General features: G+C 43.5%; 1 protein-coding gene and 1 long non-coding RNA gene across 4 annotated transcripts; one reads left to right on the plus strand and one right to left on the minus strand.

Moving 5' to 3' along the window:
• Positions 1–6,206: 6,206 nt before the first annotated feature.
• On the minus strand, positions 6,207–88,094 carry TTC8 (tetratricopeptide repeat domain 8). 3 transcript variants are annotated; one of them, XM_006122333.4, is made up of 15 exons: positions 87,843–88,094; positions 76,321–76,350; positions 65,555–65,675; positions 60,237–60,300; positions 58,317–58,476; positions 57,567–57,656; positions 44,446–44,490; positions 35,160–35,245; positions 32,370–32,457; positions 27,285–27,395; positions 18,559–18,698; positions 15,687–15,861; positions 10,562–10,684; positions 9,564–9,647; positions 6,207–6,886 (listed from the first exon to the last, which is right to left on the minus strand). In XM_006122333.4, exons 1-15 carry the CDS (start codon positions 87,942–87,944, stop codon positions 6,770–6,772), a joined length of 1,536 nt encoding a protein of 511 aa, XP_006122395.2. In that variant the 5' UTR covers positions 87,945–88,094; the 3' UTR covers positions 6,207–6,769. The 3 variants fall into 3 exon arrangements, with proteins under 3 accessions (XP_006122395.2, XP_006122396.2, XP_075782850.1); XM_006122334.4 differs by lacking the exon at positions 76,321–76,350; XM_075926735.1 differs by lacking the exon at positions 44,446–44,490.
• On the plus strand, positions 22,611–27,216 carry LOC112545657 (uncharacterized). Its single transcript, XR_003089191.2, has 3 exons — positions 22,611–22,749; positions 24,907–24,987; positions 26,958–27,216. It is a non-coding gene; the product is annotated as an uncharacterized LOC112545657 (long non-coding RNA).
• Positions 88,095–109,146: the final 21,052 nt, after the last annotated feature.

A 109,146-nucleotide genomic window follows, 5' to 3' on the forward strand; every position in this document is an offset into this window, starting at 1 on the left:
TGTTTTCGACAGAAAAGCACAATAATTGTTAAGGATCAAAACTTAGTACTTTAATCACAGTTTCTCTTTTTCCAGCAGAAAGTGGAATCTTGTTTAGCTTTTGAAGTCATTTTGCACCTAGTATTCTCTTAGCTTTGCCACAAATTGGGATTGCGTGAAAAAATATTTTCCATCTGAAAATTACTATTGTTGCAAGTAATCTTTCCCCCACCCCCAAGATTACTAAAAAAAGATTTTTTTCAGCTGCTTCAGTTTATGCATTTCACAACACATTGTATATAGCCAGTTTTATTGTTTTGTTGCTAACAATAACATCATTTATGCCCAACTGTACAAGAGGCTTCACATGTCACTTCCCCTGGCTCTTCAAAGAAGAATTGACTATTTACAGTAACAGTAAAGCTGAAACGGAATGTCAGGTGTCTACTGAGAAACAGTTGGGGAAGAGAAGAAAACTGTTCCTGAATATGTTTGCTGTTTTTCTTGATCCAAAATAATCTTATAAACACAGCACAGGAGCAGAAAGACCACAGTGTTTTTGAATTTTAATTAAAAAAATTAGTTGGCAGGTAGTGCAAATTCCTTAGTACTAGCTAATACAGTAAATCTTTTCTGTCTGAGAGCAAAGGGATACTGTGACCTAGATAGTGTAGCTCTTTAGATGCATATGAACTCCAGTTCTTCAGAGAGAGCATGAGAGCCCCTTCAGGCAATCTCTGAAGAGTTCTGCTTAAAAGAGAAGTGGATGGGAGACATCTGATTTAAAAAAAAGTGAAGGCAGGATATGTGAGATGTAATAATAAAGTAACAATTGGATGACTTCAGAATGAGGCTCACTGTTATCAGAATTCTAACATTTCATCAGTGCTTGAACTGAATCAGGACTATAAAATGGCATTTTCTCACCAAACCAATGTACCTTCTGACTTTACAGGTTGATTAAATTAAAATTTATACTTTTTTACTGTGTCTGATGATGTGGGCTCTAGCCCATGAAAGCTTGTGTATTAACATAGCTGCTCCTCTCCAAGATTTACATGATAGATACCCCTCTAATTAAATAACCCATTGAAAGAAAGCAAAATGCAGGACAATGTAGCACTTTAAAGACTAACAAGATGGTTTATTAGATGATGAGCTTTCGTGGGCCAGACCCACTTCCTCAGAGCTCATCATCTAATAAACCATCTTGTTAGTCTTTAAAGTGCTACATTGTCCTGCATTTTGCTTCCTTATCTTTGGACTGTCTGGATTAGAACAAGACAACATAACTGAATGAGAAGACTAAGTCTCCCAATGTTATGAGTAGCTCGAAAAGAATTTTGGGTAAACTGGAAGATTATTATAGTCCTGCTACCATTTGGAATTACAGATTGATTCACCTGTATGTATATTTTTTCCCTTTTAACCACTAAATAATTCTCATTTCTTTTTCCTAACTAATAAATCTTTAAACAATAAGTCCTGTGGCACCTTAGGGTGTGGCCTTTTTTCAAAAAGGGGTAGGTTGCATCGCCCATGATGCACACGGGCATATCCATGTCCCCAATCCTGATGGTGCAGTCGGGAAAAAATGTACTGGCGTACAACCTCTGGAAGAGGCTGGAGTTCAAAAGTATGCGGGCATCGCATGCATGGTGCACAGGGGAGGGTGTGAAGGGCTATGGTGCATGAGAAACACATGGAGTAGGGTGAGGAGGTGCCCCAGAGTGAGCTGCTGGTTCTGGTCCTGCAGTGCCATGTGGGCAGCCTACATTAACTGTGCCAGGTGTAGCATGAGGTCTAAGAGCTGGTGACTGCTTTGCAGCAGGTCTGGTTCCCTAGCAGAAGTGAGAAGAGTTAAAAGGAGTTTAAAAGAAGTTTTCCTTCAAGCAGCGCAGTCAAGCTGTAGAACTCCTTGCCAGAGGATGTTGTGAAGACTAGGTCTTTAAGAGGGTTCAAAAAAGAGCTAGATAAGTTCATGGAGGTGAGGTCCATCAATGGCTATTAGCCAGGATTGGTAGGAATGGTGTCCTTAGCCTCTGTTTGTCTGGAAATGGATGACAGGAGAGGGATCATTTGATGATTACCTGTTATGTTCACGCCCTCTGGGGCATCTGGCATTGGCCACTGTCGGCAGACAGGATACTGGGCTGGATGGACCTTTCATCTGACCCAATATGGCTGTTCTTATGTTCTTATGAGATTGCTATCCCTTCAGGAGGTAGGCAAGAGTGTGAGACACCGCTGTAGAGGTGAGCCCTCTTAAGCCTGAGCCTCAGATAGTCTCAGGCAGCAGCTACAGGAAGTGACTTCTGTCCTGATGCTTTTCCCGGAGCGTTTCAGGGGTTTTTAAATGCGATTCAGCCTCCAATCAGTGTGGACACATAATTCTGAACTATTTTGATGGGGATTTGTAGTGTGGACATGCTATTTTGCAATAAGTGCATAGTGTTGACATCCCCTAAGAAACTAAGGGCATGTCTACAGAGGGGAGTTATTTTGAAATGACTCCCCTTATTTCAAAATAACAAGATGAGCATCCAAACTACTAAACTTATTGCAAAATAATTGGCTTGTTATTTCAAAATAACTCCTGCTTGTGAAGAAGAATAAGCTTATTTTGAAATAACCTGGTAGTGTAGACATAGACAAACAGAATTATTAGGGCATAAGCTTTTGTGGATAAAACTCACTTAATCAGATGAATTGGACAAACCTTTAGTTACTTTACTATAGAACTGGCTATTAGTTTTGTCTTTGATGTAAGATTTAGGGATGCAAATTGATCTTGGGTGAGTGACTGGTTGCTTGAGACTGGTTGCTTGAGACTGGATGTAACCTACAATATTTGTGATTATTTTAGTATGTCTATCACATAGTCCATCTTGCTTCTGTGGCAAAATAGACCAGCGTGCCTAATGGCATTGTTAGTGACTAATAATTGTAGCTCTTTTAGGCATTCACATTTGTTACTTGATATAATCTAATTACAGAACTAACCAAGGGGCTCTGTCCTGCTTTTGACAATCTATCCTGAGAGAAACATACTCAGTTGTGTGCCACTCCAGATTGTGTGACAGCTCCCAGTCCCAAACTCAGTCACTTACCACAGGGTCGATTGCACCTTAGATCTCTCACCACTGACAACACTTGTATCCAATTGTATAATAAAGTATAAAAAGATTTATTAAGTAGGAAAAAGAAGCAAGAGAATTACTTACAGTTAAAGCAAGTAAACATATATGCACACAAGTTTTAATAGAAGGTGTCAAAATTAATAGACGTCTCTATAATAAGTAAGCCCTATGTGTCCTTTGGGGCTAACCCAGACTAAGCACTGGGTATCTCTTGCTTATGTCTGGTAAACCTGCCACTCCGGCCCCAGAGTCCAAGCAACACAGAGATACTGTTTTTACTTGCTACGGGTTGTTATCCCTCCCCTTCCCTGTACTCTTGTGAGCTGCAATTCAGCTGACAGAAGAAATCCATGTACATGATTCCTCTTCATGGTGGGGAGGGCAAAACAAATGTCTTTTGTCCTCTAGTTCCACTGTAGTCCATCTGGTGTTGATGAACCTACGTTGAAGGGCAGAATGTGACACCTTTTGTTACAGACTGGCACTTTGTAATGTGTCTCTACTTTCTGGTGATCATAAGAACCTTACAATATAATCATTCAAATATTACCTTAAAATATAGGATACAGAGGTTGTAAATGAGATTAATACAACTCGGCAACTCAAACAGATTCTTATAATTCTTATACCTATTTTAACAATACTAACACACAGGTGAGCCAAACAGATTCCAGCTATGTACTTCAGCATTCCACTGAGGCATGGGGATTTAAATATGGAACTTGGTTGCCCAGCATCACAACCAGCATCAAGCTAGGTTGTTGGGTGAGGTTATGTTGCTCCCGGTTATTTCAGAAGTGCTGTTGTGTAGCTTTGAGACAAACTGAGAGGTTTGCATTGGGGGTGGACTCATAAGGGGCTTTGTATAAAACAAAGAGGCTTTGCCATATCTTTGAAAAGGTTGGAGACTGAAATAATGTAGGTCAGATTTTTCTCTCTTAAATAAAAACTCCCAGTTGAATTCTATGGGAAAAATTAATTCATGAGGACAGAAGTTAGAATATGTCAGAGGAATGTCACTATTGTCAGAATTTTACTTATATAAAACAGTAAACCCAGAAAGGAAAAAGAATGAAAACTACCAAATTGTTCCTGACATTTTCAGTAATTGGCCCCTCTCAGAAAAGATACGATTGTAGTGGATAATCCTTCAATTTTGCATGTGTTTAAAAAAAAAATAATGGGTAACAGATGTACCCTAATGGGAAGTAGACCAACAGAACTATTTTAAAATGCAGAGAAGAGAGAGATGATCATATTGGCACATTTTTATATACAACTGATCTAATGCCTTTAACAAATATTCTAGAGAGCCAACCATTTAACAAAGGGAGCCAAAACAGCAGTGGAAAAAATGTGAAGAGCCTCACCAGCATTGTCAAGCAGCAAAAACAAAGAAATTAAAAAAAAATGTTTTTAAAGGATGCTGCCCCTTTAATATGGCCACCATTTTAAAAAAAAACCACACAGCTCCAACCCAGTAAGCACAGGGAAGCTGCGGGGAGCTGGTGGGGCATTTGGGGGGGGCCCTCAGGATCAGCTTTGTGAGATGGTGGGAAAGAGCTGCATGCGGCTCACGAGCTGTGGGCTGGCCACGGCTGGTTTACGTGCTGCTACACTCAGCAATACAGGGCCCATCTTTTAGTGGCCTTGTCACCGAAAGGAACTCAGAACTCTGAGTTAGGATACATCTACACTGCAACACTATTTCAAAATAACTAGTGCTTTTCCGAAATAACTTAGTCCGTGTCTACACATCAGGCAGTTATTCCGAAATAGTGTCAAAATACTGTCAAGCTGGAGGACTTCTTACTCCAACTCCTGTAACCCTCATTGTACAAGGAATAAGGGAAGTTGGAGGAAGAGTGCTCTATTTCAAAATCAGTGCTCTGTAGATGCTCCCTATTTCAAAATAAGCTATTTCGAAATAAGATATGCAATTGATGTATCTCAATTTATGTAGCTTATTTTGAGTTAAGCCCTGCAGTGCAGACACACCCTTAGATAGCCCACCTCTTCATATGATACATGGGGCATGACAGGTGCCCAACAATGGGATTCACAAAAGCCAGCCTGCTGAGTGGGGAGCTGCCCAGGCTAGTCAATAGGAAATGCTGAGGTGAGGGGGTGTGGCCTATGTCCCCCTACAAAGGGAGTTAGGAACTTATCTCCACTTTGGACTCACAGCTGTGAACACTCTCCCAGAATTAGGCACCTAAGATAGGTCAGTCCTTCCTCAAGAAAAAACTGAGAAGCTGGTGTCCTTATTACTTTTAGCTCAGGGGTAAGGGCACTCCCCTACATTATGGGAAATCTGGATTCAATTCCCCCTCCCCCCCCCACACACACACACCTGAGGTGAAGAAGAGAGTTTTCCCTTGGCCAGAAGACTGCCCGAGGCATTGAGCTATGGGATGTTCTGGGGCTAGTCCTTCTAAATCTCTTCTGTTGAAACTGGTCTTACTGTGAGTAAATAATTATGAAATTTGCCTTTGAACAAAGGTACTAGAATTTGGGTCTCCCATCTATTAGGGTTCTAATCACTACGCTGTAGTTATTCTTCCTCTCTCACTGACTCAAGGTATACAGAATGGATCAGCTTCAAAACATCCATTTGTTGTTCATGTAAGTGTGCTCAGAGTCCAAAGGCAATAGGTAGAGGCCATGTCTAGTCTAAGAATCCCACTGGGGTTTGGGTGCAAGTTAGATGTGGATCTGCAGGCTCGTGTCAGGATTTGAGACCAATGTGCATCTGTTTAGGTGCTTTGGAGATTTTAACAGTGGAAAGTTTGGTGCTTAGGGATTTATGGGCATCTATAGGATTAGGATTTTTGTGGTGGCCAGAGGCACCCAAATGGTGGATTGGGTCAATAAAAGTGTCATTTAGGCATCTATATCGCCCTTGTAAATCTCACACTCAAGCATCTGTCCTCTTATATATTACAATGGACCTAATCCTTGGACTTAGCATTTTGGTACTGGGAGAGAAGCATGCACATTATGCTATTCAATGCCAATTCTACAAGATTTTGCAAATTTTTTCATTTCTTGAAAATAAAAATAAGTGGAAGTAATATAATAATATAACAATGGAAACAGATCAGACATAAAATTTATTTTACATCAACAGAATATAAAAAGGAATATGCTTCTGCTTCAACTAATAAGGAACATATTAATGAACTATATTCATAAGAATTAAATACACAAATATTCAATAAGAATGTACAGTATAAAAGCCATGCTTAAAAGACAGACATGAAACTTTTTTGCCTCCATGCTGCACTCTCAGAGGAACATTAAAAAATTATTTTATTTGCCAAAACATCAGGAAAAAAAATCCATAAAATGCTCCCTGAATAGTTGTCCAACACTATTATCAGATAGCTATTTCAATGTCCTGCTAGTTGCAATATCTTATTCTATATAAATAAATATGGTGTATATTCTAACCACATGTAAAAAATTAAATGTCTTGTATACTATGATACAAGTCAATTTTTTAAAAACTTTTCCTGCTACCCAGACCAAGCACAGATCTTTTACTATGAAGGGGTTGTTCCCATTTAATTTTACCTAACATTTTGTAAAATGTTTTTCATAGTATCTCTGATGTAAAAATCATGTGAATTGTTTTACATAACAAATAATCAAAGCATGGCAAAGTGCTGTTTTAATTGTTTGATGAGCTGTTGTGTATCAACATGGTCTGGAAATGCTTCTTTTGACTTCTGAGCAGCTATGTAACTCCTCTGGAGATCTCCAACCTGTAAGACACATACAAACACTCTAGTCACAAACACTGCACTACTTACTGCATGTGCTCTGGGCAGCACACTTTTTGATACCATGACACTTCCTTCACTAGTGTCCAAGTAAACTGCTCTCAAAAATGAACAAGTTTTATATAGGCCTAAAACTTCTACAAGTGAGGGTATATGAATAAAAAATCCACTAGTGATGCAGGATATGTCTAAATAGCCTGAGCACCATAGAACAGAGCAGAGCGATGACCTCTTCAGAAAGACCTCCAGAGGGAGAATTTGAGAAGAGGCAGGCTGGAGTCCTGGCTAGAAAGGCTGTCACTATTTGCACACAAGTGTATTGTATTGGGCATAGGGGTTATGTTAGCAGGCTGCATATACATCTGATCTGCCCTTACTCCTGTGAAGTTCCCCTGCCCTCAAGCTATGCCACATGTAGGAACCAGGATGAGGATATGATCTTTAATCAGTAAGTATGGCAAATAATTTTTACAATTTAAATCTTGTGCTTTACAATGGAGAGGGTATGTTTAAGAATCAGTAGGTTATTTTCACCTTGATGCATTCATATAACTCTTTAGTTATATTGGGAGCTGAGCTGTCCACACAGTGGCTTCAAGGTGAAGGCAGAGGCAAAGATCCATTTCTACTTGCAAAACATTGTGTCTAGACTACAGGGTTTTTTCAAAAAAATTTTTTCGAAACTTCACCTGCATCTAGACTGTAGCTGTGTTCTTTCAAAAGTAAATCAAAAGAACGCAGCAGTTTTTTCGATCACGGTAAACCTCATTTTACGAGGAATAACACCTTTTTTCGAAAGTACTCTTTCAAAAAAAGGCGCTATTGAATGCAAACTGTGCTTTTTCTAAAGAGAGCATGTAGACTCTCTTTCGAAATAGCGGCTCACTTTTTCAAAAAATCTGCTTGTATTCTAGATGCTCTCTTTGGAAAGAGGCTTGTAGTCTAGATGTAACCTTTGAGACCAGTACATACTACTTTTTAATACGATATGAACTGGATGTCGTATGGGTCACTTACCGCCCACTCTATTAGCCTCATTTAGCATACTATAATTGACAGGTCTTCCCCCTTCTTTTTCTGCTTTAAATTTGTGGGGTTTCTTCTTTTTGCTCCACTAATCTGAAGAAGTGGGTTGTGCCCACGAATGCTCTTGATACTATATTTTTGTTAGTTTCTAAGGTGCTATAGGATCACTCATTTTTTTACTCTTTAATATGACTGAGATTGTAACAGATAACGGGCATGAGTTTAAGAAAAAAAATTCAGAAGTTGGCTCATATAGCACTTAATTCAAAACTAGTTTTCTACTCATAATCTCACACTTCTTTTCAATCTAGATCAGGATACCTCTTCTGCACTTTTCTTTCAAACTAAACAAATAAAAAGATAAATTAGCAGTTCAGAAACTGAAATGTCTCGTATGGCAGAAGTTTAATAAAAAGCAGAAGTCAATAGTACTAAAGCTGAAAAAATATTATATTCCAGGAACAAGTAAAATTATGGCATAAATAATTTTAACACTCTTTTCACTGTTAAGAAATCATAATTTGATGCTATTTTATTACATACAGGTTGAATCTCTTTTGTTTGGCACCCTGGGGACCTGATTGGTGCTGAACCAGAGGATTTGTTGTACCACAGAAGGTCAATATTGTTAGCAGCATTGCCAACACTTCCCCTTCTCACTGCACTCTTAGAAAACATTTAGGGTAAATTAGGGTATGTCTACACTACCCCGCTAGTTCGAACTAGCGGGGTAATGTAGGCATACCGCACTTGCAAATGAAGCCCGGGATTTGAATTTCCCGGGCTTCATTTGCATAAGCGGGGAGCCGCCATTTTTAAATCCCCGCTGCTTCGAACCCCGTGCAGCGCGGCTACACGGGGCTCGAACTACGTAGTTCAGACTAGGGTGCCTATTCCGAACTACCGGTACACCTCATTTCACGAGGAGTAACGGTAGTTCGGAATAGGAACCTAGTCCGAACTACCTAGTTCGAGCCCCGTGTAGCCGCGCTGCACGGGGTTTGAAGCAGCGGGGATTTAAAAATGGCGGCTCCCCGCTTATGCAAATGAAGCCCGGGAAATTCAAATCCCGGGCTTCATTTGCAAGTGCGGTATGCCTACATTACCCCGCTAGTTCGAACTAGCGGGGTAGTGTAGACATACCCTTAGAGATAAATAACAGCACAGAACACTGAGAACCAGGACTAGTGGCTGTAAACAGACTTTATGGGACTGTGGTAAACTTGGCCACACTCGTGATAAGTGAACATTCAGCTAACTAAAATCATGCTGGACTACAGATGTTGCCAGAACAGTGAGTTCCAGACTGGAGAGGTTCAATGTGTATATGAAATGATCAAATAACTATGCAGACCACAAATGAAGTGAAAATTCTATTGTTCAGTTCATTCAAGCAAATTCAATGAATTAGTAAAATTACTATATACAACATCTTCAAAGTTGACACTTATTCTCAAAAGAAATAATTAGATTAATCTGAATTGCAATCCCTGTGCACTACAATGTAGACAAACAAACTTAATCTGAATGGTTGCTACTTTGCATTCCTTCATTCACTTATCTAATATCTTGTTAAAGGCAAACTAAAACTTGTTGAGCTTTCAGATGACAGAAGAAGAAAACAGTACATTACCTGGTCAGAGAGTGCTGCAAAATTGAAATGTGGCTCATACATATGAGGTGCTAATGATGATGCAGTCTGCAGCAATGCTCTTGCCTATATAAATTAAAATCAAGATTATATTGAAACATGTGAATGGGGGTAGAGAGAGAGAATGAGGAGAAAATGTGTTTTTTGTCCTGTGAAGACATCATCATTGATTTTTTTTTTTAAACTCTTCCGAAAATGGGATGGGAAGAAGATATGCAAATCTGTGGCAAATTTGCATTCTTTTGAAAGCTGCAGCAGTCTAGATGTGCCCTTTATGTGAATTTCAGAGGACTAAACAGTTAATTATCTAAAGGCTGCAAACTTTCAAAGGTTTAGCTAGTTTTCACTGTTAGTGTTTCACAAAGTACTAATTAAATTAATGGAAAATATTTGGCCCACATGTACAGTATAGACATGTTATACATAGGCATTAAATTTAAAAATGCCAACTTGAAAATAAAATTACAAGCAACTGAAAATGAGGGATTAAGCTGGAAAAGCTTATCTAGCCTTAGTTATAAACAGTACCCACCTCTCTGCTTAATTGGACTACAACTCCATCTACGATATAAATGTATGTATGTTGACTGAATGGGAAACAAAGTAAAACTGAACTTCATCTGTCACAGCAAAGATCAGCACAAAAGTATGTTAAATGTTACCATGGTGATTGCTAGGATACTTGTATAAAGTTAGCTCTGTAAATGACTTGCTGCTTAGGAACAGATTTACATAAGTACTGTATATTATTCTGTAGTGTTAGAGAGAGAGAGAGAGAGAGAGAGAGAGAGAGTGTGTGTGTGTGTGTGTGTTATAAACCCACCAAACAATGCTGCCTCCAAACATGCATTTGAGTTAAATTTTGCTAACAAGTAAGTAATCTGGCTGGCTTCTCACTCAACTGCAATGTCCTTGAAATCAAAGCAAGTATTTGATAACAAAGCAAGTATTTCACAAAGCTTTAAGAGTTCAGCACCAACCTGCTCAACATGACCCCTTCGCATCTCTAGCACAGCCAAGTTGTTATAAGCCTCTGCGTGGTCATTATTATTGGCTAGGGTCAGCTTGAAACACTGGTAAGCCAAGTTCAGGTCACCTATTCCCTAAAAATATCAACATAGTTTTTCCACTCATCAAAAAGCTTGACAGTAAATTTCAGGTTGCTTGGTTATTCTTTAAAACAAAACAGGATTTTTTTCCGTCTGAATGTACTATTGTTACTTCAAATAAGAATACACCGACAGGAACTTTACACACTACTCAAGTTTTTCTCAATTGCCTTTTGCACCTCTCTCGTATGGGGGCTTTTTATCTAGTACAAATATCAGTACCTCTAGTGTGGGACAGTAAGCTAATTGCTAATGTTTCAATTTTATGATTTAAGCTGATACAATGCAAGGTCCCCGTGAAACTGCCAAACACGGAGGAATAAGTGCATCTTGGCTTTTAAATGTATGAGTTTGTCAAAATGTATGCATTAAGAGTCTTATCCTAATTCCAGTAAAGTCAGCGGAAGCTTTTCCATTGACATAAGTTAGAGCACTGTCAAAAGCTAAATGGCAATTAGAAGTCTACTTCCATGTAGCTAGTTAAATACATTAATGTGTTTGTGATATTCTCCTCTACATGAAAGCATTTTACAATAAACTCTATCAAAACTATAGAAAATTAACATAAATTAGATTATAACTTGATTATAGATTATAACTATAGCTTTAATAGACAATTACTCTTTAAGAAAGCAAGTTGTAACAGAGATGCATCATCTCAGCCACAATACAGGCACTATTCTATGGTCTAATTCTATCACCATAAAAATTGTTAACAAATAACATGTAACAACCTAGTACTTTGTCTAATGGAAAGCAGCTGCAGAGGAAACAAGGGAAGGTCACTCACCTTGTGTAGTAACTGAAGTTCTTCAAGATGTGTCCTCGTGGCTTCTCCACTTAGGTGTGTCAGTGCCGCTGTGCACACGGTGCAGAGATCTTTGGTAGCAATCCCCCAGCTGCCGGCACATGTTATAATATTGAGCAATCACTTAGGCTGACAGTTAGGCATGTGCTGGCGGCCATTCCCTCTGTTCCTTCTCTACACTGGATTCTCTTAGCCCATAGCAGAGGGAAAGAGGGAGGGTATGGAGCACCAATGGGGACACATCTCAAAGAACTTCAGTTACTGTACAAGGTGAGTAACCTTCCCTTTTTCTTCAGGGGTCCCCATGGGTGCTCCACTTAGGTGACTACTCAGCCGTGTTCCTGCTTGGCAATGGGCATTCTGTGATGCAGGACTGGATGTTGGACAGTATTGTACGTCCAAATCTAGTGTCTGTGTTCTGAAAGATCTGAACTGCGTAATGTGCAAAGATATTGGCTGAAGCCCATGTTGCCGCTCTGCAGATAATGTCTATGGGTAGACCGTTAAGGAAAGCAGTTGTGGTAGATACTGATCTGGTGGAGTGTACCCGTATGACTGTCGGTGGCTGTCTTTGTTTCTGGGAGTATGCCAATTGTATGCATGAGAGATCCATTTGGATATTTGCTATTTGGAAAATGGTTGACCTCTGGACCTCTCCATGCATGACACAAATAGTCTGGGTGTGCATTGGAAGTCTTTTGTGCGTTCCAGGTAAAAGGCTAAAGCCCTGCGTACATCCAATGTATGTAGCACTGCCTGGTTGTTGTCCTCATGTGGTTTGGGACTACAAATATGGATGCGGCCATGTGTTTGAATATTTGCAGGCATGTATGTGTGGACAACTCTCTACCGACATGATCAAGTCACGTATTCTCAACCATCTGTGAATAAGCAGTGAGGCTATACCCCGGGTGCAGTCCAACTGTGCTCCTATAAACTCCAGTATTTGTGTAGGAGTAAGGATACATTAGTCCAAGTTCAATAGGAGCCTGAGCGTGACGAATAATGATCTTCTTGACTCCAATGCTAGCTCCGTGTCCCCATATGTGGGTGTCATGATCAAACAGTCACCTAGATAGGGAAATATGTTTATTTGGTTTCTTCGTAGGTATGTGGCTACCAGGGTGAGGACCTTGGAGAATACTCCGGGTGCTCTCGACAGACCGAACGGGAGCACCCTGTACTGATAATGTGAGTTTTTGATGATGAAACTGAGGAATCGTCTATGTGCCAGGTGAATTGATACCTGGAAATATGTGTCCTTGAAGTCGAGGGTAGATAGACATGCTCCTCTCTCTAAGGCAGGTATGATCTTTGCCAACATAACCATCTTGAACCGCTGATACTTGATGAACTGGTTGAGACCACGAAGATCTAGGATGGGCCTGCACCCTTCCTCCCCCGATTTCTTGACAGTTAGGAAGTATTGGGAATAAAATCCCCTGCCTCTGTATAGGCTGGGTACTTCCTCTATAGCGCCTAGCTTTAGGAGGCATTGTGCCTCTTCCAGGAGAACACTCTTGTGAGAAGGGTCCCTGAAGAGGGACGGGGAAGGGGGGTGGGTTGGTGGAACTGCTGTGAATGGTATGCAGTAACCCGTTTGTATTATTTCTAGGACCCATTCCTCTGAGGTGATGGTTTTCCATGCTGGATAGAATTCAATTATCTGTTTCCCTAATTCTGCCTGCCCTGGAGGATTGGGGGCTATCGTATCCTCGACCAACGCCTCAAATATGCTGATGGGAGTTGGACCCCTGGGTTGATGTTTGCTCCTTTGGTTGTCTTCATCTGATTTGTCTCATATGTCTCTTGTTCTCATAGAGCCTTTGCTGTTATGTATACCCTGATGTATATACTACTGTCAGGGTCGTCAAATATTGGAATAAATTGCCAAAGGAGGTGGTGGAATCTCCCTCTCTGGAGATATTTAAGAACAGGTTAGATAGACATCTGTCAGGGATAGTGTAGACGGAGCTTGATCCTGCCTTGAGGGCGGGGGGCTGGACTCGATGACCTCTCGAGGTCCCTTCCAGTCCTATTATTCTATGATTCTATGATTCTATGTTCTGAACCTTTGATTATATTGTTTGTATTGTTTTCTCTTGGTTCTAGGCATCTGAATTCCCAGTGCATAGCATTGCCCTGGAGTCCTTTGGGGTGTGGAGAGATGAGTTTATTGCCTTGGCAAAGAGCTTCTCTCCCTTGCATGGAAGGTCTTTCATGTTCGATTGGGCCTCCTTGGGGAGCCTGGACAGTAGCAGCCATGCTGTTCTCCTCAGCATCACTATGGATGCCATGGATCTGGCTGCTGTATCTGCTGCATCCAATACTGCTTGTAATGCTGTGCAAGAGATTAGAGAACCTTCCATCACATTTTATTCAGATTGTTCCTTTATGTGTTCTGGTACGTACTGAATAAGGCTATGTCTAGACTACACTGAAGTTTCGAAAGAGGATATGCAAATTCCGCGGGATATCTTCTTCTGATCTCACTTTTGAGAGCAGAGCTTTCAAAAATGAAAGTAGTCAGGATGTGGTTTTTTCGGCAACCTCCCCCCCGTTTTCAAAAAACAGCGTAAACCTAATTTTTTGAGGAAGAGCGGAATTTGCATATCCTCTTTTGAAACTTCAGCGTAGTCTAGACAAGCCCTAAAGGAATTGAAGGCTTTGAATGTCTGGGGTGAATACTTTGCCAACAGCACTATGTAATTGGCAATTCTTAATTGGAGGGAGTCTGATGAATAGGTCTACTTCCCCATAGCATCCATCCTCTTTACTTCTTTGTCAGGATTCTGTGTTCTGGGTACTGGTGTTGCTTCGCCCTCTGGTTAGCTGCCTCGACTACCAGTGAATTTGGGGGAGGGTGTGAATAGGAATTCTACCCCAATAGGTGCTACATAGTACTTCTGATTCAGCTTCTTTGACGTGACCAATGCCAGTGTTTTCCATATGGACTTAGCCGGGTCCATCAGAGCCTCATTCATCGGCAGAACCAGTTTGATATGTTAGGGTAAGCTGAGTATACTCAGAAGCTTATGCTTGTTTTGCGTCACGTCGCGGAGCTGTATGTCAAGAGTGTCTGCTACCCTGCGGAACAGTTCTTGAAACCTTCTAAAGTCGTCCCCTCTAATTGGTGATGTGGATGGACTATGCATGTCCATCGTGGAGCACGATGTATTAGGAGGAATAAGTGAATCTTGAGTTGCCTCCTCCATAGATGACTCGCTGTCATGGTTGTCTGGGCTGTAGCGTTGCCCAGACAACACTGGAGGTGGGGGGGGGGGGGCAGTTAAATGAGGCTGCACGTCAGCCACAGTATTGTCCATAAAGAGGATTCTCCTCTGTAAATCTCTCACCCTTTTAGATCTGGGAGTGAGTTTCTGGCAGTGGCTTACTGGGTGGTCCTGCCCTAGGCTGTGCAAACACAGTTCATGCCAGTCTGCTGCCGAGATAAATATCCTGCACCCTGTGCACCTTTTGAAGCCAGAAGGTGCTGGCATGATAGGGTTTTGCTGCTTGAGGTGCCATGGGTAAGCGGGATGCGGGGTGGCGCTGCACCATGCTCCACTTGTTCTTTATCTTCTGTGCATTTATCTATGTCAAACAGTTCAAGCTCTTATTTTCTTCTTTTTTTTTTTTGCTAAAAGTTTTTAAGGGAGACTGTTCTACTTGCGACTGATGCTGGAGGCGGTTGAGAAGGAACTGAGGGAATGGCCGCTGGCACGTGCCTAACTGTCAGCCTAAGTGATTGCGCAATAGCGCAGCATGCACCAGTGGTCGGGGGACTGCTACCAAAGATCAGTGGTGCTGACACACCTAAGTGGAGCACCCACAGGGACCCTGGAAGAAGAACTTGGAATGTGCTATCTTATCTAACACCTTCTGCAACACAAGAAGTTCCACCAAGGTTCTGATGGAGAGTCTGTCAGCAAAATGTGATAGCACGCCACACTGGAAGAATGAAAAGTATTCCTTTCCCTGGGGTTTCATCCTTTTCTGAACTGATAGTAAACCATCAACCCAACTAAATATGTGCTGTGTTTCATTCTATAGTATCAGACTTCCATTCTGTATATTTTTCACAAGCGGCCTTTTGGTCTATCATACCAGTTTCTTTTGTTTCAGCATTTTTGTTTTTTCATTCAGTAAACTCATCATATTTTTCAAAGAAATATTTTTTTTTCATACCACAGCCACATGTCCCAAGTTATACCAAACATCTGCTGCTTCCTCCTCATTTTCAGCCAAAGAAAGTGCACGTTCAAGGGAGGTTAGTGTCATATCATACTGCTGGGCATAGAAGCAACAGAGGCCCAGATTGTTAAATAGTTGACAGTTATAAACACCCATCTGCAGAAGACGTCTAGTTCAAGAGAAAGATAAGTAAACATTTTTAGATTTATTGCAAGTATGACTTTATTTCTAAATGGGAAAATTTCCCTCCACCCAACAGGATTAGGGGTGACTAAGTACATTACATAACAATAATATGATATGAAAGAAGTACAAGTGAGCTTAAAGTAAATGTGAATTTTAAAAGTAAAAACCACAGATAATCTTGTGCAATGACTATCCTGTTTGGCAAAAACGAGCTAAAAGCCTAAGCTAGAGACAATAGACCCAGACTATTTCTATCTGTAGAATCAGCGCTATGCAAAACGTTGTGTGTGTAAAAACGTTCACACTTTGGCTTTTCAGATGTGCCACTACTTTTGATTTTACTCATATCAGCGTTGGATATATCCCTCATCACCCAATCTTAACAAAGTTGTAAATAGTTGCTATCACTTTTTATTATCATGCTTCATATTTAAATTATTTTGTCCTGACCCTTGGCTTTCAGCAAAAATCAAATGAGAGCTTATCTAACTTTTAATTAGACTTATATAGTATGCATATTAAATGCTGCACATTAACTTTTAACAAAAATGGAAAGAAGTATATGTTAAAAAGAAGCTGTTTTATAAAAGAGTTCTACTTTAATAAGGTTTAAAAGGAAAAATACACTATGACCACATCTTGGAATGAATGTAGCCGCTTTACACAATGTCACAGGTAAATTCTGGACCTAATGCCAACATAGCCAATCACAGGAGGATCATCAGAATGTAGGGAGGTCTTCAGGTGACACAGAACTAGCATAGATGCTATAGCCCATAGAGCTATTTTATTCTTTTATTTTATTCAGAAGGAACACATAGGCACATAAGGAACCTACAAGCTTGTATCCTGTTAGACACTGGGGTTAGGCAAGTTAGCAGAAGCATAGTATGCCTGTGATATAAAATGTCCCGACAGTTACCCAAGTTTTTGAGGAATTGGAAATAACTTGCTCAATAGAGGGAGCTGGTAAATAATGGTACCAAGTATCTGCAGGAGTACTGAACTGGTACTGGGCTTGGATATTTTGGGATAGAATCATTGGCAGATGTCTAACTACCAACTTGCCTGAGCAATAGGTGACTATGTGATGAGTTAAATGGCATTAATATGTTAACCTATAGGATAAGTGCATTCCTAATATTATGAGAATGAAAATGTTAGATTTGGACATAAAAGACTATGCTTCACAATGAATATTTGCGATGTCAGGCTCTGTAACAGGCCAAGTCACTTTGTAGTGGGGGCTAGCTTTCTATTGTTGACCCTTCAGCTCTTCTTTGTTATTTGCCATTAAATATGGGACCCTGGAAAATTTTGGACTATCAGACTTATTTGGTATGCCAGAGGCAGGGCTAATCCTTTGTCCCTCATTGTTAGGTCTCCAATATATGAGCATATACAAGAATGACACCAAAGATATTTCTAATACTGTATCACTCCATCTGTTTGTGGTTTTGAGCTTTTCAGTCTTTACTATCATTGTTTTAATAAAAATAAAACAGTCAAAGATTTGCTTTGCCTTCAACATAAATGTTAAATGTCTTTGTCATACACCCCAAGATTTCCTACAAGACATTCAACTAATCAGTTTTAATTCTGTGGAGCCTGATTCTGGGATGAAAACCATATTACCCCGGCTCATTAATTAGTAATTAATTAATACAATTATTGTTAACCGTTAAAAAGGATCAAGTTACAAAGTGCATATTTAGTCCTTCCCTAATATTGGTGTAGGAGCTTAGGGTACGTCTAAACTACATGCCTCCGTCGACGGAGGCATGTAGATTAGCCAGATCGGCAGAGGGAAATGAAGCCGCGATTAAAATAATCGCAGCTTCATTTAAATTTAAATGGCTGCCCCGCTCTGCCGATCAGCTGTTTGTCGGCAGATCGGGGCAGTCTGGACGCGCCGCGCCGACAAAGAAGCCTTTCTTGATCGGCACAGGTAAACCTGGTTTCACGAGGCATACCTGTGCCGATCAAGAAAGGCTTCTTTGTCGGCGCGTCGCGTCCAGACTGCCCCGATCTGCCGACAAACAGCTGATCGGCAGAGCGGGGCAGCCATTTAAATTTAAATGAAGCCGCGATTATTTTAATCGCGGCTTCATTTCCCTCTGCCGATCTGGCTAATCTACATGCCTCCGTCGACGGAGGCATGTAGTCTAGACACACCCTTATTGACACATTAATGATCCTTAGATGCTTAGATTGGTAGCATCTGGCAGAGTTTACAGCAGTCTTAAAATTGCTGAAGTTAAAATTAGGGAAACCCTGACACACAGTCAACCTAGGAACAGGGGAACACATGGTTGCAAGCACACCTGTTGCCAAGGATGTGGGCTATGGAGTTTTTCAAAAGGTTTTTTAGTGGCTTAATTCTTCAAGGTGGAGTATGCCTCCTGCTTGCAAAATGAAGTTGAAAATCAGATCCTCTTGAACCCTCTCTTCATTCATTAATCTGGTAGCAACCATTTTGATGTAATTTTTATTTTAACCGTCATCCTGCATATTAATTGCTTAAATATAATTATCATAGTATAGGTATAGAAGATACTAGAGCTGGTGACATAATAGACAATATTTCTCCATTTGCTTAGACATGTCACCCAGCAAATTCCTTGGCACTATCAAAGTTGCAAAAATCTCTCTCTTTAACTTTACCCTTACTTACACGCACCTGTAAAACCGCAGAGCTATCTCAGGTTGGTCTGAATAAAAGTGGTTACTGCCAATACATGCAATGGCTTCCACATGAGTGTTATCTTGTTTTAGGACTTCTCTGTAGTATTCTGCAGCTAAGGGGATGTTATTCATTTCCTGCACATCAAAAATAGAAAAAAATAAAGTACAAATATTTTGCAAGCTGTAGTAATCTTGCTGTTTATCACTTTATTAAACTCTCAAAATGCCATAAATGTACACAGTGCTTTACAGGGCATTGGTAAGGAGCTAGCAACCTAACAGCACATGTATACTGCAGATGGGAGCATGCTTTCCAGTGAAGGCAGACAGACATGAGTTGATTTTGCTATTTTTAGCACACTAGCTCAAACAGTGTAGCTGGAAGTAGCATTGGTGGCAACCTGAATACAAACCTGCCTGGACCAGTTGGATATGAGCTCTGATAGCTACCCTAAGCCACTCCCCATGATGTCTCTGATCACGCTGTTATTTCTAAGTGCACTAATAACTTGAGCAAAGTTAGGATCTCTCTGTCTACTCATGCTGGGAAGCATGGTCCCACTGTAGACATATCAACAAACAAGAAGGGTTTATTATACCTAGAGTTTAGTAAGGCATTTGATATGGTCTCGCATTATATTCTTGATAAACTAGGCAAATATAACTTAGATAGGGCCACGATAAGGTGGGTGCATAATTGGTTGGATAACCGTAGTCAGAGAGTTGTTGTTAATGGTGCTAGATATTGTCAATGATGTAGATATTGGGATAGAGAGTATGCTTATTAAGTTTGCAGATGATACCAAACTGGGTGGGGTTGCAACTTCTTTGGAGGATAGGGACATAATTCAAAATGACCTTAGCAAGTTAGAGAAATGGTCAGAGGTAAACAGGATGAAGTTTAATAAAGAGAAATGCAAAGTGCTCCACTTAGGAAGGAACAATCAGTTCCATACATACAAGATGGGAAGCGACTGTCTAGGAAGGAGCATGGCGGAAAGGGATCTAGGGGTCACATTGGACCACAAGTTGAATATGAGTCAACAGTGTGATGCTGTTGCAAAAAAAGCAAATATGATTCTAGGTTGTATCAACAGGTGTGTTGTAAGCAAAACTCGTGAAGTCATTCTGCCGCTCTACTCTGCACTAGTTAGGCCTCAGCTGAAGTACTGTGTCCAGTTCTGGGCGCCACATTTCAAGAAAGATGTGGAGAAATTGGAAAGGGTACAGAGAAGAGCGACAAGAATGATTAAAGGTTTAGAGAACATGACCTATGAAGCCAGGCTTCATGAACTGGGCTTGTTTAGTTTGGAAAAAAGGGGAGGTTTAGATTGGACATTAGGAAAAAATTCCTAACTGTCAGGGTGGTCAAATATTGGAATAAATTGCCAAGGGAGGTGGTGGACTCTCCCTCTCTGGAGATATTTAAGAACAGGTTAGATAGACATCTGTCAGGGATGGTGTAGACGGAGCTTGGTCCTGCCTTGAGGGCGGGGGGCTGGACTCGATGACCTCTCAAGGTCCCTTCCAATCCTATGATTCTATGATTACGATTCTCTGAACATACAGTACAATTCACTTATTATCCTCTTAATAAACTACATGCCCATTTAATTGAGAAGAAACCCAAAGAACAGAGTTAGTGCAGAACATTTTACTTATTTTAAACCATGGATTAACAACACACATTTAGGACAAGTACACTTACGAAGGCACACACGATGTTTTCATAGAATCATAGAATACTAGGACTGAAAGGGATCTCAAGAGGTCATCGAGTCCAGTCCCCTATCCCCATGGCAGGACCAAATACTGCTAGACCATCCCTGATAGACATTTATCTAACCTACTCTTAAATATCTCCAGAGATGGGGATTCCACAACCTCGCTGGGTAATTTATTCCAGTGTTTGACTACCCTGACAGTTAGGAACTTTTTCCTAATGTCCAACCTAAACCTCCCTTGCTGCAGTTTGAGCCCATTGCTTCTTGTTCTATCATCAGAGGCCAAGATGAACAAGTTTTCTTCTTCCTCCTTATGACACCCTTTTAGATACCTGAAAACAGCTATCATGTCCCTCCTCAGTCTTCTCTTTTCTAAACTAAACAAACCCATTTCTTTCAGCCTTCCCTCATAGGTCATGTTCTCTAGACCTTTAATCATTCTTGTTGCTCTTCTCTGGACCCTCTCCAATTTCTCCACATCTTTCTAAACCCTATTCACAATAGCTACAAATATGCAAATAGATGTTTGCTGATATTTATCCTATGCTATGGAATGTACAATAGTTCCCCAAAAATTCAAGTATAATTCCAGACAGTTATTCAGACTTTCAGAACAATTCTTTAAAGATTACTAGGGGCTGCGCCCCCTGTTTGCTATGTTCACCAAACCCCCTCTTGCTGCCTGCTTTTGCATCCTGAGAGCCTGTTAATCTTTCACTGAGCTCAGCAGCGTTCTCCCTGACCCTAAGTCACTCACACCCTTCTCCACGGGCCCCTTTATCCAAACACTCTTAGCTCATCCCGCCTACTCGTGCTCTTCCATTGCGAGCCAGTCCCCTCTGCCTGCACCCCTCCTGCTCCTGCACCACCCGCCAATAAAATAGTTCATTCGCGTGCACAGTTTGGAGCCTCTCCTGTCAGCTAGCACAGGGCTACAGAGAAGTGACCTGTCAGGAAGGGCTATGTTCTGTGGGCCTCATGTGTAAATGAAAACCAAACACAATCAGTAAAACGGGGCCCAACTCCAAATGAATCCCCTTCAAGTGCTCCTAGGCACGCAGCTCGTTAGCAAGGAGCAGGGGCTGGGTTACATGTGAGCAGCCAGATAGGGAGATAACCTGCACCCGGTTACTGACCGTCTTTGCAGGGTGGCAGCGCTCCAGATGTGCCCTGCCAGCTGGCAAGTGAGCTCCCACTGCAGGGCTGGGACATGCGCCATATGGACAGGGCGCAATGGAGAAACGTGGAACCATGGGGATGCCGCCAGCTTTATGTGCCCACGCCCTACTGAGAACCCAATTTGGGTCACATGGGAAGAGAACCCAGTGGGGTAATCTGGACCGTTAGTCTTTAACCCAAAGCTTCATGACCCACAGACCACCCCCCTTCTTCCATTCCTACCCCTATTTCCAGTCTCCATTCCTACACTCACCCATTCTCCCCCACCCCACACTGCCCTTCCCCTGCCTCCATTCCTATGTCCCTTCACCCCACCATCCCACCTTACCTCACCACCTATTCCCACATATACCATATCCCCCTTCCGTCCTCCCATGAATGGGCAACCTAACCAGTGAAGATATGGTATTAGGCCCGTATGCAGGAATTTCAAGGGTGTGTGTGTGTTTGTGTGCTTTTTTGGGGGGTAAATGTGGACCACAATTTTTTTTGTAAACACGGACTGCAATTTTTTTTCAAATATAAAAGAGTTCAAAATAGTCATGCAATGAGTGTGCATAAGAGAGGTTAATGAAAAATGTGAGTGGTGACAACAAAGAAAGTTAGTCTGAATTTGTAAACTCAAGCAGACCCTGGCCCCTACGTGTAAAGATGGGATGGAGAAGGAGGACTGCTGTGGGTACTGTGACAGCAGGATCTGGGCAGCTGCCTGGAGAGAGGGGGCAGCAAAGGTGGTATTGCTGGGGCACTGTGAAACAGCAAAGGCGGATCTCTGTGGGCAGAGGAAATGAAAAGGAGGAGAGAAGGAGGCTGGAGGAAGGGACAGAGAGTGGGGATGCCTTTGGGATGCCAGGTTGAGAAGGGAGGATAGGAGTCTGTGAGATGAAAAGAGAGGGGCTGAGGACATAGAAGATAGAAAGAGGGCCTGGGGGCCATGCAGTGAAGGGGTCTCCGGGCGCCACCATAAAAAGGCAGGCACCCCCTCCTTGGCTAACCTGTCTCCGCTTGGCCATGTGGGCAGTTGCTCCGAATGCTGCGGGGCCTCCCCTTTGTGAGGCCTTAATGGTTGCTGGGCTATGGTGGTGTGTTCCACGGGGGTGGCTCGGTGCTGGGCTCAGGACATGGCCAGTTGAGAACAGTGGAGGATGGTGTGATTGGGGACATGGGGAACCTTGCCCTGCACCTGGCGCTGCTCCTGAGCCTGCTGGCCCAGCAGCCTGTGAGCACCAAGAATGGGAGTGATGTTGCCCTGGAGCAAGTTGTGGTGGAGCTGACAGAGCTGGGTGAGGAGAGGGGCCGGGCCAACTCTCCCCTCACACTTATTTGGGGGACAATGGCACTGGAGCTTGAGATGTTAAAATTTGATTAATTAACTTATTGAATAGTTGATGGAATTTCCATCAACTATTTGATCAGTCGATAAGGGTGCATCCACTTTGAAATGTAGCAAGAGCTGCTGGGCTGTTTGTACATTTCAAAAGCAGAATGCTACACGGCATTTTCACCTTCGAAATGTAGCAAGACTAAAATGCTGCGTGGCGCCTGGAGCCAGCAGGAGATTCTGAGTCCCCTGCTGGCCGTAGGCTCCATTCAATGCTTCCACTTTGAAATGTACAAGTGCCACAGTGGGGACTCTTGTACATTTCAAAAGTGGAATGCCACCACTGTGCCCCTACCTCCTCCCACAGAGCTGGAGCTGGGGGGAACTGGCTTTTAAGCCAGCTCCCCTAAGCACTCCCTCCTCTTTCCCCCCCTTTGCTTCCTCTTTTTGATAGAGGCAGCAAGGTGGGGTGAACTGACTAGTCGACTAGTGTGTCGACTCTCCAATAAGCTTTTGCTTATCAGATAGTCAACATGTTGATTAATTGCTTACATCCCTAACTGGAGCTGGACTTGGGCAGCGGGAGCCAGCTGGGCCACTCTAGCTGAGGAGTGGGGCACAGGGGCCAGCCAGTGTGTGGCCAGCAGCTGCTGCTGCTGTGTGCATGTCTCCTCCAGCCCAGAGTGTGACCCAAGAGCCTATGTACCTGCACACGTGCCCCAGGGCACCAGGCAAAGGAGACCCAGGCCTCTTGGGTCAGTGCTGCCAGGCACCTCCTTGCCCGCTTTGAAGAAGCACCGCTTACTGCTGAAGACACCCTTAGTGGTTCCCTTGCTTGCTGTTCCCTCAGCAAGCCTGGGGCTGCATTACAGAGCTGAGGGGCAACTGGAAGCCTGCCTCCATTCCTGGTACAAGTGGATCTCCCCCTGGGCCGGGGGACAGGCTGCCTGAAAGGAGGGGGCCAGAGCTGAGCAGGTAGGACCCTTGGGAGGCAGAATCTGCAAAGACAAGACTGCCAGGCAGCTTTGCCAGTCCCTGAACAGTGTCCAATGCAGGGAGCCCCTGCGAGGGTGGGGCCTGTCGACACAGATGACGTGATGATGTCACTGTCATTGCAGGAAATTTTTTGTATATATTTGGAGAGAGATAGTCCAACCAATTCATGAATTAAATGAGCAACAAGTATAACTATGAGCTTCTAAAAACTGGAATTATGGAATAATTTAGCAAGTTTATTTTCTTGAGGAAGTGCTAATTAAAATCATATTGTATCAAAAAATACACCTGGATGTATGGTATTTGGATGGAGAAGTGGGATAGACTTTTTTGCTTGTAACAACTCGACCTATCACCCATGTACTTTGAGGGGTTACTGTTACCAGAGAAACAACCTCTCACAGAATATGTTGTAGTAATATGAGTCTGAAACATAAGTCCACGTATTACAGGCTAGGTATGAGACCTGAGGCCTAGAGAGCAATAGTCAAGACTTTGCTAATATAAAGCAAAGTTAAGCTGTGAGTAATAGGCGGGCCCTGCTCACAGAAATTGGCAAGAACAAGGCTGGTATTTCAGAAATACTCATACCTAAGAGATGCTAGATACAGGCTATAAGCACATTCCAGAGGGGTTGCAACAGAACACCTCATTAAGAAACATCTTGGTACCAGCACACATCCCACAAATAACATACATACCGACCCAGTTTCAGGACCAGGTCTAAATTGACAGCATGATGAATAGTAATGGAGACCCTGCTTCTGTGAGCTAAGGGGTGGTAACTAGCTAACAGAGGGTGGCAACCTGATACGTCAGGAGTGATGTGTAACTTGTTTGTACCTGCGTATAAAAGTGTATCCCAAAGGGTGATCATTGGCTGACCAATGGGAGACACTAGAATCCAGAGAGTTTAGTTGGGTGTTAGTCCATTGTCACAACTTACATAGGTGCAGTGGCAAGTCTGTTTGCTGACAACTATTATTGTATGTTGCTTGGCAATAAATCTACTTGGGTGTTTTTTATCCTTATCTGATTTGTGGTCTCTAGGGTCTCTCTCAGGAGTCTGTCATGTTAACTAATTGCACACTATACAGGGGAGCTCATGTGTGCGTTTATACAGCCAACAGCTTATCATCATTGATGGAGTAGAGGAGCTGTCAGGAACCCATCCAAACGACCCCGCCTGACTGGCAACAGATGTGTGAGTATACAAAACTCAAAAGGTTATTCAAAAAGTGTTTTTATTGGTTTAGAGAGCAGTTTGTTCCTCTACCCTATTGCTCAGTAAAGCATCCTGCTAAAATCCTAGGCTATGTCTAGACTACAAGCCTCTTTCGAAAGAGAGCGTCTAGACTGCACGCGGAACTTTCGAAAAAGCAAGCCGCTTTTTCGAAAGAAAGCAGCAAGTGAGTCTGGATGCTCTCTTTCTAAAAAGCCCTGTTTGCTTTCAAGAATGCCTTTTTTCGAAAGAGCACTTTCGAAAAAAGGCGTTTTCCTCATGCAATGAGGTTTACCACCGTCGAAAGAAAAGCCGCGTTCTTTCGATTTAATTTCGAAAGAACGCGGCTGCAGTCTAGACGCAGGTGAAGTTTTTTCAAAAAAAGGCTACTTTTTTTGAAAAAACCCCTGAGTCTGGACACAGCCCTACAGTGTATCCTACTATCACGCTGAGCAACTTAATTGAAGATAGAACAGGTTTTAATTTGACTATCACACAACAAAACTGTAGAAAATTAACCTATGCAAACTTACATTTCACTTAAACAAGGAAAGAATACTATGATCATTTAAAAACCTGGAACAGATGGAAAGTGGCAGCCCTTCTCTTTTTCTAATGCCTACGGAAAAAGTGACAATAAAGATGCCTGGTACATATGTCCCTCCAGGGAAGTACAAAGAGAGCTGAATGGTTGTATGCCATGGTACGAATCTTTGTTAATTAAGCTATAAATCTGTAGTCATGTGACACCCCAAGGCCCATCAGTACAGAAGTAGCATATTTCTATAACAATGGTGCAGAGAAATACCTAATACAGACTGCAGCACAGAAATTCATAAAAAGGCTGCATAATGTTAACATGTCTACAGCAGGGATCAGCAACATTTCAGAAATGGCATGCCAAGTTTTAACTTATTCACTTCTATTTAAAGATCTGTGTGCCAGGGGACGGGGAGATTAAGAAGGGACAGGGGCAGGTTGGGTACAGTGACCATATGTTCTGAACCAGCTGCAGCTAGGGAGAATAGTTTAATTTAAATCATTAAACATATTAAGAGTTTTAACTTTCTCATGTAAGTTTATCAAACTTCATTTTAAATAAAGTAAAATATTAATTTATGTCCAACCCAAAAGGGTTCAATGTTTTCTTTATTTATGGAAGGATGGAGAAGCTTTCTTGGGTCAGGGGCCACTGACCTGCAGAAAAATCAGTTGACGACCACACAAGTGAGAAGCAAAAAAACCCCACACCCTCCCCCCCATTCCTCAAAAAAATCCCAAAGATCCCCTGAGACTCTGAGGTAGGGACAAAAATGAGGGGTTCAGTGTGCGAGACAGGGCTGCCAGTGAGTGGGGTGCAGGATCTGGGGGGGAGATGGGCCACAGAAGGGGGAGAGGTTGGGAGGTCTGGGTGGGAAGTAGGATGCAAAAGCAGGCTGGGAGTAGGGTGTCTGGCCAGGTGGAGGGAGCAGGAGCAAGGGAGGGTGCAGTGTGGCCAAGAGGGAGGCTGCGGGAGCAGGATGGGGGTAGGATATCTGACCAGGAGGGAAGGTGCAGGAGCAAGGGAGAGTGTTGGAGCAAGCTGGGGGTGCAGAGTCTTGGCAGGGGGAGTATGGATATTAGACAAAAATGGATGACTTCTTTATATTTGGAAAATTTGTTACTATTTCAGTGCTTAAGGCAAACTACAATATAAAACATAATTCGCTGTTTAATGACTGCATTTCTTAAATGCAAAATAAAATTAGTCTACAATGAAACCACTGTTCTATTTTAAAACACTGCTAGTTCCATTTAAAACAAACACGACCTAGGCTATGACATATTTTAACTTTACTAACTCACAGTGACTTACAATACTAATGAAGGCAGCATTGATCTGTACACTAACCTGCTGTTTAATGCTGTTACCAGACTGTTTAAGACACCAGCACTTATTTCTTCTCTTTTAGACCAATGAAAAATGTATGAACCAACCATAGATTTACATGGACAAAAGCTGGAAATGCAACACTTGATTTAATGTAAATTTGTTTATGTATATTTAAATGAGGAAAGACATGATCAATTTGGTATCGTTAACCAGATGAAAAAAAAAGGCTGCAAGACTTTCTTTATTTTGGTAGACTTTCTGTATTATTACCTGTTTTGCATTAGTAATACTTGAAAATAATGTGGTGAATTGCTGATGACCTTACAAGTATATTGAACCTCTGGCTCTTTTTCTTGTTTAAGCAGATAACCTTGTTTGCATTAGGGGTAGTGTAGTACATACATACCTCATAGATTCTGGCAATCCCACAAAGAAGGGTCACTTCTCCCGGAAATCGATCTAATCCTTGCTTGAAAAGATGTAAAGCTGTCAATGGCTGATCCAACCGAAAATACACCTGAGTAAAGAGAAAGTGTATATAAATGTCAAATATTGATTTTCATGATCAGACAGCTGTGTGACAAAAGAAATGCTACCTGCTGAGATGGGAGAAACAACAATATATATATTCTTCTTTTGCCATAGAATCCATTATCTCAAATAGGAGTCATATGAGCATCAATAGGAATATCCTTGCAGTGATGCTAAAATGTGACAGACTTCATTATTTAAGTACAAAAATTATACCAGGAACTGTATAAGAAGCACAGTAAGACATTTCCTGCCTCTATATTTATTTATTACTTATAACATGGATCCCGGGGCCTATTAAACATTCTTTTAATCTAAAAAATGAAAGTGGTCACATTTTGAGCTTCCGGGAAGAAGTGAGTCTCAGGAGGAATTTGAAAGAAGAAGAGCAGAGATCTGTTTAAGTGCATTTCAGAATTCATAAAAGCTGACAGACATATTGAAACCTTCTACTCTGGCCAAATGACAAAATATAGCACAGGACAGTGACAGTTGCAAGCTTCCTTATGCTGCTCTACCAAAATGTCTCCAGTTGTATTTAGACAAGATGATCTCTTAAAGGCAAAAGAGTAGTTCAGTCTCCATGGCCTGTCAATCAATTATCAGTTTTTGTGCTGATAATACCAATTTGGCGCTCCCTGTGATATGGACACCTATCCCATAGGATTTAGACCTGGAAAGAGAATATTAACTAATGTCACAAACACCATTTAAGCAGCACGCAGACAGTATCACTTTCAGAGACTACTGGAATGAACTAGGGATGTAAAAATAAAATTTTTTTTAAAAAAAACCCCAACAGCACTAACCATGTAACCAACTGAAATTCAATCAGTTACATGGTTAAACATTCTGTGAACTGCTGATCCCATGGACTCCCGACGGGTGCTGAACCTGTGAATTGCTAACGCACCAGATCTGTGGGCTCCCAGCAGTGGCTGGGAGTTTTTCCTGGCAAGGTTAACCGATAAGCTAATGTTTATCAGTTAATCAGTTCAACTCTTACATCCCTAGAATGAAACACATGTGGATCCCTTACAGAGAAGAAAAGAGCCATAGTCTATGAGAATCACTCATGTCATTCCAAATTGATTTCTCCTGTTTTAATAGAAATATATGTGTTTTAGCTACATATACTTCAGGGTAAAGCAAAACACAGAATTCTCATATTAGTGGAGTAACATAGTAAATAGTTTGATAGTAGTATATAAAAAATAGCAGCCTTTGTTGTTCCCATTTAATATAATAGGTGATTAAACGAAGCGAAGTATCAACAGTGCATTACAAATTAAATCATCGCAGCTAGTAGCACGATACAGCTCTTCTGCTTTCAGGATCCATGAAGGGAATTCTGAATGCAAATAATCATGTTGTTATGGTCAAATCTTTATTTATATACAGATATATGGTGCTTTAAATGCACACACAGCAGCATTACTTGAAAAGTTATACTGGGGTAATGTTAATGATCTAATTGACAACAATATTTCTCAAGTAGCGCCTGCAGTTTCAAACTGACCATAGTAAAATTAGAACAGGAAGATAAGTGGAATAAATTTGTCTGATATTTGCTAGCATTTCCTACATTAAGAAAAATAATTCCTTCCTGGGGAGATGGAATAAAAGCAACTGAGGCTAGCTGCTGCTTTTTTTTCTCTCTCTCTTCCCCTTGCTATAGACCCTGACTACACCAACTGACAGTATCAATTAAATGGACATTTTAAGCAATAGGACATCAGCAATCTATTCCTAGCACATTCCATCTGTGGATGTCACACTTGTGTTGAATCTAAACCAGCCTTCTGAACATTCACTATATATTTTAGTTTATAATCTGTACAGTAGTTTCATATGGACTTAATGTCTGCATTAAGCCTTAAACTTGAAAGTGATGTCTCCACTGTATCTGTCATGCTCATTTTCCTTTCTTTAATTAACATCTGAATTTATTTTGCATCAACTGCTTTCTACAACCAAATCTCTCTAAAGAGCTTCAGCAGAGGATATATAAATGAGCAAATACATGACAATGGCATATAGCTTTTTAATCAGCCAAAGACTGGAGTGATCATATTACTCAATGAAGCAGACATATAAATGACTCATGCAAGTTATCCCATAAAAATAACTCTTTTGACACACTACCACTCCACATATCCTATAAATTATATACCATTTTAGAATGGTTTCTGAGTCTTTAAAGTAGTTGTTGATTATTTTGTATTTTTCACCTTAAAGCTCAGCTTTCTTTATACTATGAGTAAAACTGCACAGATCTGAAAGGCGTAAAAGTTAATTTTTAATATTTCTAAAAATAGCTCCTCAATACATAAAACCACTATGACTTAAATCTGACATACTGGGTCCTTCTGGGGCTATTTGCAAGTGCTGAATTTGCCCGCTTTTGGAATGCTGGAAACTATCTTGTTCTCTGGTGTAAAAGTCCCATTTCCAGCTCTGCAGTCATGAAATAGTTTGATTCCTGGAAGTTCTTGACTTGTACAAAACAATTCCCTATTTCTTAGTCCCTTTCCCCGTCCTTAAATGTTTCTCAAAGCACTGAAAAGGAAAGGTCTCATGTAAACATCCATGAGTTAGATTAGATCTAGTTAGATCAAATAACAATGGTAGTGAACCCATGGCAGCAGAGGCTAGTCACAAAAATAGGCTTGCAAAGCCCATACAGCCATGGCTTCACTGCCATTATTAATTATTATTGTTATTAATTATTATCATAGCTACTAGATCAAAGATACCCCAAGGGCTTGTTTATATGGTCAGTTAGTACACTGTAGGTCAGCATATAAAGCTTTCACATGCCAACTGGCCGTGTGGACCCGTTTACCATGTAAACATGAACACTTAATCACTGATGCTTCAAAAACCCACCCACCTTAATCTGGGACAATTGTACACAATATATATGTTGTTAACCGCATGAATCGACATTTGCATTTCCTCATACTCCAAGCTTGACCCCAGATGTGCAGTGCCTTCCTTTTTATCTTGTATCTTATAAACTATTTTTGAAACATTCACTTTAATAAAGTCTTTTAAATTCTGTAGTGTACTTTGGCACAGGCTTGCTGCTCACAAATGGTGTACATAAGTCCTTAGACTGCAAGTTTCCTGGAGCAGGCCTGTTTCTTCTTGAAAGCCTAGAAAAATATCTAGATCATCATGTTCATGACAATAAACAACAACTCTGGTGTCTGAGCTATGACATAGGTTCTTTAAGGAGTTTTGCATAGCTTTGTTGTGATACAACTTTGTCAATTTCAAACTTTTCTGACTGCCATCAAGAAATTCCTCTTATTTTGATGTAAACTGAAAAACAAGTTTTTAGATCCATCTAATCTCCCCTATTTTAGCCATGTAGCTAAAATGTAGCTTTAAAATGTAAAGTAATGTGCCTCAGTGTACTTCGCCAGCCATCCTTACAGAAAGCAAAAAGGATCTTTACCTTACCATTGGTAAAGGTGCACCAGCCACAATATTGTGTCAAAAGCTGATTCCAAGGCAGGGAGAGAGTCTTATTATTACGTTTTAAGTTTTAAAAATTAGTATTGTGAAATAAGTAAAAGGGCATGATGGTTTTTTAAATTGTAATTTGATGGCCTTGTTCAAATGTGCATATTGCTTTTCTGTAACAAAGGCTGTTTCTCTGTAACAAAGAAATCAACCTTGTTATGTGTGAGAAAGCGAGGAATGTATGAGTGATAAATATGAAGGCCAAATGTTTTAGGAAGAAGCTGAGAACACACATAAAGATGTTGAAGATTGCTGGATATCCCCAACGAGATATAAGCAGAGGGCAAATCAACAGCTCTGAAAGAAGGCAAACATTTATCAATTGGGACAAAATATTTGTGATCAAAATCAGCTTAGCATGACAAAACAAAGAAGATAAGAAGCAAGAGAAACAACTAGAAATAACAAACATCCAGCAAAAAAGCAGCATGATGATGCATAACATAATGATTCCAATGGGAAAGAACTATTGTAAAAAGAGAACTGTTTTGCCTTAAGAGTGGGGAAGTCCTGCCTTGACTGGAACATCAGTCCAGACCGATAGACCCCTGCTCCTCTGCCCATGATCAATCCACAGATCGTGGACTGGTAAATATAACATTGACTGGTGGGACAGTGGGAGTGTGTGTTTATGCCTGTCTATGTAAACATGTGCTAACCACTTTGCCATTGTATTCTCAATAAACACGGTGTATTGCCTTTTCCCCCAATAAGATCCTGTGTGCTTCTCAATAAGCATAAGATCATTGGTTTACTTCACTGGTCTCCTATAAAATCAGATAGCACCTATTAAATACAGCAAAACTGATCAATTTTTATCTGTATAGTTCTAATTGGGGTTTGTTGACGGAGAGAATATAAAGCAGTAGAAGATGGTGTCTTGGAGACTTGCAATACCATAAAGAAATGCAATATTTAAACTATGCTCTTGCTTTGGTAAAGAGTTCTACAAAATATGAAATATCAAATCTATGCAGACGTCATGGTCTGAACTGCATGAATGTTGTTTCCTCAAGCTCAAGCAATCTAGTGAGATTTCTATTTTCAGAGATGACTTGTATTTTCTACACCAATCTGATATTAAAGAACTAGAATTCAGCAAATTGTAGGGCAAAACATACAGCCAAAAATCCTCATTAATATTTCTTTAAAATAAAGCCTTATTCTCACAACATTTTAACAATTTTATAGACTGGAAGTCTGAAAAATAACTTCTTTTATTTGTGTCAGCTGATGTTTCATTTAATTGCATTTTGAAAATACTTGTTTATTTTAATACATTTTAATGGATTTGAAAAGCTACAAAATCTGAAAAATGTATCAAGTTGGACAGTCCTAGTTCTGCTACCCCCTGGATTTTTATATATATATTAGAATTTCAAGTTATTCTAAAGCACCAAACAGATTTGGTTTGAGAATATCTACTTACCTTTGCTAAATACAATATTGTATCTACCATGTCTTGTTGCTTGAGAGCTGATTTAAATTGTTTTTCTGCTTCACGGTACAATCCTAACCTAACAGATAATAGATACATACAGAAGGTTCTTTATTCAACAATAATATAACTTATTCAAACAATAGTAATAGAAATGTAGCTGTGTTAGTCTGGTGTAGCTGAAGCAAAATACAGGACTATGTAACACTTTAAAGACTAACAAGATGGTTTATTAGATGATGAGCTCGTTGGTATATATGGTTGTGACTATTTTCTTCACTACTTGATCTGAGGAAGTGGGTCTGGCCCACGAAAGCTCATCATCTAATAAACCATCTTGTTAGTCTTTAAAGTGCTACATAGTCCTGTATTTTTATTCAAACAAAGAACTCTCAACTAAAAACAAAAAGACCTTAAAGTGCCAAAACTAACGTGTGTGTTTAAAAAATTATGCATGTCCACGCTCCTGCTAAAAGAAAATCCAAGTTCAAAAGGAAATGCCAGAATTGCCCTTGTAACCTTAATTTAGGCCCCTTGTGCATAGGCACTAACAATCTTTTCATCACATACTTCTCTTCCCCACCCCCCACTAGACTCCTGCCTCATTCAGTACACAGGACGGATCTACTCAGAGAGCAAATCAGGGTTATGTGATGAAAGGGACCTGTCTCTAGGACCCCAACCTTCATTTATTCCAAAAGCTGGAATATATATTGTGAATGAGCTGGGGACAGTAGGAAGAGGGAGTGCAGTGGTCAATTGCGGAAGAACTTTGTACGTGCTAGTTTAGGGGTGGTGAGGCCTGCATTCTTTCCCCCTCCCACCTTTCCCTATATCTGATGAGCCAGAAGCAAGTCTTTGGGAATGAATTGTAGATAAGGGCGAGAACGCATAAACAATTCTGTTTACCCTAATGTACTGATCACATAAACAGGGCCAAAGAACAAGTAGATCCAGAACAGAACCAGATCGATAACTAACAGCTAAGCTCTACATCAGCACGTAATAAATAACCCCTGGAAATTTCCAAACTGCACAACAAGGCAGGAAAACTATATTTAAGGCTGCCTCAGAGCCTAGCAAATCGAACCTCACCGATGAGCTTTGGATACCGGAGCCTCGGAAGCTGAAACAACCTCTCACTTCGACCGCAGCATACCCGGGGTTCCAGGCTTGCAGGAAGGGACATAAAATATGCCGCTTCTTTGTTATGTTGTTCTTCCATTTATGGGGCACAGCTGTTAGCTGTCAGGAAATAAACTACTTGTGTTTGACAGAGACCTGTGTGGCGTATTTTGTTCTTTGGGAACCCAGTGTCGGACCTTAGACTTACTCTGGCCGGCTACAGTGAGAATGATTTCATCATTAAGGTAGTCAAATTCTGCCTAGGAAAATGGGTTTTCTCTCTATCTCTGTCACAGAATCCCTCTATATTAGGCAAGGCACTTAAACCAAACTTTTCTGAGATAGTGACTATGTACTCCTAATTTTCTGTAGGAAAGTCTCACTGGAGAAGTGATGAGCAGTCACAAATACAACAGAAGCCAACAGGTCCTGAGCGCTGATCATATAAAGTGACGTATCATGAAATCTCGGGTCCGAGGTGTCTCAGATTGGGCAGTGAAAATTTGTGGATCCTTTTGATTTTAATGTGTGTTCAGTCCCTCGTCTGTAAGATGGGGATAATATCCTTCATCTCACAGGTTGTAGTGAAAATAAATTCACTCATGTTTGTGACACACTCAAAATTTGACAGTCAAATGTCTGACAAACTTTCAATTAGAAATTTGAAATATAATTCTGGAACTTCCCCAGAAAAGTTCTGCAGCTAAGAGATATGATTAAGTTAGCCCATTTTTGTGGAAGGAGAATACATTTAAAATTTGGCTAAGTTATAAGTGACTGGAAACATGGCTCCATAGGAGGAAGTCTTGGGCAACCTTAATAATAGGCGTTATCAACCCTGCATATAATTATGATAAATACAAGGAGGAAACTCCAGTGTTCAAAATGTAGCAGTCTTGACATCATCTCAGATTGTAGGGCAGGGTCTGCTCATTTATTCACCAATACACCCAAACTGTAGTCTTCCTCATTAATTGAATATATATTTGTACTAGTTAGCCTCCTTACTTGAAAAATAAACTATTTTATCCCGTTTTATCTAAATTATGAATAAAGTTTAAACCCTGCTCCATCAGAAAATGCCTATTTGTCTAATTCAAAAAGTTTTCCAGAAATGGACTGGATTCAGTGAATTTCAGGAGATATGCATGCAGGTTTCAGGCCAGCTCACTTTGCGGACTGCTGGGAACATGACTTCCAGTATTGATGGCTCCATTGCAACCACACCATATAGGCTATCTTAGTCTATCTAGATTTCACATATTCTTTGCCATGAAACCAGGAGCCTGGATGTGCATCAGCTATCGCAGGGTTTGCTTCCATCTCTGCAGCAGGAATCCTGGGAGTCCAACCTCTAATACTCCTGTTTCAGCTGTGTCAGTCAGGGCTTCTAGGTTCCCAGCTTCACTTGGAGTTCATTGGGTGTTCCCAGGATCAATTTTGTTTCAAAGTATTCTAAATAAAACACTTTATTTCAAAATATTTGTCCATATCTATTAATTATATTGACATCCCTTAACTACTTACTCTTTGAACACCTCTTAGTACTACACAATTTGACCTTGAAGCTTAGGAAATACTGTACAATTACAAGAAACTAAAGTTGATTGTGACCTAAGGAACACTAATCACCAAAGAATAGAATAAATGACTTACCTATAGTAGCATTTCCCAATTTGAACTTTCCACCACCAGTCCTTGTACTGTGCATGCTCTGTAGCAAGTGCTGCCAGATCTAAAGCCTCAAAAATATACACAGACACACACCCGCATCTTAAAACTAGCATTTCCAGATTTCAAGAAAGAATACTAAGAAAAAATACAAACAGTAAAGAACAGCAAAATACAAAAACAAAATACTTTGGTACATACAGACATTTTTATATATAGACTATGGGAGGACTACTGCCTTATTTCTAATAAGTCTGAAACATTATAATGTTTGAAAGGATTATAACAGGATGTAATTATGCATTCTTTTTAAGTTATAGATAATGTAAAAGAGGAACTAGGGATGAAATTGTTAAAAGGGATTTCATAAGTCTAAGAATGTCATGTTTCCCATCTTAAAACTTTTTTTTTAAAGAAAAACTGACAAAGTAGTTTTGCTTGAGATAATGTACAAATTATCTTGGTTTTGGTGATATCCACTGGGATCACTTGAGTACAGTGCACTTCTTCCAAATGTGTACAGTGGCAAATAGTGCTGTTTCCCATAAAACAGGAAAAGAGTACAGGAGAAAAAATAGGAAGGCTTCTCTCCCTCCTAATTCTTCACAACCAGGAATGTTTGAAAAGTAGGTATGCTATTCAGCACACTTTGCTTGTAACTGTTAAAAGGGTCATATATTTCCATAGATTTAAAATCAGAAAGAAGCTCCAGTTTCTTTTTTTCTTTAATTTCTGATTCCAGATCATAGCATGTTATACTGACAGAATCACATCTGCATTATATTGAAAGGCTACAAAACATACAAGCTGCCAAATTGTTTGAAATCCCATTTTCCATTGTAACGTAAGATGCTGGAGTAAAAGCTACACTTCTATTATAGTAGTAGCAACAGAAATAGCCTACAAAGCTCTTAAATACAATGTTATGAAAATATACGTATATAAATATTTTCTATATTTTCCATTTTTCTCTGATTAAGAATTGACTTGATTTCTTCATAACAATTTGATAGAACCACAAAAAATCAGAAATGGAAGTCTCCCATTATATAACTAACCCAGGGCAGTGGAGAATTGTTCCCTTATGTATGAGTGCATGTGTGTGTGGTGTTTTGTTGTTCTTTTTACCATAAACTAGTAAAGCTCTTGTGTATACAACAAAGAAAAAACTGGTATCTGTATACAGTCTTTGAAATGCCAATAGTAGATTGACCAAGTGTTTCTGGGTTTTTATTCCCAGGTGCTTGCTCTTGCAGCTAGCACAATTAGGACTGCTTTAAAGGCAAATTTCCAGATGGTGTAAAATTGCCACAGCTGCATTGACTTAAACAAAGATACAATTCACACATGCTGAGGGCCTGTCCCAGCACATTCAATTCTTAGAAAGAAAGACTTGCTTTATGTAACCCTCCAGACAACTAAGGAAACATATTGATCAAATCCTATTCTACAAATCCTGGAATTTTTAATCTCATTAGTGCTCTGCATGGATCTACCTGTTTCAGAGTTCATTTCAGAATCAGGACTCAATTTCAAACCAATGTGAATGATATTGCCCACAAGTTATACCAATGTAAATAAATAAAGTTCCCTAAATAAAGCCACTTTAATTGAGGGCGGGAGGAACAGATATACAATTTTGGAAGGCAGTTAATTTGTGTATATTGGCATACATAAATGCCAAATTACATGCCTGCTCACAGTGTATTTGAAATAGATATTACAATGAGAAAAGGCCAAAATGCAATCAATGAATGTGAAGAGAACTATCCTGAGGGCATTTTGATAACAAACACAGCAGCTACAAAGGATGTTAATGTTCTTTGCCTTAATAAAATAAAACCTCTGCAGTTACAAAAATAGAATATACTGTGCTTTCCTTCATCCACCCAGTGTGTGTTTGCTTGGTGTTGGCAAATACCAACGCAACATGGATTACTACCAGTACACAGTACATTTGCTGCTATTCCTTAAAACAAATTGTAATGAGTACATCACTAACCTTTCAAGCATGTCAGACTCTGGTGTAACACTCTTTGGTAGAAATGAGCTCAGCAGAAGATGAACAATTTCTGAGCAAGGTTTTTAAAATGCCCCAGTGCCACTGACATTTAGCCCACAGTGTTTAGCACACAAAATGAAAATGAAGAACAGTTCAGTGTCTAAAGAGGTCAGTTAGGCATGCCTACACTAAGAAATTATTTCAAAATTAGGCTATGTCTACACTGCAGAGCTACCTTGACTTAGAGCCCCAGGAAGCACTGAGAGGTAATCAGTTCAAATTACTCTAGGGAGTAGTTATTTTTAAATAACTGCATCTGAGTATCCACAATAAGGCTGAGTATCAAATAGTTATTTTGAAATTAGTGTTATTCCTCAAGGAAAGCAGGAGTACAGATTTTGAAATAATGGGGTTGGTATTGTGGACGCTTCGGTTATAAAGTCAACTTAAGGGGGGTTATCATATATATAGTAGCCCAATGTCTGTGAATCTGTAACGTCAAAATACTGGTTGTTCTGGGCAGCGCTGTTGCCTGAAATGCTGGCTGTTCCCTCTGAGCAGCCTGTGCTGCATGGGGAGTGCGGGGCCCAAACGGCCGCTTGCTCCCCTGCGGCAGCCTGGCTGAGTGGCGCAGAAGTCAGCCAAACACCATGGCAGGAGGCGAAGGAGGGCAGGGTGGTGATGTGCGCTGTGACAGTGGCTCCAGGCCCTGACCCCTGGCTGTGAATGTCACCGCCCTGCCCCCCTTCACCTCCTGCCGTGGTGCTCGGCTGACTTCTGCGCTGCTCAGCCAGACCGCCGCGTGAGAGCAAGTGGTGCAAACGACCGTTTGGGCTCTGCGCTCCTCATGCAGCACGGGGAGTGCGGAGCCCAAACAGTCGTTTGGGCTCCGCTGTCCTCTGACTGAGAGGCAGGAGGGGGAGGAGAAGACTGACATGGAGGAGAGACCTGAAAATCCCGTCTTATGACGGGCTAATTGGCTAGTCATATATATAGTAGCCCAATGTCTGTGAGTCTGTAACGCTGAAATGCTAGCTGTTCCCTCTGGGCTGCTCTGTTGCCTGAAATGCTGGATGTTCCCTCTGGGCGGCACTGTTGCTGAAATGCTGGCTGTTCCCTCTGGGCGTCCCATGCTGCATGGGGAGTGCGGGGCCCAAATGGCCGCTTGCGCCACTTGCTCCCCTGCGGTGGCCCAGCTGAGCAGCACAGAAGTCACCCAAGCGCCGCGAAGGGGGGTGGGGCGGTGACGTGCAGCGTGATAGCGGCTCCAGGCCCTGCCCCCTGGCCATGAACATCACCGCCCCGCCCCCCTTCGTCTCCCGCCATGGCACTCAGCTGACTTCTGCGCTGCTCAGCCAGGCCATCGCGTGGGAGCAAGTGGCGCAAGCGACTGTTTGGGCTCCACACCTCTCATGCAGCATGGGGAGTGCGGTGCCCAAATGGCCATTTGGGCTCTGCGGTCACCTGAGTGAGAGGCAGAAGAGAAAGAGAGATACAGAGAGAGAAGCAGGAAACAGAGAAGAGCTGATAGAGAGAGAGTGGGGGAGGCAGGAGGAGGAGGAGAGTGAGGGAGAGAGACGGAGCGAGAGACCTGAGGTGCAGCAGAGAAGACCGACGTGGAGGAGAGACCTTAAAATCCGTCTTATGACGGACTAATTGGCTAGTTTCAAAATAACACCCTAGTGTAGACCAAGCCTTATTGATTAATCATCTCCAAAGGAAATCAGAATGAATAACAATAACGGAGGAATAATTTCCACTGAGAAAAGGCATTCATTTTTCCTTACATAAAGTAAAGGGATACTGGATGCATTTTTTAAAAAGTATTAAATACCATATTAAAGAAATATTGTGCTTTACCTCATTCCTATCTCAAAAAGTGGTAGAGTTGGTGGATTTTTGATGCATTTACTATTGGTACAGATAGAATATGTTATATTGTGCATATTTGTCAAATATGCATACAATGTACAATGGTATTCCTTAATTGAAATTGATAAGAAACTCAACAGAACATAAAGGAGTGTCTGAGAACAAAATGGAGATGAAAAAATGATTAAAGCTCATTTATTAAAATTATATTACAGAAGAAAACAGCACATATCCCTCAAGAGGAGCAAAATAAAGCCAAGGAAGGTCCCCTTTCTCTACTAACACTTTTACATCTTTTTGTAAATAAACCCAGCACTGATGGGGTTAAGATGCCTCAGAAGAAGCCAATTAACCAAATAGGTTGCAGCTTGGGGAGAGCCAGAGACTGATAAAAGGCTGATTGATGATAAAACCCAGCTGGGCAAAGGCAGGCTGAGCTCATATAAAGCCAAGAAGTTTACAACAGAAAAGGGCTGTAGGGAGGGAGGGAGTGAACTCAGCTTGGCTGGAGGAGACCCAAGAAGGGGACCTTTCAGAAAGAGTTCACTCAGAGGAGTGGCAGAATGAAAGCCTATGGAATGCAAAGTAGGAAGAAGCCCAAGGAAATAGTATCAAAGGCAGAGATTGTGTAAAATTTAGCTGCTGATTACAGAGTAACTGGGCTAAAATCCAGAGTAGCAGGCAGGCCTGGGTTCTCCTACCAACTACTGAGAAGGCAGCATGGACTTGGAATTGGCACAAGGGACTGCCTGAAATAGCATCTTGACAGACTATCCAGAGGGATTTTGATACCCTGGAAAGAGAAAACTAAATAGTGACCTAGATAGAGGCAAAGTCATGAAGAGAGAACACCCTGAGACCTCGAAAGCAAGAGGGCCACAGGGCAAGTGAGCAAGAGCAGAAGGTGCTAGACTGGATAAGAACTGATCACCATGCCCAACCAGAAGAAGGTGCCCCAACAATGAATAAAACTCTGCCTTTACAACAAGGGACCCTGTGGTGGGAGGCAATGACTCAAAAATATTTGGGTATTAGGGTGGATAATCAGCTGAATATGAGTTCCCAGTGAGACACTGTAGTCAAAAGGGCTAATGTGGCTATTTGATGGACAAACAGAGGAATCTTGAGTAGTGAGGCTATATTAACTCTGTATTTGGCAACTACGTGATGGTTGCTGGAATACCGTGTCCAGTTCTGATGTCAACAATTCAAGATGTTGATGAATAGGAGGGGGTTCAGAGAAGGTTACAAGATTGTTGCTGTAAGGCTTGTTTGTAAGATCTGTAATCAGACACAAAGAGTTCAATCTGTCAGCTCAACAAACAGAAGTTTAAGGGATGACTTGATTATAATCTCTAGTTACCTACATAGAGAACATGTATTTGATAATGGGCTAGCTAAGTAACATGATCCAATCACTGGATCTGGAAGCTGGACAGATTCATACTAGAAATATGGTATAAATTTGTAACATAGTAATGAACTTTTGGAACAATTTAGTAAGGACCGTGGTGGACTCTCCATCATGGGTAATTTTAAAATCAAGGCCTTTTTCTGCCCTAGAAAATAAGCTCTAGGAATTATTTTGAGAAAGTTCTATGACCTGGGGTTTTTAAAAATAAGACTACATCTCAACATTCCCTTGTGGCCTTTCACTTAATTTATGAAATCTTGGAAGCCAACTGAAGTTTCAGATTTAGTTCAGCTGGTACCTGTAGACAAGATGCAGAGCAAGTCTGTTCTTTCCCTTTCCACATCCAGGAATAGGTCTGCAGTCCAGTTTTCCCTGACTTGAGTGTATAGCCAATTACAGGAAATGCTCCTCCTTGTCCATTGATGCTGAAAACTTGCTTGGACAGTGGCTCTTCAAGCTTGCTTGTTGTCTTCTTCTCCCACCCAGAGGATAGTGTCTTAGGTCTTGGAACCAATAGCCTCCACCCTTTTCAAAAAAGTCATCTTAGGCTGCCAGGATACCCCTGCCTTCCACTGCTGGATGACCAAGTGATAAAGAGTACCCAGCTCAAGGAGAGGCAGGTGGGTGACTGAGTGAGATGAACAGGTGAATAAGGGGTAAATTTATTTGATTGTAAGGAAAGAGTTGGATTCTTTGTTTGCGGATTTTTAACTGAGATGAATTAATGGGAGAACTTGGTAGGGTGTTTGAGAAGAAGGGAGAGACCATTAGGAGAGGGTGAAATGAAATATGAAGTAATAAAAGCATAAAGAGAAGGGAGATGGAAATGGAAGTGCATGAGAAGAAACACCGCAAATAAGAGGAAAAGAGGAGGAGCAAATGAAAGGAAGATAAAGAACAGAATATTAAACTGTTAAAATTTAGATATTTTAAAATATAGTACCACAAGTCCAACCACCACTGTAAACTGAGCCATAAAAGTATTTCATATGAGAGCTTAGAAAGTAAAGATACAACCAGTTACTGAGATATCTGTGTCAAAACTGAAATGTTCCTGGATCCTCTAGGGACTCCAAAATACTACTTCTACAAGATTTCTGAAATTTACTGGGCTACTCAGAACATATTGCCTGGGCTCTATGAAGCTGCCTATCCAGCTCTGGAGATTCTGCTGTTAATACCACTGAAACAGTTTACTGATATATTTTCACTTTCATTTGGTATTAATTTCATACCATGCCATGCAAGCCCTTTGTCACTGATGGACTAGAGTTCCTGTCAGCAAACAAGATTCGGTTTCATCATTGTTGGCATCATAAAAATCCCACTTCCTTCATGTCAAAGTAGATTAGAAGTAATTAACAGGTTACACATTCTGTTTCTTTCTTTCAGATGTTTACACTTGATGGTAATATTTTGGATACTAGTATACTGAAATTCAATCATGTCAACAGAGCCCTGTGCAATCAAACTGGCAGACAGCATATGACCGACATAATTTAGTGCCAGATTAAACAATTCATAGCATTTAATCTGAAAACAATTCTGATTTACATCAACACAAACCATGTGTTTTCTGATAATTATTACTTAGCTAGTTGAAAACAGCCAAAATAGCACCACAGAATTTAACTTTATCTTTAGTCCCTTGAATGCAGTCCCTGCTCAACACATCTTTAGGTGGTGCAGAAAACCAGTAAGTGCTTAGTGAGCCAAATAAAATTGATCTGAGTGTCTTGTGCTTGGGGTAAAAAATGTTTTACCAAATACCATCATGATGAATGTGCCAGAAATACTTTGTGTGTGGCGATAAGCTGTATGTTACTCATCCAATAAAACACACTTCACCTATGTGAGCTTGTAAGACAGGCTTGCATGTAACTTTTGAATAATTAAACAAAAGATATACACATTTAACTGAGACTGTTCAATACATTATAAAACTGTGGTTATGCCTACACTTGGATATAAAAGTGTGATTCACAGCACACACAGATTTGCTCAAGGTAGCTCTGCCAGTACTTTACCTGATTTTAAATTCAATCCGTTATTACTAATTACATTATTATTCCATAAACTATCCCAAACTATTCTCCCTCACTCGCAGTCTGCATCAACACTTCTTGGGTGGGTATATCTACACTAGCTTGAGCTAGTGCACTAAAAATAGAAGTGTAGTTGGGGTCACATGGAGAGTGCTGCTTGGGCTAGTTGCCTAAGTACATACTTAGGGACTCCAGGCAGGTATATAGTAGAGGCAGCTTGCCTGAGCTGCCCATTGTGCTATTATAGCTGCCAATTGTGCTACCTTAGCTATACTATTATTTTTAGTGTGCCAGCTCTGCTTGAAGTAGTGCAGGTAAATCTATACAATCCAGAAATCAAGTGCAGACTAAGAGAGGGAGAGAATTGTTTGGGACAGTATATGGGATAATGCTTTATTAGTAATAATGGATTGAATTTAACACCGGGTAAAGTACTGTACAAAGTTTATCCCAGTATTCAGTCTAACAAGCAAATCTATAGTTTCTGAGATATTCTACACAAGGAAAAGGTTAGAAGTGTCACCACTGATTATATTTAAAACAAGCCTGAATACACTGTATGGAACAAATTTTACACATAGGAGAATGAACTGTATGATATAACAGTCGGAGCCAGGGTACTTTTCACCACAGTGGAGCGTAAGTCTGCAGCAGTGTTAATTAATGCAGTAATGCTGATGTATCAAGCATTCATATATTTCCATGAGGGATCCCTCCCACAGCAACCAACTATGATACTATGGTTAAGAATACTAACTGAAGTACAGTTTGTCAGTGATTGTTTGGACTAGCTCTATGGGCTTTAGCAATTTCAATCATGTTTGGGCACTACCATTCAGAATCTTCTTTCCCTACCCTGGGTATGCCAGAGGAGGGGATAGGGAGAAGCTTGTGGAGTTTCTTGTTTCCCAAGGCCCCAAATGCTCTGTATTTTCCAGGCCACCTACATACCCACAGCATGCTTCTAGCTCCTGCCACACCATGAGTGCAAAACAAACTCTAGCTCTGGTTCACTCACCCCAACACTTGGATGGTTCTATACAACCAGGGGAGCACACACTAACCAATTAATTCCTCTTTATGGAGAAAAATGCAGATTAAAAAACAGCTGCAAGCAGGCCCCAGCAGGTACGGGAGACAAGACTAGGGTTGCCAGGTATCCAGTTTTGAACCTGACAGTCCAGTACTTGAGCTTTCTGTTCAGGAAACAAATTGAGAAAATACAAATGTCCGGTATTTTCTAAATAAGATGTAATGCAGATTGTGATGTAATGTGAAGTGTGTCCAGTATTTTTGTTGAAACCATCTGGCAACCCTAGAAAAGACAATATGTTGCATTTGGCTGCAGTAAAATGGTGAATCCTACAGCTCCCCTGCCAAAACAAACAAACAAACAAACAACAACAACAAAAGCTGAATTCAGTGGTATCTTTGGGGCGGGGAAAGAGGTATGTGGAATGACTTTCTGTAGCAATAAAATTCAAACAGCCTTGGCCCTGTCAGGGAAATTTTTTCATACTTTCTGTTGAATCAGACAGGTATGGGTTTGCACTTGGCTCACATGGAGGTAGGTTATCTTTACAATCTAATGTAGGGATAGAAACTTCATTTTTATCATTGATGAAAGTTGAGATTGTGGAGTGCAATTTTATGGCAAGGGACAGTGCTGCACCAAATTCTGTAGAGGGGTCCTGCTCATAGGTATCCTCCATCTTACTTCTATGATGTTCCTATGCTATTTTTACTTTTGAAAATAAACGCATTTAAAATTTTAGTGCTTATGACTTTTTCATGCTTGTAACAAGAATTTTCTTAAACATGCAATTTTTCTATCCTAAGAACTGAAGTAATACTAGAAGCCTTAGTTCATCTGAAACCTGACAGACATGACAGAATAAGACTTAGTACAAATACAATGTATTTATATGAATTACTTACATTCTTAACGTCATTTTCATGATGAAAAATATATTCGAACAATGCCTATTAAAAGAACATTTTAAGACATTATCATGTGTGAAAAAAATAAACATTTTGAATTCTCAAAATATAGTAACCACCAATTACTACTCTAAAATAGCCAACACAGTTACACATAATTTACAGAAACATTAAACGGACTTATGAGTTAGATGGCCGAAAGGTGTAGAGAGACAAGATCCCATTATGCTTGTTGTTGTTTGACTTCAAAAAAGCCTTTGATTCAGAGGAACAAAATGCAACTTTAAATGCTCTCCTTTCTCAGGGCATCTCTCCTGTGTATGTGAGAAACATATAACATTCCTTGATGGACACAACTACAGAAATCACGCTTTTTGATGATCCCTTGATCATTAAAGTTAAGCGAGGTGTAAAGCAGGGGGATGTTTGTTCACTGAAGTTGTTTGCCAGCATCTTAGAAGACACCCTGTGGAAGACTGATGTTAAAGATGAATTTATGATTGATGGCGAGGTTCTTCAGATGCTCCTTTTTGCAGATGACATTGTTCTAATTGCGTTGAAACCTGAAACACTGCAAAGTCTCCTCATTGAAATTGGAAAGAATGCAAAGGAGATTGGCCTGACCATCCACACTGGAAAAATCAAGTGGATGAAAAACACATATCATTCAGAGTACGTCATGCAGCTGGATGGACAGTCTGTCGAGCTGGTGGATCAATATGTATATCTTGGACAAGTGTTGCAGTTGGACAACGAATTGGTCCCGGAGTTGAGCAGGAGGAGGAGGTCAGGTTGGATTGCCTTTCAGAGTCTGCACAGTGTTTTTGTTGAGCCCAAACTTTCCACCATGGCGAAAGCCCATCTCCTTAACACCAGTATCCTTCCAGTAGTGCTGTATGGCTGCAAAACTGGAACACGGTGCTTACAGAAGAATTAAAGCTGCAAACCATCCAAAGAGCAATGGAAAGATGCATGGTTGGTGTAAGAAGGCTGCAGCATGTTACTATTGATGATTTGAATGCAAGAAACTGTGTCAATAATATCATCCAAGTTATGTACAGTCACAAAAGGATATGGACTGGCCATGTAGTGAGACTGAGGGCATGTCTAAACTACATTCCTCTTTTGAAAGAGGGATGTAAATTAGATCAAAATTGCAAATGAAGCCAGGATTTGAATTTCCCATGCTTCATTAGAATAATGGCAGCTGCACATTATTTCAAAAAAAGATTGAGGATGACACTAAGATAGGGAGAGAGGTAGATATGTTGGAGGGCAGGGATAGGGTCCAGAGTGATCTAGATAGATTAGAGGTTTGGGCCAAAAGAAATCTGATGAGGTTCCAGAAGACAAGTGTAGCATCCTGCATTTGGGACAGAACAATCTCAAGCATTGTTACAGGCTGGGGACTGAATGACTAAGCAGCAGTTTGGCAGAAAAGGACCTGGGGATTACAGTGGATGAGAAGCTGGATATGGGTCAACAGTGTGCCCTTGTAGCCAAGAAGGTGAATGGAATATTAGGTTGCATCAGGAGGAGCACTGCCAGCAGATCTAGAGAAGTGATTATTCTCCTTTATTCGGCTCTGGAGAGGCCACATCTGGAGTATTGCGTCCTGTTCTGGGCCTGCCACTAGAGAAAGGATGTGGACACATTAGAGAGGGTCCAGTGGAGAGCAACCAAAATGATTAGGGGGCTGGTCACATGACCTGTGAGGAGAGGCTGAGGGATTTGGGTTTATTTAGTCTGCAGAAGAGAAGAGTGAGGGGTGATTTGATAGCAGCCTTCAACTTCCTTAAGGGAGGTTCAAAGAGGATGGAGAGAGGCTGTTCTCAGTAGTGACAGATGACAAAACGAGGAGCTATGGTCTCAAGTTACAGTGCGGGAGGTCTAGGTTTGATAGTAGGAAAAACTATTTCACTAGGGCCGTGTCCAGACTCAGGGGTTTTTTCGGGAAAAGTAGCCTTTTCCCGAAAAAACTTCCCCTGCGTCCAGACTCAAGCCGCGTTCTTTCGAAATTATTTCGAAAGAATGCGGCTTTTCTTTCGATGGCGGTAAACCTCGTTTCACGAGGAAGAATGCCTTCCTTCGAAAGTTCCTCTTTCGAAGGAAGGCGTTCTTCAATGTAAAGAGGCCGTCTTCGAAAGAGAGCATCCAGACTCGCTGGGTGCTCTCTTTCGAAAAAGCGGATTTTTCTTTCGAAAGATCTGTGTGCAGTCTAGACGCGATCTTTTGAAAGATGCTCTTTCGAAAGATGCTTTCGAAAGAGCATCTTTCGAAAGAAGCCTGCAGTCTAGACATAGCCTAGGAGCGTGGTGAAGTACTGGAATGGGTTACTTAGGGAGGTGGTGTAATCTCCATCCCTAAAGGTTTTTAAGTCTTGGCTTGACAAAGCCCTGTCTGGGTTGATTTAATTGGGATTGGTCCTGCTTTGGGCAGGGGGCAGGACTTGATGACCTCCTGACGTATCTTCCAGCCCTATGATTCTATGGTTGGGGGCAGAAGAGAGCTTGAGGTAAGGGATTTGAGTGCAGGAGTGGGTATGGAATCTAAGAGGGAATTTGAGTGAAGGAGGGCTTGCGATCTGGGGTAGAGGAATGGGATTCAGAGTCAGGGAGGGGGCATGGGTTCAGGAAAGGATTCTGGCCTGGAGGAGGAGTGTATGAGGGGGTGCAGAATCTGGGAGAGAGTTGACCTGGGAGGAGGGGGAAAAGAGGTAGAGAGGGTTTGGGTGGTGGGCTGGGGCAGATAGGGGGGTTCCAGAGGTATATTCTGGCTGGGAAGTGCTTATCTAGGCAGCTCCCAGCCAGCAGCCCTGCAGGAACTTGAGTTGCAGTCACCGGCTGTTCCATGTGATTCTGTAATGGGCAGGGGGGAGGGAGAGAGGAAGGCTTCACATGTTGCCCCTGCCCCTAGCAAAATTTCCCAGCTCCTATTGGTCGGAAACTGGCCAATAGGAGCTGAGAGATTTTGCTGGGGGGCAGGGACAGCACGTGAAGCCTCCCTCCTTCCACCCCAGAGTCCAGAGCATAGAGCAGCAAGCCTTTAAAGCGGCTCCAACTGCTCACTGTTTGGATCCAGTGACTTGGCAGACCAGATACAGCCTACTGTCTATCTCTTGCATTTCCACAGAAAGGTAATTAAGAGTAAACAAGATAAGAGATATACAAATTAATGGTACTGAATAGATAGATAAGTTACTATTTATCTCCTCTCATAACACAAAACAAGGAATCGTTCAATGAAAGTGAGAAGGAGCAAAGCTAAAACTGAAAAATAAAAATTTTCTTATATGATTTGCCTGTAAGATTGTGATATTGCCTGTGATACTGCCTGCCAAAAACTTAACAGGATTAAATAAGATTGGACATGTATATAGATAAGAATATTTATAGTTACAATAGCAAATCTTTATTTAAAACAAGTTTTGAAAGATATTATAAATCTTCCTGCTTTAGGACATAAATCAACCTCTAGGTACTGAAAATTAGAAAGAAACCTTTCCTTGTAGACAGTTAAGGAATACTCTGCCTTCTATATGTTTTCCTGCACCTTACTCAGTAATAACTGTTGCTGGCCACTGTTTGGAGACAGGAGACAGTATTAGATGGACCATATGGTTGAGCATGGCTATTCTCAGGGCTCGCTAGCCGCGCTGTCCGATGACAGCGGCTCTTCTGGGTTGCAATCTACTCACCACGGGCGAGTAGATTGCATTATTTGTCGAGCCCTGGCTAGTCTTATATTCTAAAACATATAGGAAGACATGGCCATGCCATGAAGTTTATAGTTTAAACTGACAAGTTTCAAAAGTGTATTTGTGTTAATCTGTTTCAGAAAAACAGTCTGGCACATGAAAGCTTATGCCCAAACAAATGTATTAGTCTTTAAGGTGCCACAGAACTACTCGTTTGTAATTTAAAGTGATTTTCACCAATGAAGGAGAGAAGGGGAAATATTAGAAAGGGCAAGGTTAAGGTCACATGGTTATACATGTACGTAATGACTGAGATTTATCATCTGTTTGCACACTGGAGAGTTGACAGCTCAAAGTTTTACAACTTTAAGCTACAATCCTTAACATAAAATAAAATGAGGATCTTAAACTTCATCATGCTTTTGGCTTTAATGTCAATGCTGCTTTCTCCCTTTAAAAAATTGCAAATCTTTAAAGCAGCACATTTTAACTCGAGTTTTTTTTCTATGACAAATATGAATGTCATATTATTAGTTTTCTAACACTAACAATTATACTGTGGATGTGTCTAGTAAGATTCATTAGCCTAAGCTTCTTCTGAACTGAAAAAGATGATTCACTTCAGACTTTGAAAACAATGCAAATATTTTAAAATGCTGTTTAAAAAAATGTTTGCATGTGGATCACAAACTACATATGTAATGCTGTTGCAGAAAAAGAAAACATAATTCTGGAATGTACAACTGATCCTCTTTGGTGCCAGATCATGGATGTTTCCAGACCAGAGAGCCCTAGCAGCTGCTAGTGGGGACTGGCTAGGAGTCCAGTGGCAGAAAGGCTGGCAGTCAGGGGCCAGCTGGGAGCGGAGCTGGTCCAGCGGCTGGCATCCGGGGGAGGGGCTGGGCCAGTATCCGGGAGCCTGTCCAGAGCCAGGAGCAAAGCTGGGCTGGGAGCAGAGCTGAGCTGGTAGCTGAGAGTGGAGCTTGGTGGCTGGGCCGACTGCAAGGTCGGCAGCTGGGAAGGAAACCTGAAAACTGGGGCCAATGGCAAGGGGGGGGGGGAGCAGCATCTGGAGGCTGGCTGCCTCCTTTGAGAGCCCCAAGGCTGGCTGCAGGGGGCTAGCAATGACCTTGTTCAGGACCAGTCAGATCCCAAGGTTGCCAGACCAGGGAGATCCAATTGTATTAGGAGTGTTGTAAGCAAGACACGTGTAATTCTTCCTTTCTACTCAGCACTGAAAAGGCCTTCAATGACGTATTGTGTCCAGTTCTGGATACAACACTTAAGGAAAGATGTAGACAAATGGGAGAAAGTCTAGAGAAGAGCAACAAAAAATATCAACAAAAGTCTAGAAAACATGATCTGTGAGAAAATACTGAAAAACTAGGTGTGTTTCTCCTGGATAAGAGAAGACTGAAGGGGGATGTGATAGGCTCACGGAAGCCTGCACTGAGGCCAGTGCGTCTCTGGCCACGGTCCTGGTGGGGGCACCGAATGGCGCAGGGAGGAGGAAGGCGCAGTGGCAGCATGAGGAGGTGCCGAGACGCATTGACCGATAGTGGCCACATTCAAAAGAGTCTCGACCGCTGCCGAGAGGGGCAACGACCACATACTACTCCTACTACTGCTGTCCTGAGAATCCAAGGTTTTAGCACAATGGCAGGGACCTTATGAAATAATTCAGAAAGTGGGGGAGGTGGATTACAAAGTACATCGTTCGGGGTGGAGGAAGGACACCCAGATTTTTCATGTTAATTTACTGAAGAAATAATGATAGCCTCCCCTCCCCGTTTGGAAGACGAACTGGGCCCCTGGGGCGGAGACTGCCTGGCGAGAGATGAAGCCACCTGGGGAGAAGATCTGATATCAGCAACTCAAAGACCTCCTACAGCGGTACGAATGAGTCCTCACCGTGATACTGGGCCGTACATCTTTGGGATGTCACAGGATAGTTACAGAAGCAGGAAAGAAAGTGCGAGAACCCCTCCAAACCCTACCCCGCAAAGTCTGGAATATGGTTTGAGAAGAGGCCCACCTGATGAGACAGTGGGGTATCATCGAGGAGTCCCACAGTGAATGGCGGAGCCCCACTGTATTGGTCCCGAAACCAGTCGGTACAGTCTGATTTTGTATCGACTTCCAACGTGTCAACACCATTTCCCGCTTCGATGCCTACCCGATGCCCCAAGTGGACGAACTACTGTAACGGTTGGGACATGCCCGATATATATCAACTCTCAATTTGACGAAGGGGTATTTGCAGATTCCCCTGGAGCCAGAAGCCAAAGAGAAAACCGCTTTTTCTACCCCATTTGGACTCTTCCAGTTTATAACGATGCCATTCGGCCTCCACGGGGTGGCTGCAACATTCCAGCATGATGGATGAACTATTAGCACTATACAGAGGGTACGCAGCCGCCTATATCACAACTTCATTATATACAGTACTACCTGGGATGACTATCTCCAGCACTTAGAAGCCGTGCTAGCCGCTCTGGGGAGGGCGGGGTTGACTGCGAATCCAAACAAATGTCATGTCGCCAAGAAAAAAATTTCTTACCTGGGATACATGGTAGGTGGAAGAAGACTCAAGCCCCTTGTGGGCAAAGTTCAGGCCCTAGGAAACTACCTGGCCCCTAAGACAGAGAGACAAGTAAGGCAATTTTTGGGACTAGCCAGGTATTATAGGAGGTTCGTCCCAGGGCTTGCAACCAGAGCTACACCCTTGATAGAATTGACAAGAAACACAAAACCTTCAAAGGTACGGTAGACCCCCCAGGCTGAGCAAGCCTTCAAGTCCCTGAAGGAACAGCTGACAAGGGCCCCAGTACTAATCTAACCAGATTTTGAAAAACCTTTCTCTTTGTATACAGATGCCCCGGAAGTCAGACTAGAGTCAGTCCTGGCCCAAGAGTAGCAAGGGGAGGAATACCCCATATTGTACGCCAGCCGCAAGCTCCTGCCCCGGGAGCAGAACTATGCTACTATTGAGAAAGAGGCACTAGCAGTAAAGTGGGCGGTTGAATTGCTACGGTATTATCTGTGGGACAATAAATTCCACTTGATCATGCCCCTTTGGTGTGGTTACAGTCTATGAAAGAGACGAACCCACGCATTATGTGGTGGTACCTGGCATTGCAGCCATATTGCTTTGAAATAGTCCACCACCTAAGGAATAGACACCAAAATGCAGACTTCTTTTTGAGAGTAAACAAACGGGAGAAAGAGGCGGGACCTGAGCACCTAAGGGGGGAGGTGTGTGACGGGCTCACAGAAGCCTGAACTGAGGCCAGTGCATCTCCGGCCACGGTCCCGGCAGGGGGGGCCAAATGGCGCGGGGAGGAGGAAGGTGCGGCAGCAGCTGAAGCCAGACTGCCTGTTTGCAGCCCTGGTGCAAGGGGGCGAGGGATGGTCTGGAGGGCAGGACGCAGGCAGACACTGGAACATCGGTGGGGCAGGGCGCTGTGATGGCCACATTCAAAAGAGCCCTGACAGCTGCCAAGAGGGGAGGCAACTACAGGGTAAGGAGATGCCAGGGAGAGCAGGAAGCGGCCCCACCTCCCGGAGACGAAGGAAACGGCCACAGGCCGCCTAAGGACTGCCCCTCAGTGGAAGAACTTGGACGCTCAACAGAGGTGGTGGGTCCCCTGGGCGGAACACGGGGGACAAGGACAAAGGGGGGGACAGGAAGCAGCCCAAGGCAGGGCAGTATTGGTGCCCGTGGGCTGACAAGTTTCGGGAAAATGCCCCGTCAGCCGAGTAAGGGCAAACTGGTCCTTGCTCTTTAGGTCCCTGGGCTGGGACCCGGTGAAGAGGGAGGGTCTACGTCCCCCTTTCACTCCTAGGAGCGGCGAACAAACCAAGCCCCAAACCGACTTGCGGTACCTGGCCGGGCCGAGAAACCTTTGCAATACGGTGAAACCACTGACTTATGGGTATTTGGGTGGGACACTGAGACGGGCAGAGGACACAGAGCCCACCCGGACCTAGGGGAAGGGCCCTGGTCGGACAAACTGCCACAGGGGACGTAACTGTGTTCTGTACGTAAAAGGTCGTGTAAAAGAGAAGGGTGATAAACTGTTCTTCTTGACCACTGAGAATAGGACAAGGAGTAATGGTCTTAAAGATTAGATATTAGGAAAAAACTGCTTAACTAAGAGTATTTAATTAATCACTGAACAATTTTTCTCAGGGAAGGTGGGGTATGTAAAATCTCAGTCACTGTAGGCTTTAAAGAACAGGTTAGTCACACACTGGCCAGGAGTAGTCTAGACAATATTTAATGTTGCCTCAGTGAAGGCACTGAAATAGAGGACTTGTTGAGATCCCTTCCAGTCCTATGATTCTATGGAAGCTATTACTGCAAGTGAAAGTGTATACCTGAAATATGAGTATGCAGGAAGCAACCTAGCTATCCATCTCCATGTACAATTTCTGAACCTGCACACTTAGTTGCAGTAAACACTCATTTGCATAAAGAACACAATCAGATTGATTAAAATGTTTGTCACGTCATTTTAATGAAGTTTTTGTTTAAGTGTCTTAAACTTAGAAGAAAAGGGGATTAAGAATCCAGGAGAAATCCTTACCTACCAAAGCATCAGGACCTGCCCACATATACCCATTTAAGACATTTAACAAAGAGAAGTTTGGTTTTGTATAATAATGTACCAACAAGCGTATACTATTTACGGTCCTAGAGAGGCTGATTGCCATTAATAGATTCAAAGGCAGATGTGCAATGATCACCATTGCATTTCTCAAAAAAGGCACTTCCACCTCTAGGTCACTAGTCAAATACACAGATTCTCTTTTGACCTGAGCTGTATGAGACAGCCTTTCAGTGGTCTATGCAAAGTGAACTGTTAGAATCATTCTACTTTCTTCACATAAAGACACTACCAATACAAATGACTCAGTTGAGAGGTCATCTAATGATAAAACATGAAAAAAAATCACCTTTAAGTTAGATTTGTTACAGGTGGCAAAGTGATATTTGTCCTGTTGTTAGAGGACATCAGTTTCTCTGGCTGTCAATCATGAGAACTAAACTGACTAACAAATAAATTATGAGCACTACTGCTAGTGGAAAATAGGCCTAATATGACGGAAGTAAGGAAGTAAGTCATGCTTTGAAAGCAGAGGAAAAAAATCCATACACTTTAAACCTTTTTTTCCCGATCAATAGTGTAGATTTGTATTCCTGCTCCAAATTCATCCACAAACTTCTCTTCTTGGAGACTGAACAAGGTATTTTATTGCCTTCTGTCCATCTTGCACGTATGTTCAAGATCCATTAGCTGATGAAATATTTATTGAAAGTACCTTCATGTTGACATCATCATCGTGACATATTCAATGTCTCCTTTTAAACTTAGATTCAATATTACCTCTTCACAAAGATTTTCCAGTCTGAACAGAATGCTAATATTTGTGGACCAAGCATATATACACCTTTAAATAACAATTGTTTAAACTGAAAAAATGTTAAGTTTTCTCACTTTAAGATTACAAATTGATTAATTTAATGTTTTCTTTATGATAGGATAAAATGAGTATGTGGACTGTAATTATTCCCATTTAATTTTTTCAAGAAAGAGACCTAATAGAAGAAACAGAATTATAAAAATATACTTAAAGTGCATATACCACTATGGTCTCAATTCCAAAGTATCTATTTTTAGTCTGGTAGCCTACGCAGAAGATAGCATTGGCTTTACTATGTTAGGCTGGTGCCCACATACAAAAATGTATGCAGCTTGAATCAGAAGAGGGGAGGGGATGAACTTATGTAAATGAATTGCCAATATCCTATCCTGGACCCATTTATTTCCTCTTACTGGGGTTGACAGCCTATTGGACTTTCTTAATCTTTGATCCTGAAAGGGACAGAGAAATAACCAAGAAGAATATACTGGTGAGAGGTCTTCCAGCTCCATTAACAGGGCCATAGTAGGGGAAAGACCTAATGTTTTTCAGAAGTCCAGAGGACCTTCCCTCCTTATGATTACAATTTCTTCAGATATGATTTGAGGGAGAAACAGGTGAGGCTTTAATTTAAACAGCCTTTGTTAGTTTTCCTGACAGACACAAAGGTATGAGAGTACAGGCAGTCCCCGGGTTACGTACAAGATAGGGACTGTAGGTTTGTTCTTAAGTTGAATCTGTATGTAAGTCGGAACTGGCGTCCAGATTCAGCCGCTGCTGAAACTGATCAGTTTCAACAGTGGCTGAATCTGGACGCCAGTTCTGACTTACATACAGATTCAACTTAAGAACCCCAGGCATCCCCAAGTCAGCTGCTGCTGAAACTGATCAGCGGCTGATTCCAGGAAGCCCGGGGCAGGGGCTTCCTGTAGTCAGCCACTGGTCATTTTCAGCAGCTGCTGACTTGGGGACACCTGGGGCAGAGCAGCTGGGGTGCTGCTGGGTTTGTCCAGTGGCGCCCAGAGCGGTGCTACGGGACCAACCGGCAGCGCCCCAGCTGCTGTACCACAGGCGTCCGGAGCAAAGCTGCGGAGCACGGGGGCAGCGGGACAGCCCAGACGCGCCGTGGCTATCCTGCTGCCCTCGGGCTCCGTGGCTTTGCTCTGCTTTGCTCCCCGTCCCCCAGGTCTGCAGACCAGGGGGAGGGGGAGCAGAGCAGAGCACAGCAGAGCGGCGGAACGCGCGGCCAGCTGACAACCCAGACGCGTCTGGGCTGTCAGCTGGCCGCGTGCTCCGCTCTGCTCCCCCTCCCCCTGGTCTGCAGACCAGGGGTAGAGGGAGGGGGAGGGGGAGCAGAGCGGAGCAGAGCAGAGCGGAGCAGAGCAGAGCAGAGCGGCGGAACGCGCGGCCAGCTGACAGCCCAGACGCGTCTGGGCTGTCAGCTGGCCGCGCGTTCCGCCGCTTTGCTTCCTCTCCCTGGTCTGCTGGAGACCAGGGAGAGGAAGTGCCCCGTTCGTAACTGCAGATCCGACGTAAGTCGGATCCACGTAACTCGGGGACTGCCTGTACAATGTCTTTGCTCCTCCAGAGACTTTTTTAAAAAGAAAAATATACAAACAAATAAATAAACAAACAAAAGCTTCCACATCTAAATGAGATGGGGGAAATAGATGACCCCATATTAGGACAACTGTGGTTCCAAATATTTCTGCTGGACACTTCATTTCTGCAATTATAAGAGAAGCCTATTACCCAAGGGGCAATGTACCACAGTATTGGGTATTTGAGGATTGTAGCAGTGAGGAATACCTACAGGTTGAATCCTCTCTAATCCGACACTCTTGGGACCTGATCAATGCCAAAACAGAGAATTTGCCAAACAATGAGAGGTCAATATTGTCTAACAGCATTACCAATACTTCTACTTCTTCATGGGCTCTTAGAAGTCATTTGGGATAAATGAGAGCTAAGTAACAGCACAGAACATGGAGCCAGGACTGGTGGCTGTAAACAAACTTTAAGGGACCACAGGAAACTTTGCCACAACCATGGTAAGTGGATATCTGACTAACTAAAATCACGCTGAACCACGGAGGTTGGACTAGAGGGGTTCAATCTCTACTACAATGTGTTATGATTGCTAACAAGAGAGCAGCTCTTTCTCTGAGTAGCAAGAAGCTTCTTCAGCTGCTGAACCTTGAAAGATAGTTCAGCAGTTGTGGAGGAAATATTAGGTTGGAAAGGGTTCTAAGGGTACGTCTACACTACAACGTTAATTCGAACTAACTTAGTTCAAATTAGTTAATTAGAACTAAGCTAATTCGAACTAACGGATCTAGACTAAAAAACTAGTTCGAATTAGCGTTTTGCTAATTCGAACTAGCATGTCCACATTAAGTGGACCCTGAACCAGGCTTAAGGATGGCCGGAAGCAGTGCCAGCAGGGCATCAGAGGAGGACTTAGAGCGTGGAGATGCTGTCTCAGGCTAGCCGAGGGCTGTGCTTAAAGGGTCCCGACCCCCACCCCGGACAGACAGTTCTCAGGGGTGCCCCGCTTGCAAAGTAGTCCTGGCTTGGAGTGCCCGGACTACCCACACTGAGCACATCACAGCACTCGGCCATCAGACCGGCTGCACTTGCTGCAGGCTGCCATCTGGGGAGAGGGGGCAATTGGGGGGCTGCAAGAGAGGTTCCACCCCAAAAGCCCACAGAGCCAGCCCAGTCCTCCCCATCGGGGGCTCGTGCCCCATTCCTCCCTCACCTCCTTCCACTTACCCTTCCCTAGCCCCTCTTCTTGATGTACAAAATAAAGATAACGTGTCTTCCAAAATGGAATCTGTCTTTATTGAACAAAACTGGGGGAGACTGGGAAAAGGAGGTGGGAGAGGGGAAGAGAGAGGCTGGGAGAGGGGAGGGCAACTAAAATGATCAGGGGTTGGGAACAGGTCCCATATGAAGAGAGGCTAAAGAGACTGGGACTTTTCAGCTTAGAAAAGAGGAGACGGAGGGGGGACAGGATAGAGGTCTCTAAAAGCAGGAGCTGGGTGGAGAGGGTGCATCCAGAAAAGTTCTTCATTAGTTCCCATAAAGAAGGACTAGAGGACACCAAAGGAAAGGAATGGGTAGCAGGCTTCAAACTAGTAACAGAAAGTTGTTCTTCACAAAGCAAAGAGTCAACCTGTGGAACTCCTTGCTGCAGGAGGCTGTGAAGGCTAGAACTAGAACAGAGTTTAAAGGGAGGTGAGATCAAGTCATGGAGATTGGGTCCATGGAGTGCTATTAGCCAGGGGGTAGGAGTGGTGTCCCTGCCCAAGGTTTGTGGAAGGCTGGAGAGGGATGGCACGAGACAAATGGCTTGGTCTCTGTCTTTGGTCCATCCCCTACAGGGTCCCTAGGGTTGGCCGCTGTCGGCAGACAGGCTACTGGGCTAGATGGACCTTTGGTCTTTCCTGTGCTTAGTGCGGAGATCGTGGACAAGGCAAGCTCCTGGGAGCCGCCAGTCTGGTCCCGGGAAGAAGGGGAGGGCTGGGGGGCATCGGGTGGGTGGCTCGATCCGTGCGAGGTGCAGGGTCTGCTGGCTGGGTGCTGGCAGGCTTGCACCTGGCACTGGCACCGTAACCAGCCCGTGCCCCTTTAAGGGGGCCGGGAGGGGGGCAGACGAGTTTCCCTGATGTTGGCCAGAGTGGCCACCAGGGAAACCTGGGGAGGGCTAGCCTCCCACTAGTTCGAAATAAGGGGCTACACAGCCCTTAATTCGAACTAGTAAATTCGAACTAGGCTTAATCCTCGTGAAATGAGGATTACCTAGTTCGAACTAAGCGCTCCATTAGTTCGAATTAAATTCGAACTAACGGAGCGCTAGTGTAGCGCCTTTGAAAGTTAGTTCGAACTAACTTTGTAGTGTAGCCATACCCTCAGGTATTTAGGAGAGACTAAAGAAATTAACAACTGAAAATATATTTATAACAAAACATTGACCAAAATAGTTACATACCTTTGCTAACTTTGGTTTTTGAGCATATTTTGCTAAATTCAATCTGGACAAATTTATGAAAGGACCCTCTGGATTTGTGAGCATAGAGGCCTGGAAAAAAAAGTGTTAAACAGAATGAATCCAGACTGGGGGGAGGGCGAGAACCTTCAATGGAAAAAACATGAATTAAACTGCGGGAGAGAATGTGAATTTTAAAAAGGCTCTCTCCCTCCCCCCTCAAGACTGGGGAAATATTGCTTATATGCATATATAGTTGGATTTCAACAATAATTTTTGCTTACATAAAACCCTAATTTAAATTATGCCTTCAAGCCAGACACACTATTGGTGGTTTCTGTAACACAATACAAATTAGTCAGACTTAATCTTGGTAACTCACTGGTGATGAGAGAGAAACTATTGCTCTTAAACAGTTAAAAAAAATTGAAAACTTGGAGAGAGCCCCATCATGCTTCTGTTTAAGTTACCAGTTTTCTTCATGGACTTCACTGAGTGAAAATCAGGACTGCAAAATTTTTCCTTTTGTGAAATTTTCTGTTTACATATATTTTATGCATATTTAAACACAGGGGAATTAAAAAGTAAGGGTTGATAGCTCAAATTATAGGACAACATTTTATTCAAATTATTTTTAAAATATAAAGTGTGGCTAACTTCCCCACGTTTGATTTTTTTCTTCTTTTTTAAGCTCAACTACAATATCATAGAAGGGAAAGCCATCTTTGACAGTAAAAAAGCCAAGCCACTTACCGTTCCTAGTCTTACATATCTTCCAGAAGCACTAGTAATTGGGCGAGCGGTATGAGCAGTTCTAGGAGTTCTTATAGCCTGTTCCATAGTGCCTGGTCGTCCACTTTGTGTGCTTGGTCGCACAAACCCTGTAATAGGTCTTCCTGACTGAGTCACTGGCCTAAATTAAATAAATGTTAAAAAGAAGATGAGGGCAACGTGTTCATAGAATCAGAGAAATGTAGAGCTGAAAGGGACCTCAAGAGCTCTTCTACTCTAGCCCGTCTGAGCTGAGGTTCTCTGGGCTGAGGAAGGACCAAGTGAACTTTGACTATCTCTGACAAGTCTCTGTGATCTGCCATTTCCCACAGCTCCCATTGGCAGGAAAAGGCCAACTGCAGCCACTGGGAACTGCAAAGGCTTGTGCCTATGGATCATCAATGTCAGCAAAATATCTTGCAACCTGCTAGCAGATTACCCTAGTGGGCTGCAGGTTGCTCACCACTGGCCTAACCTATTCTTAATAATTTGCAAAGATAGGGATTCCAGAACTTCCCTTGGAAGTCTATTCCAGAGCTTAACTACCTTATAGTTGGAACATTTTTCCTAATACCTAACTTAAATTTCTTCTGCTGCACATTAGGCCCAATACTTGCCCTACCTACTGAGGACATTGAAAACAATTGATTACTATCTTTCTTACAACAGCTATTTTCATATTTGAAGACTTATCATATGTCCCCTCACTTTTTTTTTTTTTTGTCAAGACTAAACATGCCTGGTTTTTTAATCCTTTCCTTATAGATCAGGTTTTCTAAACCTTTTAAAATTTTGTTGCTCTTCTGTGGACTTTCTCTAATTTGTTCACAGCTTAAATTTTGGTGCCAAGAACTGAATACACTACTCCAGTTACAATCTCACCGGTGCTGAGCAAAGTAGAACAATTACTTCCCATGTCTCACGTAAGAGGTAATTAATACATCTCAAATGACATTAACCTTTTTCAAAGTTACATCACACTGTACAAAACTACATCCCACTGTTGGCTGAAAATCAATTTGTGGTCCATTATAGCCCCCTGATTCTTTAAAGCAGTACTACTGTAGTTGTACATTTGATTTTTATTTTGTAAGCACAGCAATTACACTTGTCTTTACTGAATTTCATCTTGTTGATCTGAGATCAATTCTCTAATTTCTCAAGGTTGTTTTGAATGCTAATCTTCCAGAGCACTTGCAACCCCTCCCGAGCTTGATTTAGCCTGTATATTTTATAAGCATACTCTCCATTCCTTTAGCCACATCATTAATTAAAATATTGACTAGTACCAAACAGAGGACAGACCCGTGGGACTCCACTAGATACATATATCCTTTCAGTTTAGCAGCAAACCATTGGTAATTATTCTTTGAGTACAGTCTTTCAACCATTTGTTCACCCACCTTATAGTTACTTTATCTAGAAGTGTGCTTATGAGAATATCACATGAGACTGTCAAAATCCCTACTAAAATCAACAACAGGTCATGTTTACTACTTCCTCCAATCCACTCTAGATCAGTAACCCAGATAAAAAAAAAATTAAATTGGTTTGACATGATTTATTTTTGACAAATATTACTTATCCTCTTATTACCCTATATAAGTGCTTACAAATAAATTATTAAACTTGTTCCAGTATCTTTCTCAGTATCAGAGCTAGGCTGAAAGGTCTATAATTCCCAGCTTCTTCCCCCAATCCCCTTTAAAGACAGGTAACTATATTTGCTCTTCTCAAGTCATTCTGGAGTAGAAGTTTTATTTCCACCAATTTAGCAATAAAGAATTGCTGCACATTTACACCTAAAGTACTGTAATTTGTTCAATTATGTTACATTAATGTACTGATCCTAAATTTAATATATGTACAAGTTAAAGCTGCCAAACATAAGGAAATGCATACCTAACAGCTGGAGTGGGACCTCCACCATGACTTGTTCCAGGGAGTTTCAAAGAAGTTCCTGGGCCTATAAAATAAGAGTATTATCACTTAATATTTGCCTATAGCACCCTAAGGTTGCATGGTACTTAAAGAGAATGAAGATCTGGTCTTCAAATCAGGGATCTTATAGTCAAAATTAGATGTGACATTTCCTTATTAGAGCATCCTGAACTGTAAGTCCCCCTGCTATTCTTCTGCCTTAGTACACAAGGGATTTGTTGGTGCTATACAACATGACAGTTCCCTATCACTCTAGTTTGCGGTGTCCCCCTGCAGCATCCACAGAAATACCAAATCGACTGTCTCCAAATCTGCTGTCTCCAAAGAGACAGATTATACACCAGTCTGTGGGCTCAGCTGACAATGCACCTCTCAATTTAGCATAATAGCACTGAGATGAAATAATAATAAAACAATAAACTTATTAATAAGAACACAGAGTTAAGTGATAGTAAGCAAAGACAAAACAGAAACTGAAAATGGTTACAAATAAAACAAAAATATAATTACTTTTCTGGCAATAAAAATATCTCAACAGGTTACAATCCTTGTCTAAGGCAGTTCTCTCACCTACAGCCACTTCTTAGTGACACCAACTTATGGTTGGGAATCAGACATTCATGGAAAGCAAAGAGCACTGATCTCTTTGTTCCTTCAGTGATGGATGTCCTTTTGCTTCACCCTCTTCCCAAAAATTCATTGTCTCAAGAGTCAGGATGACTAGCTGGGGTTTAGACTGCCATTTATTCTGTGGTGTGCTGATGCCATGCTGTTACCTCATCATCCTGATAACTTGTGTTAACAGATGCAAATGAACTGCCCGTTGTCTTTGCCATCATCATGTTCAATTTACGTTAGAGACATGGGCAGACAAGCAGAACCACATTTTTTTGTCTGATATGTCAAACTTACATATCAACCCCCCTCAACAAAACATATTTTCAGCACAAATACATAATTCTCTATACACCATCCACACCTCAAAATGGTATTAATGGCCAGTGTCACCTGATACTACAGTGGGCCTTCTGCCAATTGGCATTCAGGAACTCTTACGGTCACAGATATGAAAGTAAATGACTTGAGGAGAGATGATGGCAGATGAAGGGGGATGTGATGGAATACCTAACAGAGTTATGAAAATGTTTGTTTTTCACTGTATGCACCATATTGGATACTTTCCTTTGTTAATTAAAAGGATGGCCTTCAGAACAGAGTCAGAGTGAATGTGGAAAAAAGTAGAAGACACCAAATACAGAGAAGGAAAGAAAGCTTGAGTGACCTACAGGGTCAGGAAGGATGTGTCATATATTGACAGTATAACCTTTTCCCCTTTGGTCTCCTGTTTTTCTCACCCTTTGTGGTCCTGCCCATGCACCTTACTAACTTCAGTCAAACTTTTAGTTAGACATCCTGGGGAGCATCCTACGTCAACAGAGTACTTCATGTCAGATACTGGGATGCTGAAATTTCGAAATAATGGATGGCTTGTGTAGATGTGGGGCGCCATGTAGTGTAGACGTTCCCTTGGAGGATTAGCTGTGTTAGTCTGTAACTTTAAAAACAATGAATAGTCCTGTGACACCTTAGACACTAATAAAAATATATAGCTGTCATAGGTATAACCCACTTCATCAGATGAGTTGAGTAGAAATAACAGAAAACAATACAGAACAGCAAAAGAAGTACTGGTCAATTGTAGGACCCATGTTAAGAAGGCTAATTAAGCGGGCTGGATTGCTTCAGGTTAGGGAGTTGTCTGCAGGTAAAGACTGGCCTGTCTCCAGTCCCCCCAACCTGAAGCAAATTCTTTCCTGCTGCCACACATCTCAACTCTGATACACTCGCCCAAGAACCTTTCCCTACAACAAACTGTATTGCCACCTCTGTCCATGTAGCTATATAAGCAACACCATCACAGGACCTAACCACCTAAGCCACAACATCAGGGGTTCATACAACTGCACAACCTCTAATGTGATATTTGCCATCAAGTGCCAGCAATGCCCCTCTGCCAAGCTGGACAATCTGTATGACAAAGGATAAGTGGATATGAATCAGACATCAGAAATGGTAACACACATAAATGTGTAGGGTAACACTTTAACCTGCTTGGTTATTTAATCACGGATTTAAAAGTAGCCATTCTTCTATAAAGGAATTTTACTAACCAATTACAGAGACACTGCAGAACTGGAATTCATCTAGGAGTTTGACATTGTTACCATGGGCTTAAATAAAGACATTAACTGGTTGGAGCATTACAAAGCCAATTTCTCCTGACTTTCGCATCCTCATTTTCACATCAAAAGCTATGAATGGAGGACATCCAGACCACTTAATTAGCCTCATTAACATGGATCCTACAATTGACATACCTAGGTTCACTGCGGACAGAGGCTGCTCCAGGAGATATGGAGCAGCTTCTGTCTGCTAGGAGCTCACCCCCTTGGTGGGCCCAGGTTCACTGCGGACAGAGGCTGCTCTGGGAGATGCGGAGCAGCCTCTGTCTGCTAGGAGCTCACACCCCCTGTGGACAGGGGCTGCTACTATGAAGCAGCCTTTGCCTGCGGCAGGCCCAATCCCATCATGGACAGAGGCAGCCTCACTACAACCTCCCCTGTTCCCTCACCCCCTGCTGCCTCCATTAGAGGCAGCAGCACACGGGGAGGGGAAGGGCAAGTGGCACTGCAGAGCCGGTGCTGGGGGGAATCCGCTTTTAAGCCGTTCCCCCCCTGTACCAGGTCCTGCTTCCCCATCCCTTGCTACCTCTGCTACAGAGACACCAACGGGGGAATGCAAACAGTCGACAAGATCAATCGATAAGCCTAGGCTTATCAGTTAATCATCTAGTCAACTACTCGTTGATATCCCTTTAAGTAAGCCAATCCCTTTAGTTACAGAACACACAGAGAATAACAATCTTACATTATTAGAACCCTGTGTTTGTGAGAGTCGCAGAACCAGATAAAGCTCAGATTCCTTCATTAATGATCAGACCACTGTTATTCTGAGTGCTATGGCAGTTAATACATACATAAAATAGTGAGACCATTTTTCTGAGGCTGAGTCTCTGCCTTTCATCTATTAGAGGGGTCTCTTGAACTTGCCAACATAGGTAGCTACTTTTTTTTTAGATATACATAAAATCATAGAACACTAGAACTGGAAGGTTCCTCGAGAGGTCATCTAGTCCAGTCCCCTGCCCTCAGGGCAGGACCCAGCACCGTCTAGACCATCCCTGATAGATGTCTATCTAACCTGCTCTTAAATATCTCTGGAGATGGAAATTCCACAACCCCCCTAGTCAATAAATTCCATGGTTTAATCACCCTGACAGTTGACTCATATTTAGCTTATGATCCACTATGACCTCTAGATCCCTTTCTGCAGTACTCTTTTCTAGGCAGTCACTTCCCATTTTGTATGTGTGAAACTGATTGTTCCTTCCTAAGTGGAGTAGTTTGCATTTATCCTTATTAAACTTCATCCTATTTACCTCAGACTATTTCTCCAGTTTGTCCAGATCATTTTTAATTATGACCCTATCCTCCAAAGCAGTTGCAACTCCTCCCAGCTTGATATCATCTGCAAACTTATTAAGCGTACTCTATTTAAATTGTTGATAAAGATATTGAACAGAACTGGTCCCAAAACAGACCTCTGCGGAACTCCACTTGTTATGCCCTTCCAGCATGATTGTGAACTGTTAATAACTACTCTCTGAGAATAGTTATCCAACCAGTTATGCACCCACCTTGTAGTAGCCTCATCTAAATTGTATTTGCCTAGTTTATTGATAAGAAGATAATGCAAGACCATATCAAATGCCTTACTAAAGTCTAGGTATACCATGTCCACCGCTTCTCCCTTATCCACAAGGCTCATTATCCTATCAAAGAAAGCTATCGGATTGGTTTGACATGATTTGTTCTTTACAAATCCATGCTGGCTGTTCCCTCTCACCTTATTCTCTTCCAGGTGTTTGCAGATGATTTCCTTAATTATTTGTTCCAATACCTTTCCTGGCACAGAAGTTAAATTGAATGGTCTGTAGTTTCCTGGGTTGTTTTTATTTTCCTTTTTTTAGATGGGCACTATATTTGCCCTTTTCCAGTCTACTGGAATCTCTCCCATCTTTCATGATTTTTCAAAGATGATAGCTAAAGCCTCAGATACCTCCTCTATCAGCTTCTTCAGGCCCTGGTGACTTGCAGACCTCTAACTTTTCTAAGTGATTTTTAACTTGTTTTTTTATTTTATCTTCTAAACCTACCCCATTCCCACCAATATTTGCTATGTTAGGAATTCCTTCTTCATCAGACTTCTTGGTGAAAGTTCATTTGCATGATATAAACTGCCTCTATTAGCCATAGGCAGTCTATCCCTGAAGTACTAGCTGGAAGGCCATCTCCTTTTCAGTCCTTGTTTTAATTTTAGACTGACTATAGTTTTCCACAATGATGGTGAAAAATTTGGAGAGAGGCTGTGTGAAAGAAGCCAGGAAAGGGACAGAGAATAGACCCAGAGATGGAATAAACCTAAAGGCTATGTCTACACTGCTGGTTTTTGCCAGTAGAGCGTATGCTAATGAAACGTTCATTAGCAACTTCTCGCACTTCATTTATATAATCTCTGCCCCAGGCTTTTTGCACAAGAGGCTTTTGCGCAACAACTAGCAGTGTAGATGGATCCATTTTGTGCAAACCCCCCCTTTTGTGCAAGATCTGTATAACTCCTTTTTTGAGGCATAAGGAACTTGTGCAAAAGGGTTTTTTTGCACAAAACGAAACCATCTACACTGCTAGTTTTTGCGCAAAAACCTTTTGAGCAAAAGGCTTGGGCAGAGATTATACAAATGAAGCAGGAGAAGTTGCTAATGAGCGCTTTATTAACATACTCTCTGCCAGCAAAAGTCGGCAATGTAGACATAGCCAAACTGTCAAGTTTGTAAACAGACTATTTTTCTTTCAGCTGAATTTCAATGTACCTTTTACAATGACGTTATATTATTATTGAACATTTATTGTGACTGTGCCTAAAAATCAACACTGAGTTGATCCCTTTAATATTATGTACTGTAAAGAATTTTCACCTAAATATATTAAAATGATCAGGGTTTGTCAAGTGGCGGCAAGCCCCGCTCGCCAGCTACATGGTTTGGCGCTGCGCATGCGCTGATCGTGCTGCGGCACCGTGCTGGGCTAATATCTACTCACCACTGGCGAGTAGATTGCCCTAATTGTCGAGCCCTGAAAATGATGTAAGTCTTTACTTACGTGCAACTTGAGCAATGGCATTTTCATCAAGCATCATCTCTGCTATTCCCTCCTGATCTACGTCAATTTCATCCACATAAACCATTTCTGTTAGAGCTCGTGTTTTCAAAATCCAAGCAGCCTAAGTAAGGATAAAGCAAATAAATAAATTAAATCATACCTTTAAGTCCTAGAAAGGAATCTAAAACGTTCAATTTTAGTAGGTTTTAACTTTTTAAACTCCCTTTATCTACTACATATTTAAGAGAGTTTTGTATGTTTGTCTGTCTGTCCATGTGTCTGTCTGTTCAAGAAATCTTCCTAAATGGTAAATGCTAGGACCACCAAGTTCAGTATACAGTTTCCTCTTATCATAACTTAAAACATAAGAGTTTGGTTGTGCCAGGAAAATGGGATGCACCTGGAATGGGACTGCTTTCAATAAATCCAGAGAAAAGAGACAGAATCACCTGGCAGGTGAAAGGGGCTAGCCGTGGCTGCCTCTCACCCTGGAACTGTCTCAGACTCAAGCCTCCTATTCCCCCAGGTGTCTACCTTTAGAAAGGGTAAGGAGGACTGAAACTTACTCCTCCCCCAATTCATACCGGAGCATTGCTAGCTATTCCCCTTCATCATGGAGCGAGAGGAAAGTGCAGTTTGCTGCATTCTTCACTCTGGCTGGAAAGCATAGGGAGTAGTCCAACCTGGATTTGCTCCAGCTGGAGGACATGCACCCCTTCAGCTGTGCCTGCTGGAGCTGCAGCTGCTATGGACAGGCCCTTCTCACTTGGCTCGAAGATGCTGTTGCAAGAGAGGGCTGGGGTAGTCCTCTCTTCACAGGGAAGCCTGCACACTGAACCCTTCATCGCCAACCCTGCCCCAGAACAATGATTTAAATGATACAGGAACATTTTCATTTTATTGTTCATAAAACAAAAATTAATTGAGTAACATTGGGTACATCTTCTAGTATTTTATATTTTGTTTGGGTTGAGAGAGCTAGTGATTTGACTAACTAATGGCAGAACTGCATGTACTATACATTCAGAACATTAGGACTGGTCTTTGGAACAAGCAATTGCTTGAAGTTCTATGGCTGGAAACATTTCCAGACTCAGTTCCAAATCTGTAGTTAGTCAGTCTCCCCTTAGCTACACCATTTTGTCTGAACTACATCCCTCTGTCGAAAGAGAGATGTAACTTAGGCAAATCGAAAGTGCAAATGAAGCGGGGATTTAAATATCCTGTGCTTCATTTGCATAATGGCGTTGGAGCACTTTTTCGAAAAGCGTTTTTCAAAAGTGAAAGCAAAAAAACAAAACCCTTTTTCAAAAGATCCTGTACTCCAAGTTTGTTTGTTTTTTAAGAGGGGGAGGGTTCGAAAGAACCATGCCTAGACGTCGCTTTCACTTTCGAAAAACCCTTTTTCGAAAAAGCGCTCAGATGCCATTATGCAAATGAAGTGTGGGATATATAAATCCCTGCTTCGTTTGCACTTTTGATTTGCCTAATTTACATCCCTCTTTCAACAGAGGGATGTAGTTTAGACATACCTTATGTACCTTACCGTAGGCAGCTTAGGGCACAGGAAAAGAAATCTTACAGTCTTACAATCTTACAGGGAACTAAATTATCAAGAGGGACTCTTAAATGCTAACATAACACCTTTCAGTTTCTATACAGGCAGCCTTTAAAAAGGAGAATCTAAATCTACTTTCTTCAGAATATCAGCACTAATACACCTATATGTCTACCACTATACTAAATCTAAGCAAATGCACAGTATAACTGAAACATTGGGAAGCAAATTGGACAGGCAAACAGCTCAAGTGAAAAACTTGGAGGATTATATGAAATGATAAATTACTCAAGCAATGGTAAATTACTTAAAGATTTTGCTGTATAAAGAGATCAGTGTAGGTTGTTTCACCTATCAAATCAGAGGAGAAAAGCTTCAGTGGTTAAACAGAAACTCTGAAGTACTAACATTGCAGATACAGTTGCCTTCTTAATAACTTAATATACATGTACTTACAGGCCTAGGATGATAAAAGGGATTGCAAGATCAATCAGTAACTTTCTTTCAGACATTGAACAGACTACCATAAACATTGCAGAATGAGACTTCTTATTAAAATAATCAGGTTTATTTCTTCTCTGACACTGGCCTAAATGGAAAATTTACAAAGCATGCGTAATGTTTGCAAATTAGAAATAGCAAGGTTAATTTTTCTCCTAGTGAAACCAAAGGCATTAAACACATAAGGACAAATACTTTTTTCTAAATACAGAAACAGTGAAAGGCCTGCTATAGAAGGAATCTCAAACTTTTCTTAGTGTGAAACACGTTTTAATAGAGAATGACTCAGAATCTTTCCCTCATTTATGACTGCATAGACCATCTGCTATCACAGTTGTATTATAGGATATCTCTGTGACAACTATAGTATTGCTTACATAGAAAAGAAATACCAGGAAAATGTATTTTAAACCACATTTTAGTGCAGTATTGAGCTGGGACAAGAGAAAGCAGCTACATGGTAAGTTCAACCACATTTAGAAATCTGTTAATAGTAATAGGAGAAATGAAGAGAACAGGGCAATTTGAATCTATCCCAGTCCAATGTAATACGGGTCTATTTTTATTTATAGTTTCTTAACCTGCAATTTTACATTCAAAGTTTGCAGTTAAAAGTTCATCTCATCTTTACACTTTTTCATGAAGCTCCACACAAGAATTTTATTTTCGTGCTATATTCATCTTTTTGAAACTGCGTATTTCTGACGACCAGTCTAGGCCTTTTCTATACCAGCAATTCAATGAAATTGGAACTATGAGTGTAGATGAACCAATGCTGTACCATGCATCAAGAAAAGCTGCTTTGTGGTGCTTTCTCGTGAAAATTTCAGCTTTCCTTTTTGCATCTATACCAATTCCTGAAAGAGGCCAATTTTAGTATATGCAAAACTCAAATAAATCTTACTCTTCCTCACCAACAAGAAACACTAAGCAACTTCTTTAAGGAAGTAATAAGCATCTTTTTGTCATCATTAGTGAGCTATTAGAAAGTTAGAGCCCTTAGGCTATATGTCTATGTTAAACTACTAATTGGGCATTGCATAGTCAACAATCATCTTAAAAATCATATACTATCTCTTAACTGCACATCAAACTTCAGATCAGATTATGTCTCATGGCAATGCTTCACTTATCAGAGTTTTGATCAAAGCAAAAAATCCCTATATGCACACCCTTTATCTTGGAAGACAAGAGAATGATCCACAAACCTGGTTATCTGTTAATTATACAAGACCAGTAATATATCGCTTCAGCCTGTAACTTGAATCCTGCTGCCCAGGCTCTCAGTTTTGGCTTCAGCCCTGGGCAGTGAGGCCCAGGCTTTAGCCCTGGGCCCCAGCAAGCCTAAGCTAGCTCTGGTGTGGGGATGTTAGCAAGTAGTCAACTCTCCAATAAGCAAATACTTATTGGATAGATGAGTAGCCACTCAACAAGTCGCTTCCCCCCCTTGCTACCTCTATCAGAGAGAGACAGCAAGGAGGGGAGGGGAAGCAGGAGCCGGTGCTGGGGGGAACCGGCTTTAAGCTGGTTCCCCCTAGCACCATCTCTGCGGGGGGAAGGGGAGGCAGAGGCACAGAGGGGAAACAACGCAAGTAGGGACTGCTTCAGTCCCCACTGGTGCCAATTCCCACTGCCTGCACTTCTGCTTTTGAAATATACAAGAGCCCTTAAGGGCTCTTGTATATTTCAAAAGCAGAAGTGCAGCAGGGCGCATGGGTGAGCAGGGATACAAGAAGTACCCACTCGCCCATGCTCTCTGTGGCACCCCCTCCCCCCTCCTGCCTCTATGAGGGGCAGCAAGGGGGGGCACAGGAGCCAGTGCTGGGGGGAGCCAGCTTAAAAGCTGGTTCCCCCCAGCAACATCTCCAGGGTGCTGCCTAGCCCCAACTGCTCCTTCAGGGCTCTTGTATATTTCAAAAGCAGAAGTGTGGCAGGACGCAAGGGTGAGCGGGGATACAAGCAGTACCCGCTTGCCCATGCTCTCTGTGGCACTCCCTCCCCCCCGCTGCCTCTATGAGGGGCAGCAAGGGGGGACAGGAGCCAGTGTTGGGGGGAGCCAGCTTAAAAGCTAGTTTCCCCCAGCACCGTCTCCAGGGTGCCACCTACCCCCAACTGCTGCCTCTATCAAAGGCAGCAGGGAGGATAGGGGACACTGCTGGGAAGCAGCACCTGTCCACAGTGGTCCCAGAGGGGAGCTGGGCCCCCCACGGACAGGGGCTGTTGCCACCAAGCAGCCCCTGTTCATGGCAGCCAGGGCTGCTCACGCAGCAGCTGCTGTCTGTTGCCAGCCTTGGCTGCCGCGAACAGGGGCTGGTCTGACACCAGCCTCCGTTTGTGGCGGATAGGACTGTCCAATGCGAACAGGGGCTGCTGGACTCAGCGTAAGCTGGCACTGCTGTGCCTCTGCATTTTAAATGTAGTAAGAGCCCAGCAGCTCTTACTACATTTAAAATGCAGAGCAGCAGCACGGGTGGTTCCAGTCAGATCCTAGAGCTACGTCTGTTGCGGCTCTGCATGGCAGCACTTGCCAACTAATTGTATAGTCGAAGCTTCCTTAGTAACAGAGCTTAAGCTAAAGGTGGAGTTGGGAGTGGAACAGGAAGATCCTGAGGATAGGGGGTGGAACAGAACTACGGGCTGAATGAGGCTGGGGGCAGAGCTGTTCTGGGGCCAAAGTGGGGCTGGGAGCAAAGCACTCCCTCCATGCCTCCCAAGGGCACATGCCTAGCCCAAGAGACAGAGCAGGACTGGGGCTGAATGGAATTAGGGTTGGAGCTGGTTTGGGGGCAAAGTGGGGCTGCAAGCTTTATGCTTCCTCCCTACCCCTATGGGGGCTGGCCCAGGCCTCATGTGTGCCCCTCGCTCCAAAGGTCCCTATAGAGCAAGTTTCACAATTTGGGGACCACTGCTTGGACAGGTGGGTTTGTTTTTTTTTAAACACAGTATATAGCAATTTTAGCTATGTGGTTTCTACTAAAATCAATAAAAAGGACAAATCTAGCACTGCATACTGCTTTTAAAATGTGTTTTTAACTGACACTGTCAAAAGAACAAATAACAAACCCCAAACCAGAAAAGACAGACTGAATTTTGCATTTCTCACAACAGCATTATTTGAATGTTAATTTTATTTAGCTGTTTGTACAGCAGTGAATGATTGTTTTCTGACATGAGTGCCATTAAGTCTTAAAGATAAATCTACAACTGCTATGAGCAGGTATAATTCTGTTTACTTTAATGGACTTATGCTTGATTATGTTAGCCATGCATTTAGATATTAAACCTTCATTCATAGGTTTTTCTGTTGCCTTGACTTCTTGTGTCTCTCATATGCAATCCATTAAAAAATTAAGGATGCTTATATATTGGCGAAATTTTAAAATCTCATCACACTTAAGATGGATTGTTCTAGGTTTTTCCAAAACATTTTTGTTCTAATTTCGAAAAAGAACCCATCTTCTGGCACAGACCAAGGCCTTAAGATTTTAGCCAATAAGATTTAATATTCTGAAAGCTAAGTAACTAAATACATAGCATCAGAATTGAAAGTTATATGACCTCAGATATAGCAATTGCTATTTTAATTTTTTTGAGGAACTCATTTTAAAAAAAATTAAAACTATACTGGATGGCTGAAGCAACAAAATATAAAATCTTGGGCTGTGTCCAGACTCAGGGTTTTTTTTCGGAAAAAGTAGCCTTTTTCCGAAAAAACTTCACCTGCGTCTAGACTGCAGCCGCGTTCTTTCGAAATTAAATCGAAAGAACGCGGCTTTTCTTTCGATGGCGGTAAACCTCATTTCACGAGGAAGAACGCCTTCTTTCATAAGTGCTCTTTCGAAAGAAGGCGTTCTTGAATGTAAATAGGGCTTCTTCGAAAGAGAGCATCCAGACTCACTGGGTGCTTTCTTTCGAAAAAGCGGCTTGCTTTTTCGAAAGTTCCGCGTGCAGTCTAGACGCTCTCTTTCGAAAGAGGCTTGCAGTCTAGACATAGCCTTAGTTATTGGTACACGTGAACCTTTAAAGAATGAAAGTTCTATCTTAGTGAGGAAAATAGTAAGAAGCATTATGAAAGTGTAGCGTGTAATATGAAGTGTAAAAATATAATTAGGAAGGCCAAAAAACAACTTGAAGAAAAGCTAGCCAAAAATTCAAAGTAATAGCAAAAAAATGTTTAACTACATTAGAAGCAGGAAGCCTGCTAAACAACTACTGGGGCCACTGGATGATCATGGAACTTAAAGAGCATTTAAAGCCAATAATGCCATTGCAGAGAAATGTAATTCTTATCAAACGCAAAATGGAAGAATTCTTGTCACCAGGACCAGATAATATTCACCAAAGTGTTTTGAAAGAACTGAAATGTGAAACTGCAGAACTAATAACCCATGTATGTAATCTATCATTTAAATCAGCTTCCATACCAAATGACTGAAGGATAGCTAATTTTAAAAAGGGCTCCAGAGGAGATCCTGGCAATTACTGGCCAGTAATTCTAACTTCAGAACCAAGCACATTTACTGAAACTATATTAAAGAACAAAACTGTAAGACATATAGGTGAACATAATTTGTTGGGGAAGAGTCAATGTAGTTTTTGTAAAGGGTATTCATGCCTCATTAATCTAGTAGAATTCTTTGAAGGGGTCAACAAGAATGTGGACAAGAAGGATCCAGTAGCTATAGTGTACTTAGAAAGCTTTTGACAAGGTCCCTCACCAAAGGTTCTTAAGATGTCATAGGGTAAGAGGGAAAGTCCTCTCATGGATTGGTAACTGGTTAAAAGATAGGGAAAAAAGGGTAGGAATAAATGGTCAGTTTTCAGAATTGAGAGAGGTAACTAGTGGCGTTCCCTGAGTCTGTATTGGGACCAGTCCTATTTAAAATATTAATAAAAGATTTGGAGAAAGGAATAAGTATCAAAATTTGCAGATGATACAAAACTACTCAAGACTGCAGTCTGCTTGTGACATAACTAAGAGCTTAAAAAAATTCTCACAAAACAGGGTAACTGGGCAACAAAATGGCAGTTGAAATTCAACATTGACAAATGCAAAATAATGTGCATTAGAAAACAGAATCCGAACTATGAATATAAAATGGTGCGGTCTAAATTAGCTGTTACCATTCGAGAAAGAGATCTTGGAGTGATGGACAGTTATCTGAAAACATCCACTGAACATGCATGAGCTTTCAAAAAAGTGATCTGAATGTTGGAAATCCTTAAGAAAGAAATACATAATAAGACAGACAATATCATATTGCCTTTATATTGGGGAGGAGGAGACTTTTTGGCTTGAGGGACTCCTCTAGGTATCAAATTGTATGATGAGCCGAGGTGAGGCAAGAGTACTCATGCGGTGTGTCATGGGTGGTATAAGGGATGCTAAGGGATGTTACTGAAGTAGGGGAAGAGGACTCTGTGGGTTGTAGCATGGGTGACTCTATAAAGGATGTTATTGAGTTGGGGGGAGGAGGGACTCATGGGAAGGTGCTTTACAGGGGTGGTACCAGGAACTCATAGAGCCTCTGCTAGCAGTGACACAAAGGTGGCCATACCAGGTACTACTGAGAATGGAGACACCCTAGTTGGGATGGGTGCAGTCACTGGATGATTTTGAGGTTCTCAAGGGTGGGGCTGGAGGAGAACAAGAGGAGATGGGGTGCATGGCCACGTAGATGCAGGCTTTTGATGCCAGAAACAGTATGGTGAAGTCATACCTGCGCAGTGTGGCTATGCATATTGGAAGTTGATGCACTTCAAGGAATTGTGAGTTGGGTGCTAGAGAGCATTGAGTGGGCAGAGCTGGGAAATCCCCTGACTCCACTCCCTGGTGAGTGTTCGAGGGCCAGATAAAAAGGGCTGATGGGCTGGACATGGCCTGGTATGTTGTTTGCCCACCCTTTCTCTATATAAGTCCATGGTACACCTACATCCTGAATACTGCACGCAGAGCTGGTTGCCCTATCTCAAAAAATATATATAGGAATTAGAAAAGCTACAGAGAAGGGCAACAAAAATGATTGGAGTATGGAAAAGCTGCCATACGAGGAAAGCTTAATAAAATTGGGACTAAGGGAGAAGGGGAATATGGTAGAGACCTATAAAATGTGTGGTGTGGAGAAAGTAGATAAGAAGGTGCTATTTATTTCTTCTCCTAACACAAAAATTATGTTTCACCAAATGAAATTAATAGACAGCAGGTTTAAACCAAACAAAAGGAAGTATTTTTTTCCATACAATGCACAGTCAACCTGTGGAACTCTTTGCCAGAGGATGTTGTGAAGTCCAAGATAAGAAAAATAGATAAGTTCACAAAGGATAGGTCCTTCAATGGATAGTAGCCAGGATGGGCAGGGATGCCCTTAGCCTCTGTTTACTTGAAGCTGGGAATGGATGACAGGGGATGGATAACTTAATAATTTCCTGTTTTGTTTATTCCCTCTGAGACACCTTGCTTTGGCTACTGTCAGAAGACATGATACAGGGCTAAATTGACTTTTGGTCTAACCCATTATGATTGTTATTATGTATCATTTCAAGAAGTGTTGGCTGACTTTAACCAGTATCAGAACAATAGCTTCAAAGTATAGGGTTAAGACATGGTATAATTTACATATTAGAAAGAAAAAGTATTTATTTTCGATTTATTTGCTTATTTCAAATAACTTTAAGGGGTAACTGGAAAACTTACAGGAAGTAGAATCTGAAGCTGCTCTTTTGGGGGTCAACATTGCAATACAGCATGCCACTGTTTGTGCCATTTAATTATCTTCCTTTTTCAGAGGCTGCCAAGAAGGGCACTCCCCTTTTTAAGGCATTTTTGTTGGCTCCCTACTACAATGTTTTGACTAAGGATATCAACGTGTAGTCAACTATATAATTAACTGATAAGCCTAGGCTTGTCGGTTAATCTTCTTGACTACACAAATTCCACCTCCTCACCCTGCTTGCAGCCTCTATATCAGTAGGAGCCAGGGTTGGGGGGGGAGCTGGCTTAAAAGCCAGTTTCCCCCCAGCACCAGCTCCGTGGTGCTGCCTCTCCCCTCCCCCCCCCATCAGAGGCAGCAGCAGGGGGCGGGGGCAGGGGAGGATACCGTGAAGCAGCCTCTGTCCATGATGACCTGAGCACCCCGCAGACAGAGGCTGCTTAATAGCAGCAGCCATTGTCTGTGGGGGAGTCCGAGTGCCCTATGGACAGAGGCTGCTCCACATCCCATGGAGCAGCCTCTGTTCATGGGGAGCTTGGACCCCCCCCATAGACACTGCTGCCACTTTGTGTTGCTGCCTTTGATACAGAGGCAGCAGCATGGGGGGGGGGAGGAAGCCGGTCTGCGCGAGGAGCTGGTTTTTAAACGGTCTCCCCTTGCAGACCGTCTCTCCCTGTCACCCTGCGCCGCTGCCTCTCATACAGAGGCAACAGCATGGGAGTGGGGCTGCGAGCACACTGGCTGCCAGCCCCACCCCAGGGACTATCGAATAGTCATGTAACCACAAAGATTTAATGCGTTTACACAACTGTTCAATTTCCCGATATCTAATATCCCTAGTTGTGACCTTGTGCTTTTTGCCATTACTAGCATGATTCTACCAAGTGAAATTTCCCATTGTACTCCATCGTTTTCACCACACTAGTCTCTATGGCTCAATGTTTCCTCCACAGTTGTCTCTGCCTTCTTTCATGATGCCTCCTATGCTTCTAACATGCTTCCGAAAGTCATTCATGAAATCACCTCAGTAACAACATTTAAATCCATCCTTAAAACTTATTTCTGCCATCTCCCCTATGAGAAGTGTGAGGGAAGAGAAGTAATTAACCAAAAGTAAAACAAAAACTAAAAACCCATCCAACCAAAAACAATAACAGGAGCACACTGGCTCTTCTCAGTAACTACATGAGTCTACCCTCATCATCTTCCTCTTCCCTCGTTGTTTACTTAACACTCATAGTTTTATCAGATTTAATTTAGCCTGTCTGCTCTTAAAGGCAGAGGTCATGTCTTTTCTTTTTTTATGACAAACCAACCTAGCACGTTTCTGGGCATAGAGAATTTTTTTTTCACATGGATTTAGTAGGAACTGGATTGAGACAAGTTTATTTCACATAAGATACAGAACAGCCATAAGATCAGGGGTAGGCAATAATTTTTGACCATGGGGCCACTTCAGAAATGTTTGTAGTGGGGGCGGGGCCTCAGGCGGAAGGGGTGGGGCTAGGACAGTTCCGTGCTTCCTCACCCACAGACCCTGATTGGTCTGAGGATGGGGGAATGCACAGTCTTACCCCACCCCCGAGAGAATGGCCAGCTGTTCTGAACAACTGGCGGTTCCCTCTAGATACCTCTGCCTTGGAGGTGGAGGAGACTTTGCATGCTCCCCCCTACTGCCCCCTTGTCAATCAGGGCCTGGGGAGGGAGAACAAGTGAAGTCTATACCGAGACCCCATGTGTAGCAAGCTTATTTGTAAATTTACAGCGCTCTTGTCTGCTTTACCAGGTGGACCCTGCTGCTGGACACAATGTTTCATATTGCACTTTAATGTGTTTCTGTTAGAAAAAGCTGTTCATTCATTTCCACAGCTTGCCATATTAAGTCACCATGTAGACAAGCCCTAATGAATTAAATGAAACAAACATCACTATACAACATGCCATAACCTCTGCTTAGTGTTTATTTTTCAAATACTGGATCTTATGAAATTTTTTACCTGAGAAACTGTGAATTCGGAATCAGGCTCCTAGAATGCACAAGAAAAGAAATGTGAAATGAAAAATGGAATCAAACAAGCCATAAATGGAAAAGCAATGAAACATGCAAACTAAATCAAAATGTTGGATGCGACCTCTCTTGGCCACTACCCACCATAACCAGATTATTTAATCCTCTAGATTTTTAAGACCAAAGAGATGTTTTTCATATCAGAAGTAGATTTACCGCAAACAATATTTCAGATACAGTTTGCTTTGTTGTTTCAGTTTGGTCACAGTTGGAGAGTGCTGCAAATCCATGAACATCTGCTTTATATCTGCAGATGTGGATGCGAATATCCACAGCTCATTTTTGCAGATATGGATGCAGATGCAGATACAAATTTTGTTTCTAGAACATTGCAAATTTGCAGATATCTGCAGGTATCTGCATCCATGGATGTCAATGCGAATATCTATGACTCATTTTTATGAATACAGATTCAGATACACATTTTGTATCTGCACAGGGCTCTACACGTTTACCAAGTCATAGATTAAACATTATAGATTTTAAAATTTAGGTGAATAACTCACATATATTAGAAAATGTACAACATCTGATGGGACAGCTAAAATACCACTATTAAACTTAAGTGACACTCAAAATAAATACAAAATTTAAGTCCATGAACATGTAACAAAAACCTGACACATGGCATGCATGAAGAAAAGTGATCCCAAATGTTTCAGGATTTAAACTCTGAAACTTCAGCACTGCAGTACAACTTGAGCTACAGCTAACTATATTGGGGTAAGAACAGATATTTGTGTGGGATTATAGTAGCTGATATCACAGCCAAATATCCTGCAACAAACCCCTTGCCAACTCTGCCCACATCTCTACTCAAGCAACACCATCACAAGACCTAACCACATCAGCCACACCATCAAGGGCTCATTCACCTGCACATGTACTAATGTGATATGTGCCAGCAATGCTCTTTTGCTATATGTACATTAGCCAAACCAGACAATCTCCATGCAAAAGAATAAATGGACTAAATTAATTTGCAAACCTGACACTATTAATCTGGGTTTGAAGAGGGACTGGGAATAGTTGGCTCACTACAAAATTAATGTTTTCCTTTCTTCCTATTCACACCTCCTCATCAACTGTTGGGAGAGGGCCACATCCACCCTAACTGAATTGGCCTAAAAGCTTCAGAGGGGTAGCCAAGTTAGTCTAAAAACAAATCATAGTCTAGCAGCACCTTACAGACTAACAAAACCTGTAGATAATACCATGAGCTTTCGTGGGCACAACCCACTTCTTCAGCACTAATCAGATATCCAAAAAGACAACACACAGACACCTGTTGGAGAACACTTTAACCAGCCCGGGCACTCATTAATGGATCTCAAAGTCACCATGTTGTTTCAGGCCAATTTCACAAGCCAAATACACAGGGAAGTCTTGGAACTTAACTTCATTTACAGGTTTGGAACCCATCACAAAGGTATGAATAAAGACATTATCCAGCTAGCACACTACCTTCCACATCCTAATGAATTAAAAAAAACCAAACAAGAGGTATGTAAAAACAATTTGCACCTTCTCTAACAGCTTCATGTAACATGAACACTCTAACTGACTTTTTCTCCCTTTTTTCTCTTCCTTCTCTCCCCCTCATCACCTACTATTTATTTTGGAACTGGACCTTTAATACTCCATTCATCTGAAGAAGTGGGTTGTGCCCACCAAAGCCTATGATACCATCTACGTGTTTTGAATTGGCCTAGTTAGCACTGATCCTCTACTTCCGTGGTCACCAACCGGTAGATCGCGATCTACCGGTCGCTCTCAGAGGCTCTAAGAGTAGCTCTTGAGCCAGCTCTGAACTACGCGCATGCACAGTACATTTACATTAGATTTCCTCATTTGAGGAGCAGCTATTCACCGAGCAACACCAGTGGTGAGTAGCTGCGCGGAATGGTGGGAGGTTGGGAGGGCTGAAAAACCCCAGCCAACTGGCTGTGGGTTCAGCCCGGAGGAGGCTGCCCCGCGCTCCAGCTGATCGGTGGCTTCCCTTGTGCACCAGCCCACGTGGAGCTTGGTGCACCCTGGCTGAGCTCCATGGTCAGCTGGCCGGGCAGCCACTTCTGTTCCCGCCCACTGGCTGTCCTGCGCTCAGCCAGGGAAACTTGCTCCAGCACAGCTGGAGCTAGGTGCAGTCTCCCTGGGCTGCCCGGCCAGATGGCCATGGCGCTCAGCCAGGGTGCACCACGCTGCACGTAGGCTGGTGCACAAGGGAAGCCACCAATCAGCTGGAGCGCGGGGCAGCCTCCTCCGGCTGAACCCACAGCCAGCTGGCCAGGCAGCTTCCCCTGTGCACCAGCCCTCATGGAGTGTGGTGCACCCTGGCTGAGCGCCATGGCCAGCTGGCCGGGCAGCCCAGGGAGGCTGCACCTAGCTCCAGCTGTGCTGGAGCAAGCTTCCCGGGCTGAGCGCAGGACAGCTGGCAGGCGGGAACAGAAGCGGCTGCCCGGCCAGCTGGCCATGGCGCTCAGCCAGGGTGCACAAGGGAAGCCACCAATCAGCTGGAGCGCGCGGCAGCCTCCTCCAGCTGGCCGGGCAGCCGCTTCTGTTCCTGCCCGCTGGCTGTCCTGCGCTAAGCCCGGGAAGCTTGCTCCAGCACAGCTGGAGCTAGGTGCAGCCTCCCTGGGCTGAGCGCGGGGGGGTTGGCGTCGGGAGAAGCGCGCGCGGGGCTTCCCTGCACCGGGGGAGGGAAGGTCGGCCCCCTGGGCAGGCGTGCGCGGGCTTCCCTGCACGGGGGGGAGGCGGCTGGCCCTGGGGCAGGCGCACACCTGGGGTTTCCCTGCGCGGGTGGGGGGGTTGGCTCCCTGGGCAGGCGCGCGCGCGGGGTTTCCCTACGCAGGGGGAGCGTCGGCCCCGGGGCAGGCATGGGCTGGTTTCCCTGGGGGGAGGGGAGAATCCTGGGAGGAGGGAGATGCAGGGGACTCTCCACCTCCACTGGCACCCCACTCCCCAGCCACAGAATGCTGTCCCCACTCCCCTAGCCCCAGCCACAGAACTCTGTCCCCACTCTCCCGTCCCTGCTCCCCGAACTCTGTCCCCACTCCCGTCCCCACTCCCCGAACTCTGTACCCACTGGCGCTCTGTCCCCTGCTGCAGAACCCTGTTCTCTGCCCTCCCAGCACCCTGTTCCCTCTCCCCTTCCCCCAGCCACAGAACTCTGTCCCCACAAAATGTATAATTATAAATGTTTCATTTTAGATTTAAATAGCATGAATAAAAAACAGACCATTTATTTCATAGCTATAAACACCTGATTTTAATTGTATGTATCGCATAATTTTAAAATAAACTGTTTATCAGAGTGTGTAAGTAAGGGCTGGGGATAGCAAGTGATGGAAGGAGGAGAATAGAGAGGGCGGGGCTTCAAGGAAGGGGCGGGGCAGTAGATCATCGCCTGTTCTGAGATTTAAAAAGTGATCTTGGGTGTAAAAAGGTTGGAAACCACTGCTCCACTTGATAAGGTGGCTCCCTTCTTTAAATGTGCTAGTACATTTATGCCTGGCTCTGTAATTTCCACTCCAGTGCATCTGACAAAGTGGATCTTTGCCCAAAAAAGCTTATGCTGAAATAAGTTGTTAGTCTCTAAGGGTATGTCTACACTACAGCACTAATTCGAAATAAGCTAATTCGAAATAACGCATCTAGACCCAAAAACTAATTCGAATTAGCGTTTTGCTAATTCGAAATAGCGTGTCCACGCTGATTGGATGCTGGGTCGCATTTAAGGAAAGCTGAAACTGGTTCCAGCAGGGCATCAGGTCAGTAGTTGCTTTGTGTGGCTGCTGTCTGAGGCTATCTGAGGCTCATGCTTAAAGGGACCCCCTGGACAGCTGGTTCTGAGCTTTTTCGTTTGCTTGCCTACCTCGCTGAGAAACAGCGTTTTCCTCTCTACCTGCTTATGTTGGTGGTTCTCATTGGGGACGCCGCCGCAGTTAGCACCATGGAGCCAGAGCTCGCCCTGGGCATTCTGGTCCAGTTTTTGGACTTGCTGCTGCAAGCCTGCCATTTGGCTGGAGGCTGCCTGGCACCATCTGGGGCACATCAACCCCTTGCCCCTCCCCTTGGCCTCCCTGGGGGCAGTAGAGGAGCCGCAGCAGCGCCTGGACACCAGCATGCCCCACCACATCTGGCGTCTGGACACCAGCAGCGACTGGTGGGACCGCATCGTCCTGAAGCGCTGGGGAGACCAACAGTGGACCCAGAACTTCAGGATAAAGAGCTTCCTGGAGCTCTGTGAGTGGCTCGCCCCTGCTCTGCAGCGACGGGACACATGCATGAGGCCCACCATCCCCCTCTAGAAGTGTGTGGCCATCACCCTGTGGAAGCTCTCCATGCCGGACAGCTACCGATCCGTGGGGAACCAGTACGGTGTGGGGAAATCCACTGTCGGAGCAGTGCTCATGCAGGTACAGCACTCACTGGCCACTGGGCTGGGGGGAGAAGGGGGCTGCAAGAAGGGCATGGGCTGCCTCAGGGAAAATGGGGGATGGGGAAGAGGCAAAAGTGCCCTGCTCGGGAGGGTTCGGTCTGTCCCAGCCGTACTACATGCTGCCCACGGTGGCCAGGATCGCAGCGGGAGTTGCTTCTGGGAGTGGGGCACAGGGCAGTGCCAGGGAACGAACACTCTCAACCACCCGGGCACCCCAGTGATTCGCAGTTTGGCGTGTCTCTCTGTAGGTGGTCAAGGCCATCAACAGGGTGCTGCTCCGCAGGGTGGTCTGCCTCACCGAGCTGGATGCGGTCATCCAGGGGTTCAGAGCCCTCGACATCCCCAACTGCAGGAGGGCCATCAACGGGATGCACATCCCCATCTGTAACCCGGAACACCAGGCCTCCCAGTATATCAACCACAAGGGGTACTTCTCCGTGCTCCTGCAGGCCGTGTCTGACCACCGGGGCCAGTTCATAGACATTAACGTGGGCTGGTCCAGCAAGGCACACGACACCAGGGTATTCCGGAACTCCTCTGTGTGCCAGTGGCTGCATGCTGGGACCGTCTTCCCCAACCGCCACATCAGGGTCGGGGATGTTGACATGCCCATTTGGCTAGTGGGGGATGCGGCCTACCCCCTACAGCCCTGGCTAATGAAGCCCTACACGGGACACCTCAACCCCCCCGCAGTAGGCCTTCAATGCCAGGCTCACCAGGGCCCGCATCAGGGTAGAGGGGGCCTTCGGATGCCTGAAAGCCTGATTCCTATGCCTCCTCACCCGCCTCGACCTTGTCGAGCACAATATCCCTCCCGTGGTGGCATCATGTTGTGTGCTGCACGATTTATGTGAGCGGAAGGGGGAGGCTTTCCTGCCAGCCTGGATGGCTGAGGCTGACCGCATGGCTGGCCAGTATGTGCAGCCCTGCACCGCCGCCATCTGGGAGGCCTTGCGGGGGGCCGTCCAGATCCAGGAAGCCCTGTGGGAGAGCTTCCTGGTGGAGGAGGACTGAACTCTCCCTACATGCCCCACTAGGGCCTTCTTCCACCCTCACCTCCTTCCCCTTTCCCCTCCCTAATGCCCCTTTCTAATGTCAAATAAAGACACCTGTTTGGACAAAAAAATCTTTTATTTTACATAACTGGGGTGGGGGAAGGGAGGAATGAGGGTGGGAGAGGGGAGGGGAGGGGGAAACCTGGGAGGATGGAGCTGGAAGGTGGAGGAAGGGAAGGGAAAGCTCGGGGTTCGGGGTCTTGCAGGTTCTCCCGTCTCGCAGCACTGTGGGTGCGGGGGCGTCAGCAGGGCTGGACAGAGGCATAGGCGAGCCAGGCAGCTGCCCAGGGCGCCAACCAATGGGGGGCGCCTGATGGCAGCTGTAAGGGGCACGCGGTGTCCCTTACAGCTGCCATCAGGTGCCATGCGCCCAGCTCCCACAGCGCCAGCCTGCCCGGCCAGCAACGCCCTTCCGCTGCATGGTCCGGTGCGCGCACCAGCAGCGATGGCTGGGCTGGACTGGGCCACGCTTGAGCCATGCACCCTAGGGGCAGGCCCCGGGCTGCGCGCCAGCAGCTGTAGCCAGGCCGCGCATGTGCTGTGCACCCTGGGGGTGGGCCTGCGCACCCTATGGGGGTGGGCCCGCACATGTGCCGTGCGTCCGGTGGCAGCGCTATGCGCCTGTGCTGCCAGAATACCTTGGGCCGGCTCTGGCGCGTCTGGGGAGAGTGGGTGTGAAGAGTGGGGCAGGAGGGACGGGGGGGGGGGGGCAGGAAGTGGGAGGGGGCCCAGGGGCGGGAAGAGGAGCGAAAGCTGAGGCGGCCGCAGGGGCTGGAGCAGGAGGAGGCAGGAACCTTTCCACTAGGGTCTGGAGATGACCTCTGAGGGCACGGCCCTGCTCCTCCAGTGCCTGCAAGCTCTGTTGCCGCAGCCGCAGGTCCTCGCGGACCCAATGTTCCTGGTTGCAGAGCTGCTGCCCCAGCAGCCACAGGTGCCGCCGCTGGTACTCCTCCTGGTTCCTGGTGTGCCTGCTGGCCTGGGTGCGAGTAGCTGTTCCAGGCAGGGTGGTGCGCTCTGCAGCCCCAGGTGCTGCGGCTGTGGTGAAACAAGAGCAGTGATCAGTTCTCCCTGGGGACACAATGGGTGAAACCCAGCCCCCCCTCTGCAAGGCGAGGTCGGCGTGTGGGTAACAGGTCAGGGCCCCTGCATGACACCCAGCTGCTACTCCATGGTGGGCAAAGCCCAGGCGCACGGTCCCTGGGCTCCCTCTCCACCCCCCCACCCCCATATACATAAAGGGAGCATGATGGCACTCACATGTGGAGCCCTCCCCGGCCTCAGACGACACAGCAGATGTGATCTGTGGGTCCTGGGTCCTGGGCAGGCTCCCTACAGGCTCCTGCAGCTCCTGGCTCTCGGCGTCCTCCTCTTCCTCCATTTCTGCCCCAGGATCAACCACCGCCCGGGAGGCATGGACTGTGTGAGCCCCCAGGATGCGGTCCAGGGCCTCAAAGTGAGGGCAGGCCTCTGGGTCGGCCCCTGGTTGGGAGGCCCTGGAGTAGGCCTGCCGCAGGTCCTTAATTTTGTAGTGGACCTGCTTCTTGGTCCGCATGTTGCCTCTGGTGGCCAGGCTGGCAGCCACGCGGCTGTAGACGGCCGCATTCCTGTGTCTAGTGCAGAGATCGTGGATACTGGAGGCCTCCCCCCAAACCTTGATGAGGTCCACGATCTCTGCACTAGACCAGGTGGGCGCCCGCCTCTTGCGGATCAGGGCAGGCTCCTGGGAGCCGCTAGCCTGGTCCTGGGAAGAGGTGGAGGGCTGGGTAACAGGGGGTGGCTGGCTCATCCCGTGCCAGGTGCAGGGTCTGCTGTCTGGATGCTGGCAGGCTTGCAACTGGAGCAAGCACTGTAGCCAGACTGTGCCCCTTTAAGGGCTCCGGGGCTGGGAAGGGGGCAGAAGAGTTTTCCTGGTTTGGCCCAGAGTGGCCACCAGGGCAACCTGGGAAGGGCTAGCCTCCAGCTAGTTCAAATTAAGTGGCTACACAGCCTTCATTCAAACTACTTATTTCAAACTAGGCGTTACTCCTCATAGAATGAGATTTACCTAGTTCGAATTAAGCGCTCCGCTATTTCAAATTAAATTCAAAATAGCGGTTTGCATGTATAGCCACTATTAAAGTTAATTTGAACTAACAGCTGTTAGTTCGAATTAACTTTGTAGTGTAGACATACCCTGAGAAGCCACAGGACTCCTCGTTGTTTTCACAGATACAGACTAACATGACTGCCCCAATATGTGATGCTTAGCAGCTCAGTCAAAGCAAAAAAACCAACAAACCCAACAACAATAAATGGTCTGGTAGCACTTTATAGTCTAACAAAACATGTAGATGGTATCATGAGCTTTCTACAAAAGCTCATGATACCATCTACATGTTTTGTTAGACTATAAAGTGCTACCAGACCATTTGTTGGTTTTTTTCCTGTACAGACTAACTCAGCTACCCCCTGAAGTTTCCATAGGTAGTTATTAATTGTTAATATTCACTTCTACTTGCCGAACATGAGATGCGTAGGTCCAGAGTTGGAGAAGTACTAAGCATGTAACTGTAAACAAAGTCAATGGGAACTGTATTTTTGCACATAACACATGCTATAAAAACACTAAGCACTCTGGATATTAGACCCGTGGCATCTCAACTTGGGCACCAAAACCAATGGACATCTTTTACAATTTTGACCACATTTACTCTGTGGTTCAGTTTTTAATTTTAAAATCGAGAATACTGTTACCTTACCTCACAGAAGGGATGTGATAGTGTACACGAGTAAACATTTAACTGATGAACCTGGGCTCATCAGTTAATCTTGTTAGTTACATGTAACCGCTACCCCGTGCTGCCGCTTCTATATCAAAGGCAACAGCATGGGGGGTGGAAGGAGAGCAGGCAGGAGCCAGTGCTTGTGGGGAACCGGCTTTAAAGCCGGCTCCTCAGGCGTACCCTCCTCCCATCCAGCGCTGCTGCTTCTTACATAGAGGCAATAGCATGGTGGGGCAGGCAGGAGCCGGTATGTACGGGAAGCCAACTTTGAAGATGGCTCCCCATGTGTACTGGCTCCCACGGAGCCGCCTCTCCTCTCCCCGTGCTGCTGCCTTTTAAGCCAACTCCCTGTGAGCACTAGTTCCCACCTGTCCCCTTTCTGTCCTGCTACCTCTTACACAAAAGTTCAGCGAGTACATGTTTACCAAAATAAACATATTTTAACATCCCTACCTCACAGGAATGTTGTAAAGATGAATTAATGTTTTTTAAAAACTCAGAATTTATGATGGTAAGCATAATAGAAAAGTATTCAGTACAGGTTTTGGAACGTGTGAGAAAAATAATGCATGAGGCCAATAGTTGAATAAGAATAAAAAGAAATGCTGTTAGACCATCCTTTAAAAATTCACAACCATTGTAATTTTGAATTACAGAATTTTAGAATAAGCATGTAAAGATGTGTGTAGATATTTGAGTAAAGTGTACCACTTGAAGTTCTGACTTCAAAGATTATCATATGCTTTGATATCTGCCCTTTTGAGTGTCTTAGAAACCAAATATTAACCTTTATTAAATGCAGAGAAAGCAGATTTGTGTATGTAAATATGGCTTTCTTTTTAAATTTATTATTTTTAAGAGGCTCAAAACAATATATATCGTTAGACTTAATTTAAGATAAAAGTGCAAATAAGAACATAAGAATGGCTGTACTGGGTCAGACCGAAAGTCCATCTAGCCCAGTAGCCTGTCTGCCGACAGTGGCCAACACCAGGTGACGCAGAAGGGGTGGACCGAGACAATGATCAGCGATTTGTCTCCTGCCATCCTTCTCCAGCCTCTGACAAACAGAGATCAGGAACACCATTTCTATCCCCTGAATTTATTTATATTAAATAAATTAAAATAAAAATGCAGACTTGAGGCGTGCTACCCCCTTTTCCCTATGAGCCATGCACCATGAACATATGACAGACCGGACAAGGTACGTGAGATACTTTTTTTTTGGATCATGTTCTGCTGATGGATGGTACAAACTTTTGAGCTACACAGAATTCCCCTTCAGGTCTGGGGCAAAAGCCAAATGTCTGAGCTAACTAGATGTTGGGACAGATTGATAAGCAGAAGCAGCAAAATGTTGGAGGAGGTCACTTGCAATGAAATGGGAAATTGGGGGTCAGATTGTTATACAAAGGGTTTGAAGTGGGCAATTAAGAGTAACAGACAGTAGGGATATGAACGGGTACTCAGTGATGTTTACTGGTTAACATGGGTCTAGAGCCACTGTCAGCCCCAGCACTGGGACCAGGAGCTTGCCAGCGGCAGTCCCTGGCCCCAGCCCTGGAAGCTGGTTAACTGGTAGATTAACCTAATGTTTAACCGGTTAACTGATTAATCAGAATTTTACATTCTTAAGTGTATGTTGAAAATTGCTGTAATAAGTCACAAAAGTCAGTGTCCATGTTAAGTCCGTGGCTTTTAGTCTGTCTAGCAGAGTTGTGAATTTAAGTTCCCCTTCTCTGGGTGACCCTTTGAGGGAGTTGTGCAGATTTCCTTTGAGGACATGCACTGAAAGATCAGCTATGGAGCAATAGTTTTTTTAAAAAAAATTTGTCCACTTGTGGTACAGTGTATTTGTCTTTTATCACTTTTTTTCGGTGTAACCTCAAGTCATTAGAGACCTCAGGATTCTCTGGTTTCATCCACACAGTTGTTGGGGAGTTTTATGCTCTGGTTAAGGTACATTTTTTCCTGTACTGAAGCTAGTACTTTTGGGGTATTTTGGTGACTCTTTCCATGATGAGATCTACTTGGTAGCGTCTTCCTGTTTACTGAAGGCATTTTAAAATGTGTTTAGGTTAGGGATGTAAAATCCTGTTTAATCAGTTAACTGGTTAAATGTTAGGTTTAACAGGTTAACTCCTTAAGTGGGATCAGCTCCAAGCTCTTCTGGCCCCATGCAGGGCTCCCTTCTCCCTGGAAGCAGCAGTGGGGGGAAGGGCAGGAGAAGGAGGGCTTCTGGCTCCCAACCCACATGGGCTCGCGAGCCGGTAGTCGTCAACTTTACACAGGGTGGAAGCAGCAGCGAGTGGGAGAAAATGAGCAATCCTATAGCACCTTAGAGACTAACAGATTTATTTGCTTTGGATTTGGGAACCTAAAGTGTATATCCATCTCATGCCACCAGAACAACAGCTGTCCCTTTGACACTGTTTTAGAGTAAATCTATGGGGGCTTCCCTGCCTTCTCTAGAATGAGAGAAAGATTTAAGGGAGATCAGTGGTACTTGGTCATTTTTTAAGCATTGCTGTCTTTATAAGGAGCCTTAGTATCAAATGAGGCAGCATATATTCAAGTTTGATTTTGACACTTGCTCAATTTTCATGAAGTTATCAAGTTTATAATACTTCTTTGAGATGGACTGATTAACAATACATAAGAGCTAGCTAACATTACTTCGCAGCCTTGATGTTGTTGTGCTGATCCCAGGATACTAGCAAGACAAGGTCAGTTAGGTAACATCTTGTTCTGCTCCACTTTCTATATTGATTAAATTCAATCTTGCCTCCAGACAGTCTGGCAAATGTTTCTAGCTGATGCAATTTATTGCTTTATGCTCACTCTTCTGTCACCAAGACACAATCGCCCACTTGGAACAGCTATGCCTGGAAGGTCAGAATGGCAACAGGCACTGGAGCAGAGAAGCTACCCTTGTAGAGCATGGCTACCCTGCACTTCCTGGAGCAACCCAATCTCAGGCTGGACGGGAGACAGGAAAGTAACGGGGACTAGGGCTAAGGTGGGTGCGTCAGGTGTAGCTTCAAACCTTGCTGCGCATGCACCCTCCCTCCGCCCACCCTGTGTGTGTGTAGGGGGGCGCTGACACACTCCCGCCCACCACTCCAGGCCTCCCGCGAGTCTGGCTCCTCCAGCTCCACCCCATCCCCATCCATCTCACGCCCGGCCCGGCAGGTACCTGGTGTCCGGGGGATTTCTCCAGCAGCTGCGAGCAGAGATCCGCGCAGAGCTGGAACTTCCGCCTCCTGAAGCAGCTCCAGGCCTGCAGCAGCGGCTCCATCTCCAGCCCCGTCGTGCCAGGGGCAGGTACCCAGCGCCGGCCGACCGACCGACCTCCTCCCGCTGCGACTGCTGCCGAGCCGGCGTCTCTATGCCAAGCAACGCCCGGCCCGAGTCGGGGCCTAGCTGGAGTAGAGGTGACCAAGCAACTGCCTGAGAGACAGCGCAGCCCGGCTCGCTCTGCCCCAGCCGATCCGAGCCTGCCGGCACTGAGCGGGGCTGGGAGTGGTTCCCGCAGATGCTGCCGCGGCTGCTCCCCAAAGGCACATCCCAGGGGCAAAGTCTGCTCTCCCCACCCGCGGGCCAGCCCTGTCTCTGCGCCCCGGGCCTAGCCCCAAACAGCAGCGGGGGTGTGGCACTGTCCTCTCCAGGGCCTGAGCTCAGAGGCCTCCCGGTAACTGCCAAACTAAGCTGGTGCTCTGACCCTCCTCCCCCCCGCCCAGGCCCTAGGGGCGAGTACTGTACAGTGGACCGTGCCCCATACAAACGGGGGTTGCAGCAGGCCGAATTGATGTGCGCATTGCTTCTGCGGGCGTGTGCTGATTCTGAAATCAGTGGAGCCTAAGTTTTCTGCTTAAAATTAAGCATATTTGGTAGCAGGATTGGAGCTTTATTCTGTATCTGTTATCAAAATGTATGCAGTGTAGCTTATTGTGCCAACTCATTGCATCTAAGCCTTGCCTAAATACAGTACAAACATACAGATCTAACTAAAGGGCTGCATCTAGATTGGCATGGTTTTCCGGAAATGCTTTTAATGGAAAAGTTTTCCGTTAAAAGCATTTTCGGAACAGAGCATCTAGATTGGCACGGACACTTTTCCGCAAAAAAGCCCAGATCGCCATTTTCACGATCGGGGCTTTTTTCCGGAAAACAAATCTAAGCTCTCTACACTGGCCCTTTTGCGCAAAAGCTTTGAGCAAAAGGGACTTTTGCCTGAACGGGAGCAGAATAGTATATCCACAAGGAGCACTGATTTCTTACAGTAGGAAGTCAGTGCTTTTGTGGAAATTCAAGTGGCCAGTGTAGGCAGCTGGCCAGTTTTTCCAGAAAAGTGGCTGATTTTCCGGAAAAACTGGCCAGTCTAGACACAGCCAAGGGGTTTAGAAACTGAGGTAGTTAAGTCAATGCATCTATTGTGCAGAAAAAACTTTATTTACAAAGGAGTGGATGTGGGGCCTGCTTCTGCTCCTTTGAAGTCAGAGGTAAAATTCATATTTGTTAATGAAAGCTGAATCAGCTCTTAATACTGGTAACTGAACAAAGTTTGGTTGAGTTGCTAATCAATCATCCCACTGATCCAAAATTCTATTTTTAAAACTGTTGATTGTATCAGACCATTTTCCATTTATAATATAGTAAAACATTTCCTCTTCACTGAGAAGCAGCAGATTCAAAGATTTTTACTCTCTGTGTTAAGTAGTTTGGCCCAAGAGAACACCGTATGTACCAGGTTTTTCTATATGGTATATTATATAGCAGTACAGTTCTTTTGGAGTGGATTAAATTTTACAGCAGATCTCTTTACATCTTATGGACATGAGAGTTGAGTTTTAAGGGGTGTTTATCACTTGCTGTTACTATTCACCTTAGTGCAGGTTTGGGCAATAATTTTCACAGGCTGGCCACTTAATTTTGGTATTTGGTCATGGGCCAGCTCCACCCCTCTGGCAAGCACTTGGGGTTGCTGCGGCTTTTTAAAGGGCTCTCGGCCCTGGCCCCCTGCCAGGGAAGTGCTGTGACAAGGAGTTGTGAGCCATTTAAATAGGATCCTGCTGCCTGGAAATATGGCGTCCCAGACAGCAGGATATAAATAAGAAGCAGCCAGATGCAGTCCGCTGTCCGGATCAAAGTGTTAGGCAGGACAGATCTGGCCCCCAAGTTGGATGTGGTCCAGTGCTGCTTCGATGTGAACTCAGCACTTGTGAAAATCTGACCATGAGTGTCCTTACCTGGATTCCAAAGTATAAGATTAGCAAGAGTATCTTGGGAGTCACACTCCACTCCCAAATTCTAAAAACCCAGTTCTACACTCAAGCAAATCATTTTTTAAAGGGAGTTCTGGTTATGAAGAATACAGGCTTGGGCCCACTGTGAGCAGCAGTGCTTTTTCCAAGCAGTGCCTTGGAGCCTTCACCCATTCTTTTTCAAATTTGGTAGAGCAAATCAATTAAGAACTAATTTTGGATAGTGTAGTAGTGAACGAAAGTTTGAATGGTAATAGTTGTTTTATGATGGGAGGTATTAATGGTGCCCATCAATCATATACCATGCAAAAGATAATTGGTATATTAAACACCTTCATTCCAGCTGAATGAGAGCAATTAAATATTCCATTGGTAGTGACAGCTGAAACAATAGAAGTGACAGCTTGGTAGGATTTTGGTGAGACTGGGCAATGGGGATAGATTACAAATATAGAGCTAGGGCATTGACTGGCTGCAGCTGTTTGTGTTTGTCCAAAGGAAAAAGCCAGCAAACAATGAGGCTACATCTACACTGCAGGCTTCTTGCACAAGAACTGTTTTGCAAAAGAGTTCTTGTGCAAAAGGTCTTGCGCAAGAGCGCATCCACACTACCATGTATTTTTGCACAAGAAATGTGTTTTTGCACAAGAGCGTCCATGACAGTGTGGACGCTCTCTTGTGCAAGAAATCTCTAATGGCCATTTTAGCCATAGGGGTTTCTTGCGCAAGAATCCACTGTTGCCTGTCTACACTGCCTCCTTGTGCAAGAGGGCTTATTCCTCGTGGGGAGAGGAATAACTCTTGTGCAAGAAGCCCTCTGTTCCCACGATTTACTGTAATTTTACTTGCGCAAGAACGTGTGTGCAGTATAGACACTCTGCAAGTTTTTGCGCAAGAACGACTGTTCTTGCGCAAGCAGCCTGCAGTGTAGACGTAGTCAGTTAAATGTGTAGCTCTTGGTTCTGAGAAGGAGCAGATATAAGATCAGATCTACAGGGATTTAAATTCCTAAGTTCGAGCTTTAGGCAGCGTTATGATGCACATGGCTGCTGCCTAACTCTGTAGATGCTTAAACTTTCAACACCTGTTTTTCTTTTAAATTCCTAAGGCAGTACCCAAGTTTCTACTTCAGGTATATGCACTGTTGGCTCAGAATAGGCATGAGTAAAGCCATGATATGGTATTGCCACTCTTACTTTTAGCCGTTGTTGTCGGTTCTGAGCCCTCAGCAGCCACCAATATCTGGCTGCCTAGCTTTGAAGGCAGTAGGGCAGAAGTAAGGGTGGCATGGTGGTACTTCTCTGCTGCTAAGGGCAGAGTGCTGCCTTCAGAGCTGGGTGCCTGGCCAATAGCCACTGCTCTCCAGCTGCTCAGCTCTGAAGGCATTGTAGAAGTAAGGATAGCGATACTGTGACTCCCTCAAAAATATCCCTGTGGCCCCCTGTAACTTCCATTTGGGTCAAGACCCCCCCCAATTTGAGAAATGTTAGTCTTTCCTGTGAAATCTGTATAAAATAGGGTAAAAGCATGCGCACGCGCACACACATTTTACAAAGGGCGGCCAAATTTCATGATCCATTACACATTTTTCATGGAATTCGATAGGGTCCTAGGCATGAGATAAGCACCCAGGTGCCTAAGCCCCAGTATGAGCCATAAGCAGGAGAAGGCAAGTGGATGTATCTGTCTTTTCTATGGGGCTTTATCAAATATGTGTATGGAGCGTACTACAGAATACAGGTTTATGGAGCGTACTACAGAATAGAGCAGGTGGTAGGATGGATTGGTGTACAGAGAATTCACCTGTAATATAGGAGAGCCAGGTTCAATTCTGCCTTTTTGCTGGAATGGGGGACAGGATTTGAATAAGAATCTCCCACCTGAATGCTTTAACACATGGGCTGTGTCTAGACTGGCCAGTTTTTCCAGAAAATCAGCCACTTTTCCGGAAAAACTTGCCAGCTGTCTACACTGTCCGCTTGAATTTCTGCAAAAGCACTGACTTCCTTCTGTAAGAAATCAGTGCTTTTAGCGGAAATACTATTCTGCTCCCATTCGGGCAAAAGTCCCTTTTGCGCAAAACTTTTGCACAAAAGGGCCAGTGTAGACAGCTGAGATTTGTTTTCCGCAAAAATGCCCCGATCGTGAAAATGGCGATCGGGGCTTTTTTGCGCAAATGTGCCTCTAGATTGGCCAAAAAAAAAAGTGCTTTTGTGGAAAAGCGTCTGTGCCAAACTAGACGCTCTTTTCCGAAAATGCTTTTAACGGAAAACTTTTCCATTAAAAGCATTTCCGGAAAATCATGCCAGTCTAGACGTAGCCCTGGGGTATAGAATAGTCTGATGGGGTGGGTGGATCAGTTTTTCCTGTTGAATATTATTTAGTAATTGAAGCAGGAGGGCTGGCCCCGCACCAAGGTGGCTGATTTAACCGCACGCGCGCACACACACATACACACACTCTCTCTCTCTCTCTTTCTTTCTTTCTCTCTCATAGTACGATGCCAGTGGAACTCAAGGTTTTGAGGCATCTCGCTAACACTTGTGCTTCGCATGAGGAAGTCTTGACTGTGCCGGTCGTGTGCCAGCTGCAGGGGCAGCCCGTGAGCCTAGGCGAACTAGGCAGTTGCCTAGAGCGCCACTGCCCCCGGCGCCCCATGATGACGTCACGGCCATTGACGGCCGAGCAGGCAGGGGCGGTAATCGCGCCACCCACCTGGGTTGCCAGCTGCCGCAGCCAGCCTCAGGCAGCTCCTGGCCAACTGCCTGACTGTGCTAGCCATGGGCAACACAAGTGCTACACTCACCCTCTGCAAGTTAGCAATAGGTTATTTATAACATAAAATCATAGCACACATCATAGAACTTAGGCTTACCTGGACACTTTTTCATCTTATATGGTAAAACTCAACCCAATGTCCTTCCAGCTTTTTTTATCCAGGCCCAGGTCTGGCTGTGATCCTCCTTTTCATGCAACAAAATACTCTGCTATCTTGCACCCTGCATCCTTTCCTTAGGATCTTTAGGTACCCTTAGCTATATCAAGCCAGTTCTTTTTATTTTGTTTTTTTTTCACAAACAGGATACCCCATAATGACTGCTTTGCCCTTCCCCCATGGCCTTCCTCTCATTGATTTTTTCAGTCTTTTAATCAGTGTCTGTCTCCCTATGGAAATAGACTTATAGTGTGAGACATGGAATACATAATGACCAGAAGGGAAAGCATCTGTCACCTCCTGTTTGTTTATTTTAAAAAAAGCCCTAATTAAAACATGCAACCTCTTGGTTACCTGCCTTAACTCTAAGGCTTGGAGAACATAATTTTCAGTATGGATACATAACTTCTTAATTACAAAATGTATGCATGTATAATATTTATTATGTTCAGTGAGTTTTTGGCTTGTGATAGAGACCTTATATGCCACTCTTGTGGTGAACTTAATTTGCCCATATCCTACCCAGGATTTCCCAGCAAAATCCCATGCATCTTCTGTGCCCTCTGCCAGTTGGCATGAAGAGGACCCTGGGTCACAAATGGCTTGAATGGAAAAAGGCAAGCAGGGAACTCCTTCCCCTGTTAGGTTATTGGTTATCCCATAGCTGAGTGGTTAAAACATGCTCCTCAGAGGTGGGGCATCCCTGTTGAAATCATGTTTAAGAGGTAATCTGTTTCCTCAAGAAATAGAGTAATTACTTATCTATTAAACCCATTAAAGAGACTTACCATCTTATCCCACATGAGTCTCTTGGGCTGTACTGAACCAAGTGAGCCAAATTGCTTATATCCCTTTTCACAGGTTAGCAAAGACCTGTATGCATACCATGGAGTATGCATGCAGACAAGGCACTAACTGTTACTTCTGCTATATCAGGTCACAAGTTTGGGAGTGCTGAAGAAATTCATTAGTGTTATCAGCATGGGGTGGTACCAGAGACCATGAAAGAATTGGTTTACCATGTTCAGTCATATTTGCTTCCTGTTTAATACAGCTCTTCTGTATATATTGTGCGTGTCTCTGTTTTTCCTTGGGAGTCTCTAGATATTTGAAAAGCAACTCAGGGCTATCTTGTAGTTGAAATTTTCCATTCAGATTGCCTTGTGATCATGCTGGGGGAAGCAGGAATCAGAAGAGGCACCATCAAGTACATTTATCTAGTAAGAGAATAAGGAAGGTACACCAAACTGAGCTTCAAGTAGGATCCAGATGAACCTAGTTCCATTCATCAAAACCCAAAAGGAGACTGGTTTTAAAGGAGATAAAAGGTTGGACAGGGGCTCTACAAACCAATCGAATACCTGATACATATAGTTTTTTCTCCTAATGAAAACAAATCAGTAGAGTTCCAAATATTGGCTAACAACTTGAGGGAATGCTATTGCCCTGTCTTGCCTGAAGGGCTAGCCCAAGGGTTTTTGGCTCCATAGTTAGAACTATGATTTTGCCCCCACTCCTATATTCAAGATAGAAAAAATGAGAAGACTAGAATGAAATTTTATCTTTTTATACTTGGCATTAGAAATTAACAATTGATTTTTTTCTACTTTTCATTAATCCTAATGCAATTATACTGCATAGGTTAAACCATTCAGTAGATGACACTTTAAAGTTTTAACCATTTTGAGTTGTACACAATGTTTCTGGTCAGTGCTATAAACAGTTGAAACTTGAATTACAACAGTCTTCTTTCCAAAGGAACTGATTTTTGGGAAGCTACTGAAATCTTTCTTTATACCTTGATACTGAATGAAATCTATTTTTGCGTTGTAACCCTTTTGTGCTGGGCCATCAATTCATGTAAACATTTAGAACTTTGCTTTTCATGACTTTGCTTTTTCAAATTTGGCAATAAGTTGATTGAGACAACGTTTTGAAGCTATTTTGTGCTCTATAGAATAGGAATGTTAAAATGCTTTTAATTCATTAACCGTGTAACTTCTGAGCCGGTGTGCACAGGGAACTGGCTTTTAAGCCTTACCAGCATACTTACTGGTATAACCAGTTATCTGGCACTCAGCTTGGTGTTGCCTGATGTAAGATCATGTCTCAACCATGAAAATCTGCTAACCTTAGCTTCTGCTGATCTTGCAAACAGTCTGTTGTAGCCTGGACCAAAGATAAAATATAGCTCCATAGTACTTGACCTGGACTGTGAGTTTGTGTGTTTTTTCATTTAAGTGCAACCCTGCCCTCTAATTAGTTGTGATGCAGACATGGCACTCATTGGAAAGTACATTCAGAGGCAGAACCATTTTATTATACCCTAGAGTGGGAACCACTGCGCTGCAGGGGAACCCGATTCACCAGAGAGCCCATGATTGAGCCCGATTCACCAGAGAGCTCACTCATGCTGCTCCTATGCCTAATGGCATCTGGACTGCCACACAGCCCAGTTAGTGCATGGCACCAATAGGCTTGTGGTTGGCTGTGTGTGGGAAGGCAGGGCATCTGTTTTACCAGCCATGGGCACCATATCAAGCAGCATTTGCACACAGACAGGTAAAAGCAGCAGGACCACTAATTTGGGGCTCTTTCTAGACTCTTATTTACAAATATGCCCTGGCCCCAGCTAAGAAATGGCACGGACCTGTACCCAGGTGTGTCAATGGCAAAGACCCCCCAAGGAGTTGAGTGCTGCTGTGTTAGTATTCAATGGGCCTTCACAAACTGCAGTGGGCAGACATAAGGCCTAGTGCAGTGGTCCCCAAGCATTTGACGCTGCCGGGGGCGTGGCCATTCGCCTGCCAGGCACCAGAGGGCGGGGACACTCGCGCACCCGGGGGCGGGGCCGCCATACGCCACACCCCCATGAGCCACGTGCCTGGGGCCAGCAACCCTATGCGCCGTGTGGCCACTCATTTGCAGCAAGCCTGGGGCCAGCATCCTGCAGAGCCGCGCGCCCAGGGCCAGCACCCCCCATAGCCGCGCGCCCAAAGCCGGCACCTCACCCCCCTTCCCCCATAGCTGCATGCCCGGAGGCGGGGATGCCAATTTGCCGCGATCCCAGGGCCGGCGTCCCCCATAGCCGGGGGCCAGGCAGGCCAATTCGTTATGCTCCTGGGGCCGGTGCTCCACATAGCTGCACGCCCAGGGCCAGCGCTCCCCATAGCCATGTGCCCGGGGCAGCCAATTCGCTGTGCGCCCGGGGCCGGCGCTCCCCATGTGCCGCGCACCCAGGGCACGGGCGGCCACTTCGCCGCGCTCCCGGGGCCAGCGCCCCCCATAGCCGTGCACCCGGGGGCCGGGGTGGCCAATTCGCCACGCTCCCGGGGCCGGTGCCCCCCATAGCAGTGTACCCAGGGCGCAGGCGGTCAATTCACTGTGCTCCCGGGGCCGGCGCTCCCTGTGCACCAATCACCCAGGGCTGGCTCCGGCACTGCACCTGCGCCATGCACCCGGGGCGGGGCCAGCCCCGAGCATTTGGCGGGCGCACACAAATGCCCCCATGGGCGCCATGGCACCCTCGGGCGCCGTGTTGGGGACCACTGGCCTAGTGTATTACACCTGAACCCACACATTAGCCAAGCTAACACAAAGGGCCTGCAGGAATGCTGAGTGCAGCTTTGCAACACCTGCCTCCCACTCGCCTGAGTGTAGCCCTCTGGCCTGGTAGATATACAACCACTCCTTCTCCCTCCCCCCCCCCCAGTTGTTCCAGTCTAAGGTACTAGGCAGGCAGGGCACATTGTGCTGCAGACCAGCCTTTAGCAGATTTCTTGCATTATAGCACTTAACTATTACCTAATTAATCTAAATTAACACAACCTTATTATTAGCATGATAGGCAAGTAACTTGATAGCGTACTCTGGTCAGAGCAGCTCCCCATCCATGGCAAGGTGTGGCTGGCTCTGCCCAGCAGGAGCAGCTTTCCACCTACATTGTGGTGGGCCCGGCATGTCTAGAGCAGCCTGTGGCATGGCGGACTCAGCTGGGCTGGAATAGCACACCAGGCTGGAAGAGTCAAGAGAATTCAACGAGCAATGAAGATGTTCAGAAAGCTGTCTGTGTTCAGAAATAAACATCAGTACATCTTGAGGTATAAGACATATTGGAAACCATCATGAAATAGCCTTCAGTTCACACTGCACAAATCTACTGCATCAATATCTTTGAATTTCCATGTTATAATGTGTTCTTTTTGCTTCAAGCAGTATTCTAATATCTGTTTTGAAGTCTTATCTTGCAATTTGTGCACATCATTGAGGAAACTAAATATTGAATCAAGTTGCTCAATAATTTTTTAACTGACTGGATCGCAGTATCTAGGAATGAAAAGTAGAAGTTTACTTTGAATTTTTGTTTTAGATCCTGAACTGATTAGTCTTTTGTAGGGATGTAATAGTATAGTTGATTAACCGATAAGCAAAAGCTTATAGGTTAATGCTATAGACTACATACATTGCCCCCCTGTCTGTTCCCAGTAATTTTTTTGGCAGCCTGGCTCAGTCCCTGCTTGCACTGTGTCTAGGGTCTACCCCTACTGCAGCTCTGAATTTAAAGTGTACTAGAAGCCAGGTGGGCAGGCAGCCCAGCTCAGTTCTGACTTGTGCTGGGTCTGGGAGCTCAGACGCCCCCCCCGGACAAGGGCTGCTGCTACCCCACGCTGCTGTCTCTGTATCAGAGTCAGCAGCACAGGGTATCAGGCAGTCAGTCCCCTCATGGACCATCTCCTGCCTGACACCCCATTTCAATTAACAACTATTCAATTAACCAATATTTAACATCCCTATTCTTTTGCCTCATATATGAATTGTTGCTGCTTTCTACAAAAACCTGCTGGTTCTGGTTCAAATTATATTGGTAGTACAAATTCCTGAGCGAGCTCATGAGCATCTTCTAATGTTTTTTCAAAATCTTCATCACTCCTGCATTCCTCCAGAAACATCTTGGTCTGCTGAAGAATGTATGTCAAAGTCATTTGCCTGAAGTTTTTTACTGGTAAGGTTAATCTGAAACATAATATCATACTACCAAATGAATGTAACTACAGATTTTGAACTTGCAAAGGCATTTGCTGGAGCTGCTGCTTCTGTGCATTCTATATTGCCAGATGCTCTGTGATGGACCAGGCTGGGTCTGGGCACTGCTGAGGATGTCAGCTCAGGGTGAATTGCTCTAAACCAGGGCTACTTACAGCCCTTGACTGGAGACCTTTCCCAAATAGGCCAGAAACCAGTCACACAGAATGCTTTATCTGCCAATCTGGCCAGCAGGAAGCCTCAAGAGCAAAACCCCTCAGATACCCCATTTCTCCCTGTGTCACAATCAGCCCCGGACCTTACACACAGGTGAGAGGTTATAAAACCCAATCTCACCAACTCCAAACAGATCCTCCCAGTCCCAAAGGACCAGCCACAGTTCCCAGTCAATTTACACTTTAGATCTTACCCACAAGAGTACACTGAGCCAATCCTTTAGAATCTAAAATCTAAGGGTGCGTCTAGACTGGCATGATTTTGCGCAAAAGCAACTGCTTTTGCGCAAAATCTTGCCGCCTGTCTACACTGGCCGCGAGTATTTGCGCAAGAACACTGACTTTGTAATGTACAAAATCAGTGGTTCTTGCGCAAATACTCCGACGCTCCCGTTCAGGGATAAGCCAGTGTATGCCAGTGTAGACAGCCACGTTAATTTCTTGCACAAGAAAGCCCAATGGCTAAAATGGCCATTGGAGCTTTCTTGTGGAAGAGAGCGTCTACACTGGCATACATGCTTTTGCGCAAAAGCAAATCTTTTGCGCAAAAGCACATTCCAGTATAGACGCTCTCTTGGGCAAATACTTTTAACGGAAAAACTTTTCCGTTTAAAGTATTTGCGCAAAATCATGCCAGTCTAGACACAGCCTAAAGGTTTATTAATAACAATGTTAAGGAGAATACATTACATACATCAGTTACCAAGTTCTTGATGCAGGCTCTTAGCAGAGATGTTACAAACTGGTAGCTTAGAAGTCTCTGGTGTACATCCTGTGTTAGGATGGGTCAGCAATCCTTCCCGGCTCTCTGTCCCTTCCAAGGCTGCATCTGGAAGCAGGAGCAAGATTGAAGATAAGATGGAGACACCCTCATGGCACTTTTATATTCCTGGTGTCTCCCAAACAGAAGCTGGTCACATGATCAAGTGATCTATCTGTTTCACATGCCAGCACCCATGCGGCACTGGCTAGTCTGCAGGCTCCCAGATGCATTTCTCAGGTGTGTATTGGCCACTCTGAGAGCCATTGTCCATGAAGCAGTGCTAATTAACACAGCCATTCACTGAACAATCCTTCCTCGCAGTAGGCAGTCCAGGCCCATTGCTCCCTCCCAGACAGAGAACATTTACGGTACAAGAACAGGGCCCATATTTATAACTTCACATACAAAAACCACACAAGTACATGAGTAGCATACATAGAATCAGTAGAGCTTAAGTTTCCTTTTGACACCTCACATGGCCCACTTGGTACAGAATTTGGGGCAAACACCACCCCATGGGTGCAACAGTGACCTGTCTGCTCACTTTAAAATCCAATAATGTGACATGTTCCTGTTAGGGTACTAGCACCAGCATTTTCAATTAGTACATCATAGATATTTCCAATTCATAATGAAGAGGCTTCAAGGCATCAATTTAATTCTACCATCTTGTTTGACTCAATGGTTTCAGAGTTAGAGAATGCACATGGGCATAAAGAACTTCCCATTGGCATGTTAAGCTTGGAAAAAAACATGTATGTCGCATCAGTCCAAAGAAATTATTTGCTTCCAAACAACATCTGGCAGCATCGTTGACAACCAAATTCAGGGAATGAGTACTGCAAGAAATATATTCATTTCTATTATTCTCTTTGTACACCATTGTCTTTGCCCTTCATGTTGCTCCCATTGGCATAGCCTTGGCCATGTAACTTCTCAATACATAATACTATTCCTTCAAGCTCTCATAGAATCCATTCAATCATAAAAGCACCAGTTGTGTCCTTCAACTGTTCAAACCCTGGAAAATGTTCCTTTATGATCACTTCAGTATTATCCTCAACTGCAGATTTTGACACATCTACAAAGTGAATGATCATTTTTTTCTGCTCAATATGACTCACCTCTGGTATACAATCCAGAATTATTGAAAAGTAGTTTGCAGAATGGGCAGCTTCTAAGCATTTGCTAGGAGTTGAATCAGCTAATTCTGCAGAGTTTTTTTCCAAGGTAATGAACATGCATTTCATGTCCCTTATTTTACACAGATGCTTCTGGCTGGATCAAACAAATCTAGGTATTCAATAACTTCTTAAGAAGTTTCCATTACATACAATGTAAAACTTTTTATTTGTCACACAGAATGCCAAGTTTTGCCCACCAAGGACTCTCACCAAAGCAACCAGATGCTCCAATATTTGGCTTCAGCATTCTTCTTGCTTGATTACATATACATTTTCTTCATCAATAGTTTTCTGGTTTTTTTAGTCATAATTCGTGGTTTCCAATTTCGTAAATTTTCCAAATGTTCAGGGCTTTTATCATGTGAAGACAGAATTGAAGACATGTTTTTCCAATCCTGTGAACAATTTTCAATAAATGAGATACCAATTGCAGCTTGCAGCAGAAGCAAAACACTGAGTATCTTGATGCTCAATACTGTAACCACTGTTTATGTATTTCTTCCTCGTTGGCAATTTTTGTCTTATAGTGGTGTGCTGAGAATTTCCATCTTTCAGGAAGTTAAATTCCTGAACTTGTTCAGGACTATGTTCCACAAGAATTTGTCATACATGATCACCATATAAATGATCTGGAGAAAGGGGTAGACAGTGCGGTGGCAAAGTTTGTAGACGATACTAAACTGCTCAAGGTAGTTAAGACCAAAGCAGACTGTGAAGAACTTCAAAAAGATCTCACAAAACTAAGTGATTGGGCAACAAAATGGCAAATGAAATTTAATGTGGATAAATGTAAAGTAATGTACATTGGAAAAAATAACCCTAACTATACATATAATATGATGGGGGCTAATTTAGCTACAACTAATCAGGAAAGAGATCTTGGAGTCATTGTGGATAGTTCTCTAAGACGTCCACGCAGTGTGCAGCGGTAGTCAAAAAAGCAAACAGGATTTTAGGAATCATTAAAAAAGGGAGAGAGAATAAGACGGAGAATGTCTTATTGCCCCTATATAAATCCATGGTACGCCCACATCTTGAATACTGCATACAGATGCAAAAAAGATATACTGGCATTAGAAAAGGTTCAGAGAAGGGCAACTAAAATGATTAGGGGTTTGGAACTGGTCCCATATGAGGAGAGATTAAAGAGACTGGGACTTTTCAGCTTGGAAAAGAGGAGACTAAAGGGGGATATGATAGAGGTATATAAAATCATGAGTGGTGTGGAGAAAGTGAATAAGGAAAAGCTATTTACTTGTTCCCATAATATAAGAACTAGGGGCCACCAAATGAAACTAAATGGCAGCAGGTTTAAAACAAATAAGGCACATTGTCTTTAGGATCACAGCTCATAAAACAGCAGAACAGCTGTTGCAGGTCACTGACCAGCCTAAGCAGCAAGCAACACTGACTCAGCTGTATAACTGGCCAACACTGGGTTACTGAGAATGACTGAACTGCCAGACCTTGCTCTATGGAGCTAACTCAGGTAATGCTCTTTAGAGGGAATGCTGTGATACATTTTAACAATATTTACAAACATGGTCATTCTCCACAATGCAAAATAAAGAATATAACTCAACTTCTGACATAATATTGATGCACTGTTGTGAAACTATAATATTTGATGCTTTTGTTTATACGAAACTTGCAGATTTACCTGACAGTGTGTCAGGGCTGTTTCTCACTCTGGCACTCCGAGTGTAGAAAGTGGGGACCCGCCATGACTTTAAATCAGTGTTTCTTAAACTGTGTTTCTTAAACAGTGTGCCGTGAGGCAGTCGGAGGTGTGCCGTGCAGAACAACAGAGTTCAAAATGCCCACCCTTAAAGGGTCAGGTGACTCCCCCCTCTTTTTTCTTTGCTTAACAAAAAATCCTTGGTGTTCCTCATAAAAAATTATTGTTTGGTGTTCCTCAGTCTTAAAAAGTTTAAGAACCACTGCTTTAAATATACCTTGCCACTAGAGCACTGGTTACAAAAACTTCCCCCAGAATCACAAATGCACAGATTTGGGTGGGAGGAGAGCTGCTACCATCAAGTGATTTTCCCTCCCTAGAAACAGGGATGTGAACACTTGAATTCACCCCAGGGGTACCCCAACTTCCCTTGCCTCAAAAAGTCTTGAAAAACAAAGAGAAAAACAAGCTGCAGTCTCTGGTGGCTGATCTCTCAGTCTGAGGAGTGCAGACACACAAATAGACAGACCGCCTTGTACCTTCCAGGACAAAAGAATCAAATCATCACCTTAAAAAAGTTATTTTTATTATAAAACAAAGGATACACTTGATGAAGCATGCTTGGTTGCTAGATGTTACAGAGCAACTAAGGAAAACAAATTAAAACAGAGAAAAATCTCTGGGAACAATTCTTAGATGGTAAATGGGGAGGGGAGGCTTATATTCACACAGAGCAGTTCAAACCAAACAACAAAATAAAGAAAAATATCTTGATCACTAATAGATTCACTTTTTTATTTACTCACACTCTTCTCTTTGTTCAATCCACTTCCATACCCCGAATTCCTTGGAGGCATGGTAGCCCTGTCTGGGTTTAAATCATTCTGTGTGTCTCAACTCCTGGTTTAACTCTCCCACACAAAGAAAGCAGGCAAGGTATCTTGTACAATTCAGATTTCAGCACTTTATTCCTCTTGGTTCTCCAGGCTTCCTTCCTAACCCCCTTGCTAGCTCCCTAAGTTTAACCCTTTAGTCATTTAGTGCTGGCCAGCATTCCTTCTATCCATTACACAATGGCTGGTTCCTTAACTCAAAAACAATTTTTGGGGGAAAAATTAAAGGAAAATGTACATGCTGTATTGAAATGATTGTGTTTTTCAAAAAATAGTGTTGTTTTTATGAAGTTAATTTTGGTAATTTTTTAAAAGTTGGAATTCCATCAATTGTACTTCTTCCTTCATCCTATAAACTTTTATTGTTTGCTATGTTTTAACAAAAAAGAGCTATAGTCATTGGTTTCCAGTAACATTGTCTTCTAGTTTTAAAACCTTAAGCATTGATTTAGCTGTGCCAAAACAGAGCACTACTCCAAATTTCCCTATTTTTATCTCTTTTTCTCTAAGGTTTATTGAAAAGCAATCCTATTCCAGGTCCATCCTTTCTTTTTTCTCACCTTGGTTCATCTCTTTCAACAGCTCTTACCATTTAGGAGGAATTCTTGAACAATGAGACAAACTCTGTAAAATATATAGTAGACTAGAAGATTTACCTGGTGTTTCTCGAGGGAGAAGGGCACCGTGGTGCGGGCTGCACTGCCCGGCTCACAGCTGCTTCCTACAGGGTCTGTAGTGACAGGGTCACTGGTCAGCAGGGCAGCCCCCTCCCCCTGCTCATGTCCAGAAATGGGGTGGAAGGCTATGTAGGGAGGGAATGGTTTGGCTCCAACTTTGAGATGGGAGGCCTCTCACCTGGGACCGACAACGTGCAGAGCCCCACCCCAGCTGGCCACTCTGTTATAAGTGTGGCCAGCCAGGGGTAGATGACCATTTTGCAGGGCCCAGGGCAGCACAAATTCGCAGGGCCCCCCTTTGCCACGGCGCATGCGCGGGGCTTCTTGAAGTGCGGGGCCTGGGGCGGCCGCCCCACTCGCCCTATCCTATATCTGACCCTGCGGCCAGCCTTCTGTGATCACTCTGCAGTATAACTATCCCCCATGCTTGCTGTCCCCTTGTGGTCATTCCAGAGCATATCTGTCCCTTCTATCAGACCTCTCCTTTTCTGTGTTATAGAAAACAATTGCTTCCAGGCACATCCCATTGTCCTGGCACAGCCAACCCTTACTTTGCTTTAAGTTATAAGAGGAAGCTGCATACCAAATTTGGTAGTCCCAGCTCTTATTGTTTAGGAGGAGTTCTTGAACAAACAGATTCACAGACAGACATATGCACAAAGTTTCTAAAATATATAGTAGATAATATATAATTATATTTTACACAGAGAAAAAAATTAACTTCCATCTAATTTGGGGCCCCTGAAAACCTGGCATCCTAGGCCAATGCCTTGTTCACCTGTATGATCCAGCTGGCCCTACCTCCTCGTACATTGGTCACTGTGAATGGGAGTGCATGCTGCATTACTGTGAAAACATAAAAACGGTGGGCTCGTTCTGCATAACTTGTGTTTCAGCCTCTGAGCAAGCCTGCTTCCTGGTGCTCTACTTGAAGATATGGTGCTCTACACTTATTTCAGTGCAGGTTTGTTGCCAGTTAACTATTGAGTTCTTAGCTTGTTTAAAATTGCAAATCCTACAGCATTTATTTAATGGCTTGGCATAGTATCAAAAGATGTGCAAAACATGGCATTCAAAGGAATTATGAACATTTGCCAGTAACTATTGATTTATTTAAAAGATTAGTAGCAGTGCTTCCAAGCATTTTTGTGCATGTTTATGAGACCATGCTTTTGTTAGCATTTAGTACATCTGGGGTGCTCTTTTACAATGGAGCACAACGTGAAATACAATTGCAATTTGCATTTTGAGTTCAATAATTTAATTCTAAAGTTACCTGGGACTAAAACTGATTAAATATATGAGCAGACATGGGATGAATATTGAATGAATATTTGATGTTTTGAATATTGCACATGTTACCAGTTAAGTACAATTTGTAAGGGCTCTTATAGTATGGATTTACATACAGGATATAGTACTTTATGTATTTCATACACTGGCATCAGCTGCCTCAAGGAATTGAGGAACTTTTTTTATAACTATGGAGCCTTTCATGTTTAATATCACTTTCATGTTTAACATCTATCTCAAACTGGTAATGATTTAAAAATGATACCATATAGTGGCTTATTGAAAGTAGTTCCTGGTTTCAGTAAAATGTATAGTGAATATACATCTGTATATTAAATAATTACTATTACTATAATCACAACTGACATGCTTGTTTGTAATCTCAGAGAGGACAAGGATAAAATAGGTATGGAAACTGACTAGATTCTCATTCCCTTCAGTTCAGGATTGAGGTACCATATAGATGAAACTTGAATTGCTTCTGATAGCTTTCTTTGATAGGATAACGAGTCTTGTGGATAAGGGAGGAGCAGTGTATGTGGTATACCTAGACTTTAGTAAGGCATTTGATATAGTCTCACATGATATTCTTATCAATACATTAGGGAAATACAACCTAGATGGGGCTACTATAAGGTGGGTGCATAACTGGCTGGATAACCGTTCTAAGAGAGTAGTTATAAACAGTTCACAATCCTCCTGGAAAGGTATAGCAAGTGGGGTTCCACAGGGGTCTGTTTTGGGACTGGTTCTATTCAATATCTTCATCAAAGATTTAGATTTCGGCAGGGCTCGCCGAACTGCGGCGAGCCCCGCTCGCCAGCCGAGCAGTCCGGCGATCCGCGCATGCGCAGATCGTTCTGAGCATGTGCAGATTGCCCGAACCCGGCTCTTCCAGGCTGCAATCTACTCGCCATGGGCAAGTAGATTGCATTATTTGTCGGGCCCTGGATATCGGCATAGAGAGTACGCTTATAAAGTTTGCAGATGATACCAAGCTAGGAGGGGTTGCAACTTCTTTGGAGGATAGGGTCATAATTCAAAATGAATTAAAAAAATTAGAGAAATGGTCTGAGGTAAACATAAAGATAAATGCAAAGTGCTCCACTTAGGAAGGAACAATCAATTTCACACATACAGAATGGGAAGCGACTATCTAGGAAGGAGTATGGCAGAAAGGGATCTAGGGGTTATAGTGAACCACAAGCTAAATATGAGTCAACAGTGTGACGCTGTTATAAAAAAAGCCAACATGATTCTGGGATGCATTAACAGGTGTGTTGTGAGCAAGACATGAGAAGTCATTCTTCCGCTCTGATCTGCGCTGATTAGGACTCAGTTGGAGTATTGTGTCCAGTTCTGGGCACCACATTTCAAGAAAGATGTGGAGAAATTGGAGAAGGTCCAGAGAAGAGCAAAAAGAATGATTAAAAGTCTAGAGAACATAACCTATGAAGGAAGACTGAAAGAATTAGGCTTGTTTAGTTTGGGAAAGAGAAGATTGAGAGGGGACATGATAGCAGTTTTCAGGTATCTAAAAGGGTGTCACAAAGAGGAGGGAGAAAACTTGTTCTTCCTGACCTCTGAGGATAGAACAAGAAGCAATGGGCTTAAACTGCAGCAAGGGAGGTTTAGGTTGGATATTAGGAAATAGTTCTAACTGTCAGGGTGGTTAAACACTGGAATAAATTGTCTAGGGAGGTTGCGGAATTTCCTCTGGAGATATTTAAGAGAAGGTTAGATAACTGTGTATCAAAGATGGTCTAGACAGTACTGGGTCCTGCCATGAGGGCAGGGGACTGGACTTGATGACCTTTCGAGGTTCCTTCAAGCCCTAATATTCTATGATCTATGATTACCTGCAATGTGAAAAGCTATAGAACTTTAGGCTTTAGAATAGTCAATAAAAAGCATACAGGTTGGACCTCACTGGTCTGGCACCCCCAGGGCCTGACTGGTTCTGAACGAGGGGATTTGCCAGACATAGAAAGGTCCCTCCCTTTGTGGCCATGCTGCCACTGGGCTAGGGCTCCAGCCTGCCCCTGCAGCTGTCTCATCCCCATGGGGCTCTCCCTGGCCCCATTACTGCCAGGGCCGGAGCGTCATGGCCAGAGCTGTGCAGCCAGGGCAGAGCTCCACAACCGCCTGGCTCCAGGTCAGAGCTCTGGAACCACCTAGCTCTGCAGCTGGGACTGGGGCTCTGCAGCTGGGGTGGAGGGACAGGGACGGAGCTCTTTGGCTTTGGCCAGAGCTCCCTGGCTGCTGCTGGGGCTGGGCTGGAATTCCCTGGCCACTGGAGCACTGCGGCTGGGGACAGAACCAGAACTCCCTGGCTGCTGCTGCGGTTGGAGCTTCCTGGCCAGGGCTGGAGGTCCACGGCCATGGCCAGACTAGAGCTCCACAGCTCTTGGCATCAGGGAGCTCCACTGGTGCCAGAAGTCCCCACCATGCCATCCATCCCCCCTCCCCCCCCCACACACACATTCTGGGCTCCTGGCTATCGATGGCACACCTTACAATATTCCTGACCTGCTGCCAGGCCTCTCTCTTCTTATGCTCTGTGGTCCAGGAGCATCCATGGTCCATGCCAGACCATGGATGTTGCGAAACAAGTGAGTCCCAGTTAAGGGAGGTACAACCTGTATCTTAGAGGGGATTTCCTTGAGCCAGATGACATAGGGGGAAAAGCGATTTCCTGCTTTTGAAATAGTGACTGCTAGGAAGAGTCTTAATTTAATACTGCAACTTCTTTTATTTGCAAGGCATTGTTCAGGTGAGAGGAGATTTTTATTGATTGAAACATTACAGGAAAATGTGATTTGAATGATTCTGCAGAGGTATTTGCGCATCATAATATGAAAAGGAGACTGTAGGCTGAGTGGTTTATAAGAGTATCTTCTGTACTTTCAGAAAGTTTTGTGGTCAAGGCTACTTTATATTTGAAATAATAGAAAGGTTTACTGTGTAATTTGGTGATTATTTTAGATCAAACAGATTTGAATGTATTCATAGATCCAATCACAAAGTTATGTTTTTGTTGTCAATTATGTGTGTTGGGACAATGCTAGAGAAACATGATGTTATGCATGCAGTAGAAATAAATAAGTGAATTTATTAAGAAATGTAGGTAAATGACATAGGGGAAGTTCAGGAACAAAAATAGTCCAAAGGTCTTAAAGAGATCTGATTCTTGATCATGTTGGCTAAAAGAAATTCTGGCAATATCCAGGTGTTTTAATAAATACATAGAATCATAGAATACTAGGACTGGAAGGGACCTCGAGAGGTCATTGAGTCCAGTCCCCTGCCCTCATGGCAGGACCAAATACTGTCTAGACTATCCCTGATAGACATTTATCTAACCTACTCTTAAATATCTCCAGAGATGGAGATTCCACAACCTCCCAAGGCAATTTATTCCAGTGTTTGACTACCCTGACAGTTAGGAACTTTTTCCTAATGTCCAACCTAAACTTCCCTTGCTGCAGTTTAAGCCCATTGCTTCTTGTTCTATCCTCAGAGACCAAGATGAACAAGTTTTCTCCCTTCTCCTTATGACACCCTTTTAGATACCTGAAAACAGCTATCATGTCTCCCCTCAATCTTCTTTTTTCTAAACTAAACAAACCCAATTCTTTCAGCCTTCCTTCATAGGTCATGTTCTCTAGACCTTTAGTCATTCTTGATAAATACATCATTGTAATATGTTAGGAGACATCAGTCCTCTGCCTGTATATTCTTATCCTCTCTGAAGAGGAGTAAAATGTGGCACTATTTCTTGTTTCAAATTCCATGTTTTTGTGATTTAATAATATCTCATTGGCAAAATTAAATAGCTTGTTTCTGTATTCTAATTGCAATCCTACAAGAGAAGAATTCAAAGTTCAGGAATCAAAATAATTCAAACCCTTTTATGGCTGCTGTTGGGGATTATTTTTCATTTGAGGACTACAATATATACCTCAGGCATGCTGCAGTAAGAACCCTGAATATCATTATCACTAAATTGAAAATCTCAGGTCTGATAAATAGGATCTTACATTCATCTCTATTCAGATCTACTTTAATTTTTTCATCTAATACACAGTTTTTCAATATTGTATTTTAGTTTTACTAGGTATGAAATTTGAAGTCTGAAAGCAAAATATGACTATATCAATGACACCAAGCTTACTACGTGTATTGTTAGTGAAGGACAATCAGCAGCCAGCATAACACTCCAATCAGCATTTAATTTAACTGGCATAGCAGCCTAGTCCATCTCTTCAGCTGTGGTTATGCAATGAGCATTCTAATTACACCTATCTGGCTTCCCTAAGGAAGTACAGACAACAATAGAGGACCTCCCCTTCAAAGGCACCAAATTGTTTGCCAAGAAGATTAGTGCATCTCCATACACTCAAGGATTCCAGGGCCACTCTGCGGTCATTACAGAGTTGTGTACCTGGACCAAAGAAAATATAGTAATCTAACTCAGCATAAATCCTGCACAACACATTTTTCCAAATGAATGTTCTTATAAGCCCCAAATTTAAACCATCAGGTCCCAGTTTTT

Source organism: Pelodiscus sinensis, chromosome 4 (genome assembly GCF_049634645.1).
Source record: "Pelodiscus sinensis isolate JC-2024 chromosome 4, ASM4963464v1, whole genome shotgun sequence".
In the NCBI taxonomy this organism is placed as follows: Eukaryota; Metazoa; Chordata; order Testudines; family Trionychidae; genus Pelodiscus; species Pelodiscus sinensis.

What these genes read in the sequence shown, in the direction of transcription:
- TTC8 (XM_006122333.4), bottom strand. Translation starts at nt 87,944, where the DNA reads ATGGAGCCGCTGCTGCAGGCCTGGAGCTGCTTCAGGAGGCGGAAGTTC. An exon ending in GGATTGCCAGAATCTATGAG is followed by an intron (nt 18,699 to 27,284) that starts GTATGTATGTAC and finishes TTTGATGTGCAG; the next exon opens with GAAATGAATAACATCCCCTT. An exon ending in TTGCAGCACTCTCTGACCAG is followed by an intron (nt 6,887 to 9,563) that starts GTAATGTACTGT and finishes TGTGTCTTACAG; the next exon opens with GTTGGAGATCTCCAGAGGAG.